This window comes from Lissotriton vulgaris, chromosome 1_1, assembly GCF_964263255.1.
Source record: "Lissotriton vulgaris chromosome 1_1, aLisVul1.2, whole genome shotgun sequence".
In the NCBI taxonomy this organism is placed as follows: Eukaryota; Metazoa; Chordata; class Amphibia; order Caudata; family Salamandridae; genus Lissotriton; species Lissotriton vulgaris.
The window spans coordinates 1,374,380,792-1,374,524,970 of NC_141685.1; the positions used below are offsets into that span (position 1 = coordinate 1,374,380,792).

General features: G+C 44.3%; 1 protein-coding gene across 2 annotated transcripts; it reads left to right on the plus strand.

Annotated features, from left to right (window-relative positions):
- The first annotated feature begins 31,455 nt into the window (after positions 1-31,455).
- Positions 31,456-110,890, plus strand: FBXL12 (F-box and leucine rich repeat protein 12). 2 transcript variants are annotated; one of them, XM_086966762.1, is made up of 3 exons: positions 31,456-31,911; positions 92,996-93,068; positions 109,838-110,890. In XM_086966762.1, the coding sequence occupies exons 1-3, from the start codon at positions 31,820-31,822 to the stop codon at positions 110,633-110,635; spliced, it is 963 nt and encodes a 320-aa protein (XP_086822888.1). In that variant the 5' UTR covers positions 31,456-31,819; the 3' UTR covers positions 110,636-110,890. The 2 variants fall into 2 exon arrangements, with proteins under 2 accessions (XP_086822888.1, XP_086822892.1); XM_086966766.1 differs by having other exon boundaries at positions 31,578-31,994.
- Positions 110,891-144,179: the final 33,289 nt, after the last annotated feature.

Consider the following 144,179-nt stretch of genomic DNA (forward strand, 5'->3'; position numbering starts at 1 on the left):
TGGCAGCATCAATAAACGATGTAGAGTAATCCCTTTAATGTTATGTGCTGCCAGACCAGTTGGAGCAGTTACAACACAAGACAGTGGTGAATCAGTCCTTTTCTGCAGATAACTTGCAACGGCTTTAATTAGAAAACTTTTTCCTGTCCCCGCTTCTCCACTTACATACAGTCGGACAGGGTCAAATAATATACATGAGCACTCTTTTTTCTCATGTCTGAATCCATGTTCAATCTGCTCTGTGACTTCATCATATATCTTTTTCTGCTCAATGTTTAGTTGCGTTACCAAATCTTCTAAGTTAACTCCATCCTCTTGAGCTTGTTCCATAGCTCTTTCCACCTCATCCATGGCAGTGGCAGCTTCATTTTGGATAATTGGTCCTCCTAGTGGATCCTGGCTCAATGAAGTAGAACTCTGACTATCTTGAGAACTGTTTCTAGCTATCTCTTCAGCAATTGTGGTTTCTTGCTCCATTTCTTCATTCAACATTTGCAGATAATTTAGAAAAATAGGACATTCTATGGTATCCTTAGTTGCATTAAAAGAGTCTTCATAACAGAGAAAATCTCCAAGTAGTTCCTCTTCTGTACGCCATGGCTTAAAGAGTTGCAAAAGAGCTAAATAGTAAAATTCTCTTTTGTCTGGAACTTCACAACTCAATTTTCGATGATTAATCAAATGGCCTTTTTTCTGCTTCACTAGACATCCTTCATAGCCAATGAGTGCATATTTTCCATTATTGATATCTTCTGTGATGTTCCTCTTATAACTGTAGTTTTGAAGAACTTCATACAAACATGTGTTCTCAAGGTGAGTACTTCTATTTGGATAGTATGTATCCAACATATTTGTCTTCAAAATATCTGTACTGTTTGGTTCTTTTTCCGCCAAATATTCAATTTCTTGTACAGATTTCAAAACTCGGTTTCGTGTTGCAGCAAGACCAAGACTCACCCAAATGATTGTTCTTGATTTGGCATAGAGACTTGCTGATGATAACCGATCAGAACATTCATATGCTCCAATTTCTCGATGCGACAACATCTTCAGACTGAAACTGTATAATTTCTTGCTTAGACTCTTTTCATGTGAAATGTCCTCCCACATTTCCTTCAGTTCTGTCTTTTCTTTTTTGGTGATGTAAGATGTCACATATCGAGCCACAGCAATAGAGTTGTCAGCAACGAACTGAATATCCATGTTAGCATTCCACATGGACAAAATCACTGGGTTGTAATCGTTGATGTACTTAGATTCTTCATTTCTTTTCAAATTATATGTGTTTTTGGGAGATTTTCTCGTCACAGTATGTCGTAGAGATGACATCAAATTATTTACTCTTCCTTTAGAAATCACTGGTCGAGGAAATGCAAAACGACATTTCGTGTAGTACTTTTCCTTGTTTTTAAATTTTCGACGACAGTACTTTCCACAACGATGAGATTGAAAACGTAAAACTTGTTGCCTTAAATTGTTTTCTTCAGTAGATTTTGGAACAGCACATGTTGAATACTCTTCAATGAAACTCATCACTGTTTCATCTGAATCTGATCCAAATTTGGGTGCATCTTTAATCCACAACAACATATGTATATGAGGAGCACCTCTCGCTTGATATTCCTTCCTCCAAAAGAAATCCAAAACCTCTCCAAGGGGAGGATTTTTTTTGTTGGTAATAAAAGACATCATAGCTTCAAATCTATGATTAAAATATCTGCAAACATTCACTGGATCTAAAGAACACAGTTCTCCTGGTGTTTTCAATTCTATATTTGGTATGTTTTCATTTGCCTCTCGTAGAAATTGAAGTAAATCGTCCCATGCATACTCAGCACAGCTAAGAGTGAGGAACCATGTAGGAGTTCCTAAGTTTCTTAGCATACATTTCAATTCTCCATGACGACGAAACCAATACTCGTTGGTTCCACGTTGACATGCCATGAGATTGATTAGCTGAGATTCCAAAATACTGTCTTGCAGATTAACTTTCTCCATAAAGTCCCTTGCACATACATTTTGCAAATGAGGTCCACTTTTTAATATATGATTAACTGCATAAGAAAGCCCAGACAAATCACTTTCAAACAGTAGATGAAATAAATATGGAATGCATTGACGAAACCTTGGATCTTCTGCATATAATCTTAGAGTCCGGTATTCAGCTGCAGGAATTTGAACTGGTCGATCATCATATCGTCCACCACAACCTGTTGGAAATAATTGTGGAAAACAACGAGCTTCCAAACTTTCTTCCCATACACTAATGGGACTTCCTTTTGCTGCCTTCATTTGAAACAAGTCAATTGCATTTCCCATTACTTCTTTGGAATGCAAAGGATGAACAGTATAATGTTCATATATTTCTTCAGTTCTAGACACATCAACTTTTTCAATTTGACCAACTGAAGAATCACTATCTTCTTCTGTAGCTGTTTCCTCTACTCCAACACTTACATGTTTGTAGTACTCATTGTTTTTAACTAAATACAACGTTGCCTTCTTGACTTTTTTAACATCCACTAAATCTTGCCAAATTTTCTTACTCTTTGTTGGAACCCCATTAACTAGAATAACTAAAGGATCTTCTTCTACTCTTTCTACACCAATTGTATTAATATTTTTCTTTACATCTAGAGGCAAATAAACAACTCTTCCCTTTAATCCTCTCAGTAAATCTGATGGAGGCAATTTCCCTGTCTTAGGCTCCATGCGTACAATAGCCTGAAAAGGATGGACACATTGAATCAAAATAGATTCATAAGTATTTAGATCCATCAATTCAGAAGGAATATCTATCAACTGAAGATTATTATAAACTGCTCTTGCAGGCATTCTATTTTCATTTAATTTTTTCAAACAATAAGTGCAAATACGCTGATCCAAACTCAAATCAAAAGAATTCTCCACCAACAAATAACTTACAAAATCCTCCCATTCACTATTATTTTCCAATTCACTTTTTGCATATAAATCAACTAACCTAGTCTGAATTTTATAATGAGTCCGTCGACAACACACACAAGTTACATTAGGCCTCTCACTTGATTTCACCTTAAACTTGATAATTTCCTCATCAAACTTTTCAATACTTGAAATTTGTCCATTATCTTCTGCATTACCATCCATTACTATATCTATTTCTACACTGTCCTCTTTGTTCCCAAAATAACAAAACTCAATTTCTTCACAAATAGTCTTCACATCCACTTCAGATCCATGCAAAAGAGCACTATTTAACTGTTTAAGCTTAAGTGCAGGACTTTTTGCATAATACAACTTCCTCACTAATTTCCTTACGTTATTATGATGCACTGCTAACATCCTAAAATGATGAAAAACACTCCGACAAACTTTTCTAGAAAGACATGCTAGTGAATGCCCTTGCAAACCTGTGCTTTCTCTCACTCTGCAAGGATCTAACTCTTGCAGGATCTTCATTTTTTGTTTGAGACTTTTTTTACTATATGTACGTAAGAAATTTCGAAGCAAATCAATTGATTCCTGTCGCACACTACAAATACTACTGCATTTCCATGTGTACACTGGACCCTTAGTACGTCTCCCTAAAACTTCATCAGCTAACACCTCTTCTGCATCTCTAGATACAAGTTTCTCTTTTTCCATCACACAACTATCTTTCACCTCATATGCACGACCACTGGTGTCAACTGCATGCACCAAATCATTTTCCTGAAAGTAACTCTCCTCATTAAAAAAAGGCTCAGAACTTGAACTATGCATCCATTCACCAGAAAATACTTCACAAAAATTACTCCGATTAATAATTCTTTTCCATCTACTGTTCGATTTGAAAACATCCATTGCCTTATTAAGTATCCTAATTCTATTGATTATTAAAATAAATAATTTTTTCTTAACTTCAAAAGCCTGATCAACAATCTTTTCTACACTTTTCTTTTTCTTGTAAAAAGCAGCTTTTAGTTTACTTTTCTTTTCATTTTTTAGCAAATTTAAAACTACCCTATTGCGAAACATTCGCCTACGAATGTCCCTAAAAACATTTACCCTTCTATTGCTAACCATTCTCTTCTCTCCTGGTCCAATGGAAACATTTTTTGTGGGCTTCTCTTTCCTTTTTAGATTTGTTGACTTTTTCTGTATATTCACATTAGCAATTTCATTTTTTTTCCTACGACATATGTTGCGAAGAAAAGACTTAATTGGCTTACCAGAAGCTTTTCTGGTGTTTTTTGAAGTAGTTGTTGAAGAGGATTCCATAAACTCTGTTGTTGATGTTCTCCTTTTCCGTATGGTATTTTTGATATTTCTTTGCCTTGAAGGCATTTTTGCTTCCTTTTCAGAAGTTGATTTGAATCTGTTGTTCTGTTAAAAAAACACATGAAAGACCACTATTAGCAAACAACAAAGTAATGTTAAAAAGCAAACAATATAAACAATAAATTGCAACATATTTAAGTTTATACAATAGCAACTCATGGCTTTATTTTTAAAGGCCTTGCGCCACCAGTGCGTCACTTATTACCCATGTTTAAAGTCAAGCATCAGCTGCACATGGCATTCATAAATAAGGGCCAAATGCAAATACCAATCAATTGCACCCAAAAATCGATTTTTCAATAACATGTAAGAAACACTGCGCAAAACCTAAGTACAACCACTCAATATCATCAAACAAAGTCAGGGTCTGATTTATAAAGGCCTTGCGCCACCAGTGCGTCACTTATTACCCATGTTTAAAGTTTTGCATCGGCTGCACATGGCAATCATAAATAAGGGCCAAATACATATACCAATCAATTGCACCCAAAAATCGATTTTTGAATAACATGTAAGAAACACTGTGCAGAACCTATGTACAACCAATCAATATCATCAAACAAAGTCAGGGCCTTATTTATGAAAGCCTTGCGCCACCAGTGTGTCACTTATTACCCATGTTTAAAGTCATGCATCAGTTGCACATGGCAATCATAAATAAGGGCCAAATACATATACCAATCAATTGCACCCAAAAATCGATTTTTCAATAACATGTAAGAAACACGGCGCAGAACCTATGTACAACCAATCAATATCATCAAACAAAGTCAGGGCCTTATTTATGAAAGCCTTGCGCCACCAGTGCGTCACTTATTACCCATGTTTAAAGTCATGCATCAGCTGCACATGGCAATCATAAATAAGGGCCAAATACATATACCAATCAATTGCACCCAAAAATCGATTTTTCAATAACATGTAAGAAACACGGCGCAGAACCTAAGTACAACCACTCAATATCATCAAACAAAGTCAGGGCCTTATTTATGAAAGCCTTGCGCCACCAGTGGGTCACTTATTACCCATGTTTAAAATCATGCATCAGTTGCACATGGCAATCATAAATAAGGGCCAAATACATATACCAATCAATTGCACCCAAAAATCGATTTTTCAATAACATGTAAGAAACACGGCGCTGAACCTAAGTACAACCACTCAATATCATCAAACAAAGTCAGGGCCTTATTTATGAAAGCCTTGCGCCACCAGTGCGTCACTTATTACCCATGTTTAGAGTCATGCATCAGTTGCACATGGCAATCATAAATAAGGGCAAAATACATATACCAATCAATTGCACCCAAAAATCGATTTTTGAATAACATGTAAGAAACACTGCGCAGAACCTATGTACAACCAATCAATATCATCAAACAAAGTCAGGGCCTTATTTATGAAAGCCTTGCGCCACCAGTGCGTCACGTATTACCCATGTTTAAAGTCATGCATCAGCTGCACATGGCAATCATAAATTAGGGCAAAATACATATACCAATCAATTGCACCCAAAAATCGATTTTTGAATAACATGTAAGAAACACTGCGCAGAACCTATGTACAACCAATCAATATCATCAAACAAAGTCAGGGCCTTATTTATGAAAGCCTTGCGCCACCAGTGCGTCACTTATTACCCATGTTTAAAGTCATGCATCAGCTGCACATGGCAATCATAAATAAGGGCCAAATACATATACCAATCAATTGCACCCAAAAATCGATTTTTCAATAACATGTAAGAAACACTGCGCAAAACCTAAGTACAACCACTCAATATCATCAAACAAAGTCAGGGCCTTATTTATGAAAGCCTTGCGCCAACAGTGCGTCACGTATTACCCATGTTTAAAGTCATGCATCAGCTGCACATGGCAATCATAAATAAGGGCCAAATACATATACCAATCAATTGCACCCAAAAATCGATTTTTGAATAACATGTAAGAAACACTGCGCAGAACCTATGTACAACCAATCAATATCATCAAACAAAGTCAGGGCCTTATTTATGAAAGCCTTGCGCCACCAGTGCGTCACTTATTATCCATGTTTAAAGTCATGCATCAGCTGCACATGGCAATCATAAATAAGGGCCAAATACATATACCAATCAATTGCACCCAAAAATCGATTTTTGAATAACATGTAAGAAACACTGTGCAGAACCTATGTACAACCAATCAATATCATCAAACAAAGTCAGAGCCTTATTTATGAAAGCCTTGCGCCACCAGTGCGTCACTTATTACCCATGTTTAAAGTCATGCATCAGCTGCACATGGCAATCATAAATAAGGGCCAAATACATATACCAATCAATTGCACCCAAAAATCGATTTTTCAATAACATGTAAGAAACACGGCGCAGAACCTAAGTACAACCACTCAATATCATCAAACAAAGTCAGGGCCTTATTTATGAAAGCCTTGCGCCACCAGTGGGTCACTTATTACCCATGTTTAAAATCATGCATCAGTTGCACATGGCAATCATAAATAAGGGCCAAATACATATACCAATCAATTGCACCCAAAAATCGATTTTTCAATAACATGTAAGAAACACGGCGCTGAACCTAAGTACAACCACTCAATATCATCAAACAAAGTCAGGGCCTTATTTATGAAAGCCTTGCGCCAACAGTGCGTCACGTATTACCCATGTTTAAAGTCATGCATCAGCTGCACATGGCAATCATAAATAAGGGCCAAATACATATACCAATCAATTGCACCCAAAAATCGATTTTTGAATAACATGTAAGAAACACTGCGCAGAACCTATGTACAACCAATCAATATCATCAAACAAAGTCAGGGCCTTATTTATGAAAGCCTTGCGCCACCAGTGCGTCACTTATTATCCATGTTTAAAGTCATGCATCAGCTGCACATGGCAATCATAAATAAGGGCCAAATACATATACCAATCAATTGCACCCAAAAATCGATTTTTGAATAACATGTAAGAAACACTGTGCAGAACCTATGTACAACCAATCAATATCATCAAACAAAGTCAGGGCCTTATTTATGAAAGCCTTGCGCCACCAGTGCGTCACTTATTGCCCATGTTTAAAGTCATGCATCAGCTGCACATGGCAATCATAAATAAGGGCCAAATACATATACCAATCAATTGCACCCAAAAATCGATTTTTCAATAACATGTAAGAAACACGGCGCAGAACCTAAGTACAACCACTCAATATCATCAAACAAAGTCAGGGCCTTATTTATGAAAGCCTTGCGCCACCAGTGGGTCACTTATTACCCATGTTTAAAATCATGCATCAGTTGCACATGGCAATCATAAATAAGGGCCAAATACATATACCAATCAATTGCACCCAAAAATCGATTTTTCAATAACATGTAAGAAACACGGCGCTGAACCTAAGTACAACCACTCAATATCATCAAACAAAGTCAGGGCCTTATTTATGAAAGCCTTGCGCCACCAGTGCGTCACTTATTACCCATGTTTAAAATCATGCATCAGTTGCACATGGCAATCATAAATAAGGGCCAAATACATATACCAATCAATTGCACCCAAAAATCGATTTTTCAATAACATGTAAGAAACACGGCGCAGAACCTAAGTACAACCAATCAATATCATCAAACAAAGTCAGGGCCTTATTTATGAAAGCCTTGCGCCACCAGTGCGTCACTTATTACCCATGTTTAAAATCATGCATCAGTTTCACATGGCAATCATAAATAAGGGCCAAATACATATACCAATCAATTGCACCCAAAAATCGATTTTTGAATAACATGTAAGGAACACTGCACAGAACCTAAGTACAACCACTCAATATCATCAAACAAAGTCAGGCCTTATTTATGAAAGCCTTGCGCCACCAGTGCGTCACTTATTACCCATGTTTAAAGTCATGCATCAGTTGCACATGGCAATCATAAATTAGGGCAAAATACATATACTAATCAATTGCACCCAAAAATCGATTTTTCAATAACATGTAAGAAACACGGCGCAGAACCTAAGTACAACCAATCAATATCATCAAACAAAGTCAGGGCCTTATTTATGAAAGCCTTGCGCCACCAGTGCGTCACTTATTACCCATGTTTAAAGTCATGCATCAGCTGCACATGGCATTCATAAATAAGGGCCAAATACATATACCAATCAATTGCACCCAAAAATCGATTTTTGAATAACATGTAAGGAACACTGCACAGAACCTAAGTACAACCACTCAATATCATCAAACAAAGTCAGGGCCTTATTTATGAAAGCCTTGCGCCACCAGTGCGTCACTTATTACCCATGTTTAAAGTCATGCATCAGCTGCACATGGCATTCATAAATAAGGGCCAAATACATATACCAATCAATTGCACCCAAAAATCGATTTTTCAATAACATGTAAGAAACACTGCACAGAACCTAACTACAACCACTCAATATCATCAAACAAAGTCAGGGCCTCATTTATAAAAGCCTGGCGCCACCAGTGCATCACTTATTACCCATGTTTAAAGTCATGCATCAACTGCACATGGCAATCATAAAAAAGGCCAAATAAAAATACCATTCATTTGCACCCAAAATCGATTTTTAAATAACATGTAAAAAACACTGCGCAGGACTTATATACTAACATACAATTTCACTTCTAAAACATAACTATCTGCTTCCAAATATTCTCCATAGAGAAAATAAATCTCTATCTAAATTAAATGAATCATTACTTACCTTTAGAAATGCTTTTGGAGATTGAAAACAGTGTCAGACACACACACCAATTTTTCTTTAGCAGAGGAAAAGGTGTGCTCTCAATACACTGAAACCAAGACTGGCATAGAAAATCTCTATCTTTGTACACATATGCCTTAATTCAACCAATGAAAACTCTTCCCTCACTATTTTCAAACCAACACCCATCCCCCTCTCAAACCTTTCTATCTGTTACCATAGCAACTCCCTCCTAACTGAACTGTAAGGTTCAAAAGTTTATCTTACAATGTTGCAAATTAACTCAGCAAGGATGTTTGACCTGTCAATACAGCAGCCTATACAGGGTATTTTTGCTTTTGGTGACTTTTTTTAAACCATTCAAATTGCTTCTTTCACACAACATAACCATACACCCTAACTTTCAGTTTTCAACTATCTGAATCCACCAATCATTGCTAGTGATTCAAGAGCACAGAAACTCCACAATTATTTTTTTGTGAACTCCTACTGTTCCAACTGCCATTTCATTCCCACACTTCATCTGACTGGACCAGAACCTTCTCACATCATGTACTCTGTTTGGGTTATTGGACATAGCTACATCCACTGGGCTCAAAGGTATGCAGCTAGCAGAAATTTTCATAACCTTGATTTATCAAATGTGGAAATCAAGTGGATTGGCCACAGAGGATTAAAATGTCACCAATTGATACCATTGGTGAAAACCTTTTTGCATCTGCCAGAACCTGACCTTATAATTGTGCACTGTGGTGGAAACGATCTAGGCACATTAACTGGGGTAGGTCTGGAAATGCTATTAAAGGACACCTTTCATCAATTGATGATACTTTTTCCCCACACTGCCTTGGTATATTCCAATATATGCCAAAGACAGAAATGGAACTGGTCCAACCAATTTGGTCCACAATTTGAGAAAGCACGGAAACATGTAAATAAATCTGTTTCTGCTTACATGAGAGACTATGGAATGGGTTCATTATACAATAATAACTTGCGTTACAACATGCAAGACATCTACAGAGGAGATGGAGTGCACTTCTCAGAAGAGGGGAATAGAATATTCCTCCTGAATTTAAGAATGTGTATTGGAACCTACTTGTAGGTACCTAAATCAACCACAGAACCCAAAAGCTCTTTTCAGAGCTACCCTAACTCTGATCATTCAAAGCGTTTATTTTTTTCTAACTTTTTTCACTATTTTTCACCAAAGTACGCTTTCCGGTACGCTTACAGGTGCGCGCACCAGGCGCTACCCCCGCGAAAAATTAAAGAATTTTTTTTTTTTTTTCACGTTTATGAGCCTCCTAAGCCCCCCTCAGAAAACCTAGAGGGTCAAGAAGTCTCTACAGTTCCCCCTTCTATCCATTCCGAACATTGTTTACCCTCCATCTTGTGTCTCGATTGTTCCGAAACACAAAATGGAGGACTCCCGTAACGCTGCCAGTGCGCGTACAGGAGCGCGCACCAGTAAGCGCTCGTTAAAAAAAGGTGGGAAAGTAATTTACGGAAAACCCAATGGAGACACTTTCATCAAATATAGAATACGCCCTACTACATAGCAGTCCCTACCATTTGCCCAAATTTGGTGAAATTCCATTGAGACATTTAGGCTACAGGCCTGTCTAAATATCCTGAGGTAAATTACATGACAAAAACACACTTGTAATGTTAGAATTTACAACCAATTAAAAAGTATCTCTCATTTTCTACGATTATTTCCTGACGTTTGATTGGTTAAGTACAACAATATATATAAAAGAAGAGAGGGAAACACAGCCATTTTGACTACTGCTTCCTGAAGTACACTTGAAAACAAATTTCACTGACAACTTCAACTAATTTCTCTAAGGTAACTTCTAATTATGGAAGTATATTGTACACGTTAAGTTTATTTCTTAAAAAATATTCTGTTAGTGATATGCTATCCCTCTTTAATAGTTAGAGATAGAGATAGACTTCTCTGTAATAGTTATGGATTGAGTTAGGCTTCTCTGGTATACTAGCTCTACTAATATAGTTAATTTGTATGCAATTTTCAGAAAGAAAATGGAAGGAGAAAATAAGGCAAATGATACTTCTATCAAAGTAAAGGTGGAAAAACCAGAAGATGAAAAAAAAGAAGTTGATTTCATGGATGACTCTTTGGATGAACAGTTTATAGAATGTTTGGAAGAAATTGAATCATGTACATATAATTATGAGGAAATTCCGGACAATATTATGTTAGAAATTTTATTAAATTATGAAAAAGAATCAGAGGAATAAATTTATCTTTAATAATTTCAATTGTTTCAGACAATATTCTTTTTTATATGTAATTCATGAAGTATTACCAAAAATGTTTAAAATATAAAGTGAGACTTATAGTATACTGTTCAACTATTTTTCTGTTACATAGTAAGTTTACTCATAGTTACTACCTTTCTCCCACTATATTATCTCATATGAATATTTTACACCTCATTTTCATAAGTGAACAGGACAGACTACTCATGATCCCCTAGAAATTCTCAGGGAGTGCTTAAAAGATCTGTTTCTCCTTTCCAGACAGACTATATTATGAATTCCATATACCACAAAAAATACAATAACAACATGCAAGATGTCTACAAAGAAGATGGTGAACATTAAATTTAAGTCTCTTCATTAGTACCTACATGTAGGTACTTACATAAAATAAAAAAATAAAAAAAAAAACAATTCATAAACATACAATTTTTGAAGTGATTATTTTTCCATAGTACCCTCCTCGATACGCTCCCCGGTGCGCGCACCAGGCGCTTCCCCCGCGAAAATCGAAAAAAAAAAAAAAAATTTTGAGGCCCCGCGGGGCCCTTTAATGGCCCCCATATCAAACCTAGGGGGTCAGGGGGGGGTCTACCCTGCCCCCTTATGGTCATTTGCCCCTTTGTTTTTGCCACCTCTTATGACTAGATTTTACCGATAGACAAGATGGCGGCCGCTCCGGACTGTTTAGAATGTTTACAGACAACTGAGAGCCAACCAGCTTTCTGCGCGCAAGTCGCGTGTCGCGCCGGGAGCGCTCACCGGTGCGCGCACCGGAGAGCGCCTATAGATATATATATTTTTTTGAACGTTAATTTCACAAAATCCACTGAAGCACATATCTTGAGACATAGCAAAGGCACATCGGGCTAACAGTCCCTACAATTTTGCCAAGTTTGGTGGAAATCCATTCAGCCGTTCGAGCTAAAAGTGAAATCGACCGCCCTATGGAAATTAACATGGGGAAAACGCGTTTTGGGACCCCCCTTTTATCTCGGCCCCCGCTTGACGAATCCCCCCCAAACTTTCAGGGAAGGACCGGACCGCCATGAGACCATTTTCCTGAAAATTTCAGGCAGATTCGTCAACCGGCGCCAAAGTTATTCAAAATAGAATGTTGAGATTTAACATTGAAAATTATCCTAACTATAACTACCTACTGGCGACCGCCAGTAGGTAATATATATATATATATATATTACCTACTGGCTATCGCCAGTAGGTATATATAGTTAGGATTTATTCCCTATGGGGTTTTTGAAAATTCTATGTCTAATAACTTTGGCGTTTGTGGACGGAATCGGCTGAAATTTTCAGGAAAATGGCACATTTTGTTTCTGAGCAGCCCTTGAAAATTTGGGGGGGTTTTGTCGAGGGGGGGCCGAGAAAAAAGGGGGGTCCCAAAACGCGTTTTTACCCATGTTAATTTCCATAGCGCGGTTGGACTCACTTTTAGCTCGAATGGCTGAATGGATTTGCACGAAACTTGGCAAAATTGTAGGGACTGTTAGCCCGATGTGCCTTTGCTAGGTCTCAATGTATGTGCTCCAGTAGTTTTTGAGAAATTAACGTTTAAATCAAGATATATATCTGTAACAGCGCTCCAGGCTGCGCTCCGGTTCGCTTACTTTTCGCGAAACGGAACTCTGCGATGCGAAGCTGATTGGCTCCCCCGTGTCTGTCAACATTCTAAACAGTCCGGAGCGGCCGCCATCTTATCTCTCGGTAGGATCGAGAGAGAAGAAGAGGTGAAAAACGAAGGGGGAATTTAATGAAAGGGGGCAAGGTATACCCCTCTTGACCCCCTAGGAATGTTGTTGGGATTATTAAAGGGTCCCGTGGGGAAAATAAAAAAAAAGATTTTTCACGGTAGAAGCGCTTCACGGGCCGCGAACTGGGCCGCAAACTGGTAGCGAAACGGGAATTCGCCATTTTGTGCTTCGTTTTAATTAAATTACTAGGTATAAGGGGGTGCGGGAGACGTATCCTAATCCCCTATGTTTCATGAGGGTGGCTGAGGAGGCTCATATATGTTGATACATCTCTTCCAGCGGCTGTGCGTGAGCTTTTTATTTTTTTTGCTGCGTGACGTCTGTTAACGTTCGATTCGATGGAAATCAGGAAGTGTTGACCGCCAATTTGTCACTGCGATAAAATATTTTGTTATAAATGAATCCTTATTGATAAACATTGTGTGCGCCATCTTGCCTTTTTTCCAATGCCACAATTTTGTCGTGCACGGCAGCCATTTTAGATGCCAGGCCGGTCCCAGGCTATCGCCTAGCCCTGCGGATGTAGTTTATGGCCCCAGCTGTAGAGAATCCAGACATGCCAACCCTCCCGATTCAGGCGTGAGACTACTGATTTCAGTGCTAGTCTCCCGCCTCCCGATTTCTGCAAGCAAAAACCCGGGGGCATATTACCAACAACTAGCGATAATTGTTGTCTCTAACTTGTTTAGAGACAAAAATTATCGCCGCACATCGGCGATTTGTATCGCAGATAAACCTTGCTATTAGCAAGGTTTATCGCAAATGCGATAAAAAACGGCCGCAATGCATGAATATCGCAGAAAAGTCAGCGATATTCATGTATTATCGAGCAAATGCTCTTAGCCATGTTATCCACCTCCCATTGGATAACATGGCTAAGAACTGCTCAGGGCACTATCACTGACATGCAAAGCGGGGCCCACGATGGTCGCTATCTCCTTTTAGCTGTCACTAACTGGTGTTAGCGACAGCTTGGTAATAGGGAGATAATTTTATCTCCGCTTTCTTGGCTTTTAAAGCCAAAAAAGCGGAGATAAACCCCCTTGATAATATGCCCCATGATTCCTCGGGGGTTTCAGCTGACAGGGCTTGGTATTGTGTTACGTGGTAATTCTTCCAGGAAACGTTAGAGGGTCGATGCAGGGGTTCTAGAAGGGGTGATAAACCATTTAAGCCTCATAAACAAGCGCATGGTCTTTTAAAGTTCTGTGAAGTACTCGGGGCGGCGGTGTGTGTGTGTCCTCTTTCAGGAGCGGGCGGGGGGGGGGCGCACTGCCAGCAACTTCCAGGCTAGGCAGTGTTCAACACTTGCATCACCCTTTCTCTGCCTGCTATTACGCTCCATGCTTCGGAAAGGTAAGAAAAAGAACGTGCATTTGAGTTTGAAATGTCCGATCCTGTAGCAGTACACTTGCAAAGCCCACACATGACAATAACCCGATTCAAGGCCCCATTCACCCGTTTTAAAAAAAATTTATAACACTCCAACAAAGTAAGATTATAAAACTTTATTAACTTTTAAATATAATGAACGGAACAAAAACTGTAAAAACTTTTAAACATTTTTCACCAAAAAAAGCAACAATTGTCAGAAGCTGTCTTTTGTGCGAATAGTCCTAAGGCAGCACAACGTGCTGAGTTCTGGACGGCACCCAGGTGATGTCGCCTGGGTGCCGCACTGGTTTTGGTATCCTACAATGCTGCTCCGAAAATTGGCGTGGGGCGTCCGGGGTGGTGCGGGGGGAGGCCTCGTCAGTAGCGGTCTGTTGTGCGAATAGTCCCAAGGCCAGTAGAACGCGCTGAGATGTTGATGGCACCCAGGTGATGTCCAGTAAACTGCCGCACTGGTTTTGGTATCCTACAATGCTGCTCCGAAAATTGGCGTGGGGCGGCCCGGGGGGGTGGGGGCGTGGGGGAGGCGGCGTGAACGGGCCTCCCCAGGTGGCGGCCATCCAGCTGAGTTGCGCCCGCTCTTGCGGCTACAGCGTCTCGCTCACCATGTTGTTGAGTTGCTCCCACTCTTGCAGTGCAGCGATAGGCGGCTGCCACATGACTCTTAAAATGGCGGACGGCTCTTCGGTTTTGGGCCTGGTCCACTAAAATGGCCCTGGGACACCTTGGAACTCGGACGCTTGCCTGCTAGGGCTTGGGCTCCATTCTCGAAAAGCGTCCCCTCAGCCGTGAAGATTCTACAAAAGTCTTGGGGGCCCCCGACTCCCGCAGGCTTCCGGTGGGGAGCGGCTGCCATGATTGCTCGCGGAATGACCACGACGGAGCTACGAGATGGTGGTGCTCTCATGCTGACGCCAGCTTTAGTCTGAAACATCCAGAAACAAGGTGGGGCTTTCATCGTTTGGGAAAAAAAAATGTTCTAAACCAATGAAAAGTGTTATTTTTAGGTCATATGACCAAGCCTTCCATCTTTAGGAAACCAAAAGTAAAATGAACCAATGAAAAGTTTTATAAACAAGTCACATGACCTGTTATGCGGCATAGGGCTACAAAAAGCGTAGAAAATCCGTTGGCACGTGAGGCGGCGTCAGTAGCGGACCGATGTGCGAATAGGCCGAAGGCAGCACAACGCGCTGAGATCCGGATGGCACTGAGGTGGTGTCCAGCAAATTGCCGCACTGGTGTGGCCATCCTACAATGCTGCGCCGAAAGACGGCGTGTCCAGCTGAGTTCCGGTCACTCTTGCGGTACAGTGAGTCGAACGCGCCGAGATCCGGATGGCACCGAGGTTGTGTCCAGCAAGTTGCCGCACTGGTGTGGCCATCCTACAATGCTGTGCCGAAAGTCGGCGTGGGGTGCCCCGTTGGCTTATGAGGTGATGTCAGTAGTGGACCGATGTGTGAATAGGTCGGAACCAGCACAAGGCGCCAAGATCCGAATGGCAAGTCCTGGATGTTGAGTGCCATAGTTGAGAGTTCTGAGCAGTGCTTGTAAGACTATCTGAAGCTTATTTGCACCTGCTGCAGCTTCACTGTTGCCCAAGGTGGTGTCCAGCAAATTGCTGCACTGGTGTGGCCATCCTACAATGCTGCGCCGAAAGACGGCGTGTTCAGCTGAGTTCCGGTCAGTCTTGCGGTACAGTGACTCGAACGCGCCGAGATCCGGATGGCACCGAGGTGGTGTCCAGCAAGTTGGCGCACTGGTATGGCCATCCTACAATGCTGCGCCGAAAGACGGCGTGACCAGCTGAGTTCCGGTCACTCTTGCGGTACAGTGACTCGAACGCTCCGAGATCCGGATGGCACCGAGGTGGTGTCCAGCAAGTTGCCGCACTGGTGTGGCCATCCTACAATGCTGCGCCGAAAGTCAGTGTGGGGTGCCCCGTTGGCTTATGAGGTGATGTCAGTAGTGGACCGATGTGTGAATAGGTCGGAACCAGCACAAGGCGCCCTGCACTGTTGAGCTTTTTTCAATGCCTGTTTTTTGTTGTTTCCCCTCCATCAAAAACAAAAAAAATATATAAAACTGTGCAAAAATACAAAAAAATGTTTAGAAAAGCAGTGCTTGTAAGACTGTCTGAAGCTCTTTTGCACCTGCTGCAGCTTCACTATTGCCCTGGTGTGGACAAAGATCGCCCATGACTTAGGCTGATTGAGAGTTTGTAGAAAAATGGCTTCAGATTGTCCACATATTACTCTTCAACATTCTTCCTAAATGTAACAATGTGAGACTCACTAGGAGAACGGCTGTTTATCTTTCCTTTCAAAATGCTGCCAACAATATTTTCTGAATGGAAGACACCATCTTGTAGCATAAAGGGCCGAAAGGGGTTCTGGTCTGGCCGATTGTTGGTGGAGACATTTTGACTATATCTTGGACCTGCCCGGCCTCGCCCAAAATGGCGCCGGTATAAATGGGACTCGTAACTCCTTGCCCGCAAATGTATATCTAGAAAATTTTATTGTAAGTGGCCCTGTCTTATTTTAATTACAAAATGTACGTCCACCGATTCCGCAACTGTTAGACACCTTAGTTCTTGCAACCTAATGGCCCGCTCGTTACGTTCCTCTACAGTGTAAATGTCTCCTCATCATATACGATTTCAGTTTGCTCCTTGGCCGGCCCGCGTGGTTATAGGCCCGTATTTGTATACTGACATTTTCACAATAAAGATTTTTTAAAACAAAACACGGTAGTAGTATTTACATTGGTAAAGTTTTTACTTTTAGTCACTGTTTTCGAATCAGTAAAAGGCAAGTGAAATAAAGCAGTCCAATTACATGACGGATAAAAGGTATAATATGTAGGAACGTAGTAAAGATAAATGGTCAAGGGCAGTTGTGTTTTCCACTCCTGCAACATAAAGTGATCGATAAGAATCTGATAATCAGGCGTATCGGCGACTAAGACAGCAGGCCGAGTCTCTTTTACTCAACGGCTCCGTCATGGAACGAAGAAACGCCCTTTTTCTCGAAAAAGGAATATATTTTACTTGCAGGACAGTTGTAAATTTTCCGGGAAAGTACATTAGCCTGGAATATTATAACATATATGTTTTAAAAAAAATAATGTTCGAAAACAATAAAAAGCGTAATTTTTAGGTCATATGACCAAGCTTTTCATCATTAAAATAACAAAAGTAAAATGAACCAATGAAAAGTTTTATTAACAAGTCACATGACCTGTTATGCTTACGTTACGCGCTGCGCGCCGCGCCCCGGATCACTTCCGGGTGCGCTAACGCGGCGTATAACGCATTACGCGACAACGTAGGTCAAGAATATAGTCAAAATGTCTCCACCAACCAGCGTTCGGAACACAACCCCTTTCAGCAGTCCAAAAAGTTCTGTTAAATGACAACAGAGGGGACAGGCAATAAGAACCATCAGTCAAAGAGGGGAGGGCAAGTTCTTCTCTTCCGGGTCATGTTGGGGCGCTACCAGAACTGATCGAATTGGTAGTCTACAGTGTTTCTGGATGTTTCAGACTAAAGCTGGCGTCAGCATGAGAGCACTACCATCTCGTAGCTCCGTCGTGGCCATTCCACGAGCAGACATGGCAGCCGCTCCCCACCAGAAGCCTGCGGGAGTCGGGGGCCCCCAAGACTTTTGTAGAATCTTCACGGCTGAGGGGACGCTTTCGAGAATGGGACCCAAGCCCTATCAGGGAAGCGTCCGAGTTCCAAGGTGTCCCAGGGCCATTTTAGTGGACCAGGCCCAAAACCGAAGAGCCGGCCGCCATTTTGAGAGTCCTGTGGCAGCCGCTTATCGCTGCACCGCAAGAGCGGGAGCAACTTAACTACATGGTGAGCGAGACGCTGTAGTCGCAAGAGCGGGCGGTAAACAGCTGTATGGCGAAAGAGGCACAGTGTAGCAAAAGCGGGCGGAATGGCAACTAAAACGGTAAAGGGGCGCCCCACTACAGCGTGTCTTCAGGTCAAACGGATTGTGGGACAAAGTCCAGAATAGAAGAGTCATCAAAAGGCAAAAAGTTCCGCCGGACCCCGGGAGCCGGCCGCCTATGTCGGGGGCGATCTCAGGCTACACCAGTGCTATAAGACTTGGGAGGGGGTCGGAGCCAAGCGTCTTCTCCGAGTCCGTGCCATCACACCGCCCCTCGGGGGCCTCCGTCAAGCGGTTTAGGGAGTTACCATATAACATTGTTTTCAAATGCAGTCAGGTCCACAAACGACCCTCACTTACTTTGAGAATAGTGAAGCTGCAGTAGGTGGAAATAAGCTTCAGACAGTCTTACAAGCACTGCTTTTGTAAAAATTTTTTGATTTTTTTGTATTTTTGCACAGTTTTATATTTTTTTTTGTTTTTGATGGAGGGGAAACAACAAAGCACAGGCATTGAAAAAGGCTCAAACTCAGAACTCTGAACTATGGCGCCCAACATCCAGGACTTTCCATCCGGATCTTGGCGCCTTGTGCTGCTTCTGACCTATTCACACATCGGTCCACTACTGACATCATCTTATAAACCAACGTTATGTAAATAGTTATTTAATAAAATGTTTTACCCTGTTTCTTTGCTGGTGTGTTGTCTATATTTTTAATATTTGCATAGGGTTTGTCGTTATTTTGGGCGGGATGGGTGACGGAGCCGAGCTGTCTTGCAGCCCTCATGGTGTGGAGCTCAGTTCATCTCACTATTTTCGTATTTCTCATGAAGGGTTGTTTATAATATTTCTATTTTAGCGAGGTCAAAAAGAGATCCAATTAGTGGCCTACTGATTTTGCTCGATTACTTTTATTTTTTTACACGATTTTTCACGATCTGCAAAGACTAAACAGAGTATTGCGACTTTGTGCTTGTTTGTAAATAGAGAATGAACCAAAGAGAATCAATTGTAAAACAGTAAATGCTTGGATAATAATCAATCAAATGGAGAGACAAGCAGGCAGGACGGATTACAACGGGGGTAAAGGCCTGCGTTAACTACTCTTCACTATCTGCAAAGAGAGAGTACTACTAAGAGAAAAAGAGGGGAGGGGGGCAGCGTTCAAAGCACATCAGCGTGCATAAATACGAAAATGTTTTTATCTATCACGTACTTGACATTTTAAAGCTTTTCATATTTGCTATTAAAAAACCATTGAAATTCACTGAAAAAACCATAGGTTATAGTCGATATATAGTTAGGAATTTGCATTTACAAAACCTTGAAAATTCAATGAAAAAACCATAGGTTTTAGGCCATATATAGTTAGGGATTTGCATTTACAAAACCTTATTTTACTCGCATAAAACCATTGAAATTCCATATATAGTTAGATGCGCTAACTATATATCGCGCACCCGCAATCCACTGCTGATGATGTCACATATTACATCATTCATGACATGGTCAGTGACATCACTGATGACAACTCAAATGACATCACTGATGACATCTCAAATGACATCACTGATGACATCACTGATGACAACTCAAATGACATCACTGACAACATCACAGATGACATCATTCATGTGTTAATATGATGAACCTCTACAGACTCTGATATATCCTTAGATACACTCAGTGAAAACAGACACTCACAGACTGTCACTAATCCATGGAGTTACTCATACACCTAGACAGTCATGCAAAGAATCAAACACACCTCCAATTCCTCTACTATACAGTTATACACACCTTACTTATTGAAACATATTCTAACACATATTTACTCTCTTATACAATCCTTGATACATGTTCACAATGATCCATACAGCCACTCACACATTCACTGGCTCTTATGCACAGTTATTTATATATGTTAACTCTCACATGTACTGTGTTTTACATATGTACTTACTTTGACATGTAGCACTGAGATATCCATTCACTCACCAATACACTCATGCACACAGTCAACCGCCCATATAGCTGTTTCCACATGCACTCTTGAACTCATACACCTAGTGAATCAACTGCTTACACATCTATGCACAGAGTCACACACCTCCCAGCCACCCACACACATACTCAGTCTCCCATACAAATACTTGAGCAACCAATCAATAACCCATATAGTTATTCATATAGCTACTGATCAACACATGCAGCAGTTTACAGAACAACAGATATAATGATGCACAAATTAATACAGTTTAATCACTAATCCATGCACTCAGTGAGACACATTTAATCACTCCCTCATACAATCAGTCATGCACCTACTAAATCCTTCATCCAGACATTTATACATCCACTCATTCTTCAATATGTAAGACATATTTTAACTTTACAGAAACATACAGTCACTGGATATTGTCATCAGTGATGTCATCAGTGATGTCATCAGTGATGTCACTGACCATGTCATGAATGATGTAATATGTGACATCATCAGCAGTGGGTTGCGGGTGCGCGATATATAGTTAGCGCATCTAACTATATATGGAATTTCAATGGTTTTATGCGAGTAAAATAAGGTTTTGTAAATGCAAATCCCTAACTATATATGGCCTAAAACCTATGGTTTTTTCATTGAATATATATATATATATGTGTGTGTAATCCATGGCAGCAGAGGGCGGAAAATTTGCCAACAGTACAGCGCTTTCCCATCCCAAGCAACATCCACCAGGAGGTTTAAGAAAGATGCATTCTGGAACTGGTAGTCGCGGCACACCATGTGACTGACCAGGGACATTTGCTATTGGTATTCGTGCCAGAAGGGGCGGGCAGCGCCAGACAAATCAGGTGGTGTGTGATATTATATCAGAAAAATTGCCACCATCTGAAGCACCTACACCCGTGGCGCTGAAGAAGGCTGTTTCCAAGCCGAAATGCATTCGTCTCATAGTGGGTGTTAAAAACTTTTCCGACTTGCTGTCTAAGGAATAAAAGCTGTTTATACCTGTCCCCTTGGTTGGCCTCTTCACTCTCGTCGTCGGCCGAGGTGATGGATTGTGTGTGTGTATATATATATATATATATATATATATATATATATATACACAATGCGTTCCGGCATTAATGGCACAGTACTAAAATGGTTCACCTCCTTCCTTCAACACCGCTCGCAACAAATTTAAATCAACTCCTGTCTCTCAAAGCCAACAAAAGTCACACTTGGGGTCCCACAAAGCTCGATCCTCTCCCCGTCCCTCTTCAATCTCTTCATGGAGCCCCTCACAATCATATTGAAAAAAGCTGGAGTGAATTACCACCTTTACGTGGACGACACCCAAATCTATTTCAGGATCAAGTCTCCCAGCGACATCCAACTCCTCAATACCACCCTAACCGAGATCCAAACTTGGTTCTACGTTAACCACTTAAAGCTCAACCTAGACAAAACGGAACTAAACCTATTGCCTCCAAAAAGTAACCATCGTCCAATCCAAGAGTGGCTCAAGAATCTGGTGGCCCTAAACTGCCCCCTTACCCTATCCGACTCAGTTAAGTCTCTAGGCATCACCCTTGACAAGAACGTATCAATGGATGCCCACATCAAAAACTCTGCAAAAAGTGCTCTTTTCTGTCTAGAACACCTCAAGAAATTGAAACCTTTTCTACCCCACGATGACCTCAAGACAGTAGTCCAATCCCTAGTTCTCTCTAAAATCGACTATGGGAACGCCATCCTTACAGGGACTCCAAAAGCTCACCTAGTCCCTCTAAGGGCAGTGCTGAACATGACCGCTCGACTTGTATCTGGAGTTAAAAGATTTGAACACATCACTCCAGCCCTCAACTGCCTTAATTGGCTTCCCATGGAAGGGAGATGTATCTATAAGCTGGCCTGCATCACACACAAAACCTTTCACTCTCCTTCCCCCAACTACCTAAATAACAAACTGGTAAGAGCAGGTCAATCCAGAACGCCGAGAGAGGCCCCAACTCACTCCTTCTTATTCCTACGAAACTGAAAAAGAAAACCACCCAATACCGATCGTTTTCTGGCAACGCTCCAAGGATATGGAACGCTCTTCCTGGAGTCCTCAGATGCAACCCCTTCTCCTGTTTCAAAAGGGACCTGAAACTCCATCTCCTAAACAAATACTTTCCTGACCAACGTCAACTAACCTAGACTTCTATATCAGAGTTGTCTCCTCTCTCTCTGGACATTCAAGGACAGTGGGTGACCGGACTATGTCACTCTCACCTTTCTCTTTTTATTGTTTTTTCCCCCTCCGCTGCACTGCATATTTATTTCCCATGCTGTATTTTTTTCTTAAGTTTGCTTCCTTACTGCCAGCCTACTATGTAATGTAATGTCTTTCTATTTTTTAGGGCTCGCCTGCGTTGCAGCGCAAAGCTTTGTCGTTGCGAAGGCCTCCCAAGTGGTACAGACCGGTGCACGAGCAGACACAGGTCTGTGAACGCGCGAGCTGCAGGGAACGCCACCGTGCACGCTCACGGCGTCACGCTCCTGTCCACCCGCGTCTCTTCCAAGGCGCGCTCCAGGCCGACTTGTTGCTCTTACTCCCGAGCACGCCTCTTGCAAAGAAACTCTCGTAACTGCGCGGAATCCCAAAACGACAATGGGCACAGTTTATTTTTCCTCCCTCTTCTATTTAATTTTCGCACCATTGCACTTTGGGCAGTGTACGGAAAGGGACGGCTTTTCAGGTAAGAGTCTGTTCTGTTAATTGATCATTTTGGGTTTGAGTGGGAATGCGAACATGGATTAAAACAATGCATTATTGAATATCGCGTCTTTTTAGGCGAGCATGTCAATTAATCCTTAACTTTGTCAGAATCCGCTGTATGCTGATAAACCTCTTATTAAACAAACCCCACTCACATATACTGTACTGCTTCATTGTGTAGAAGCTACGTGTTTGGTGCCAGTCAAATAAATGATGAACACCAGACCACCATTATTATGAAAGTCTAAGCGTGATCATTCAAACTCTCACCTTCGCGCTCTCAACTAGCTTTTCAACCTGCTAAAGTCTGCACACAGAATGGATCATCATGAAAAGCATACCACGGTACACTGACATCTTAAACACTGTAGATTTGCAAATAAACATCTCACGACAACATCCATCCTTATTTGTGGGAGTTGACGGGTTCTTTTCTGTCTATTCCTTTCACGCAAAGAGCTCCAGATGTGGTTTGTAGTCGAACAAATTAAACGTTTATTTAGTTCCTGTAAGGAGGGCTTTGGTTATTGACATTAAGGCCAATCACCATAAGATACTACATCTGTCATGACTTTAAACTCTGGATCTTTTTTCTCATGCACATTCTTTTCTTTTTAAGGTGTTGGTATTTTCCAATTCTCCAATGCAACACAGATTTTTCTCCTGCTAAACATCCATAGCAAATTCGCGTTAAAAGAAAAAAAATGCTTGTCTTCGGGTTCCATCTGTCATATGTTCTGATAGAGACATTAATTACATCACCTAAGAAAGCCGTTTAATAACTTCTGAAGTCTGCCTTAAAAAATTTGGTTTCGAGAAATAAATTGTTTCTTATATTATTTAAGTGTGTGGTCAAGCCTTTTCTATGCTGCTAACCATTTTAACTAGACCCAGCGATTTACTATTCTTTTTGGTTTGGTTATGGTTTTGTGAAGTTCAAAACTTAATTGCCTTATGACCGTGGACATATTGCTTTGTATTTTATATTTTCTTAGAGGAATACATGTTTGCTTGGTGGTTTGTGTGTGAGTTTGGTTTTTAGGGGAACGTTACTTACTTACAAACGTATTTATCCATTGACAGAACAAGTATTTGATGGGACTTTAGTAAGTAGTTGAGAATTTGCACTGACTTGCAAAAGCTTAACCACATGGCTGCTGGGCGTTTCCCCCCCCCCTGTGCTGGAAATTGCCATTTTAGTGGCACCATAACGAGCTCAGCTCGTCATCAGCACACGACACCCGTGGGTGATGACGAGCTGAGCTCGTCATCAGCATCGAAAGGGTTAAAACAACCGGAAATTTGTTGATTAAAATTAAAACTGTCATTAATTCTCTAGTTCAAACCCCATGTACCCAGAATACGTTATATCAGCTGAATTCATTAGACCTTTATTTATTGTATTTGCATCCAGTGTCACATGAATGGTACTAGCAGCCTAATGTATTGTTCGTACATTAGACTAAATTCGGGTAGACACATGATAACTATATTGCTGTTCTTTTTGCCGCATTACCCCATTCTCTGTAGTCCAGTTTGTTTAATTTAACTCAAACCAAAATTGAAACTCCTACAATGAAAACCCTGGCCTGAAAACAAGGTGTCTCTGTGAAATAAAACAATTACTTACCAGTAATCTTCATTATTCTTGTAGGTGCAAAAAATGGGAGTGAGGGAGGGATATTGGTCTGGTACAAGTAGAATTATGATTCAGGGTAATGAAGATTACAGGTAAGTAATTATTACCCATCACCCGTCTTACTCATCCCAGTCCTTATGTATTTTGAGGATGCACCAAGTGTAAATTTGCACCAACAAGAAAAGTGAAGCGAAAAGGAAAAACTTATTGTATTCTACGAACTATTACTGCATTGCTGTTTTAAATACTACAAAACCAACATTTTCATCCATTCACTTACTGAAGTCCAATTTTTAATGCTTTAGAAATGTTTCCGGGACCTACCAGTTTGGTGCACTACAAATTTCCTTTTAAGAGGCTCCACTAATTTCAGCCCAATAAATTGATATTCATTTTGTAGAGAATCCTTGCACATTATGTGGAACCTCCTCCCAATTGACCTGTAAGCTTGGGTTATTGCTTAATACACCCATCTATTTATAGTGGGAGTAGAAACCTCGTTTTAGGTCTCGCCTAGCGTTGCAGCACGAAGCGCTGCCGCTAGGGAGACTTATTGTCGTTGTGTTTCCTTCCAAGTGATACAGACCAGTGCACGAGCAGAGATTCTGCTCTGTGAACGTTCTTCAAACTGTGAACAGCTTTTGCGCGTTAATTCAAATTGAGTGCTCCTCTCCAGAAGACGTGCTGCGCGTAGACCAGTGCTCGAGCAGAGATTCTGGTCTGTGAACGCGCTTCAAACTGTGAACAGCTTTTGCGTGTTAATTCCAGTCGAGTGCTCCATCTGGAAGACGTGCTGAGCGTAGACCAATGCACGAGCAAAGATTCTGGTCTGTGAACGCACTTCAAACTGTGAACAGCTGTTGCGTGTTAATTCTCCTTCCTGGATACGCCAGCCCAGCGTCGGGGAATGATTGGCTCCCTCTTCCATTCTTCCCTGTCATTCCGGATAACAGCGTAATTTGGACCAATCGGTGCGCTTGCCCTGCCCAATTTGTCATGAATATCCTATTTATTTATTTGCTATGGCTCTTTACAGTTGCACGCAAGTTCCACCTCTAAAGTTCCGGCGTGAGAAACCAAATGACATGCAGCGAGTTGCTAGTGGTCCCGCCACTTTTTCCTCCGAGGACCCCGGAGCCGGAAGCAGAGCCAGAACCGATCTAAGTGTAACATGGGTAGAGGCGGTGGTACCTTTGAGCGTCTGCTGGGTGAGCATGGGGGTACCACCCCACAGCTGCAGTATGTTGTCAGCTCTCTGGACTGGTCTGTGAGTGAGCGTATGACTTTATAGTATGAACGGGGGTTGGCAGAGGGGCAGCTACAAAATGCCCTTACTTGTGCTATGCATTTCCATTTCTGAGACATGTACGTGGATTGTCTACCCCGTTCTTTCCCTACGGTATGAAACCAGTAGCCTTTCCCTTGATTCCTGTCAGCCCATGGACCCCTCCATCTGAGGTGATCTGTCTACCCCACCAGTTTCGCACCTGCCCATGGATTTCCTCCGCCAGGTTTGCCCCGGGCTGCCCACCGCCAAACTACCTCTTCTCAAATCCCCCCCCCACCCTCTTTGTCTCCTGCCCCCCAGCGGTCGCTGTCTTTTCAGTTATTTTTGGTTGAGAAGCAGCATATTTTGCATGATATTCACCTCAGACTGATGGCTGTCAGTCGGAGAGTGTGTGTGTTAGGGGATGAGGGATGTTTCCCTGGAGATGGGGGAGGGGAGGTGCAGATCTCAAAACAAATGGCTAGCATGTTGACAGTAGAAAGGGGCAAACTGCCTATGGCTGCTGCCCCTTCCTGGCACCTCCAGCTTTATTACCCCACCCTCTATCTATCATCAGGGGAGCTCGTCCTTACCTCGTTCAGCAGGAAGGTTGCACTCGAGTCAGAAAAAAACATAGACGGCGCTGCGAAGCCCGGAGCCGAGGAGTCACAGGCTCTTCCACAGCCGAGATGCCCGCGCATCCTGTGAGAGCAGTCCCCTCCGCTCAGCCCCTCTTGGGTGACAGCTGTCTCTCCGCAGTCACTGCTCTGCTCTCCTCTGTCACTGACAGCTTACCCCTCCCAGGGAAGCCTGTACCCCCTGTCTTGACTCCTGGCTGCCGGCATCCACTGGCAACCTTGCCGACAAGCCCCCTCCACACCTCACACCCTCCCACTCCTCACCCACAGCTCCCTTTCCCTTCACAGCCTACCCTTCCCTCCTCACTCACAGCTCACCCCACACTTGACAGCTCTTCCTCCGCACAACTCACCGCCTATACACTGTACCCTCTCACCCACCCTAATCACCACCCGTCCTCAATGCCTACCACTGCTGCCTACTGGCAGACCACCCCCTCACAGACCCCTGCCCCCACAGGTCCAAACCCCACACCCCACTATTCTCAAATTTCTATCCCCTACCTTCCTCACTTACAACCCACCCTCCTCACAGAGCACCCACATTTCCACAGGCAGCTCTGAACTCCACTATCTTCACATTCTACCCTTGCCCTCTTCACTTATAGCTCACCCTCCTCTCTAGTCAACCCCACTCTTCAACCCTTCCTCCCATAGGTCAACTCAGCACCCCACATCTCCCCCTTTCCACTCAACCCCCCCCCCCTACGCCCTTCTCTCTGCCTGCACGTGCTTCTTCCAGTAACCAACTCCTTGGACTCTTCAGTGCACTCTAATCACATCGACCTCTGGGAGCAGAGAGAATTTTTCCGTGTTCAGACATGTGCGTTTAAACCCCTGTGTCCATCTCCCACCAGTACACATGAACACCTCCCTGCAACAATATATGACGCATTTGTCGGTGTTCATGCACAGCTTTTACTGTTTAGAACAATCATTTTCAATGCAATAGGTCCCGCATTAGTAAAAGTTTGAGCTTTTCGCGTTGCAAATAATAATGCAACACCAATAGCTCGAATTTTCAGTAATGCGTGACCTATTGCATTGCAAATCCTTTTTTTTTCATAGTGCCACACTTTCTGGTCTTTGATGGTCTCTACTGCACTATGAAATTGAGAAGACAGCAAAACTATATGGTACCTAAGAATTGAAGATTTAACCGGATATATGCTGGACTATAGCAATATACTCTCTACTTAGGCATGGCTAACTCTGCTGAACTGCTGTGACATCCTCTGAAACGATTCAGCAAGAAATGGTGGTGATTGATCCTGAATTCTCGCTCCGTGCCAGGACCTCTTTCATGTGTAGTGCACAAGTATCTGAAGGGGAAATCCCGGAACATCTAACGAACGTGACTTACCTGGTACTCTTGACCTAGACCTCTGTGTTCCTCTAACTTAATTTTATTGGCAGACATTCATTTCAGAAGGTAAAACTTGGGGTAGACTTTCTCTGTCCCCGCACTCATGCTTAAATGGTGAGATTTAGAAAACAAGTAAACTTGGATTTGCCATTAGTTCCGACCATAAGTTTCTATGCTCTTTGCTTTGCTCCATCCTAGCGGTGGGTGACTCAACATGTGGTAGAGCACTCTATTAAAAGGTATTTAACATAATAAAACAGAACCCTCAAAAGTTAGAGTCCTACTCTCATTACCATCTAATCTTTTAACATCCTTGTCTTGCGATGGGCTTTGGAGTCCAGGCCTTGGTCCTCTGCAAACGTCTTATGGTATGCTGGTGAGCCTTCCAAAGCAAAATTCCTCTCTGCAATCCATGTACCATGCAGCAACTTCATCACAGGTTACATCAGATCAGGCCTCATCTCACTAACTTGGTTCCCACTGGAAGCTCATACATATTCAAGATGGTCTGCTTATTCTTCAAAGACCTTCGCATAAAACCTCTATAATATGTATCCCACAAATGTGCAATTTTCAGTGGCTGCACAGATCCGCTGTAAAGAAAACTTCTTCCTCAAGTCTCTGTGGACAGAAAGCAATAAGACATGAGCTAATCCATCTCAGGGTGCAGACCAAAGGCTGGGGACTCTCTTCCCCCTGATCTGTGCAGCACCCCTTCACTCGTCATGTTCTGGAAGGAGCTTACAATATGTCTCTTAACAATCACTTCACTAATAAGACTTAACTCAATCAACCACATCCCTTATCAAGTCTCTGCTTTGAAGATGGATGTTATGTATTCCTGCTTGCCTTGACTAACTTATTTTCCAGCAAGCTACCAACTCGGTCTTCCGCGCTCTTTAATATAACATGTGGCAAAAAAACTGACTTGGTTCAGCCTTAATTAGCTTTCATTTCTTTTTTCTTATAGATATTCGCCCTCATGCAGTTTAAAACTCCCCAGATTACTCACAGCCACTGACACTGACCTGCCAACATTGGTTGGTCCTTACTTATATACTGGCTTACTTCTTACACTTATAGCGTAATGAATTTCATTCATCCTCTGTGCACCATCACAAAAATAACACGCTTCATTTAATTAATTTTCTTTTCTCCATTTGAAACATGCACCCCTCTGACAAACCGTATATAGGTGCAGGAAGATTAAGAGGCTAAAGAAATGTCATATCATTTCAACAGATCTGCCAACTTTTCTGGTCTTTCCGTAAGGACAACGAGGAGTGATCCTTGCAAAGCTGAAATGAGAAGCAGTAAGAGAGCCTAGGACTAAGCACGGATTAGGCTAAATCGAATTACGTGATTAGACAGAGGCACAATTGTTAGCGCAAACTTCCCTGATGGAAGCAAACAGCAAAGTCAATGGCAGATGCTATTTCATGCAAGACATCTGGTTGGCAGCCCATGAAAGTAGCAGAGTAAACATTTTAAAATCTACACTGGACTTTATAGTTGGCCAATGGACAATCTTCCTCAGGTGCAAGATTCAATATCTTTTCTGAAATCCAAAAATGAGACAAATGACTGCATTTTGAACCTATTTTGATGCGCCAATTCACTGTTTAGAAGGCCTCTACATAAGACATTATTGTGATCAAATTTCGCATTGATGAGAGTTCTCAGCACCAGCTTTTGGGAGTCAGTGGGATGAAAGCAAATCAGTTTGGAAAGTAAAGTTCATGTATTTTATGCCAACAGTCCTTGACCCCTCACATCGCTGTGGGAAATGAGACGCATCTGCAACTCAAACAAATTCAAGATTTTTAGGTCGGGGCTAGCGGCAGCACGCATACACTGCTCGCTCTGCGAGGCATGCAGTAGTCGAGTATGCTATGGAAGCCTCGCCTACTCTCCTCCCATAATTTTCCTTGGCTGGTGTCATTGTCCTTGCTAAATGCTGGCTTCCGATTGATAATGAGGCTTGTTAGTCCCTCCTTGTTACCGCCCTGTCGCCATTTGTTACCTCCCATGAGAACTGGATCTTTTACTTGTGGCGTTGCAGGGTCTCCTTCATAAGTCGGTAAGCACTATGTTTTCTTATTTGCAGTGCAGTCCGCTTTCACTTTAGCAGCCATGCTTGTTTATTTAATTAATCTAAAAATACCCATCATTTCAGAGGGGCATCCTCTTATTAGAACAGACTAGCCCTCCCAGCAGGGATGTACCATGTTACTCCGCATACTTTTACTCCGCATACCGTTACAACGCGACTTTTACAACGCATACCATTACAAAGCATAGCGCTTTGGGGTGCTGGATAGTGGTAAGTATAATTTACTATTCTAACTCCAGTCCCCGTGGACCCTAGGGAAGGTGTTGGATAGTAAATTATACTTATTCCCTATCCTAGAGCGCCCCCCAGCGCAATGCGTTGTAATGGTATGCGGAGTAAAAGTCGCGTTGTAATGGTAGTGCGGAGTAAAAGATGCGTTGTAACGGGTGTATACCTCCCAGGGGCGTCCGTTTTCACTTTAGCGGCCGCGCTTGTTTACTTAATTACTTTGCCACGCAGGCCGAAAGGGAGCGTTTCTACTCACTAATCGAACAAGCCTTTGTAATGCAATAGGTCTCGCATTTATGAGAGTTTGAGCTATTGGCATTGTAAATGACAATGTCATTTATTTATGTTTTGGTTTTTAAAACATAAATAAAAGGCATTGTCATTTACAATGCCAATAGCTCAAACTCGAATAAATGAGAGACCTATTGCATTGCAAATGCTTGTTACTATGTGTATGCAAAGCGCTCTGATACCTACAGGTCAAGCTAGCGCTATACAAAACTTTTTAAAGAAATAAATAAAATAGACATAGCATTATCTATGGCACCTCCACCTCGCACCCTACTCTGGCCCACTGTACTCTATGCCAAACATCTGTAACTATATATACACACACACAGAAGTACACACATTTACAAGGCTCCTCAAAAAAACTGGACAGGCCAGATATAAAATTGAGTAGCCAAACAGCGTTAGTCCTACTTTTATGTCGGACTTATCCCGGTTTTTGCTTCTCAAAATCTGGTCACCCTATACACAGAGCTTCTAACTTTTCACATCTTTAGTACCTCTTATATATTAATCTTGCATCAACCGCTTTGTTTTGACTCAGTTACTTCTCCCTCACCACTTTCATTTTTTGCGACATCCGTTTGCGTTATTTCTCTTCTCACTATATCAGTTTAAATCAATTTTACCGATTAATGTTTTTTGTTTCTTTCTTCGTTCGGTCTCCGTTTTCAGATATCTTTTGGATATTTTTCTTCCCTGAAAAGGAAGGAGGCATTAAAACTGCTTCGTAAAACTTCGTCGATATTTTAGCTAGTTCAAAAAAAACATACATGATGTGAACGATTTCACAGTATCAGCAGCGAAATATGTTGTACACGCCGCCGGAAGCCACTGAAAAGAAGGCAACAGGATATCCGCACCCTAGTTAGATGGAGCCAACCAACCGTCACATACGGGCATTGGCGTCTCGTGCGGAGTTCCGTTGTGACGCTTTTACAACGTACTAGCCCGTTCCATGATGAAAACACGATCTTGACGCAGTCCGCCTTTATATTGAAATATGAACCCTGCGTCATCAACCTAAATCTTCCACGGGGAACAGCAGCGAGCCTGTGCCAAGATGGCGGACGCGTTGATGCACTGTGAGGCGGAGCAGGAAGGTATCTCGCATCTCTTCTGTTCCTGAGCAAGGAGCCATGGCAGCTACGCTGATCGGCTGCCTCCCAGACAGTATCCTGGTGGAGGTGTTTGGTTTCCTGTCTGTCCCAGACTTGGTCCGCAGCGGCAGGTGTGGCTTAAGTCTTTGGGGTTATCAGGAAGGGCTTGGGTGTCTCAAAGGATTATGGGAGCTACGACCAGAACTACTCGGAGGTCTGTGGGAGTAACATCAAATCTGGTGGGGTCAGATAATCCATAGAAGTGCTAGTACTTGTTTTGAAATGACAAAACGTGTTTTACGAAAAGGGCAAATCTTCAAAATCATAACTTCGAGAACAATGAAATATCCAGTTTAAATAATAAATTCAAAAAGGGAACTTCAACAAAAAATGTCAAGTTTGCTTCAAATGACAAATTGTCTAACAAGAAATTTCCAATTCTAGTTTCGACGTGAAAATTGTGATTTATTTAAGTCATTGACAGTCCAGCAGCATTGTTCCTTTATATAAAAATGTTTGGTTTGCATCAACTTTTCATCAATGATTACAGTCTTTTGACTTGTTTATATCAGGCTTGATAGCGTATTGTAGATACGTTGTTATAAGATTGATATTTGTATTTATCAAGGGAATGTATTAGGTGTCATCTATCAAGGGGATGTAAAGTATGTCAAATGCACACCTTGAAGCAGCGCGCAGGTTGGAGTTTGTATGTGGGCAGAATGTGTAGCTCAGAGTTGCCCATAAAGTTCCCAGTAGTTTTCGAATACAAAGGTTTGAGTGTGGGATGTAGAGAGCTCACAAGGGAGACGCTTCTGATGGCTAACCTTCACTTTCTTTCCATCGAGTTCTAAAAGATATCAGATCACGAGCGAAGCTCGAGTTTTCTATGATGTAACACAGAAATGTGAAGTGAAAAACATTTCCTTTATTCACTGTTACCTACGTTTATTTGTATTTTATGCATTAGCGTTGTGTTTCATTTCCCACTGATATCAGCTGTCCAGGAGTTAAGGTGTTAGTAGATGCCATGCAGGGGCGCAACTAAGTCTTAATTTCGGGGGGGGGGGGCTAACATGGCAAATGAAGGGGCGTGGCTAATGTTAATCAATGGGGCGGGGCTAAAATGTCAGATAATCAGGATCGATTAATGCTCAGGTCAAGCGGAGAAAACATGCAACCCTAAAATTACCCCCTCGCACCCCAAAACCCATTACCACCCTGAAATCATCCCCTTAGAACCCCATACTTGCGCTGATCCCTAAAATTACACCCTTACCCCCCATAACCCATACCCACCCTGAACCCTAAAATTACCTCTGGCACCCCAATACCCATACCCGCACTGATCCCTATAATTACACCCTTGCCCCCTCAAATCCATTACCACCCTAAACCCCAAAATTACCCCCCTAGCACCCCACAACCCATACCCACCCTGAACCCTAAAATTACCCCCTGGCACCCCAAAACCCATTACCACTCTGAACCCTAAAATCAAACCCTGGAGCCCCAAAACTCATACCCGCGCTGATCCTTAAAATTACACCCTTGCCCCCCCAAAACCCATACCCACCCTGAACCTTAAAATTACCCCTGGCACCCCAAAACCCATACCCATGCTGAACATTAAATTCTCCCCAGGCACCCCAAAACCCATACCCACCCTGAAACCTAAAATGTCCCCCCCTCACACCCTAAAACCCACACCCGCACTGAACCCTAAAATGAACCCCATGGCACCCCAAAACCCATGACCACCCTAAACCCTAAAATTACCCCCTGGCACCCCAAAACCCCATCCCACTCTGAACCCTAAAATTCCTCCCTCACATCCTAAAACCCATACCCACCCTGAACCCTACAATTAACTCCATAGCACCCCAAAACCCGTAGCCACCCTAAACTTACCCCTGGGACATCAACACCCATACCCACACTGAACCCTAAAATTACCCCTGGTTCCCCAAAACGCACACCCACCCTGAAGCGTAAAATTACCCCTGGCACCCCAAAACCCACACCCATCCTGAACCCCTAAATTACCCTCCTGGCCCCCAAAACCCATACCCGTCCTGAACCCTAAAATTACGCCCCGGCACACCAAAACCCATTACTACCCTGAACCCTAAAATTACCCCCTGGCACCCCAATCCGTAACCCACCCTGAACCCTAAAATTACTCCCTGGCACCCTAAAACCCACACCCACCCTGAACCCTAAAGTTACCCACTAGCACCCCAAAAAATGAACACTATAAACGTACACTACATTTGCATATTCGGAGAGAACTCTCCTCTTTGACGTTTCCATGTATGTAAGTCAAAAACAACATTCACTTAGAGTAACCTAGATATGCAGGCAGTAGGTAAGGCTGTGCTGAAGAATGCATTAAAATTACTGAAAAGTACATAAAAAAACGGCTGCCTGCTCTTCTGATACTATTCAGTTGAGTTGGGTTGATCAGCAGCACTGCTTCCTGGCATCTAGCCCCTCCCGAAAATCTCACAGTGTGGACAGGTGTGGGTCAAATGTTTCCTGGTTTCTCCTTGCCAGGGCCTCCTCTGCTTCTGCGTCGTTGGTGCCCATGGATGCAAAAAGAGAAATGGCCCTGTTCACTATTTATCTGGTGAGCAGTGCCTTGGATGTGAATTCCCTACAAGTGCACAGACAGCAGGGGGAAAGGGATGTCCAGTGCAGGTGAAGCTTTTCCTTTGTAAATTAATTCCTGTTGTCGTCATAGCCCAGGGTTTGCTGTCTGTGCACTTGTATGGAATACACATCCATACAAGTGCACAGAAAGCACACCCTGGGCTATGACGCCAGCAGGAATTCCTTTACAAAGGAAAAGCGTCACCTGCACTGGCCGTCCCTTTCCCCCTGCTGTGTGCATCTTTTCACTCCCACCCCATGCTGAACACATCAAGTGCTTAGGTGAAATCCCTGCCTTCAGGCAAGGATGTAACCTCAGCGCCAGTAACGGAAAACAGGAGGTGGGGGCAGGGGGTTCACGGAAACTGTTCAGAGGCTGGCTGGCTCGGGCTGCTGGGCCTCAGAAAGCATCATAAAAATGACATTCTCAGCTCCGATGTGCAGTCATTTCAGTGCGTGCCAAATTAGCCCGGGCTGAAGAAGACGGCGGGGGGGGGGCCTGAAGCCCGGTGAGCCCAATGTTGCGCGCCTGATGCCATGCATAACATAGCCTCACCTCTGCCCACCGCAGCTCCACTCCCACTACTGTGTTCATTACCTCTTCTTCTCAACTGATTACTAAGTGACGCCTCTGCCCCTCTAGTACACATCCCTCTTAGCCAGACATAAAAATGCCACGCCCATTCTCCATCCCTGCCAAGTACCACGCATCAGGCGTTAGACTAACACATTTTGGTGTGGTGGTTCGCATCACCGCACCAAAATGCGAAGTCACGCATTTATAGAGTCTCCTGAAGTTGGCTGGAAAAGGAGACAGAGCGCCTATATTAGCGCTCATTAAGGAAAGCAAGGACCGCGCGCTGCTCTGGGAGCCTGAGCCCACAGTGTGTGACAGAATGCTGCACACTGTGCAGTGCAACTGTTCTGCTCCGGTGTTGGATTATTCTTTGTTTACAATCTATCACATCTTCCAGCAAGGAGGTGGTTCTGGTCACACCAACTAGGCTGGTCGCAGCTGTGCTCTAATTGGCACCAGCACCGCTCCTGCCTTCACACAGCATTGTCCATTTGCAAAAGTAGTGAGTAGTGCAAATGGGCTGAAGTTTGTAGGTTAAGTTGCAGTCCCCCGCTGCTTGCAGCATGATGCCATGCAACTGGACAATTCTGCTGGAGATTGCTCCTCATGGCTGTGGGTTTCAGTTACTCTCTCAGCCTCGGGTGCAGACTCTTACGGCCACGGAGGTTAGTGTGTGTCTAAATAAATATTGACATTAATCATAACCCCACAACATGGCGTCCCTGTACAGGCTGCCCTCGTGTCTTGTCAAGTGCTCATGGTGTGGGGGTGTTGTTCATGGTACACTCTCTCCCTTGCAGAGGTTCCATTCAGGAGCTGAGAGAACACGGCCACTGTCATTGTGTCTATGTTCATCATGGTGCGTGAGTATCATGCACTGTACTCCCCGTGCTGTGCTCCATTCTAGGCGTAAGAGAGCACATCCACTTCCCTGGTGTCTGCTTGTGGTGTGTCAGTGCAGTACATTGCACACCCACAAGTTGGGGCTCCATACACGGCCTGCAGGCCTGAGAGAGCATGCCTTCTGTTTGTGGGTGTGAGTGCCACACAGTTCACACGCACGTGCTGTGGCTCCATTCATGGCCTGAAAGAGCAGGCTCCAAGAAAATAGCAGCATCTGAAAATAGGGTTGCTGACATCAGCTCTATATCGTGCTTACACTAGGAACATGTTTATCACAGGGACCGTCGCCGTGATACTTTTGTCGGCTACCCTCATGATCACGCGGAAATGAAATATTTTCTTGCTCTGACAGAATATCACAGAGAAATGACCCAAGGAGGCCACTGCACATGTTATTGGGGATGGATGGATGGATGCTGCTTTGGAGATGGATGGAGAGGGGTAGATGGATGTGTGCAGGATAGATGTATGGATGGTTGACAGGGTGGTTGGAGTACGGATTGATGAATGAATTTATTGGGAAGCACGTTTTGTGTATTCCTGGATGGGTTGGTGATTAACTGTGAGGTCAGACGCCTAAGGGCCTCAAGGCCTGAAGTGCAGCTTCTTCGCCATTCATGCGGGCTTGTGACCTCTGTGTTTAGGCAACGAGGCGACCTGATGCCACCCAAGGTGTCATATTTTCTGTATTTGGCTTTTCTTTTTAAAACAATCGTGTCTTTACATTTTAATAGTCAGTTTATTGATAGTAAACCAAGACTCTTGCCCTCAGAATGCATTTGCTGTTAAAATTAATGTTTATGAAATAAATCCTCATGTCCTGCGACCTAGAACTATAAAGTCTCCCTCCCTGGGCATGATGATCTTGTTCTTTTTCCATGAGATGTGTGAGTGGGAGTGCTACAGGCGAGGGACAGTGTCTCCCCTCAAAGTGCACTTAACTCTTCTTCCCTAGATTTGATTTCACGCTATTGGTTAATGATGTCAATTATATTTAAACATCCTGAACACCAGATCTCTACAACCCGCCCTTTCACCACCTGCCTCTCTCTTTCCATTCAGATCCGCCCAATTATCAACACAGATTGACATCCCCCATTCATCCACCACCCCTACACTAATCTTCTCATCCTTTCATCTACACAACCACCTTTCCACCCACCAAGCATACAATCACCAACCGCCACTCCAACCATTTAATATATTGTCACTTTTAACTACAGGGCCCTTCACCCCTGCATCTATCGACTCAAGTATGCACCCACCGCCCATCTAGACACTTCCGTGTCTTCTCATGGGTCCCTCAACAGGTTAATCTTCCAACCCATCCCCAACCCCATGGACTCCATCCATTTACCAACTCATTGATTACTATAACTGAGGGTATCTCCTCGCGCATTCATTCCTTAATCCACCACCGTTCCATTGACCAGTCACCTGACCCAACTATCCGTCCATCCCAAATTGGTTTAATTATAAGCTGACATGCATCCATTAATTTTTCAGTCTATCTTTTCATTCGCCCCCACACCTAGCTATCCAACTCCCCATGTCTCCATTTATCTACTAATACATACAAGCAGACATGCCTAACTTTTCCATTACTTCTCACATGCTGCTACCCCCCCACCTGCCCAAGTATCACATTCCACACCCAGGTGTCATTTATGCTATAAGGAGTCCATTACACATCCATGTATTCATCCTTCTAGGGCCATCGTTGTGCAGAATTACTGCACTATCCGCATTAGGAAGCGTGCTATGTGTTTTAGGAATGTGCAGACACCCTGGCATAGAAATGGTTAGCTACACCTGGACAATGGAGCCCTTCCATCATAGTTTCATTTTATTTTGTTGAATGGTCGGCAATCCGGGGCACAGATCAGTCCAGTAGGAACTTTTAGTTAGCTGGAGGGAAAAGCTCCAAGTGTCACACATTTGCTTGTAAAATGTCGCTAATATGTACAATGATACTATGGAGATGTCAATCTGAAAACTTAGCAGCTATGAGTTTCTCGTTGCTCAAATGGGTGTAATATCTGATACTTATGTTTCCCTTGTCTTCATTGCTTGATTTTGCTCGGTGAAAGTGTCGCTCATAGTCGTTGAATGTCTCTCATAGTTACACTGAAATTATAAACAAGTATTGGCATAGCCGACAGGTCTGGCCTTTGGGGACTTATAAGTGTGTAACCATGCAACAGTTAATGTCGTTGCACCAAGGATAAGCGAGACCTATTGGCTATGCCATGTGGAGAGGAAGGGCCACCTGACCTAGCCTCATCAGGGGCTGAGCTTCGTGGGCTCCCACCAGGTGTGGTAGCACAGAGTCAAGCTCGCTGACCTTTCCCGTCGGAAGTGCTGCATTGTACCAATCAAGGCGGCCAAAGCCGAATCAGGAGCTTTGCTGCGTCTCGGCGGGTTGCTGTAGCAACAAGGGTCCGTGTCCGGAGACCCTGAGCAGGATAGCGCCGTCTCTGTAGAGGAGTCGGCCGCTGTCTGCAAGGTCGCCACCAGTTGAGGAATCCCTGAGGGGGAGGTGCGGGTGGGGGGCTGGGGTCTTGCCAGAATTGCCTCCGGCCCGAGAAGAGATTATGGGAAAGCCAGGTGAGGAGCTGAGTCGGCGTCACCACAAGTGGCCAGGGTAGCAGCTGCCCCAGATGGTAGTTGGCAGCTGCCGGAGTGACCCTTGGCCCCACAGCCCTACTTTTGGGGGCAAAAGCCTTGCTGTGGGTCTTGGAAGCTCTGGGTAACCCTTGTCGGAGGCCCTCGAGCCTTGGTGGAGGAAGGGCCCTCCACAGAAATCACTGCGCAGTCCAGGTGGTGAGAGCAGAGGTGCTGGGACTGCCGATTGGGGGCCAGTGGGCTCCCAAAGATATTGTTGCTTATAAGCAATTACATTTATGCCTGAAATGGGCTAATAAGATGTACACTGTGGCAAGTGTTACTATGATGGAAGGCTTCTGATGTTATGCATAATGTGTTATGCTCAGGGTGACCCCTACTGTAAGGCTTCTGCTGAGAGAATGTAATGTGCTATGGTGCACCTTATAAGTGATTATGGTACACTGTTGCTGATTATGTTTTGCCTAATAATGTGCTAAGTGGAAGATTATTATTTTTTTATTATTATTTTGAGTATTTATAAAGCGCAGCTGATACCTTGCAGGCTTCCTGGCGCTGGAGAATACTCTACAGAGGAGAAACCATAGTGAGTGGCAGACGGGAAGGATTAAGGAAATAGCCAAGTCTTTATCCGTTTCCGGAAGGGAAGGAGTTGTGAGATTTGGCGTATATCGATGGGCAAACTGTTCGATAATTTGGCCGCTGCGACCCTGAACGATCTGCCCCCAGTTCTGGCTTTGTTGAATCTGGGCACTTTTAACAGACAGGCCGAGGATGATCGCAGATCTCTGGTCGGAGTGTACCACAGGAACAGAGCTTGCAGGGGTCTGGGCCCTAATCCGTGCAGAGCCTTAAAGACAATGCAGAGGGATTTGAAAGCCACACGCTGCTTCAAAGGTAGCCAATGCAGCTCGGCTAGGGCAGCGGTGGCAGAAGATCTCCTCGTCCAGCCGAGAGCTAGCTTGGCAGCGGCTGACTGAATTCTTTGAAGCCGGTCTAGCAACGTGGCTGGAGCCTCAAGGAGCAGTGCGTTGCAATAGTCGAGGCGACTGAGAATAGTACACCTGACTATCAACGCGCAAGCTTGTGCAGGGAGGAGTGGCATAATTTTATGCTGGGAACGCAGAAGAGCTGAGCAGGTCCCCACAGTATTGGCGACCTGGGTTTCCATACTCCGCTTGTTATTGAGCATGGCTCCCAGGTTGCGAACAGAGGTGACTGGCTGGGGTTTGTCCCTAGTCTCTGGAGGCCAGAAATCACTCGGGAAATGGCGAGGTATGTTATTACCAGCACAGAACAGAACCTCTGTTTTGGAGGAGTTAAATTGTAGGGAGTTCCTGTGCAACCACCCAGCCGTCTCTCTTAAGCAGTCGTGGAAGGAAGTTAAAGGAATGGAGTCTTCTCCCTCCCATGAGAGAATGAGCTGGGTGTCCTCAGCGTAGTTGATCGTTTTTATCCTGAATGACTTAATTAACGTGATCAAAGGTTTGAGATGCACGTTAAAAAGGATGGGACTGATGGAGGAGCCCTGGGGGACTCCCTGGGGTACAGGTGCGAAAGCGGATTGAAATGGGGGGAGGGATACAGCCTGTCTCCTATCCCGCAAATAGGAATGAAACCATAGCAGAGCCGTGCCCTCCACACCTGCCTCACCGAGTCTCTCCAACAGCGTCCTGTGGTTGACCGTGTCGAATGCGGCAGACAAGTCCAGCAGTATCAGCGCTACTGACTGGCCCCTGTCTGCTCGCATGCGAAGATCTTCCATGGCAGTTAAGACAGCTGTTTCGGTACCATGGGCTGGACGGAAACCGAATTGGAGGTCATCCAGGAAGTTGTTCTGCTCCAGGTGGGTGGAGAGACAAGAGCTGACCCATCGTTCGGCGAATTTTGCTGGAAATGGCAGGAGGGAGATTGGTCGGTAGTTTGAAAGACCGTCAGGACTGAGTGGGCTTTTTCAAGAGCGGTGTGACGAGCGCCTGTTTCCAAGGAGTTGGGACATATCCACAGTGCAAAGACTGGTTACATATTTGGCGCAGAGTGCCGAAAAGTTCTGTTGCGAAGCTTTTCCAAACTTTTGGAGGCAGGGGGTCAAGCGGGGAACCCGAGGTAATTCCGAGCGCCAGTCTTTCGAACTCGGAATCAGAAATAGGGGGGAATTCCCGTAGCCTAGCCGTAGGGATGGAGCCTAAGCACGTCAAGTCCTGGGTACTGGTGCTAGCTCCCTGGCTGTTGGAACATCCCAACGAGGGGGGAGTCGTCAAATTGTGAATGATGGTGTTGATTACCAGTAGTGACTGATTGTCTTCTCTAATGGTGATGTTATGACGGTGGCCTGATTCGCCCTGTAGTGTATATAATCCCTGTAAAGTCATACCAAGTGCCAGGTGGCATGGTGTAATTATGCCATATGCTCTAATGTGTTTTTATGCTAATACAAAGGCTATGTTTATATAACCTAGTGTGGAGTTTATTTGGAGGTGTGTGTGGTGTGTTGCTGCTGTGAGTCTGTTGGCAAACGCTTTACACATTTCCAAGGGGGTGAGCAGGGGGTTATCTTCAGCGTGTACCTCCCTTGCCCTGACTAGAGTGGTGGTTTCTGCCTGGCTTAGGTGTATGCCCAAGCCTACCAGAAATCCCATTTCTAACACAAAGCAACATTCTTGTGAAATTAAAAAAGGTGTGCCAAAAGAGAGGGGGGGGGGGGTGGTTTGGTAGCCATGCCCCTGGTTTACTGTTTGGTAGTTTGGGCTCAGAGGTCATGTGACCAATGTAATAAAAGAGCCAGTGCCTCGACCCTTGTCTTTGGCCACAATTGCAACTAGTGTCTGGTGTGTTCTTTATTACATGTCAGGCCAGCACACCGCCAGAACCCAACAATTACCTGTATCTGTTCTGTCTTATCTGAGTGAGAGAGTGCCAAGCAGAATAAGGGAATTATTATGCTGCCTGTTTGAGCTACAAGCAGCTGCGTGACCACTGAGTATTAAAGCATTAGAATTATTGAAGGGCCGGTAGGGTAATGTATGAATTTATTTTCCTAAATAATTCCCAGGCTAGATACAAATCAGCAGTTTGTAACTCACCTGGACATTAAAAAGTTGAGTGTTTTTCAACATGAGGAAATCGTGCTAGTCCGCCTCTTATCATGTCTGCGAACAGACATTGCTCCTGCAGGAGTGATTGTTGCTCCAGGTTTTATCCTGTGGTTCTGGGTGGATGCAGTTATCCTAAAAACGATTCAGAAAAGGGGGTGGTGATGGACAGAGTATCTGAATTAAACAGAACACTCATACCCAGTCAAAAGATCAGGGCTTGATCCATCACCGTTTTTTGTCTCCTTTCTGGTGAAGAATTGGCTTGGTAGTTTAGTCTGCCCTGTTCCCATGATGCACTGGGCCAGGGACAGACTGATTTGCATATAGCCAGGTTCTGAGCTGGGATGGTGCAGTGAGATAAATAACGGTGATGGATCAAGCCCTGATCTTTGGACTGGGTAAGAGTGGTCTGCTTAGTTCAGACACTCTGTTCATCACCACCCCCTTTTCTGAATCGTTTTTGGCCACTATAGGAGTGGCAGGGTATACTCAGACATGAGTCCCTTTCTCACTGCACCATCAGGATTCATGCAAGCCGGGCCGAAGACGGCTGAAATGCCAGAAACCGGTCCACGGTAGCTTGTCTCCTTTCTGGTGAAGAATTGGCTTGGTAGTTTAGTCTGCCCTCTTCCCATGATGCACTGGGCCAGGGACAGACTGATTTGCATATAGCCAGGTTCTGAGCTGGGATGGTGCAGTGAGATAAATAACGGTGATGGATCAAGCCCGATCTTTGGACTGGGTAAGAGTGGTCTGCTTAATTCAGACACTCTGTTCATCACCACCCCCGTTTCTGAATCGTTATCTTAAAAACAGCCATGTTTTCACCTCTTTTCTGAACTGTAAATGGTCCTGAATGCTTCAAATCTTGTCTGGTAGTGAGTTCCAGACATGGGTGGCTTGCACTGAGAAAGTAGTGCCTCGCATGGATGGCTTGTTTGCGTGTGTGTGTCGCTACAGCTGTGGCGTGTAGTGATGCTAGCAGAGTGAAAGATAGGACATGTAAGATTATAAGTCACTTCATTGGGCTCTTTGTGTAAGTGAGACGTACAGCAATTTGGGTTCGTTTTATTTATCTACCCTCACAAGTGTGTTTGTGAATTTATGATTTCTGTGTTATGCACTAAACCAGTTTGTAGGTGTGCAAGACTGAACTGTACCGGTGCACCTGTTTCTGAATCTGGCTTTTTTTAAATGAATTTTTGCTCAATAATGTGTCACACTGGTGGAAGCAATGCTTAAAAATTAAAATAAAACGCATATAGCCAGTGTAGAGGTTACTGATCCTAGAAACTGTATGCTGTTGTCGCCTCTAGATAAAGGTCGACGGATCTCGCGCTACTGAAGGAAGATCTCCAGTTTCCTCGAGGATGGGAGAGTGTGTCCCTGCATGAGGCAGTCTGCAGCAGTGCGCCAGGTGGCGTCTGTTATGTTATGTTATGTTAAGTGAAACATCTTAAGCGCACTAACACCAGAGGTTTCTTGGCGCTAACTGACAGAACAAAAACAGAATCCCAAGGCAGAAACTAACCGGTGCTGGAGAACAGAAAAGTTTTTAAAAGCTTCCTGAATTGGAGTAAGGAACCATTAGATTTAATGACTATTGGAAGAGAATTCCAGAATTTAGGTGCGAGGTGGGCAAAGCGACGGCCCCCAACCTTGCTGGTTTTGACTTTCGGAGTGACAGGTAGGTGATGATGAGCTGACCGAAGGTTACGTGCAGGTTGGTACGGAGTGATCAGTGAGTTAAGAAAGGCAGGACTGGTGCAGTGGAGGGATTTGAACGTAAGACAGCCCAACTTAAAGGCCGCCCTCCGTTCTACTGGCAGCCAATGGAGCTTATGAAGCAAGGGCTTCGCAGACTGCCATTTTGGGACTTTGAAAATAAGACGGGCTGCCTGGTTCTGCACAACCTGGAGACGACCCACAAGAGAACATGGGAGTCCGTGATAAAGGGAATTAGAAAAGTCCAGGCGGGAAAGAACCAGGGACATGACAACCTGGGCCAGTGCCGCATGTGGCGTCTGGACAGGAACCTGCTGCTGCCCACCAGGCATGCACCATTTGAGCACACCACATCCAAAACTCGGGAGGTGGGGGTGCAGGGGTATACAAATCACACCTGACATAGCAAGTTTCCCTCTGCCGTCTACAGAGGAGGCATCGTCCCCGCCTCTGTGGCAATTCCTCTGTCACTGAGTATGCATGCGACTGCCCCTCCCTGTATCTGCATGGGAGCAGCCGTCTAAAGACTGTAGACTCGGGCTTTGCTTTTAAAATAGCACCGACCATCAACAACTTGAATCAGCTGGTAATGAAGCCCCCTGCGATGTGCACGTTTTAAGCAGAAGTAAGACATATAATACAATACAACAAGCAATGGCTGCGCAGCCGTAAAAGTAACACCGCGCGGCAACAAAAAAACCAGCGAGTGGGTTCCGGTTGCAGAAAAGGATAGTATGTAACCGAAATAAGGGATGCTGCTTGACGTGTTAAGGCGGATGCAACCTGGGAGGCGCGTGCACACCTATCTGCATGCACGCCCCATGCACGCTGGTACTCACGCGTATTTCCAACGCATATAAAAGTGGTATGGAACTAAACAAACAAGCATTTGCAATGCAATAGGTCTCGCATTAGGAAAGTTTGAGCTGTTGATACTGTAAATGACATTTTTTTATTTATGTTTTGGGTTTTGAAAATAGCAAAATTAATAGTGCCAATAGTTTTAACTTTCGCAAATGTGACACCGATAGAATTTGTAAGGCAATATGTGTTGTGTTTACGTGACTTAGATGTATTGATATTACAAATAACAATGGCTTTTAATTTTTTTTAAATAATTAAAACTTAAATAAAAGTTATTGTAATTTATAATGGAAATAGCTTAAACTTTTGTAAATAACTTTTGTGAAGATTATGTTCAGTGTATTTTATTGTGACGAAAATCCAAGAACAGAAGTGAAATATTAACATCTTTTTGTGACATTTGTACTAAAGCTTGAAACATTGAGAGAACATATTCGAACCAGTTGTTGTTGAATGGTTGCACAGATTGTGCTGTGGTGGCGCTGAGTTATGTGGTGGCGACGAGTGATGCTGTGGCGTTCAGTGATGTGGTAGCGCATAGTGATGTTGTGGTGCCCCAGAGGGATGCTGTGGTAGTGCGATAGAGTGAGTGTGATAGAGTGCGGGGGATAGATAGAGTGCGGGCGATAGATACAATCGTGGAAGAGAAATGTAGAGGGCGTTTGAGGAAAACGGAGGAGCAAACGCGGCATGGCGAAAAGGAGGAGCAACTACGTCATGGAGAAAAAGAGGAGCAAACGAGGCATGTTGAAAAAGAGGAGCAAACATGGCGCGGAGAAAAAGAAGAGCACGAGGGGTGGGACTGGGCATTCATGGAAGCTTAGAGGGAAAAGAGGAGCAAACATGGTGTGACGAAAAAGAGAAGCGCGAGGGGTGGGACTGGGGTAGTGAGGGAAGGTTAGAGGGGGTGCGCTGAGAAGCAATGAAAGTATAAAGTTGGGTGGAGGGACCAGTAAACAAGTGACCAGTGTAGCTATAGGGAAGAGCTGGTTGCAGGTGGCGTTTATCTTCTAGGACGTGCCATCCATTCCAGGGGCTTTGCCTGCTTGGACCAATCTTAATGCATTCTCGGCCTCTTTAGTGTCAAACGCTACTAATGAACGTTGCGTTAAGGGCAATGTCAACCGGGCTAGCTGAACATCTCTTGGTGCCTCATTCGGACCACAGAACTGTGATGAATAATGGGCCACCCAATCCACTGCCGAGACATGATTAGATGGTATTTGTGAGTCCTGTGTCCCTCCCCATTTTACAACTTCCCAAAATTTTAACTGATTTGATGACAAGCAGGCCTCGTACAAGTCCTGCCAACGACAATCGTCCCACGATTGCTTTGCCCTCTTTTGGACCTTTCATCACCATAAAACATACATTGTTATAAATGCAGTGTTTGGCATAATCACATAGCTACCCAGTGTCTCTTTAGGTCACGCCAACGCAGCACGCATGTGCTGCATCGGAGGAGACCTTTAGCCATCGGTCCCCTTTTTCACCCACAACAGTGCACGCGTTCCAATGCCAACGCGTGCACATGTGGAGATTCACTTGCTGGTGCGAAAGCCACCATATGGTAGCAAATATTGCTCCCGCAAGTGAATCGCGCAGCCCCCCCCCCCCCCACCCACCTGAGCTTGTTTTTTATGATTTATTACAACTGAGCAGGCAGAGGAATGAATGAGTCTCAGTTAACCAAACGTACTCTATTGTGCTGTTTTTATGTACTGCTCAATGCCATTGGTCTGCCGTCAAAGCAATTGGAGTTATAAAATGTGACTAGATATGCCTAGGTAAGGCCGCAGTGGGGGTGGGGGGGGGGATGGGGATGGGGTGAGGGAGCGTGGTGCAGGCATTACGTTGGGTAGTGTTTAGTCCCCACGAGCGCGGATGGAAGATGCTGGCTGACATGGAGCCTACCTCTGCTAAGTCACGGTGTCGTGTTGGGGGACTTAGGCATGGCGGTGGCTAATGGCGAAATCATCGACTCCCCATGCCCTCACCCACACTAGCCCAAGTGTCCGTGAGCCGGATCTCCATCATGGGAGGGCGGAATCTGCACTAAATACAACGCAATCGTACCTGAGCTGTCCTGTGCCCCTTCAAAGGTGAGGTTTGGTCCCAGACAGCCTGCCTCGTAGGGGACTCTGGAAGGAGATGCATGAATCACTCAAAAACACAGGGCTCTTCTCCCGCCCTTCCTGAGGAAAGACTTCTCTAGCAAGGTTTTGGATTGCAGAGAATTCCTATATAACTCCCCTCCACTGAGAAGCATGACTCACGGCCTGGTGCCTAGGCGAGTAAGTGCACACGCAAGTAAACGAGCAGGGCCTCGGCCACTTCTCTTTCCTTCAATAACCAGTACTCCTTTTGTGGCGGTCCTGGCCACTTGGCCCCACTCACATTTAATTTAGGGGACCGGGACTTATCTACAATCATATTTTAAAAAAACACGAAGTCACAGGACTGACAAATATGACTTTTTGGAGAGGCAGTTCTCCCGCTGACTGTTTCCTAGCGATTCCAGTGACCATGACTAGCCTGCTGAAATTGTTTCAGCCAATGCTTTCCAGAAATGAAAATCAAAGCCTGCAATAAATGGAGCCGGGTGGCCAGGTCACAGGGATGTAGTCACGCAGTCGACAGTATTGTATTACTGCCTCCGCTAAATCTCTGACTATAAAGGTATGAATTAGTAATGTCTTCTTCATTCATATAACCTCAAGACACTCTTTACGTTCATATTATGCTTTTTAAAACACTTTTTAAGGACGTCAGCTTCCCGAAAGCTTTTTACAGACAGCAGCAAGCATACTTTCCATAGTCAGCAATGGGTACATCACTTCATGGAAGAACAAGCTTCAGGGGTGTCGCTATCCGTGCAACAGGTGCAGTGGCACTTAATTGTGTCCACACTTTACTACCCAACAGGGACCAATTTTCCTATTTTACATTTTTTTTATATTCTCTCCGAGAACCTCCTGAAACCCTTCTTGAAGAAGGCGGATTTTCTTGCAACTCAGGTCAGGTTTTATACCTAGCATTGAAGTTAATACACTTTGCATTTGTCCAAATTTAAAGTTCCGTCTGAAAAATAGGCTCTCTATGACCATTTGGAGTCTTTGTGGGCTATTTTAAAGTTTCATTCACCCCTGTCCACATCTTTAGGGCTGCGGGCCGGGCAACCCTATGGGTAGAACTGATGAGGGACTCGCCAATGACTCAATGCAAACTTAGGAACAAGAACTCCTTGATAGGGACTTACAGAAGGCAAAAAGACAGTCCCATTGAACACAGATGCCTGACTTTCTGCGCAGGTTAGACACAAATACATTTGACCTTAATGCACTCAACACCTTTAACACCATCACTGCTGATGGTTTTCCCCTCCTGTGCTGGCCCCGATTTATTCCCATTGTTCATGACGAGCTCAGCTCGTCATGAGCACGCAAAAGGTGTACCTCATGACGAGCTGAGCTCGTCATGAGCATCGAAGGGGTTAAGGCAGAATACACCCTAACCCATTTAGAATGGTTCCATTATGAACAATGGGAACAATTTGCTGGTTCCATACTGCACAGCTGAAGAAAAGGGAGGCACTCATTGTGAACTTGGTTATCTTCAATAGTGATGGCATTATACTCACATGTCCATTTGACATTAGTGTCTTTTGTGTCATTCTTCAGATATCTGTAGCAATGAGACTAGGCAGATGTGTGGACAGAAGAGGCATTCTTGGCAACTGTCAGATTGCCCAGACTATCTAAATAAAATTGCTGGAGAGTTAGCTCGCTTTGAGAAGATGGATTTTCTGCTTAATTTTACAGAATCGGAGGAGGAGCTACGCTAGCAACCAAGATGGCCGCGTAAGCTCCCGGCCCCGCCGACCTCCGCCAGTAGCTCATAAATCCTGATATTGATCCTGAATTCGCACCAAACTCCCTTGTGGCTGAAGTGTTGCTGAGCTTAAAGGTGTAATCCCGAGATTTCCATCTTCTCGAATGATGAAGCTACGCCGTGTTTTCATTCTCTGCCTAACCCAGGGGCTGGGGCCTCGATTTCTAACCCATCCGGGTTGGAGTTGAACAACATCGGCCGCGGGACTTGGGCGGCGTCCGGTCTCCCGAAGTGGAACATATCCTGACCGTTTTGGATGGTGGTACTGTGGTCAGGTTGATTCCAAGGATAAGGCGGCAAGACACACCGGTTGCTGTGGGCGGAGGTCCGTTGCCCGGGGACCCTGCTGGGCCCCCGGGGTCGACGGGCCTGGATCCTCGCTGGCGGCGACGGTGTTTAGACCGCGAGAATGACGGGTGCCCACCGTTAACGTCGGCCCCGCTTGTGCCTGTTACCCCGGAGTAGTCGACCTCCGGGGTCAAAGATCTGATCTGTTGCTTTACCAGAGGATATGTAGCTGGTGGAATGTACGCTGTCGTTGCATACCGTAATGGCCGCCATTAGGGCACTTCACTCGCAGGTCACCGCCATCATCCATAAACTGGTCGTAACAGCTGAAAATATGTGTCTGGGACCGGACTACGACCCTTCGATAGATTTGAAACACGTTGTGTTACCCGCAAAGCAGGGCATGCCTGAGACAGAGGGCCCCGTGCGGAAACCAGATCTGGTGTTTTTTGTCGGCTCCCGAACAACAGCTAGCGAGCCTGGAACTACCAAAAACCTATCATAGTCAATGCTGATACCGCCCAAGATGGACACAGCCGATCTTATACTCCAGGATAATTTCCTCAGTGACTATCGGATTGATTTATCATTCTTTTCCTCCCAGTTGGTTCAACTATGTTCTTGTGACTTACTGTTGGTGGACAGATATCTCCGTTTGAATTGTGGACTTCGAGTACTAATACTTTGGATTCGATCCTACCGTACTGACTTTGACTTTCTTGAACGTTTTGATTCTCCTGTCGAGATGGCGGTTCGAGCGGAGAGAGCTCGCACGAAAAATCTGAGTGGCCAGGGTTGAGTTTGATTGTCTGGGTTTATTTTTTGTCTTTGTTCAGTTCTGTGGCCTTTTTCTTTCCTTTCCCCTTTATGAGAGGTGGGTTGCTTATCCTGAGTCGATCTTTTTCCCATATCTAGGTGTCTACTCTGGTCTTAATTATCCTGAATCGTGGGTGGACGGACCTTGCTGGCGTCAGCTTAACGGGGTTGTGGATCGTACTGTTTCTCCCTTTTCATATGCCTGCTCATGTTTACGTCCCACACTCCTGTGCATTGATTTGACCACATTGGCTTATTCGACCACTCACCGTTGTAATATATTCTATTGTATGACACCTGATATGTGTAATATTTCCTCTTGTTTTTCTTCTTTAAATAAAAATATATATAAAACATTTTTTTTTTTTTACAGAATCGATAGTGCACAGATGGCAAAAATGCTGTAAGCAATATTCCAGGAATTGGAGGCCACTGGTTGTCTCCAACCTGAACTCAGTAAAACAGTGATGTTTACTCCCCAAACACATATCCATAATGTAAAAAAGTTCTGGCATCCCAGCTACGGAAGGTGTTAACTGGTCTCATTCACGACTGTCAAGTGTGCTTCGTGCCTGGTCGCAGCTCGAGGAATCGTCTTCGAACCCGGTCTAATCTGCTAGGTTAAAGATAATCCAGGCAAAGTTGTATCAGTTTCTTTAAATGGAGAGAAATCCTTTGATCGAGTTCAGTGAGGCTACCTTTTCCAGACATTATATAGAGCTGGTCTTGGTGCTAATTTAATTAAAAAAGTTAATTGGTTATATGAAATCCCTCAGCAAACATGTATTTTGTAGGGTTCCTCGACTCCTCCATCTATAGGGGGACCAGGCAGGAGTGCCATTCTTCCCACTTTTTTAAGTCTCGCGTGGCGTCTGGTGTGCACATGCGCACTCAAGCTCGCTGAATTTAATGTCTTTGAGTGGCGAGGTTAACCCCGCCCCTCTTCTCCATTGGCAGGCCTCCTAAACGGCGGCCAGCCATTGGAGAAGAGGTCCCAGTGACGACATTCTTTCGCTCTAAGCCCCGTCCTTTTCGGATTGGGGGGCGATGTTTTTAGTTTCTTTCTACCCTCTTCTCAATTGGCTGGCCTCCTAAACGGTGGCCAGCCATTGGCGACGATGTAAACAACAGTGAAAAACACGCCCCAGTCTGAAAAGGACGGGGCTTAGTGACAAATGGCGAGTGCTTGTAATGCCTTTGCCCTGACTAGTGATGCGTATCAAGCTCAGGGCAGAGCCGGCGGCGGGGGTGGGGTGGTGCTGGTAAAGAGCTTGTACTGCGAAGGACATGGGTGGATCGTGTTCGAGGGCGGCTCTGTGCCTTTAAGCGGAGCCACACCCGTCTGCTATTGATGTAGCTGGCGGGCCGGGTTCCTGCTTCCTCTGCCGTCCCAGCCGCTCCTGCATCCTTCCTCAGCCTGCCGTCTGCATTGCCCTCCCTCGCAGCCCATCTGTCCGCCTAAGATCACACCATGACTGGGGTGGTGGCCGAGCGTCCCAGCCGCTCCTGCATCCTCCCTCAGCCTGCTGTCCGCATTGCCCTCCCTCGCTGCCCCTCTGTCCGCCTAAGATCATACCATGACCGGGGTGGCGGCCACTCTGGCCAAGGAGCGGGCTCTGGCCAATGGCCTGGGCACCAACGAGCAGGCCATCAAGTATTTGCGGCAGGTCTTTGAGGCGCTGCGCGCCAAGTGCCTGCAGGCGGGGCAGCTCTTCGAGGACATCTCCTTTCCGGCCATCGCCTCCTCACTGGGCTTCAAGGAGCTGGTGCCCGGCTCCTCCAAGGTGCAGGGCGTGAAGTGGAAGCGACCCACGGTAAGCTGGGCTCTGACGGCGCTTCAGGGAGGGAGGGGCGGTGGCTACCTGTGGGCTGCTGAGGATGGTGATGTGAGAGTGTGTACGAGGAAGGCGGTGGGGTGGGGGCTCGGAAAGTGAGGGGCAGAGACTCTGCGAGTGTCCCGAAATGACTGAGGGGCTCAAACTGTTAGATGGGGAGAGTTCAGTCGTGAGTGCAAGGGACGTGAGGGGAGAGGGAGTGTGAAGGGGGTGTGGGCAGTGTGAGACTAGGACAAAAAATAGACCAGGGCACTAAAATCAAAGTGGCCCCCATTAGTGAACCGGATGACTAAAGAGTCCCTGATAGGCAAACCTGGCCACCTGTGAACGTGTAAAGACACGATGCGTAGATATTGTGCAATCTGCAAGATATAGGAGACATCATGCGTTTGTGTTTGCTGCAGGCAATGCTTGTGATTGAGAAATAAACAGTCAGTGGATGTGTGAAACAGTGGGTGGGTGGAGTTGAGTGGTGGTTGGGTGGATGTATGAGTCATAAGTGGACACAGTTAAGTGGTGTAAATTGAGTGTATGGAGTAAGAAAGGTGTATGGAGTTGAGTGGTGGTTGAGTGGATGGAGTCAGTTGGTGGAAGGAGTTCAGTGGTGGTTGGGTGGATGGAGTCAGTGGGTGGAAGGAGTTGAGTTGTGGTTGGGTGGATGGAGTCAGTGGATGGAAGGAGTCCAGTGGTGGTTGGGTGGATGGAGTCAGTGGATCCACGAGTTGGTGGGTGGATGGAGTCAGTGGATGTATACGTTAGTGGGTAAATGTGTATGGAGTTTATTGGTGGTTGGGTGGATGGAGTCAGTGGATGCATGAGTCGGTGGGTGGAAGGAGTTAAGTGGTGGTTAGGTGGATGGAGTCAGTAGGTGACTGGAGTTGAGTGGTGGCTGGGTGGATGGACTTAGTGGGTGGATGAAGTTGAGTTGTGGTTGGTTGGTTAGAGCCCGTGGATGTATGTGTCAGTGGGTGAATGGAGTTGAGTAGTGGTTGGAGTCAGTGGATGCATGCATCAGTGGGTGGTTAGAGTACAGTGGTGGATGTATGTGTCATTGGGTTAATGGAGTTGAGTGGTGGTTGGGTGGATGGAGTCAGTGGGTGAATGTAGATGAGTGGTGGTTGGTTGAATAGAGTTGGTGGAATCATGAATTGATGGTCGGACGTATGTGTCAGTGGGTGAATGGAGTTGAGTGGTGGTTGGGTGGATGCATGAGTCAGTGGATGCATGAGTCAGTGGGTGGATGAAGTCAGTGGATGCATGCGTTAGTGGGTGGTTGGAGTTGAATGGTAGTTTGATTGATGGGGTTAATGGAATGCACGAGTCAAAGGGTGGCTGGAAGGAGTTTTATGGTTGGATTGAGCCAGTGGATGGTTGAATTGAGTTAGGTGTTGGATGGGTGGATTTGCATGTTGGATGGACAATTCAGTAGGTGGGTATATGTCTGGATGTGGTAAGTGGTTGGGCGAATGGATAGAAGATGGAGCTGGCCAATGGATGGGTGAAAGAGTCAGTTGGTGCATATAGTTAACAGGTGGATCCATGGAGCTGGCCAGTGGTTGGATGCATAGATTGAGTCAGCCACTAGTTGACTGGATGGATGGAGTCTGCTTGGCTCTTGGAATTAGGCTCTGTGTGTGTGTTGCTCTGTGTGTTTGTGTGTGTGTGTGTGTGGCTCTGTGTGTCTGGCTCAGTTTCTGTGCGTGTGTGTGTGTGTGTGTGTGTGTGTGTGTGTGTGTGTGTGTGTGTGTGTGGCTCTGTAGGTGTGTATGTGTGTGGCATTTGCGAGAGGTTAAGCTATTGGCATTGTAAATGACAATGCCATGTAATTATCTGTTTTCAAAACCAACACATAAATAAAAATGTTGTAATTTACAATGCCAATAGCTCAAACTTTTGCAAAGGAGAGTAAATTGCATTGTAAATGCTTGTTTTTCTTCTTGCAATGGAGCTCCCCTCTGCTGCAATACAGCAGTCCACACATCAAATAGTGTATTGTTGACAGTTGGGGAACCAAAGCTGCTACTTTGTACTAATGTTTACCACTCATGTCAAATCCCAGAACGTCTTTCACTTCACTGATGTCACGAAGTCAGAACTTAATTTATTTATATATTTATTTTAACAATCTATAGAGCGCGCAAATACCCAATGCCAAAATATCATATGTTGTTGCCTATTTTGTAATCTCCATAATATTCTTTTGTGTTCTGTCTACCTTTCAAGGTCTGTATTTCTGGTGTGTTGCTCATCTATATGCCTTGAAGTTAGAGCACAAATCGGTACATTGCATGATCCTATATCTGAGCCTTCAACACTGTGGTATGGGTGTCATTAGCTTTGTATTATTTTTCTCCAAATTCGGCCCCTCCGCTTTTAAATATAATACATTATTGTGTCTACTTTCATATAAAAAAAAATGTTTTGTCGAACGTATCCGACACCTTTTATTGATTACTCACATCGTGATATTGTATGTCCAGTGTACTTCATGTGTAGTAGTGTAGCCATCTATTGGACAGAAGTAGAATTTTTTGACCAATCAATCAGGGCATTTATAAAGCGCGCTACTCACCCGGGAGGGTCTCAGGGCGCTGGTAGAGGGGGTATGTTACTGCTCGAATAGCCAGGTCTTGAGCTGCTTTCTGAAGGAGAGATGGTCCTGGGTTTGCCGAAGGTGGGTGGGGAGGGAGTTCCAGGTCTTGGCTGCCAGGTAGGAGAAGGATCTTCCTCTGGCGGTGGCTCTGCAGATGCGTGGTACGGTGGCGAGGGTGTGGTTGGTTGATCATAGCTGGCGGGTGGGCGTGTAGAAGGTCATGCAGTCGTTGAGGTACTTGGGGCTCAGGTCGTGGAGAGCCTTGTGTGCGTGGGTGAGGAGTCTGAACGTGATTCTCTTGTTGACGGGGAGCCAGTGCAGGTCTCTCAGGTGTCCGGTGATGTGGCTGTGTCGGGGGATGTCCAGGATGAGTCGTGCGGAGGCGTTCTGGATGCGCTGGAGTCTTTTTTGAAGTTTGGCTGTGGTTCCGGCGTAGAGGGTGTTCCCGTAGTCCAGTCGGCTGGTGACGAGTGCCTGGGTAACGGTCTTCCTGGTTTCAGTGGGGATCCATCTGAAGATCTTGCGGAGCATGCGCAGGGTGTTGAAGCACGAAGATGAGACGGCGTTGACTTGTCTGGTCATCGACAGGGAGTATTCCAGGATTAAGCCCAGGTTGCGTGGGTGGTCCGTTGGCTTGGGAGCGGTGCCCAGGGCCGGGGGCCACCAGGAGTCGTCCCAGGCGGAGAGTGATGATCCCAGGATGAGGACTTCCGTCTTATCTGAGTTCAGTTTAAGGCGGCTGTTCCTCATCCAGTCGGCGACGTCTTTCATCCCTTCGTGCAGGTTGGCTCTGGCGGAGGTGGGGTCGTTGGTGAGGGAGAGGATCAGCTGGGTGTCGTCGGCGTAGGAGATGATGTTAAGGTCGTGTTGGCGTGCAATGGCTGCGAGGGGGCTCATGTAGACGTTGAAGAGGGTTGGGCTGAGTGAAGATCCTTGTGGTACGCCGCAGATGACTTTGGTGGCCTCGGATCTGAACGGGGGGAGGCGGACTCTCTGGGTTCTTCCGGCGAGGAACGAGATGATCCACTCCAGAGCTTTCTCTCGGATTCCGATGTTGCTGAGGCGCTTCACTAGGGTGCGTTGGCAGACGGTGTCGAACGCCGCAGAGAGGTCCAAGAGGATGAGGGCCGCTGTTTCCCCGTTGTCGATCAGGGTTCTGATGTCGTCGGTTGCTGCGATTAGGGCGGTCTCGGTACTGTGGTTGGCCCGAAACCCGGACTGCGAGGGGTCGAGGGATCAATTTGTCTCGAGGAAGGCGGCAAGCTGTCTAATGACGGTCTTCTCGATGACTTTGGCAGGAAAAGGGAGGAGCGAGATGGGACGGTAGTTCTTGAGGTCGGTGGGGTCCGCCGTTGGTTTCTTCAGGAGGGCGGTAAGCTCGGCGTGCTTCCAGCTCTCCGGGAAGGTGGCGGTGTGGAAGGAGGAGTTGATGATGTCCCGGAGATGGGGTGCGATGATGGCTTTGTTGAAGACGTGGTGTGGGCAGGGGTCGGTTGGTAATCCGGAGTGGATGGAGTTTATCGTGCGGGCGGTGTCTTCGGTGCTGATCGGGGTCCAGTTGCAGAGGGTGGTGGTGGCGGGCGTTGGATCGGTGATGGGGTGCGTGGTCTGTACGTCGAAGCTGTTGTGTATGTCGGCGATCTTGGGGTGGAAGAACGTGGCGAGTGAGTTGCAGAGGTCTTGGGAGGGAGTGATGTTGTTGTTTCCGGCGCTGGGGTTGGAGAACTCTTTGACGATGCTGAAGAGTTCCTTGCTGTCGTAGGCGTTGTTATCCAGTCGTTCTTTGAGTGCTGACTTCTTGGTGGCGTGGATCAGCTGATGGTGTTGGCGGGTGGTGTGCTTGAGGGCGGTCCTGTTGTCTGTGGTCTGGTCGAGCCGCCAGGTTTCTCGAGGGTGCGGCAGTTCTTCTTGGATTCCTTGGGTTCGTCGTGAACCAGGAGGTTTTCAAGCTGCCGGGTGTGCTGGGAGGGTTCTTTAGTGGTGCGAGGTTGTCGGCGCAGGCAGTCAGCCACTTTGTGAGGTTGCTGGCTGCTTCGTTGAGGTCCGTTGTGTTGGTGGGAGTGTTGTGGCTGAGGGAGGCGGTGAGCTGCTCGGCGGTGATCTTGCTCCGGCGGGGAACCTGTTGCGGGTAGTGGTGGGTCGTAGTATTTCTGAAGCTGAAGTGGACGCAGCTGTGGTCGGTCCAGTGGAGTCCGGTGGTGTGGCTGAAGGAGATGTGTTTGCTGGATGAGAAGACGGGGTCAAGCGTGTGGCCGGCGTAGTGGGTGGGAGTGTTCACCAGTTGCTTGATTCTGAGGTTGGCGAGGTTGTCCAGCAGGGCGGTGGTGTTTCTGTCGTTGTTGTTCTCCAGGTGGAAGTTGAGGTCCCCTAGAAGGATGTAGTCTGCGATGTCTTCGCTGAATTGTGTGCGTGGTCCCGGGGGTCTGTAGATGAGGGTGCCTCGGAGTGTGGTCTTGGGGTCAGTGTGTATCTGGAAGTGCAGGTGTTCAGCGGCGGTGAAGGTATCGTCGGAGTTAGTCGAGATGCGGATGGTGTTCTTGTGTACGATGGCGATGCCTCCTCCCGTCTGGTTGACGCGGTCCTTCCGGGTGATCTTGTATCCGTCCGGGATGGCTGTGGCGATGTCGGGCGCTGAGGAGGCGTTCATCCAGGTTTCGGTGAGGAAGGCGACGTCCGGTGCTGGCGCGTCGAGCAGGTCCCAGAGTTCCACAGCGTGCCTGTGGACGGAGCGGGTGTTCAGCAGGATGCACTTCAGGTGGTTGCTGCTGGTGCTCGACTTGGCGGGGGTGATGCTGGTCCGAAAGCAGGTGAATCGGCAGGTTTGGCAGGTGAAGGGTCCGTGGGTGCGTTTCGGGGTGGCTCGATAGCAGACAGGGTTCCGGACGGAATTGAGTGCGTTGAGGGTCGTAAGTCCGACGTGTGGGCTGGTGTTCTCTGGAGCCAGGGGTCCTGGCGGTGGGCGCGGTCCTGGCGCTGGGCGCGGTGCAGGCGCGGACGGGCGCAGACAGGTTTGCCTTTAGCGCGCCATCGGCGCACAATCGGCGTTCCCGCTGCGCGCGCCCGCTGCACGGTTGCTCCGGGGGCATCATAAGAGGGGAGTAGGGGCCAGCTGGGAGGCGGGGGGTAGAAACCAATGGGTGTGGGGCGGGTCCGCACGGGAGGCAGCGGCGGGGTAACGGAGCTGAGGAGCCCGGCGGGCGAAGCAACGCACACGGGGGTAAAAAATTAAGAATGGGGCAGGCAGGCGCAGGGGTACAGAATAAGAGAATGGGACAGGCAGGCACACGGGGGCACTCAGTCCAGGCGCAGGCAGTCCAGGCGGCGCTCGAGCAGGGTAGGAGAGCGCCGATCTGGAGGGGGGGGGGGGCAGGAGGCTGAAGACTGGCAGGCGGAGCAGCAGCGGTGGGGAAGTGATCTACCTGACTGTGTTTTACAACAATGCCAGTTTAATTTTCGGGTCACTATTGTAGACAGTTGTTAAAGAGCTAGCAAAGTGGGCTTCCCCACACCACAATAGAAACATGCATCACTGCCTGCATGCACACCAAAATAGAAGAAGGCATCACTGCCTGTGTGCACACCACAACAGAACCAGGCATCGCTGCCTGCGTGCACACCACAACAGAACCAGGCATCACTGCATACGTGCACACCACAACAGAAACCGGCATCGCTGCATACGTGCATACCACAACAGAAACAGGCATCACAGCCTGCGTGCACACCACAATAGAACCACGCATCGCTGCCTATGTACAGACCACAATAGAACAAGGCATCACTGCCTGCGTGCACACCACAACAGAACCACGCATCACTGCCTGTGTCCACAACAAAACCACGCATCACTGCCTGTGTGCACACATAGAAGCAAGCATCACCGCCTGCGTGCACACCACACCAGAACCACGCATAAATTATGAGTTTTCGCCTTGCATCAGATTTGTTGTCATACATGCTAAATTCAGAGTGCCAAGAAGTGGAGCCATGGCAGATTTTTCTGGAAATATTCACCAAGATAAATTTAGTACACACTTAAAGTCCGAAAGGAGGGTTTTCTTTACACAGCAGTCCCGAGAGGTGACGTATATAATTTTTGGGGGCTTGTGAAATTTTAACAATGTTTTTTGGGAATGTGCATAAAATCTCTCTTGCTGTGTGTTACGGTGTAGAACCAGGTACCCACGAAGCCTATTCCCATCCTTAGTTCGATCTCCCGCCCGTGTTTACTTCGAGATATGCTCACTTTGTGACTTAATTAGGAACGTATTTTCACAGCTTGTGATAGTTTTTTTTTGCGAATTAAGACTACTCCGCCCCATAAAGCGCTTAGCTAGAATTTAAGCTCACAGCGTTATGACACTAGCCTTTTTTTTTGTATAACCCACATCCAATATGTGTAGTTGCAGCAGCAGTTAAAGTGCTTGTTAAAAAACATCTCTCTTCACCACCTCTCATACATTTTAAGTGATACTCCAGAACAGCTTATTGGAGTAAGTTATTTATTAAGATTTCATGACAGCACACCCAAAGCAGGAGTGCTCAGAGAGGCTAGTAATCAGGAACTCAATAGCTGTCAGCTGCAACTGACAGGCGAACTGTCACAGTAGAACTTCTAGCTGTAAACGTTCTAGCTGGTGACATCACTGCCAGGCGCAGGGGATAGGTCGCGCGGGGAAGAGAGGGCGGAAGGATGGGGGAAAAGAACAAGGGGGAAACAGGAACATAACATTACACTATCTAGCCTCTCAATTTACCTCACCTTTTGGCCTTCTATGTCTCTTTTTATTGATGTCCTCTTTCCCACACCTTTCCCATTATTTTATTTCTTTCTCTCTACAATTCTCTCTCTACCTCTTCCACTCCATCTATCACTCCCTTTGCTTTCATCCCTTTCTATCTCCTTCACTGTTTCTGTTCACTCTCTCTGCTTCCAATGTCTCACGAGTTTAATACATCTGTCTTACCTGTCTCTCTCTCCCTATTTCACCATTCTCTACTTCTCCCTTTCCCTTCCTCTGTATTAGCCTCATCTCTCTACCTCCTCTGCACCTCTTTTCTCTCTACTTCTCATATCTTTCTATTTTTATCCCACCGGGTCTATCTGCCTCGCTACTTTGTTTACCTGACTTGTCATTCTGTGCTTCACCTTTCTATTTGTGCTATCTCATTATAACTCGCCTCTCTTCCTATCTCATTTCTCTCTAGACCTTGCCCCTCGGGTTGGCACCTTTCTTACCAGCCTACATTTAAAACTGCATGCCAGGCCTCTAAAAACATAGGACAGTGGTCCCTAGACAAAGCAAATATATCAAATAAATATAGGCTAAATAGACATTATATTCTTAGTCCAGACGGACAGATTTATTTTGTAATAAACAATTCTTGAATTTTTTTAAAAAAAAGTGTTACAGCAGGACACCAGCCGATGTCAACTGACACACTAAAGAAAAAACAAACAAAGCAACTAAAACAGTCTGTGTAGTTAATTCACAGTCAGACGATAATACAAACACATTATTACTGATATTAATTAGTACATTTCAACTGCATATAGTGTGGCACAGTCGACGACGTTTCGAACCTATAGTTAATAGGGATTAGGAGTACGTTGCTCCTTAGGTTATGGATCCGTTTTAATGAAACGATTTGGATGCGTACTGCGCAGTTCGCTCAGTGGTGAGTTGATGGTGGAGACACAGTGGTCTCTCTCCTCATCATAAGCAGCGCTTAAAATAAAAAAATATATATATATCAGATTTGTATCGTCATTATGGTCTCCCATTTAATTGTGCACATTTTAGTTGCATATGTCACAGTTCTCACTTGGCAAGACATTTACTAACCTTTCGCTTCAAAGCATCCCATAATAGGTATTGTACTCTTGGGCTCATTGGAGGAGAGTATGCTAAATGGATAATTTAAACTGGCTGCCCATCAAAGGAATCACACAAGATTGTAGCAGAATTCCACAATCCAGAGTGCCTGAAAACATAGACCGCACAATTGCAAGCCTTCTGTGTCAAAATCTCCATGGAACTGATGTTAACATAGAATACTTTCTTAGTGACAAAACAACAAACTCTTCCTTTGGATGACAGAACCACCCATGACCGTACCACCTCAATGATAGAAATCAACAATCTTCCATCCCTCACCTCCATCACCCTGTTTCGATAAAAATCTATAACATTATCAATGCAAGCAGATCATCAGGGTCACCTTCAGACCCAGCCCCTCTAAAACTTTCCAACGTTATTATTTGCACAACTTGCGTAGGTTAAGTAGCTCTAAACATACTAAACAAGTCCTTGGATTTAGGATTGCAGTCACCTGAGCTATAAGCCTCCTACTTTGGACCCATTCATCAAGAAGGAGCAACCTATCTAATTCAATGAAGACCAGCCTAATTTCCAACTGCCTTGTTCTATGTAAACTATTCAAACAAGCCGTGTTTTCTCAACTATTCAATTTACTGAGAAAAGTAACCTAATGTCAGATTAGCAATCTGGATTTGTAGCCCTCAAATTCAAACAAAATGACCTAAAAGTCACAGTGTACAAGAATGGAGTGACTCTTCACACCAGGCACTACACATGCTTTGTCGTCCCAGAACATGTCAAAACACCCTTAAATGGATTCCTCATACCATAAGGAAGACAGAACTTGGTTAGCTTTCATATTCGCCCCTGAGACTCATTGTGATGTTCTACAGGGGTCTCATCTCTGGTCCTGTCCATCATCTACCTACCACTTTTCCACTCCAATCAATCGTTATACCTCACATGAAACAACAATATAAATTATATGCAAATCATTCTAAAAATGATGCCTGAGAACCCCTCTATAAGTCAAGACTAGGGAATGGAGTTTGTGCTTAGGTTCATGGATGATGATTAACAACCTAAATCTACACTCTGCATGGACGAATTTCATGACCTGTCAACAATGGTACAAACACCATCCTTTTGCCATATGGCCAAAGACCTTGATGCGCCCCCATTTGTGTAAAGAAAAGTAAGAAACCTAGGAGTGACGAGGGTCTCCGATCCATCCATGATACTTAATTCGAATGGTGTCACAAGGAGCACCTTCAACTCAATGGAAACACTGTGACACGTCTTTCCATTCCTTGGGTACTATCCAAAACTACTAGGTGTCTTCATTCTTGTGATTTCAAGCTCAGCTATGCCAAAAACACATTACTCGATGCTTCTCTTTCAGCAAGAACAAAATATAATACTCCAAATTGCGGCAGCAAGACTCCTCCTCCATTTTTCAACAGAGAACACATGACTACCTGTTGCTAGACAATCATGGATTTTCCGAAGATAATTACATAAGCAGTGATCTTGGGAAAGAAGCTGATAACCCTCCATCCACTAATGGTCCATAATTATGGAAGACAGACATTGTCACTTGACACAAACTGGTTAGCTCCACCCAACATAACCTCACAATGACCTCGACATACAGATAGAATATATTTACTACACATGCCAACCATAAGATGTCCCTCTATAGTCAATTCTCCAGTGCTCTGTTGCTACACCCCTGAAGACCTACAACTTGGAAGACACATATCTGTAAACATAACTTCCCCCTCACTTCGCAAAGTAAACAGTATTTACCCTACGTCAGGAATGAAGGGGATTACATGAGCTCAGAAATTAATCTCTAGGACCTGTCACCATTGAATCTATTTTAGAAAGTCAGGAAGGGTATGGAAGACTGGTTTGTGTTATCCAGGGCATCAGGATCATCACTGGTGCATTTCAAGGCATAGGACGTCCAGGTCCTTAAGGGTTGGGGACCTTTTAAGCAGTCCACTTAATTTATGAATGTGCTTGGCAACTTTCCTTGTTGTGTTGGCTCCTTCCTTATCACTTACGTTCGCTCTCCGTTATTGCGTCCCTCATCTTTGATGTTTTGTTTCTGTTCTTGGTTTCCTGGCAGTGGCTGGAACATCAGGGCGTGACTCTAGTGGTTCAACACCTGGCAGGTTCCCTGAATGCCAGGGTGGACGAACTCAGCCGTCTGTGCATGATGGATCACGGATGGCGTCTGAACTCGGACGTGGCGCAAGGCCTCTTTCAGCAGTGGGGAGAGCCTTGGTTAGATCTATTCGCCACAGAAGAGAACGCGCAATGTCATCAGTTCTGCGCGTTGGAATTTCCAAGGCGGCACTCGATCGGAGACGCTTTTCGTCGCTAGTGGAGCTGCGGTCTGTTGTATGCCTTTCCGGCTATACCACTTCTGCCCAGAGTGCTGAAGAAGATCAGACGCGACTGGGCCCAAGTTATCCTTGTGGTTCTGGACTGGGCACGAAGATACTGGTATCCGAGCTACTCAGCATGTCTGTCTATCCCCCGATTCGTCTGCCTCTTCAGGACGACCTTCTATCGCAGCAGCAGGGGACGGTCCTCCACCCGAACCTGTCCAGTCTCCACCTCCATGCTTGGAGATTGCGCGGCAACAGTTGACTTGCCTCCTGAAGTTTGTGATGTGATTCTGGCAGCCATGCGTCCCTCCACAAAATCGCTATACGCCTGCAGGTGGAACAAGTTTGTGGCATGGTGCAGAGCAAAGGCTGTGGATCCCCTTTCTGCCCCTCTTTCTGAGGTTCTCCTCTTCCTTCTTTCTCTTGCCCAGCAGGGCTCTGCTTTGGGCACTATCAAGGGCTACGTTTCTGCCCTTTCCGCCTTCTTAAGGCTACCTGATCAGCCTTCCTTGTTCAAGTCCCCGGTTGTTAATAGGTTTTTGAAGGGCATCACTCATATGTTCCCCCCTGTTCCTTTCGTGATGCCTCAGTGGGACTTGAACCTTTTACTTACTTTTCTGATGTGCGCTCCCTTCGAGCCACTTCATAACTGTCCTCTCCGTCTTCTTACCCTTAAGACTGCTTTCCTGGTTGCCATCAACTCTGCCAGGAGAGTGAGTGAGCTCCAGGCTCTTTAATTCTAGCCTCCCTTTCTGTCCATCCGGACAAGGTTGTGTTGCGGACGAGACCCTCTTTCTTGCCCAAGGTAGTCACGGCCTTCTACATCGGGCAGTCCATCACCTTGCCCACCTTCTTTCCGCATCCCTCTAAAGAGGAAGAGCGGCTCCACCGTCTGGACCCAAAACGTGCGCTCTCTTTCTATTTGGATCGCACACGCCAGTTCCGGGTGGTTGACCAACTCTTTGTTGGTTACGTGGGCGCTAAGAAGGGACGGGCAGTACACAAACGGACCATCTCTCGGGGGGGGTCATCTTGTGTATCAAGGCATGCTACTCTTTAGCTAAGAAGGAGCCTCCTGTTGAGCTGAGGGCCCATTCCACTCGGGCCACGGCAGCTACTACTGCCCCGGGCCGGGAAGTCCCCTTGCAGGACATCTGTTTGGCAGCTACGTGGGCCTTGCTGCAGACGTTCGCAAGACACTACTGCCTGGACTGCCAAGTCCGGAGGGATGGCTTCTTTGGCCACCGCCGGGATTGGTATTGCTGGGGTATCTATTCTAAGGTAAGGAATCTAATACTAACCTGTTTCTTTCAGATGCACAAGTTACTTACTTTCGGTAACGATATATCTGTAAGAAACAGTAGTTAGTATTAGATTCCTTACCGCCCCACCCATCCTCCCCGTTCTGCGAACCGATATCTAGGGTTAAGGTCATCCCCTTTCAGGGCCCTAGTTTCATGGCACCAGTGTTGATTTTTATCATGGCTCTGCATTTCTGGCGCGGAAAAGCTGTGTATAAGAAATGACGTCAGCGAGTGAGGGCGGCGTCTAAGTACTCCGGCGACGTCATCCCGGCGCCAACGACGCTGACGACGGACGCGGAGCCGCAGACGACACCTACCGACGCGCAGGGGGACTGCTACGCAAAAGTTCCCGGATCCAGTCTGACGCCTGGGGATATTCTAAGGTAAGGAATCTAATACTAACTACTGTTTCTTACAGATATAGCGTTACCGGAGGTAAGTAACTTGTGCATCAAGACCCGCAAGTCCTGACACACAATCTGTGGTTAGTGGTAACATGAAGTAAGACAATAACTCTAGTATTTATGACACACCTCCACACATCAATTTGATTTCATTCATGTCACTATATATCATAAACCAATTCCCTACCTATACCCTCATCCGCAATAGACAGGCATATAATTTATGAATTGAACTGTGGATTTCTGGTATCTGGCTTTATTACCCGGCTTAACTAACCATTCAGTACCAACTAGGCAAGCTTGTATCTTTGCAAATCTTTTAATATGACATCTCATAATGGCATCATGTAATGGAGGCCCATAATGCAGTCTGCCCTGGGCAGGTCTCTGATTTCCCCACCCCTTTATCTAAATGTTTACTTGTCCTGCATCCATAAGTTCAGAGTGTTCAACCTCGACCTACAGGCAGAATTGGATGAACTACAAACAAAACAAAGGAAACTGGAGAGTTAATCATAACTACCAGCACAATACTAATTAAAAATGTGTGTGTGTCTGTCTCTCGCATTTCTTTATCCATCACTCCGCTAAGTGTTTCATTCCAAAACACAATAACCACATCACAGTGGTCATCATGCACAACATGGAAATATTTACCACATGGGTCAAAGCATAGAAGAGATATGCTCAGTCACTCACCTACATGTACAACATGCTACCTAGATGCTTAACCTCTTCAGTACCCTAAGTAGGGGTGGTGTTAGAAATTACCAACTTTTACCCCCGCCCCGATTTTTACCTTGGCTGTTTTGGTGGCCATGTAACTCTGTATACATTACTCCTGCAAACCACTGGTAAAATGTTTGTGCTCACCCTTCAAACACATTTAGCTTACCCATAATTCTCGAGGATATGGTACCAGTTGTACCCAGGGCCTATAAGTTAAATGTCACTATTGGCTGCAGCACACATTGTGGGGAACCAGGGGGAACTAAGACGGGCTGAACGTAGCTGGCAGAAAAACTACCTCAGCACAGAACGCAGCAAATATAAAACGACCAAGAAAGCGTATCACGCACTAATCAAACAGGCTAAAACAAAGTACTTCACGTCAGCCATAGCTACAGCCAATAGCAAACAGAAAGCGATCTTTAATATATTGAAGGACTTTAGTAAACCCAAATGTTTAATGCAGGACATCCCTCCCTCACAAATGCTTTGTGATTCGATCGCAGACTTTTTTGAAGGAAAGGTTAGGGGTCTGACGAAAGACTTTGAGGCTCCCATTTTCGATCCAATATATGAGGACGAAAACACAAGGCAGGAAGTCACCCAGCTTACAGCTTTTCGTACAATCAGCCTAGAGGAGACAAAACGTGCCATTTTGGCAACCAAGTCAGGATCACCATTTGATCCATGTCCTATAGGACTCCTACATCTCATTGCTGATATTGTTAACTCAGACATAAATGCTATTGTTAACAACTCACTGCCTACGGCCCACGTCCCCCTTGAGTGGAAACTGGCAGCAGTAAAACCTCTACAAAAAAAACAACTCCCCGACCCCACCACACTCTCAAATCTACGTCCGATCTCATTACTTCCGGCATTGTGTAAAATCACTGAGTCAACAGTGAACAAACAGCTGACACGCTTCCTGGAAGAGAATGAGGCATGGCACCCCAATCAAGCTGGCTTTAGGACTCAACACTCCACCAAATCGGCTCTCCTGTTCACTACTGAAACTATCCGCTCGGCTTTAGATCAAGGCAAGAAGGCCGTCCTGATACTATTAGACCTGTCGGCGGCCTTCGACACGGTCTCACATGCTATCTTAATAGACCGGCTAATAACATCTGGCAAAAAAGGCATTGCCTTAGAGTGGATAAAAAACTTTCTTAGTGACAGGCGACAAGTGGTGACCTTGGGGGAATTCCGTTCCAGTGAGAAGTCGCTGTCAACGGGAGTACCTCAAAGGTCCAGTCTGAGTCCGACATTGTTCAATGTCTATACCGCACCCTTGATACAGCTGATATCGTCTTACGGCATAGATGTAATAGCATATGCCGACGATACTCAACTGATCCTGGTCATGGACAAAGATAAGCAGGTCTGGGAGGAAAAACTTAAGTGCTGCTTAACGGCCACCTTTGAGTGGATGCGGAAAAACCACTTAAAATGTAACACAGGCAAGACCGAGATCATGCCTATAGGCCCAAAAAATGAATTTATCCCCAGACTGTGGTGGCCCGAGAAGGCAGAAATACCACCCCACACTACCTCCTCGGCTCGTAACCTTGGGGTACAGTTTGACGCCGATCTATCCTTTAAACATCAGGCGTCAAAAGTGGCAGGCACTTGCTTCGGGGTAATAAAACTGCTCAGGAAGTTCTTTGACTTACTGCCCCTCGAAGCAAGGAAAACAGCCACGATTGCATTAGTTACTTCTCGTATTGACTATTGCAACAGCCTGTATGCTGGCACCAATAAGGTGGTTACCCATAAACTTCAGATGGTACAGCATGCGGCGGCAAGGCTGGTTTTGAAATGGCCTAGAAAATCCTCTGCAACCAAAGCCCTCAATGTACTACATTGGCTGCCTATAACTAAAAGAGTCCTCCACAAAGTATTGACAATCACCTTTCGTGCTGTACATAATTTAGGCCCCATATACCTAAGGAAAAAATTTGTAAAATACTGCCCAACTCGCACACTACGGTCCTCAAATGCCAATCTTTTGACCATTCCAGGGTTCAGACTCAAGACCCGCGGGGGCAAATCCCTAGCGGTATTGGGTGCCAAAGCATGGAATGCCCTACCCCCACCATTATGAGCACTGGACAAGGAATCTGAGTTCCGTAAACAACTGAAAACCTGGATTTACAATCTTCCAGACTCAACTGCCAGAGCACTAGTGTGACTCCGGTCCTGGTCTCCCTAAGCAGTAAGGCAACCTTTACATCTGGTTGTCCTTTTATTGGCGCCGAGATGCTCCTTGGAGCGATTGTTAGCGCGGTATAAATGAGCCTTACATTTACATTGTGCCACCCACTGTAGTTACAGAGCAAACCCAACCCCAGGCCTGTCATTGTAACATGACAGTAAAGTTTAACGCTTTTGATGCATGTGTTGGCCAATGGCCGACACTGAGGCCGGTTAAAAGGGGCCCCCTGATTCTTTGCATTAGAGGGTTTTCCTTTATTCTCCCCAGGCTGCTCAGGAAAGAGCTTCCCGAGCAGCCTGAGCTTTTTTTGTGTGTATGAAACGATGATCAGCGTACAAAGTGTGCTAACATCATTTCATGCAAAAGTTAAAGTACAAACGAGCCAAAAGGCTCATTTCACTTTCGCTGAATTAGTGCTGGGGGATATCTCATCCCCCAGAGCACTGATTCTTATTGAAGAGGAATTGTTGGAAAGGGGAGAATTTCCCCTTTCCAGTGGTACCTCGGTCCAGTGGATCCCTGCTTGCTTGGGGATCTCCACAGGAGGGGATCCTCAAGCAGGGATCCACCCACTAGGTAAAGGGGGAGCAGCCTCTTGGGCACTGGCTTGTGCTCCCTCCTAAATGTTTTATGTAAGTCTTTCTGAGCCCCCCCCCCCCCAACCTGTGGGGCTGATAGGGCAGTTGCTCCCGATCTGCCCGCCTGGGGAGTAGAAAGTCCACTAGGCACCAGGGAACAAAAACAAGCATTTACAATGCAACGGTCTCGCCTTTGCAAAAGTTAGCGCTTTTGGCATTGTAAATGACAAATGTTTTATTTATGTGTTGGTTTTGGAAACAGATAAATAAATGGCATTGTCATGAGCAGTAGAGAGTGAGTAGTAGAGAGTGAGTAGTCGAGAGAGTAGTAGAGAGAGTAGTAGTGAGTAGTAGAGAGAGTAGTAGTGAGTAGTAGAGAGTGAGTAGAGAGTATTAAGTGAGTAGTAGAGTGTGTAGTAGAGAGTAGTGAGTGTGTAGTAGAGTAGTGAGTGTGTAGTAGAGAGTAGTGAGTGTGTAGTAGAGAGTAGTGAGTGTGTAGTAGTGAGTGTGTAGTAGAGTGTGTAGTAGAGAGTGTGTAGTAGAGAGTGTGTAGTAGAGAGTGTGTAGTAGAGAGTGTGTAGTAGAGAGTGAGCAGTAGAGACTAGTGAGTGTGTAGTAGAGTGGTGAGTGTGTAGTAGAGTGGTGAGTGTGTAGTAGAGTGTGTAGTAGAGTGTGTAGGAGAATGTGTAGTAGGGAGTGTAGTAGAGTGTGTAGTAGAGTGTGTAGTAGAGAGTGTGTAGTAGAGAGTAGTGAGTGTGTAGTAGAGAGTGTGTAATACAGAATGTGAAGTAGAGAGATTGAAGTAGAGAGATTGAAGTAGAGAGATTGAGGTAGAGAGATTGAATTAGAGAGATTGAGGTAGAGAGATTGAAGTAGAGAGATTGAAGTAGAGAGTGTGGAGTAGAGAGTGGAGAGTCTGTAGTAGAGTGTAGTAGAAAGTAGTGAGTGTGTAGTAGAGTAGTAGAGAATGTGTAGTAGAGTAGTAGAGAGTAGTAGAGGGTGTGTAGTAGAGTGTGTAGTAGAGCGTGTGTGTAGCAGAGTGTAGTAGAGTGTAGTAGAGTGTGTAGTGTAGAGTGTGTAGTGTAGAGTGTGTAGTGTAGAGTGTGTAGTGTAGAGTGTGTAGTGTAGAGTGTGTAGTGTAGAGTGTGTAGTGTAGAGTTTGTAGTGTAGAGTTTGTAGTGTAGAGTGTGTAGTGTAGAGTGTGTAGTGTAGAGTGTGTAATGTAGAGTGTGTAATGTAGAGTGTGTAATGTAGAGTGTGTAGTAGAGTGTGTAGTAGAGTGTGTAGTAGAGTGTGTAGTAGAGTGTGTAGTAAGTGGTGACTGTAGTAGATAGTGTGTAGTAGAGAGTGTCTAGTATAGAGTGTGTCGAAGAGAGTAGTGGCTGTAGTAGTGAGTGTGTAGTGAGTGTGTAGTAGAGTGTGTAGTAGAGAGTAGTGACTAGTAGAGAGTGTGTAGTAGTGTGTAGTAGAGAGTAGTGACTGTAGTAGAGTGTGTAGTACAGTGTGTAGTAGAGAGTAGTGACTGTAGTAGATAGTGTGTAGTAGAGAGTGTCTAGTATAGAGTGTGTCGAAGAGAGTAGTGGCTGTAGTAGTGAGTGTGTAGTAGTGTGTAGTAGAGAGTAGTGACTGTAGTAGAGTGTGTAGTACAGTGTGTAGTAGAGAGTAGCGACTGTAGTAGAGAGTGTGTAGTAGAGAGTGTGTAGTAGAGTGTGTAGTAGAGAGTAGAGTGCGTAGCAGAGAGTAGTGACTGTAGTAGAGAGTGTGTAGTAGAGTGTGTAGTAGAGAGTGTGTAGTAGAGTGTAGTAGAGAGTAGAGTGCGTAGCAGAGAGTAGTGACTGTAGTAGAGAGTGTGTAGCAGAATGTGTAGTAGAGAGTAGTGACTGTAGTAGGGAGTGTGTAGTAGAGAGTAGTGACTGTAGTAGAGAGTGTGTAGTAGAGAGTGTGTAGTAGAGAGTGTGTAGTAGAGAGTGTGCAGTGATTTGAGTTTTACATCAAATTAAAAACGGGAACGGAACAAACTCATCCTATACATTATTGTGGTAGGTGCCCACGCATATAGGGTTAAATGATGCGTTAGATGCCACAGGTCCCACCAACACGCTTCCTTTATGATAGGAGAATGCCCAACATCGCGGAGATTTGCTCTCTGCTCTTCCCGGATATTTGTATTTTCAAATGTATAATGTTATCCTGCTAAACGAAGACGATGCTCAAACTATAAAAGAAGAGGGTTTCACAGATATGTTAGTCCTTCCGGGCAAACGAAATGACCCAAAGAAAGATCAAGTGACAGTTTAGAGCTCCAAGTGGTGAGTCTTAATAAAATCAGTGTCTGGAACGCATAGCATCAAAAAACGAGCGGGGCATCAAACTGCAGTGTCATTCAATCAAAGCTCCAAGGCTTCTGAGCGCTAGCCGAGAATTATTTTTTGTGAAGCACTAATCACTGTGGAAGGTGCCCCTGCTATCCCAGATGTGAGAAGTCAGTCTGATATGAAAATAAGCAGTATTTGGAATGAATGTATTTGGCAGGGGGAAGGTGGGGCGGCGCAAGACTGTACTGACGAGTGAACAGGAGCCATTTTGTACCGAGTGATTCTGCCTGTGTGCATGTAGACAAACCAGGGAGCAGCATGAGCATGTGATTCGGTAAAATAACAAGCATTTACAATGCAATGGTTTTGCCTTTGTTAAAGTTAGAGCTATTGGCATTGCTCTTGACACTCTGAAGCTCCACTCTGAAGCTCCACTCTGAAGCTCCACTCTGAAGCTCCACTCTGAAGCTCCACTCTGCATTCTGAAGCTGCATTCTGAAGCTGCATTCTGAAGCTCCACTCTGAAGCTCCACTCTGCATTCTGAAGCTCCACTCTGAAGCTCCACTCTGCATTCTGAAGCTCCACTCTGAAGCTCCACTCTGAAGCTCCACTCTGAAGCTCCACTCTGAAGCTCCACTCTGAAGCTCCACTCTGCACTCTGCACTCTGAAGCTCCACTCTGCACTCTGAAGCTCCACTCTGCACTCTGCACTCTGAAGCTCCACTCTGCACTCTGCACTCTGAAGCTCCACTCTGAAGCTCCACTCTGAAGCTCCACTCTGAAGCTCCACTCTGAAGCTCCACTCTGCACTCTGCACTCTGAAGCTCCACTCTGCACTCTGAAGCTCCACTCTGAAGCTCCACTCTGAAGCTCCACTCTGAAGATCCACTCTGAAGATCCACTCTGAAGCTCCACTCTGAAGCTCCACTCTGAAGCTCCACTCTGAAGCTCCACTCTGAAGCTCCACTCTGAAGCTCCACTCTGAAGCTCCACTCTGAAGCTCCACTCTGCACTCTGAATCTGCACTCTGAATCTGCACTCTGAATCTGCACTCTGAAGCTCCACTCTGAATCTGCACTCTGAAGCTCCACTCTGCACTCTGAAGCTCCACTCTGCACTCTGAAGCTCCACTCTGCACTCTGAAGCTCCACTCTGCACTCTGAAGCTCCACTCTGCACTCTGAAGCTCCACTCTGCACTCTGAATCTGCACTCTGAATCTGCACTCTGAAGCTCCACTCTGAAGCTCCACTCTGAAGCTCCACTCTGAAGCTCCACTCTGAAGCTCCACTCTGAAGCTCCACTCTGCACTCTGAAGCTCCACTCTGAAGCTCCACTCTGAAGCTCCACTCTGCACTCTGAAGCTCCACTCTGAAGCTCCACTCTGCACTCTGAAGCTCCACTCGGAAGCTCCACTCTGCACTCTGAAGCTCCACTCGGAAGCTCCACTCTGCACTCTGAAGCTCCACTCTGCACTCTGAAGCTCCACTCTGCACTCTGAAGCTCCACTCTGCACTCTGAAGCTCCACTCTGCACTCTGAAGCTCCACTCTGCACTCTGAATCTGCACTCTGAATCTGCACTCTGAATCTGCACTCTGAAGCTCCACTCTGAAGCTCCACTCTGAATCTGCACTCTGAAGCTCCACTCTGAAGCTCCACTCTGCACTCTGAAGCTCCACTCTGCACTCTGAAGCTCCACTCTGAAGCTCCACTCTGCACTCTGAAGCTCCACTCTGCACTCTGCACTCTGAAGCTCCACTCTGCACTCTGAAGCTCCACTCTGCACTCTGAAGCTCCACTCTGCACTCTGAAGCTCCACTCTGCACTCTGAAGCTCCACTCTCCACTCTGAAGCTCCACTCTGAAGCTCCACTCTGAAGCTCCACTCTGAAGCTCCACTCTGAAGCTCCACTCTGCACTCTGCACTCTGAAGCTCCACTCTGCACTCTGAAGCTCCACTCTGAAGCTCCACTCTGCACTCTGAAGCTCCACTCTGAAGCTCCACTCTGGAGCTCCACTCTGAAGCTCCACTCTGCAGCTCCACTCTGAAGCTCCACTCTGCAGCTCCACTCTGCAGCTCCACTCTGCAGCTCCACTCTGCAGCTCCACTCTGCAGCTCCACTCTGCAGCTCCACTCTGCAGCTCCACTCTGCAGCTCCACTCTGAAGCTCCACTCTGAAGCTCCACTCTGAAGCTCCACTCTGAAGCTCCACTCTGCACTCTGAAGCTCCACTCTGAAGCTCCACTCTGCACTCTGAAGCTCCACTCTGCACTCTGAAGCTCCACTCTGAAGCTCCACTCTGCACTCTGAAGCTCCACTCTGAAGCTCCACTCTGCACTCTGAAGCTCCACTCTGAAGCTCCACTCTGCACTCTGAAGCTCCACTCTGCACTCTGAAGCTCCACTCTGCACTCTGAAGCTCCACTCTGCACTCTGAAGCTCCACTCTCCACTCTGAAGCTCCACTCTGAAGCTCCACTCTCCACTCTGAAGCTCCACTCTGAAGCTCCACTCTCCACTCTGAAGCTCCACTCTGAAGCTCCACTCTGAAGCTCCACTCTGAAGCTCCACTCTGAAGCTCCACTCTGAAGCTCCACTCTGAAGCTCCACTCTGAAGCTCCACTCTGAAGCTCCACTCTGCACTCTGAAGCTCCACTCTGCACTCTGAAGCTCCACTCTGCACTCTGAAGCTCCACTCTGAAGCTCCACTCTGCACTCTGAAGCTCCACTCTGAAGCTCCACTCTGCACTCTGAAGCTCCACTCTGAAGCTCCACTCTGAAGCTCCACTCTGAAGCTCCACTCTGAAGCTCCACTCTGAAGCTCCACTCTGAAGCTCCACTCTGAAGCTCCACTCTGAAGCTCCACTCTGCACTCTGAAGCTCCACTCTGAAGCTCCACTCTGAAGCTCCACTCTGCACTCTGAAGCTCCACTCTGCACTCTGAAGCTCCACTCTGCACTCTGAAGCTCCACTCTGAAGCTCCACTCTGCACTCTGAAGCTCCACTCTGCACTCTGAAGCTCCACTCTGAAGCTCCACTCTGAAGCTCCACTCTGAAGCTCCACTCTGAAGCTCCACTCTGAAGCTCTACTCTGCACTCGGAAGCTCCACTCGGAAGCTCCACTCGGAAGCTCCACTCGGAAGCTCCACTCGGAAGCTCCACTCGGAAGCTCCACTCTGCACTCTGAAGCTCTACTCTGAAGCTCCACTCTGCACTCTGAAGCTCTACTCTGAAGCTCCACTCTGCACTCTGAAGCTCTACTCTGAAGCTCCACTCTGCACTCTGAAGCTCTACTCTGAAGCTCCACTCTGCACTCTGAAGCTCCACTCTGAAGCTCCACTCTGCACTCTGAAGCTCCACTCTGAAGCTCCACTCTGCACTCTGAAGCTCCACTCTGAAGCTCCACTCTGAAGCTCCACTCTGAAGCTCCACTCTGAAGCTCCACTCTGAAGCTCCACTCTGAAGCTCCACTCTGCACTCTGAAGCTCCACTCTGCACTCTGAAGCTCCACTCTGCACTCTGAAGCTCCACTCTGCACTCTGAAGCTCCACTCTGAAGCTCCACTCTCCACTCGGAAGCTCCACTCGGAAGCTCCACTCGGAAGCTCCACTCGGAAGCTCCACTCGGAAGCTCCACTCTGCACTCTGAAGCTCCACTCTGCACTCTGAAGCTCTACTCTGAAGCTCCACTCTGCACTCTGAAGCTCTACTCTGAAGCTCCACTCTGCACTCTGAAGCTCTACTCTGCACTCTGAAGCTCCACTCTGAAGCTCCACTCTGAAGCTCCACTCTGCACTCTGAAGCTCCACTCTGCACTCTGAAGCTCCACTCTGCACTCTGAAGCTCCACTCTGCACTCTGAAGCTCCACTCTGAAGCTCCACTCTGAAGCTCCACTCTGAAGCTCCACTCTGAAGCTCCACTCTGCACTCTGAAGCTCCACTCTGCACTCTGAAGCTCCACTCTGCACTCTGAAGCTCCACTCTGAAGCTCCACTCTGCACTCTGAAGCTCCACTCTGCACTCTGAAGCTCCACTCTGCACTCTGAAGCTCCACTCTGCACTCTGAAGCTCCACTCTGAAGCTCCACTCTGAAGCTCCACTCTGAAGCTCCACTCTGCACTCTGAAGCTCCACTCTGAAGCTCCACTCTGAAGCTCCACTCTGCACTCTGAAGCTCCACTCTGCACTCTGAAGCTCCACTCTGCACTCTGAAGCTCCACTCGGAAGCTCCACTCTGCACTCTGAAGCTCCACTCTGAAGCTCCACTCTGAAGCTCCACTCTGAAGCTCCACTCTGAAGCTCCACTCTGTACTCTGAAGCTCCACTCTGCACTCTGAAGCTCCACTCTGCACTCTGAAGCTCCACTCTGAAGCTCCACTCTGAAGCTCCACTCTGAAGCTCCACTCTGAAGCTCTACTCTCCACTCGGAAGCTCCACTCGGAAGCTCCACTCGGAAGCTCCACTCGGAAGCTCCACTCTGCACTCTGAAGCTCTACTCTGAAGCTCCACTCTGCACTCTGAAGCTCTACTCTGAAGCTCCACTCTGCACTCTGAAGCTCCACTCTGAAGCTCCACTCTGCACTCTGAAGCTCCACTCTGAAGCTCCACTCTGCACTCTGAAGCTCCACTCTGCACTCTGAAGCTCCACTCTGAAGCTCCACTCTGAAGCTCCACTCTGAAGCTCCACTCTGCACTCTGAAGCTCCACTCTGCACTCTGAAGCTCCACTCTGCACTCTGAAGCTCCACTCTGCACTCTGAAGCTCCACTCTGCACTCTGAAGCTCCACTCTGAAGCTCCACTCTGCACTCTGAAGCTCCACTCGGAAGCTCCACTCGGAAGCTCCACTCGGAAGCTCCACTCGGAAGCTCCACTCTGCACTCTGAAGCTCTACTCTGAAGCTCCACTCTGCACTCTGAAGCTCTACTCTGAAGCTCCACTCTGCACTCTGAAGCTCTACTCTGAAGCTCCACTCTGCACTCTGAAGCTCTACTCTCCACTCTGAAGCTCCACTCTGAAGCTCCACTCTGAAGCTCCACTCTGCACTCTGAAGCTCCACTCTGCACTCTGAAGCTCCACTCTGCACTCTGAAGCTCCACTCTGAAGCTCCACTCTGAAGCTCCACTCTGCACTCTGAAGCTCCACTCTGCACTCTGAAGCTCCACTCTGAAGCTCCACTCTGCACTCTGAAGCTCCACTCTGCACTCTGAAGCTCCACTCTGCACTCTGAAGCTCCACTCTGAAGCTCCACTCTGCACTCTGAAGCTCCACTCTGCACTCTGAAGCTCCACTCTGCACTCTGAAGCTCCACTCTGAAGCTCCACTCTGCACTCTGAAGCTCCACTCTGCACTCTGAAGCTCCACTCTGAAGCTCCACTCTGAAGCTCCACTCTGAAGCTCCACTCTGAAGCTCCACTCTGAAGCTCCACTCTGCACTCTGAAGCTCCACTCTGAAGCTCCACTCTGCACTCTGAAGCTCCACTCTGCACTCTGAAGCTCCACTCTGCACTCTGAAGCTCCACTCGGAAGCTCCACTCTGCACTCTGAAGCTCCACTCTGCACTCTGAAGCTCCACTCTGCACTCTGAAGCTCCACTCTGCACTCTGAAGCTCCACTCTGAAGCTCCACTCTGAAGCTCCACTCTGAAGCTCCACTCTGCACTCTGAAGCTCCACTCTGAAGCTCCACTCTGCACTCTGAAGCTCCACTCTGAAGCTCCACTCTGAAGCTCCACTCTGCACTCTGAACGGTCAGACTCCAAAAATCGGCCCTAATCACAGTAGTATTATTTCACCTGCGTGAATATAAGTCTTTGAAATTCTGGCCAGTGTTAATACACACAAGTAATATAAAATTGTTGTTCCAAAGAGCATTAAATGGAAATAAAACAAGTACCAGACCCATTGACGCCTGCACCTTAAAAGTGAAACTGACTGAAGCAAGCGCCAGGGCCACGTTGAAAAAAAAAGCCACACACATTAGATGCAGTCAAGGCGCGCTCACGAGGTCAGAAGGCACTCCACATGAACAACTACCAGACACATTGACGCCTGCACTTTCAAAGTGAAATGAAACAAAGTGAAACTGACTAAAGGAAGCGCACGGCCCATTAGATGCAGTCAAGGCGCGCTCACGAGGTCAAATCTCCAAAGGAGAAGCTCGTGACAGCCTGACTACAGCAGAAAAAGCTCGTAACAGTCTGATGTCCACAATATTCCCAGAAAAGTGGCAACATAAGTTGTCTCGCATAGACAGCAAAAGCTTCGCTTTTGCTTTCGTCTAGGCGAGACCTAAAAATATAAGAATAAAGGGGTGGGCTGTCCAGAATGGGCCCGGCCAAGCCCTCACACCTTGGTCTTTAGATGGGGTCAATTGCCCCAAACTCCCCCCCCCCCCCCCCCCCCATGGTGCAGAAAGCACTCTAGGCACCAGGGATTTCGTTTTGCCATGCTCCTCCCCCTAATAAAAGTCTTTATGCTCCCCTTTCATGAAGATTTGGGTAAAAACCCTGGATCTGCCCCCGGGGGGGGCGGGCAGAAAGCTGACTGTATGTCAAATATATATATATATTTCAAACCAAAGTTCGCCGGTCCCCCAGCCTCTCTTGTGGCAGCAGGCTCGAGCGAGGAGGCCACCCTCAAGTATTCGTTGCACCGACTTTTAGACAAAAAGAAGTCCGCTCGAGCCCAGATTCATCAGCGTGAAAGTTTATTTAAACAAGGATGTCAAAAACGCCCGAAGCGTTTCGGTGTATATATAAAATCTTGAAACCCTCCCCTGCGTGTATACTGCTGCCTGCCTCAGGAGTCGCATTGTCACTCTGGACCCCACAGGCGTAGGTCCCGTATTATTTTCTCTGATTGCCAAAAGATAACGGCAACGCCTTGTGTAGCTGGCTAGAAATCACTTTATTTCGTCCTCCTTCGAACGCGTTTCTGCTGACTTTGCAGCCTTGCTCACCGATGAGTGAGATATATATATATATATTCACAGAAAAAACCATAGGTTATAGTCCATATATAGTTAGGAATTTGCATTTACAAAACCTTGAAAATTCAATGAAAAAACCATTGGTTATAGAACATATATAGTTAGGAATTTGCATTTACAAAACCTTATTTTACTCGCATAAAACCATTGAAATTCCATATATAGTTAGATGCGCTAACTATATATCGCGCACCCGCAATCCACTGCTGATGATGTCACATATTACATCATTCATGACATGGTCAGTGACATCACTGATGACATCACTGATGACATCACTGATGACAACACCCAGTGACTGTATGTTTCTGTAAAGTTAAAATATGTCTCACATATTGAAGAATGAGTGGATGTATAAATGTCTGGATGAAGGATTTAGTAGGTGCATGACTGATTGTATGAGGGAGTGATTAAATGTGTCTCACTGAGTGCATGGGTTAGTGATTAAACTGTATTAATTTGTGCATCATTATATCTGTTGTTCTGTAAAGTGCTGCATGTGTTGATCAGTAGCTATATGAGTAACTATATGGGTTATTGATTGGTTGCCCAAATATTTGAATGGGAGAGTGAGTGTGTGTGTGTGAGTGGCTGGGAGGTGTGTGACTCTGTGCATAGATGTGTGAACAGCTGATTCACTAGATGTATGGGTTCAAAACTGCATGTGGAAACAACTGTATGGGTGGTTGACTGTGTGTATGAGTGTATTGGTGAGTGAATGGATATCTCAGTGCTACATGTCAAAGTAAGTACATATGTAAAAGACAGTACATGTGAGAGTTAACATATATAAATAACTGTGCATTAGAGCCAGTGAATGTGAGAGTGGCTGTATGGATCATTGTGAACTTTTATTAGGGATTATATAAGAGAGTAAATATGTGTTAGAATATGTTTCAATAAGTAAGGTGTGTATAACTGTATAGTTGAGGAATTGGAGGTGTGATTGATTCTTTGCATGACTGTCTAGGTGTATGAGTAACTCCATGGATGAGTGACAATCTGTGAGTGTCTGTTTTCACTGAGTGTATCTAAGGATATATCAGAGTCTGTAGAGGTTCATCGTATTAACACATGAATGATGTCATCTGTGATGTTGTCAGTGATGTCATTTGAGTTGTCATCAGTGATGTCATTTGAGATGTCATCAGTGATGTCACTGACCATGTCATGAATGATGTAATATGTGACATCATCAGCAGTGGATTGCGGTTGCGCGATATATAGTTAGCGCATCTAACTATATATGGAATTTCAATGGTTTTATGCGAGTAAAATAAGGTTTTGTAAATGCAAATTCCTAACTATATATGTTCTATAACCAATGGTTTTTTCATTGAATTTTCAAGGTTTTGTAAATGCAAATTCCTAACTATATATGGACTATAACCTATGTTTTTTTCTGTGAATTTCAATGGTTTTTTAATAGCAAATATCAAAAGCTGTCAAATGTCAAGTACGTGATAGGTAAAAACGTTTTCGTGTTTATGCACGCTGATGTGCTTTGAACGCTGCCCCCCCCCCCTCCCTTATTTTCTCTTAGTAGTACTCTCTCTTTGCAGATAGTGAACGGTAGTTAACGCAGACCTTTACCCCCGATGTAATCCGTCGTACCTGCTTGTCTCTCCATTTGATTGATTGTTATCCAAGCATTTACTGTTTTAGAATTGGTTCTCTTTGGATCATTCTCTATTTACAAACAAGCACAAAGTCGCAATACTCTGTTTAGTCTTTGCAGAAAGTGAAAAATCGTGTAAAAAAATAAAAGTAATCGAGCAAAATCAGTAGACCACTAATTCGATCTCTTTTTGACCTCGGTAAAATACAAACATTAGGAACAACCCTTCATGAGAAATACGAAAATAGTGAAATGAACTGAGCTCCACACCATGCGGGCTGCAAGACAGCTCGACTCCGCCACCCACCCCGCCCAAAATAACGACAAACCCTATGCAAATATTATAAATATAGACAACACACCAGCAAAGAAACAGGGTAAAACATTTTATTAAATAACTATTTACATAACTATTTTATACTTTTTAATGCCCGATCCGGCTAGCTCAATCGATCGAGCATGAAACTCATGCACTGATAGCAAGCATTGAGAGTTTGTAGAACGATGGCTTCAGATTTTCCACATACGGTGTAGTAGCGCGAACTGGGAGGGGGCGTTTGGATCCTGCCCCTTCCCCAAATAAGATTTTCATACGTGAATGTTCGTTCATGCTTTTTGTCCCTGAGTTGCTTCGATGTCACTGCCTTACACAAATGGCATAAGTCCTGGATGTTGAGTGCCATACTTCAGAGTTCTAAGCAGCGCTTGTAACACTGATTAAACCTTATTTGCACCTGCTGCAGCTTCACTATTCAAAGTAAGTGGGGTCCGTTTGTGGACCTGACTGCATTGGAAAAAAAAAAATGTGATACGGTGCCTCCCTAAACCGCTTGACGGAGGCCCCCGAGGGGCGGTGAGATGGCGCGGACTGAGAGGGGGCGCTTGGCTCCTGCCCCCTCCCCAAGTCGTGTTGCCCTGGTGTGGCCTGAGATCGCCCCCGACATAGGCGGCCGGCTCCCGGGGTCCGGCGGAATTTTTTCCCTTTTGATGACTCTTCCATTCTGGACCTTGTCCCACAATCCGTTTGACCTGAAGACACACTGTAGTGGGGCGCCCCTTTACCGTTTTAGTTGCCATTCCGCCCGCTTTTGGTACTCTGTGCCTCTTCCGCCATTCAGCTGTTTACCGCCCGCTCTTGCGACTACAGCGTCTCGCTCACCATGTAGTTGAGTTGCTCCCGCTCTTAAAATTTAACCAAACTTTTTGGACTGCTGAAAGCGGTTGTATTCCGACCACTGGTTGGTGGAGACATTTTGACTATATTCTGGACCTGCGTTCTCGCATAATGCGTCATATGACGCGCCGCGTTAGCGCACCCGGAAGTGCTCCGGTGCGCAAGGCACAGCTTCCCGGAAACGATCCAGAGCGCGCCGCGCAGCGCGTAACGTAAGCATAACAGGTCATGTGACTTGTTAATAAAACTTTTCATTGGTTCATTTTACTTTTGTTTTCCTAATGATGTAAGACTAGGTCATGTGACCTAAAAATAACACTTTTCATTGGATTAAAACATTTTTTTTCCCAAACGATGAAAGCCCCACCTTGTTTCTGGATGTTTCAGACTGAAGCTGGCGTCACCATGAGAGCACCACCATCTCGTAGCTCCGGCGTGGCCATTCCGCAAGCAATCATGGCAGCCGCTCCCCACCGGAAGCCTGCGGGAGTCGAGGGCCCCCAAGACTTTTGTACAATCTTCAAGGCTGAGGGGACGCTTTCGAGAATGGAACCCAAACCCTGGCAGACAAGCGTCCGAGTTCCAAGGTGTCCCAGGGCCATTTTACTGGACCAGGCCCAAATCCGAAGAGCCGGCCGCCATTTTAAGAGTCCTGTGGCAGCCGCCTATCGCTGCATCGCAAGAGTGGGAGCAACTCAACTACATGGTGAGCGAGACGCTGTAGCCGTAAAAGCGGGCGGTAAACAGCTGAATGGCGGAAAAGGCACAGTGTAGCAAAAGCGGGCGGAATGGCGACTGAAACGATAAAAGCGCGCCCCACTACAGCAGACGAGCCTCCGCCATGTGCTTCAAAACTGCATACGTATCTCGTGATATCAAGGTTGGGCAATCAGTACACAACAAGCAGTTACGAGTCCCATTTACACCGGCGCCATTTTGGGCGCGGCCGGGCAGGTCCAGGATCTAGTCAAACATAACAAATGAGGCTGACGACTCTGAAGCAGTTGACGCACAGCAGGACATAGCAAATAAACATGAAGTCTCTAAAGCTGTTAACTCACTGCAGGACAAAACAAGTGAACCTGAAACCTCTGGAATAATTGTCGCTCAAAAGAACAACACACAAAACTCTATAGAGCCTGAAGAAAGAAAAACAAAAGGGCACTGTAGTTTCAGACACACTTAACACTAATGACTAAACAAAGATATCGTCTGTTTATGAAGCAGTTATCATGTTCACAGAATTGACAAAGAAGTGTGCAGACACCAATGCTATTAAGAAACACAAGGAAATCCCTAACGCATCAGCATTCTCGGAAGAGATTGACACAGATAACATCTTAAGGAACAAACAAAGACAAAATAAGGATGAGGAAGTTATCACTTTAGTTTTTTCATCAGCTAGCGACAGCAAGAAACATATTGTAATGGAGATTAGAGAGGCTACGGATGGATAAATAAATTATCAAAAGAAATAGCGACTCCCCCCTTTAGCAAATTAGCTAAATCTTTGCGTAATTTGGACATTGAAGTTATATTATTGTTGTTGTTGTTGTTATGGTTATAGTTTCCTTTTAAGTATAATTCACCAATAGTTTTGTTTGTAGATGTTTTCCCATTAACAATCCCAGTTCCATCACCCGCCCAGGATATCACCACTGTTCCCCATGTCATAAAACCTTAGGATGTTCAATAACTGAAACAGCTAATATGGGTTTACTTACAGGGGACATCTTTTGTTCTGTTTTGTAAAGTAAAACTATTGTGAACGCAAGTATTATACATAGTAAGTGTTTAATATAGCATTTGTCAGTCATTGGTTAAGCAGCTAGGACCTGTTCACTCTTGACACCCCAGGTGCTGTGTATGTTGCACTATAGTGCTGCATCGGGAATACGGACAACCCTATTGATGTTGATTTTTCATGATTGATTATTGTAAAGAAATGGCGACTCCCCCCTTTAGCAAATTAGCTAAATGTTTGCGTAATTTAGGCATAAAAGTTATATTATTGTTGTTGTTGTTGTTGTTGTTATCGTTATAGTTCTAGTTAATTTCCATTCAGAGTGTCCTACACAGCACCACTCTAGGTAAACGCTACTTTATGTAAAACCTGGGACATAGCACTCATTGAAACTATAGTTGGTCACCATGGGGTTTAAAGAAGGGATGGTTCTTCACCTGGGTGCCTTCCACAACTCAGCACGTTGTGCTGCCATGGGACTATTCGCACAAAAGACAGCTTCTGACCATTGTTGTTTTTTTTTAATCAAAAAATGTTTAAATATATTTACAGTTTTTGTTGCGTTCGTTATATTTAAAAGTTAATAAAGTTTTATAATCCAACTGTCTTGGAGTACTATATTTTTTTAAAAAATCGGGTGAATGGGGCCTTGAATCGGGTTATTGTCATGTGTGGGCTTTGCAAGTGTACTGCTACAGGATCGGACATTTCAAACTGAAATGCACGTTCTTTTTCTTACCTTTCCGAAGCATGGAGCGCAATAGCAGGCAGAGAAAGGGTGATGCACGTGTTGAACACTGCCTGGCCTGGCAAGTTGCTGGCAGTGCCCCCCCCGCCCGCTCTTGAAAGAGGGCACACACACACCGCCGCCCCGAGTACTTCACAAATCTTTAAAAGACCATGCGCTTGTTCATGAGGCTTAAATGGTTTATCACTCCTTCTAGAACCCCTGCATCGACCCTCTGACGTTTCCTGGAAGAATTAGCACGTAACACAATACCAAACCCTGTCAGCTGAAACCCCCGAGGAATCGTGGGGCATATTATCAAGGGGGTTTATTTCCGCGTTTTTGGCTATAAAAGCCAAAAAAAGGAGATAAAATTATCTCCCTATTACCAAGCTGTCGCTAACACCAGTTAGTGACAGCTAAAAGGAGATAGCGACCATCTTGGGCCCCGCTTTGCATGTCAGTGATATTTATCACTAATGACATGCAAAGTGGGCGTGCCAAGATGTTAGCGACTGGAAACAGTCCCTAACCATCGCTATCTCCTATTACCAACTTTTGGAGATATTTGCGCTAAGCGCGAATATCTCCAAAAGCTAACACCTGCCCTGAGCAGTTTTTAGCCATGTTATTCAATGGGAGGTGGATAACATGGCTAAGAGCATTTGCTGGATAATGCATGAATATCGCTGACTTTTCAGCGATATTCATGCATTGCGGCCATTTTTTATCGCATTTGCGATAAACCTTGCTAATAGCAAGGTTTATCTGCGATAAAAATCGCCGATGTGCGGCGATAATTTTTGTCTCTAAACAAGTTAGAGACAAAAATTATCGCTAGTTGTTGGTAATATGCCCCCGGGTTTTTGCTTGCAGGAATCGGGAGGCGGGAGACTAGCACTGAAATCAGTAGTCTCACGCCTGAATCGGGAGGGTTGGCATGTCTGGATTCTCTACAGCTGGGGCCATAAACTACATCCGCAGGGCTAGGTGATAGCCTGGGTCCGGCCTGGACAATCGGACACAGAGGAAGAGGAGTGTCAGAGGGTGCGGTAGTGAATAGGGTGAAAGGGAGGTGTCGGGCGGGCACAGGGTGTGATTCTCAGGGAAGAGCAGCGCAGATGGGGGGAAGTATATGGCCCATGCATGAGAGAGAGAGCGGGGGTGACCAGTGCGTGGGGGAGATGCTTGCGAGGGTGGGGAGCCGTGCTGAGAAACGACGGCGTGCAGAGAGTGGGTCTGGTCAAGGCATCTAAAATGGCTGCCGTGCACGACAAAATTGTGGCATTGGACAAAAAGGCAAGATGGCGCAGACAATGTTTATCAATAAGGATTCATTTATAACAAAATATTTACTCGCAGTGACAAAATGGTGGTCAACACTTCCTGATTTCCATCTAATCGAACGTTAACAGACGTCACGCAGCAAAAAAAAAAAAAAAAAGCTCACGCACAGCCGCTGGAAGACATGTATCAACATATTCAGAAAACATAAGGGGTCAGGATACGTCTCCCGCACCCCCTTATACCTAGTAATTTAATTAAAACGAAACACAAAATGGCGAATTCCCGTTTCGCTACCAGTTTGCGGCCCAGTTCGCGGCTCGGGAAGCGCTTCTACCGTGAAAAATATAAATTTTTTTATTTTCCCCACGAGACCCTTTAATAACCCCAACATCATTCCTAGGGGGTCAAGAGAGGTATACCTTGCCCCCTTTCATTAAATTCCCCCTTCGTTTTTCACCTCTTCTTCTCTCTCGATCCTACCGAGAGATAAGATGGCGGCCGCTCCAGACTGTTTAGAATGTTGACAGACACCGGAGGGCCAATCGGCTTCGCATCGCAAAGTTCCGATACGCGAAAAGTTCGCTAACCGGATCGCTGCCCGGAGCGCTGTTACAGATATATATCTTGATTTAAACGTTAATTTCTCAAAATCCACTGAAGCACATATATTGAGACCTAGCAAAGGCACATCGGGCTCAGTGATGTCATCAGTGATGTCACTAACCATGTCATGAATGATGTAATATGTGACATCATCAGCAGTGGATTGCGGGTGCGCGATATATAGTTAGTGCAACTAACTATATATGGAATTTCAATGGTTTTGTGTGAGTAAAATAAGGTTTTGTAAATGCGAATTCCTAACTATATATGGTCTATAACCTATGGTTTTTTCAGTGAACTTATATATATATATATATATATATATATATATATATATTTTCCACATCTTAAATTAAGGCCTCACACTTACCCCTAAAACCTCACTACTCTTTCTGCTTCCCTGCGAACTAAAGCATCCCATCTCAATGCTCAATGGCAAGAAAGAGGACATTTGATTATTTTAGACGTTTTATATATGGGCCAGCAGTGTTTGGCTATTTTCCAAGATTATCCTACTTGCAATTTGGAACAGCTGCACTTTTTGGGATTGGTAGGCTACCACCTGGAAAAACATCCCAGACTGTTTTGCAAACTAGGGAGGTCCGGGCGATGTGCTTTGCATGCACCCCACACCATTTTCCTGTTCACAGTGCCCTGCAAACCTTTAAGTAAAATTACACATTATCCTCACATTTCTGTTAAGAAAGCATCTAGAATCTGCAGGGAGCAATAGATTTCATACCACACAGCCTTCCTCCAAGTCTTCAGATAAAAATGGTACCGCACTTGTGTAAATGAGCCAAAAGACCTTGACAAAAAAGTTGCTAACGTGCTCTGTGGAGAGATCAGTAATTGGGGTAGCTGCAGGATTTGGGGCTATGCTCGGTTGCCACCCATGAAAACCTACCCACCACAGCCATTTTTAAGAAGTAGACAACCAGGGGATTGCAGGGTGGTGTGCCTTGTGTGAATACCATGAGTTTTTCTTACCCACAATGCCCTGCAAGCCTCAATCTTTGCCTGAAATCACGCATTTTCCTTATATTTCTGTGATGGAAACTTGTGGACCCCGCAGAAACCCACAATATTCGTACAACATAGCATTGCCCCACTTGTGCTGATAAGAACTCTGCACCCTTTGTGTGGTTGTGCCGAGTGTCAACAACAGGAACGGATCAAACCGAGCCTCCATGCAAGGGCTCCAATTGACCTTGGTTTGATCCATTCCTTTCGCCAGTGCTAGGCCCAGCCACAAAAGTGGGGCATCATTTATTATCGGGACAAGTGTGGAAATGCTGGGTGGTAGAAATGTTGTGTATTCCTGGGGGTTCTGGAACTTTGTATCACAGAAATGTAAGGAAAATGTGTGATTTCAGTTAAAGTTTGAGGTTTGCTCATTTATTTTGTGAGCAATACAGATGCCTTTAAATCTTATCTTGACACATTTGCTTGGATTTCAGAAAGTCGGTCAAAAGTCAAGTTGCCTTCCTACATTTACTTTTCTTTCTGTGACTGAAGTTAGAGGATTTTCAGCTTGCCAGAAAGGGCGATTAGGCCTTGGACATAGCTCGTCCTAATTAAATCTGGCTTCCCATAGCGAGTGGGCTAGTGGATTTTTCAAGCCCTGGGTCGTCATTAATGTGGCATCTCCAGGTGCTCACTACACACCTGGATCTGAGAAAGTTGAGAAGAGAATAAAACCTGCTGCCTGCACCTGAGAAGAGCCCTGGAGGACTGGACCTAATTCCGAAAAAAACAAAACGCTGTGGAGACCCTACCTGGGACGCTGCTGAGGAGACCCTGCTTGGGACGCTGTTGCCGTTTTCCCTCTACCACCGCGTCAACGACTTGCAGCACCCGCTTCGTGGGCGCTGCTGCGCGGCTTGCTGACTGCCGCTATCTGGACTCTAGCTGATCTGTGCCTGGGGCTGAGGAGACATCACATCAGGGGCGGTGCGCTGCAGGGACTCCATTTCCCAGGACTCCCTGCCTGACCTGGGTCATCTGGTCTGCGCCCCCTGGTAGCCACGCCCCCCGGACGGCACTATCTACAAATCCCCCAGCACTTCTTGAAACAGGCGGGAACCTAATTCCAAAAAAAAACAAACGCTGTGGAGACCCTACCTGGGACGCTGCTGAGGAGACCCTGCTTGGGACGCTGCTGCCGTTTTCCCTCTACCACCGCGTCAACGACTTGCAGCACCCGCTTCGCGGGCGCTGCTGCGCGGCTTGCTGACTGCCACTATCTGGACTCTAGCTGATCTGTGCCTGGGGCTGAGGAGACCTCACATCAGGGGCGGTGCGGTGCGCTGCAGGGACTCCATTTCCCAGGAGTCCCTGCCTGACCTGGGTCATCTGGTCTGCGCCCCCTGGTAGCCACGCCCCCCCGGACGGCACTATCTACAAATCCCCCAGCACTTCTTGAAACAGGCCGGAACCTAATTCCAAAAAAAAACAAACGCTGTGGAGACCCTACCTGGGACGCTGCTGAGGAGACCCTGCTTGGGACGCTGTTGCCCTTTTCCCTCTACCACCGCGTCAACGACTTGCAGCACCCGCTTCGCGGGCGCTGCTGCGCGGCTTGCTGACTGCCGCTATCTGGACTCTAGCTGATCTGTGCCTGGGGCTGAGGAGACATCACATCAGGGGCGGTGCGCTGCAGGGACTCCATTTCCCAGGAGTCCCTGCCTGACCTGGGTCATCTGGTCTGCGCCCCCTGGTAGCCACGCCCCCCGGACGGCACTATCTACAAATCCCCCAGCACTTCTTGAAACAGGCGGGAACCTAATTCCAAAAAAAACCAAACGCTGTGGAGACCCTACCTGGGACGCTGCTGAGGAGACCCTGCTTGGGACGCTGTTGCCGTTTTCCCTCTACCACCGCGTCAACGACTTGCAGCACCCGCTTCGCGGGCGCTGCTGCGCGGCTTGCTGACTGCCGCTATCTGGACTCTAGCTGATCTGTGCCTGGGGCTGAGGAGACATCACATCAGGGGCGGTGCGCTGCAGGGACTCAATTTCCCAGGAGTCCCTGCCTGACCTGGGTCATCTGGTCTGCGCCCCCTGGTAGCCACGCCCCCAGGTCGCCTTCGATAACAACAATAAAAGGACCAATACCACGCTCCGCGGGAGCGCGATGGAGCGCTCGGGGCAAAGGGCAGGCCCTCTACGGCCCTCTACGGCCCTCATCGGCCAGAGGAGGCTGGGCTGGGCAACCCCCCTAAAGGCATCCAAGACGTCGCGCTAACAAGGTAACTGTTTGTGTATTACATCATGTGGCTTATTTAAGCTATTGACATTATATCCCTCTTGTCATACTATGAGGAAGCCAGTCAAAAAGTCAAAGATGCCCACACTTAGATCAAGTACAAAATTGAAATCGGTTCTACCGCAACCACTACCAACTCTAACCGCCATCGATAATATGTTGAAACAAACAATAGGGGCGGTATCTAATGCCATTGCAAATACGGAGAGAAGGATGTCTCTACCACCAGTGACCATCATCCAAGACACGCAGGAAGCACCCATTAACCTATCAGTAGTCACTCTAGACCCCTTAGAAGACCCTGATATTAGTCTGGCCAGCACTCCTTCCTCCTTTGTTGATCTCCCGTGTGCTCAGGCTCCCACCGAAACTAGGAGGGAGCAAACGGCCTCACACAAAAAAAAGAGGAAAACAAACACCATGGCAAATAAAGGGCCCAGGGAAGATCTGAATGGCGGGAAAAAGAAAAGCAAAACCACAAATCACAACTTGGTGACACCTATAAACCCACCAACAGCGGGAATACCTTGCTGGATCACCAACATGGTGGCTGATCTAAAAACGGACCTTGAACATACCATCACCGTGCTGATTAAACCTCTTATGGTCAAAATCGACAGGCTAACATCGTTGATAAATAATAAAGGTGTTGGCCTCAAAGGTCAACCAGCCCAAGATGGAGTACCAACAACAGTAAAACAGGATGGGGGCCCAACCAAAAAACCAACAAAAGATAAGGCTACCCCTACAACGGAACTAGCATCAAACAACCCCCCTAGGGCACCACAAATGAACTTAAAAGATGCACAAAATGATATCACAACATCGAAGATTGGCAAGACCAATAGTCAAATAACCCCCCAAACAAATAAAACATGCCAAGGAACCGCCCAAACAAAAGCTGGAACTACCGATCAAACCACAAAAGTCAACCCCAACACAATTCCGACCTCATCAGTAAAGGCTACGGACAAAAAAACATCAACTCGCTTCAGGACAATCAACCTGCCTCCTGAAGCTTTGCCTTTTGTAGTAGTGCTGACAGGAGTCCCCCCATTAAGAGAAGGCAAAAGGGAAACACAAGTGGAGCTAAAAAACAAATGTGCACAGTGGTTACAAATACACAGACCACTACCCCCCAACATTTACGGAAAAATTCTGTCAGTAAGAAGGGGTGAGTGCATTGGTAGTGGAATAAAAACAATAGCAGGGGATATAATTACAGTGAATTTTAGAGACATTGCAGCAGTTAACTTCATTTGCAACGCACCCCCCAGTAGTGCCCACTCACAAATCCACCCTGTACATTTATCTTACTTTTATCCCTATGCAACTCCAAGACCTGCGCAGAGAAACAGACCCCCGACAAATAGGACCTATCAAATGGAACCCCAATATAGACCGGTCCAGTGGCAAATGCCATTTCATGTGACCCCAAATCATGATTTCTTTCTAATGCAGCATGCACACTGGAACAGGTTTAGTGCACTCGAAGAGGTCGATTGACATGTACGGGGACATTCCCCTGGCATACCAATAAGACCAAGGGAGGAAGGACACTCGATAATAGGAATGGGAATAGGGGCTGTGAATAGCATAGGATCCGCAGACAGCAAGGGAAGTCACAAAAAGACCGCAGAAACTAGGAAGGGAAGATGCGATCTGACAGAACCCCCAGAGCATAGGATAATTAATGAACAAAGCAGACTTGATACTAATAGCAGTCCACAACCCCGTACTGATACATTAACCACAGAAGTAGATCAGGTAGTGCATCTAGGGAGTGGAATAACAGAACAACACAGGGTGGACAACTACGAAAACTTACGAATTGTATCCTGGAATATAGCAGGATTAGCGGCCAAATTTGAATCCCAAGAATGGTTTAACTATATAAATAAATTTCAAATTATATGCCTGCAGGAAACTTGGGCTGCTGAGCCAAACGACTATAGCTTAGAAGGATACAAATGCTTTTTCGTACCGGCTAGAAAGGCATTATCAGGGAGAGCTAGCGGGGATTAGTAATATATGTTAATTTACACATCCAGGGTACATGGGCAAATCTTAACTGGGACTCACACAATTTACAAGTAATAAGGTTTCGTTTTTAAAAGACTAAACCTTTTTTTGGTTAACTGGTACAATGCCACTGGCACAATGGCAAAGGGAGCAGCAGTTAATGAGCTGGACTCCTGTTTAGAAAAACTGATTATTTCGAACAAGACACCAAACCCCCCAAGTTTAATACTTTTGGGGGATTTTAACTGTCACCTTTGTGACAAACTAAAACCATTTAAAATAAAGACTGGTAAGGCTGCACCATAGTGAAAGGGCCGCATTTTGCTCATGTAAAAGAGGGATGGGACCTTGAGAGATTAACTAAAAGGTATAATTTGGTCCACACCTTGGATCTTGTTGAGCTGGGTGAAAATGGAGACCTCAACCCAACATTTAGAGGTAGAGGTTGCCAGTCTTATATAGATTTTATCTTAGTCTCGCCTCCACTAAAAAGAAACATTAGTAAAATTATAATTGATGCAAGTATCTTTAGTGATCACAACCCGCTGATACTTACCATTAAAGGGTTTGATTTTAAAATAGGGCCAAAGAGAACGGACGTGATAGAAAAGGCAGTGGATCAAGGAAGGAGAATTAAGTGGGCCAGGACTGACGGGGATCAATTCTATAAAAAATTGATATCAGAGGGTCTAAAGGCAATAAACATATGCCTTGACCCCAGAGTGGAAGGAGCTTTAGTGGTTAGGGCATTTGAAGAAATTGCATGCCACGTAAATAATCTCCTGACGACCTCTAAATCTGGCAAAGTGTCCTCCACCCCTCGCTGGTTCGATTCCCTCTGTACCAAGGCGCATAAAAACTGAAACTCAGCCTTCATGCTAAACCAAGAGATAAATCTATAATAGCACAGAATAGATCAGAATATAAAAAAGCCCTAAACACTCGCAAAAAGAGCCTACAAACTCAAGCCTGGGAGGACCTAAGGGACGCCGCAGAAAGGCGAGACACACCAGGTTTTTGGAAGATCATCAACACCCCATGCTTCCAGGACCAAGGAGCACCGAAAATAACGAATACCATCCTACCAGAACAATGGCAGAATCATTTTCAGGGCCTTTATAGCCATACAGGACATCCAACACAGGGTGATGAACCAAGGTTAACACAGCCCTGAAAACTGGATTTTTCCCTGAAAGAAGTCGAAATGGGAATAACAGGGCTTAGCAAAAACAAAGCACCCGACCCGGACGGAATACCACCGGACCTCTTCCTAAGCAAAATCGAACTATGGGCCCCGTTACTAACAAGGGTACTGAATGAGGCAGTGGTGGCAGGACTGCCTCGTTCCTGGTCAACAGCAACCATAGTACCGATTTATAAAAAGGGGAACCGTGACGACCCTCAATGCTATCGCCCCATCTCCCTCATCGATGTGACAGCGAAAGTACTGGGGCGAGTCATTTTACACCGCCTGCAGGAATGGGCAGTGGAGCACCAGGTTTTCTCAGACATCCAATATGGCTTCAGGGAGGGCAGATCTACCACAGACCAATGTCTTAACCTATATCTTCTGGCAGCAAAATATACCATCGCTGGCAAGGGGTCCATTTTCATGGGGTTCATGGACCTTTCCGCGGCCTTTGACCGTGTAAACAGAAGAAAACTCTGGTCACTATTGATAGAGTTAGGAGTGGATCAACCCCTTGTGGATACCCTACAATCTCTTCACTGGAATACATCGGCAAGCGTGAGGTATAACCAAGAGGGAAACAAGACCGACCCCTTTGCTTGCACCAGTGGAGTGAGGCAGGGCTGTATCCTAGCGCCTTTCCTTTTTTCCATTTATATCAACTCTCTGGAAAAAGAACTCCTCAAATTAAAGGTGGATTCGCCCCAAATTGGCCACCGTGCAGTGTCGGTACTACTTTATGCCGACGACGCGGTACTACTAGTCAGAACCCCCCCCTAGGTCTACAAAAGCTGATTGACGGTTTTGTCGAGTTTATGGATAAACTGGATTTATCGACAAACCTGGGAAAATCCTATATCATGTCAACAGGGCCAATGAAAAAGGGGAATTTTATTTACCATATTGGATCACATAAGATTGACCAGGTCAAAACCTTTACATATTTGGGTGTACTGTTCGACAGCCTTCTTAACTTTAAACCTTTGGCGGAGAAACACGCAACGAAACTGGCGGCCTCAACAGGAGCCATCATGGGGTACGGCCAAAGACTAGGAAGATGGTCTCCTGAACAAATACTAAACTTGTATAGATCAATTTGCTGTGCGAAGGTAACCTACGGTGCAGAAATTTGGGGTTTTATTGACAACAAAATACAGCAAATACAGGTAGAAGAAAATAAATTCCTGAGAAGAATCCTGAAAGTGCCACAGAGTGTCCCGGCCTATGTCATTCACGAGGAAGTCGGTGAGCCATTTATAGAAGATCGTATTAAAGTTAAACCTCTATTGGCTTGGGTCAAAATATGGACCAACCCTGAGGCGGCTCTAACTAGACAAATCATTAAGGACTGCCTCAAACGTGATAAAGGACATAACATCCCCTGGCTAAAGTATGTTAAGGACTCTCTAGAAGAAATTGATTGTATAAACTTTTTCACATCCCCAGAAGTCCTAACTGTTGAAAGCAAAACAATGGTAAAAAAACTTTTTCCAGAACGGTTACAGATGATCAGGACAGAGAGAGAAAGGTATAAACCTACTGTTTTTTCTTACTGTCAACTCACTGCGAAGCAGGGAATGGAACCATACCTGAGGGTCATGTATAATGCTCAGGATCGTTATCACATGACTTGTTTCAGACTCAACATGCTCCATCACCTATTTGCGGTTCCTCCTGGATTCACTCACACCGTGGCGGAGAAGGGTACCTGCGGCTGCGACAACAGGTCTCCGCAGGATACCCTTCACTTCGTCTTATTGTGTTCCTTTTACTCAGTTCCAAGACGCAAGTTTTTAGTGGGGATTCTTAAAGAATCAAAGTTAAGACAAGCAAAATCGGCTGTGAAGTTCCTACAAGAAGCAGAAGATGCCCACACACTATTTTGTATTATAAACTTTATTCGGGTAGCACTTCGGCTAAGAAATACCAGAGAATTTGGACTCTAATATTATCAGATCCCCGAAAAATGAATTCCTTTTCCCCACCAGTCTAAATTGTAATACAGTTTTAGCTAATTTTTAACATTTACCCTCTTTTTAATAGAAATTGTTTTTATTAAGGTGTGTATAATGTACATGTGCTTTTATGATGTCTTTTTAAGCATCGAATAAAGATTACAAATCGAAATTGAAATTGACTGGACTTGCTCTATTTCTTCTACCCAGGGCAAATAAGTGGACTCTAAGGGCCATAAGACTGACCTTCTATCTGATTTACTTCTAGCTGCAGATTCCTTACCTTTGAATTTCCCAGGCGTCAGGCTGGATCCAGTAACTTTTTCATGAGCAGTACCGCTGCGCTCCGTAGGGTGGCTCAGTTCGGCTACGCATAACCTTGGTGTAGTTGGCCTCGGTTATGACGTTGCAGGTTCCTATGTAGGCGCCACCCTTACTGCATAAAACTTTACACATTGCCTCTAAGTTAAGCCTGTCAGTAAAGTACCATAGCTACCATGGGTTGAGCACAGCTATATGTAGTGACTTCAGCAGTTTACCCTAAGAAGAATTGTGATTATTACTTGAAGTGGATACTTACACTCCTCAACTAATAGCCAAATTGTATACGGGTAAAAAAGTGCAATCCACATTTTATAATGCAATACAGTGCAATGCAATTCATAAGCAGTAAAAAATGTACATGCCTTAATGCTTTTGGCATCTGTTAACATAGTTTGTGTTGCAAGGGAACATCTCACCAGCGTGTTGCCACCAGCTCCAGGGAAGCGAACACTTGAAACCAAAATCACGACCTCTGGCAAATTGCAGCAAACCACGTAAAATATACATAAAATATGCAAATGTGAAGTTGTCTAACATTACTATATCCGTATATTCATATGTATTCACTAAGCACAACGTAAAATGCTATTTAGAAAAGTAAAACCTGACGAATTAGGGTACTAAATGTATAATTTACTGCAATATACCAAAGGCAAGGGGTTAAACGTGTATACTTTTTTCTATTTTCTCAGAGTCTGCAAACACTGGAAGAGGCTGGTTTTGGACAAAGCTTTGTGGAGAAAGGTGGATTTAACAGCTCACAGGGTATTGCATTTTTTCCAAGCGCCACAATTGACTTAAGATTTACAGTGCATGCTGTTATTATGTCTGTGCATTACACTTGAAAATAAAAGTTTTGTTTTAAATGTACATTTTCATTCTAACTTTTTGTGTGTGTTTTCAGTATCAAATGTAGTTGTCGGAATGTTGATTCACAAAGTCAAATTAAAAAGTCTGAAATCTATTCATCAAACAAATATGATACTTAGTGGTATATGCTCCCCTCTCTAAATGTAAAGTATACATACACGCCATACTGTATGCACAGGCAGCAGAAGTTCAAACAACTTGCACACAATGAAAAATCAAAGCACAGCCAGAGATTGTGCAAGCTTCTCTAACATACCAAGAACAGGTATAGCGTAGGCAGCAGTAATGTAAGCGTTCCCTCAGACATCAAAAAGATACATATCTTATTTCAACAGTAAGAGCTTCCCTCATATTCCAGTTATGGGGAGCAGTATTTCAAACTTTCCTTCAAGCACAGAGCTAATACAGCAGTGGTATCAGCAATACAATCTTCTTTTATACTCAAAACAGATACAGCACATGCAGGAACAGTACCAGCTGATCTCGTAGACCACAAGAAGAGCTTGGAGAGCAGCAGGTAAAATTGGGGAATGTGTCCATACTGCAACGTCCACTGACCCCAAAAGTATCTGCGGGCAGGTGAGGGAATAGGGGCCTTCAACTGATCTTTTAAGCTGCCTATAGTAGAGCCCTCCGCTTACCGTCATAAATCTTCTGCTAATCGTAAGATCTTTAGGTGGCCCTCCACTACCTCAAGTTAATCCTGCAATCTGGCCCTCTCATATTAGTTAGACCTAACAGATCCCAAGCTAGAGTTCAGCCAACCAAAAGCGAGTCTTTTGCCACCCTCCGAGTCACTCCACCAGTCCGTAGAGGCCCTTGACTGGCTCTCTGAGGGGTTTGCTTATCTGCTGCTCTAACATCCCTTCAAGCACAGTCTGGACTTTGAGCGTTGCTGTGGGAAAGTGACATTCCCCTATGCTGTGCTGCGCTGAAGTCCTATTTATATTGCTATTAAACTGCAAAATGTAGTAACCTGTTTAACAAACAAGTGCAAACACGCTTGTACTTCTTTTTGACATGCAAGTTGTTACCTGTTTTGTAGTCTAGTAACAATGCTAATGTCTCCACGTTTCTAGGTTAAAATCTTAGTTTGATTACTCTAAGTTTATGTGATTTTCAGAGATCCTTGAGTAACTTGTGACTCGTATGTTCTGATCCCGGGAAACTGGGTTACACGTGTGCTGCAAAAATATGCCTGCGACAGCATGTACCGAGCACTTATTTACTTGGAACTAGAATTGACGAATCATTTATTTTCCTGCATAGCTATTGTTTTTTAAATCGCTCTACTGCACTTGTGCTTTTAATAGGTTGCCATTTTAATGAACTACCTCTGTGCTGTTTTCCCGACCTGCGGTGCCAGTAAATAAGAGCGGGCCCGCCATCATAAGGTTAGCATGCTGGTTGTTTTTGCACTTGGGGCGATAAAAGCCCATGCTGACGCGACCGCGCAGCAGGCGTGCCAAATGCAAGCCTGGAATGTGCCTTGAGCCAGGACCACTGGTCTTTTTTCCTACCACTTCTACTCAAGGGAGCAGCTACTTGCACTCAATAAGGGTAAGTGCTGTAACTCCCCCTTATTGGATGGGAAGCAGGAACATTTCCATTATCGCTGTAACTCCTGCTATCTCTCCCCCCTCTTCCAGTGTTATAGCAGCCTCTCCCTTAGTGAGGCGCTCACCAAAAGCTACAAAGAGGGAAAATAACTCTATAAGCAACTCGCTAACTTGTATCCTATTGAACACCAGATCATTGATCAAGCACAAATGTGAGTTTGAGTGCTTGATGCCGAACTCCAATCCGGAACTGATTTTCTTAACTGAAACCTGGGCCAATGAAACTTCTGAGCCCGACTGGATTGCAGCGCTACCAACAGGATACGAATTTGCAAGTGTAAACGGGGAAAGGAAAAAGGGAGGAGGCATAGCAATTATATACCGCTCCAGTTTTAAGGCTATGTTTGACCTTACCCAGTGTCTTGGAATAGAAGCCCTGACCTTTAAAATCAAATTCAGTAATACTCTGTCCTTCCCTGGATTACTCCTGTACCGGCCGCCGGGGCCAAGGACCCCGTTTTACACAATTACTGCAAACACTCATGGAATTGTGCCAAGATCCCCCCACTTTTACGGTACTTGAGGATTTTAATTTTCATCTTGAATGCGGAAACTAGGAGGACGCATCTATTCTGATAGATAATACAGCATGTTTTGGACCGACCCAGATCATCCCATATCCCACTCATAAGGCCGGTCATACACTAGATGGTATCTTTTCTAATAATCTCAATAATACCTTGATCAAAATACTGCTGTTAACTTGGACAGATCATAAGGATATTTCTTCAGACTCCTTCCGGAGGAAAAAGCATTTTTTCCAAATAGGCTGCCTCCTTTTAAGACCCGACTCTGGCACAAAATTAATAAAACTTATCTAGAGGAGGCCCTTAATGGACACCCTCCATTGCTAGTCCCAGATAATTATAAGGCTGCAGATAATATTGACCGCTTGATTAAATCAGCAATTTATCTTCTGGCCCCAGAAAAATGATCTAAACAACACAGAAATCAAGCCTCAGCCCCCTGTTACAGTACAGAACTTAAAAGTATAACATCTAATTGTAAGCGTCTAGAACACATCTGGAAGCTAGACTATACTGAGCAAGGCAAAACTAACTACAGACTAGCCTTAGTAGTAGTTCCTCGAGGCTCAGCACTGTCACTGACCCTGTTCAACATCTATGTCACTCCTCTGGCTAAGTTGATCAAAGCACATGGGTTCTCGTTGTTTTCTTACGCCGATGACTCTGATAGTCCTATCTATATCTTCTAGTGCAGAAATAGTGGCTTGGATGATTCACAACTGTCTGAAGAATACTTTTGGGTGGAAGCATCAGAATTATCTTAAATTGAACACAGATAAAACGGAAGTGGTGGAGTTCGAAAAGGGACCATCACTCTGTAATCCTTTATATTGGCAGGTAGAGGCAGGGCGTTGTCCTAGCCCCATTGAAAAGGTCAGAAACTTAGGAGTCATGTTTGCTGATTTGCTCAATTTTGCAGGTCAGATCAGTTTCTTGAGCTTCTTCCTCCTAAAGATCCTGCGCAAAATTCTTGAGTTAATTTCTTAAGAACTCAGAAAAACAGTAATATTCACCTTAATTCTTTCTTGAATGGATTACAGCAATGCTCTCTTTCTGGGCACTGACAAAAGCCAACTATTAAAACTCAAGTCTATGCAGAACGCCGCAGCGAGGCTGCTGCTCAGCATCAGGAAATTCCATCCTATCTCCAACAGTATTTGCGACCTCCTTTGGCTTCTTGGCCTGCAAAGAATTGAATTCAAGGCTCTGTGTCTGGTGCATCAAACAATATACTTTGAGGGGGCCCCTGGATCTACAGAAACTTTTTTTCCTGGCATGTACCGCAGCAGATTCTCCCATCGGGCAGCATATGCTGCCGGATGTAACTAGGTTACAACCTAATAGGCACCTGTTTAGGAAAATACTTAAGACCTGGCTATTCTCGTCCAAGTAAGAATGTATTACTTCCCTTTCGGGAAATGATTCTTGCTACTCGTCACCACGTTTTTTAAGGAGAAATTGGAGCATCAGCAACGCATGTATTTCTTGCTATATATTTTATTTTATGTATTGAGTTTTATATAGCGTGAACATGACCCTTTCGGGTATCAGAGCGCTGTACTTCAGGAAAGCAAAAAGGTAAACGGATATGAGTATACTATTGTGGAATATTAATAAAGTTATTATAGGCACGTAAGTTGGCATTCTTGGAGTCTGGATTTGGGGTGGTCATTTAAGTAATGTGTATAGTGGCATCATAGAAAAAGTAGCGATGAGTATGTAGTAGGGCCAGAGAATCTTGTCGAAGGGGAGGCCTTAGAGGTCTGGGAAGGATGCATCTTCATTGGTGAAGGAATCTGTTCATCAGTCGATGCTTTACTTTTCATTGAAAGAGGGCAGTTGAGGTGTTGGATCTGGTCTCAGAAGGAAGAGAGTTCTATATTTTGGGTCCGGTTCCAGAGAAGGAGCGTGTGTAGGTATTCTTTTATTTTTTATTTTTATTTGTAGGCTTGTGTGATCACTCTTCATTTGATGGCATCAGCTGTGGCTGGACCTACCACTCACTAGGAGTGGAATTTGCCCTCCTCTAAGTAGACCTCTCCCTTTGTTGTTTAATATTCAGTAGAAGGGACCCAGAGCTTCGTAAAGTTCAATTCTCGCCTGATAGGACAAGTGTTGTGGCCAGGTAAGCTTGAGTGTTGTGGTGAAGAGCTTTGTGAGTCAAGCATTCAATTTTTAGATGGATCTTTGCCTTATAGGGTAGCCAGTCCAGTACTTTGAGTTTAGGGGTGAGATGATCACATTTTGTTTCTTTTTTTGAGCCTGTGATGAGTCTGGCAGCTGCAATAAAGGTTGCCTTCAGAGATGCTAGTTTTGCTTTTGAGGGTGGAGCTGCCATAATCTAGTTTGCTCACTAGCGCTTGAACTGCTGTCTTGAGAACTGCAGCCGGAATGAAACTTTTAATTTCCCTAGTGTGTGCGATTGGTAGTTGGCACCCCTGGTGGCAGCGCTGATGTGATCCTGCATAGAAAGGTGGTTATCCACAATAATTCTAGAGATGTTGACGAGGTTATGGTGTGTGGGGTACATTTGTAAGATTATCTAAACACTCAAACGTATTGTGCTTATTCTTTCAACCGTACTATCCAGAACAGTTGAAAGAAGAAAGTGTGACACAGCTCCGGGGAAACAATGGCAGGCTTTATTGCTGTGAAAGTGCCAACAAATAAAGGGTCCCTGAAACGCTCGGCAGACGCGTTTCATCCATCAATCGGAATCTTCACTGCCCGTTTCAGTAGTAGCAATTAGCGAGGGTCCTTTGCTCTGTTTTTAAAGCTGTGGCCACTTCCCATTCTGTAGCCATGCCCTTCCTCTGCCTCACAGGTGTGAAGCTCAATACGCTGTGCCTGCTTTAGCGCTGCATTCTGGGCGTTGTTGTTCACAGCAGGAGCCCATACAGTGAAGGGTTTCACTAAACACCAGGAGATGCTTCCAACCGTTGTGGACGGTGTTCCACCACCAATGCGGCCGCAATGCAGGAAATAAAGTCTTCCTTTGTCCCCCTTATCAGGTAACCGAATACTGCCTCATATATATACATATATATATATATATAGATATAGTGACCGGGACGAGCAGATGCCGAATTCGGAGATCAATTGTGATAAGATCTTTATTGAAAACAGCAGGAATAAAAAATCAGCATAGCCAAGTGGTATGCGCTCCTCTTCCTCTCTCTGTCTTCGGCCGTGATCTTCTAAGGTGGTTTGCCTTTCTTCTTATTAGAGGGATACCCAGAGAGGCTCAGAAAAAGGGAAAAGAAAAGGGTGGTAAGTGATACTGGTCTTTCAAGGATCCTGTCAGAATAGGACCCTTCACCATCCCTAAGTGAAAGACATGCAGGTAGCAAAAATAAAGAAAGTTTCTCTCTGACCTTAAGATAATCCCCTGAAATTGGCAACACCTCTAATGTGTTGTCCCTTTTTAACAGCCCTTTAGCTTCAGAGTACTGAGGGTGTGCCAGTTTCTAGGCCCTTCGGTTTTTACTCCACGAACAAAATGAAGCAACAAAATAGGGTTGAAAAACGCTATTCATTTACCAGCGTCTATTAGGGTCAGGAGCTCTCATGGAAAGGAATGTGGGAAAACGCCTACTTCATGCGGAGGGTAAGTGAGGGTTTTAAAATTAAGTGCAGGAAACAAATGGCAAGGATAACACACAGTGCATGAAGTGGTGTGACCCATTCCCCGGTTCCCTCCCTTCACTCCCAACCCACCTCCCGAGTCAAGTAGTGCAATAGCCTCAACTATCCTGAGTTGCAGTGGCTCACAGGCAACCTAGGGGGTATCCACCACTCCTCGGACCAGGTTTCCCGACTGTCTTGGGTGTCCGGCTCTTGAGGGGAGATGGCTCCTGGAGTCTCCGCGTTGTCAACTGAGTTGGTTTTCTACTCTTTCTGGACAGGATTCCTTTGCACAGCGTCCTTGTTCCTCCCGATTTAGCGTGCCTTCCGGTTTCTTCCAGCCCTTCTTACGTGGTGTTGGCTCTGCCTCTCCTGATTCCCAATGGTTCAGACTTTCCGGCCACGGGACTCCCTCCTGCATGTAAGAGTCAGCAGGTATCGTTCACCCTTTCTCTCCTGTCCTCAGGGAAACAGTGTTCGGATGAGTATGAACCCCAGAGCCTAAAAGAAGGAGAGATATGGCGACCACCCTGATTGATTGATATATATATATATAACAGTCCACTTCCTCCATTTACACCGGGACCTTCCGACTGCGGTGCACTCCAGGGGCGGAGGTCGCCCTGTCTCAATTGTTTGCCACAAAAACACAGCGGCCGCTGTGTATATGCACTCCCATCCAGCGTTATTAGAAATCCACAGAAACAGTGCGTGTGCTTCAATTCGATTTATTTATCCATAACGTTCCAGCATGTAATCACGGCAATAACGGAACAAAAACCCAACGCGTTTCGGCGAGTAAACCTCTCGCCTTGCTCACGGGTAACTCGTTTGTGAAAAACAACCAATTTAAATAAAGATAAAGTTTTACAAAAAAGTGCTCATGTGGTCAGTGGTTTGGTAGTGAACATAAACAATGGACACAGGTAGCGGTCACTTTGGCAGACATCTTAAACTGGTAATGGTAACAGTATGCTCAATGTCTAAACATGTTCCGAGTTGGAACGTTGTATTTCTCTATTGACAATACATTGTTATAATAGAATGAGCACCTTCATGCGTGGTGTGTACAAAAATCAATTATATGCCCAGTGGCTGATTTAGGACGACAAAAGGACCGCCAGCATATCCCCTTCAATAGATTACTGCATACCCATCTAGGTGCAGTCACTACAAAGTAAAGACTGACGACAGGCTGAAGCTTAATGCGTGATCCAAGTGGACCTGAAAATTAATGATCTTGTCATTTGATGTATTAATTACATACATTAAAATGTTGTTGACATAAAGCTGCTATTCGGGTACAGTGCCAAGTGGCCAAATAATGCCTCAACTGGTCAATTCACACATAAGTACATCAATTAAAAGAAAAGAAAATTCTGATGGGTAAGTGTGAACCTTGCTACGCTCATCTTAGTGTTCCCATCACTTCATCCCCAGTGGGAAATTCAACACCTATTCAGTTCAGGTGACAAGTCCTCTTGATCCTGTATGATAGCGGGAAAAAGAACAAATATACAGCCTGTCAGCTTATACGAAATGTCAGGTATGCATAATTATGTTCAGGTTATGTTCAAAATTTTTTCTTATGAAATACTAGTGCTGTAGTGATGTCAAGGTGATAAACAGTTAAAATAATGTTGTTTAGCAGGATTCTAGGGACACATATTGAAAATTATAACGTTATTTACACTATACAGTCTTTCTAAAAGAAACTTGAGAACCAAGGCCTGGGGGACCCCGAGGAGGAAACCACAACATAATTATAAATCTAATTGATTACTCTCCCAAATGCCAGACCATCTCTTCCTCCGAATTCAGACCCCCCGGAATCAGGCTATCTAGGTCAATGATGTACCTGTTCTCAAGCTGTCGTAGCTTGCGAATCTTGTCCCCCCCTCTTTTAATTTGTGGTAATTTGTCCACCACAAAGAATTTTAGAAGGTTTCGATTCCCTCCATGTAATTCCTCGAAGTGTCGAGCAACCGGGGAATTCTGTTCTTTGTTTTGAATTGCCCTCATGTGTTGCAAGATCCGAGTCTTTGCAGGAAACATGGTACTGCCTACATACTTTTTCGGGCAGGGGCACATGAGGACATAGACGCAGTATTCTGACATGCAGGTTAGGTGTTTCTCAATCGTTCTTTCTTTGTCCTCTACAGGGAAATACACTTTCTTCACATTTGTACTATACTTGCAGGCTTTGCATTTCATGCAAGTATAGAAACCCTGGATCTTGGAGGTATTAGGTTTCATCATACTCACCTCATTACAGCTCACCTTGCTTCTAAGTGTATCTGCTCTGCGGTAGGTGCTACTGGGTCTCTCTTTGAGGATATCGTTGAGGGTAGGTTCAGTCATAAGGACTATATATATTCAAAACTGCCATCCACACAAAGAAGAAGGCGGCAACCACAGAGGAGATTATCTTCAGAGCAGCTTTAATAGCAGAAACGCACAGTCCGGTGGCGGCGAATGCATTTCGGCGCATTGCCTTCCTCAGCGCCCCACACCCGACAGAATGTTTCGGTAAGTGCCTCCTGCTGCCTCATGATGGAAACAAGGCTCCGCCTCCCCATGGCCGTGAAGCACACCTGTTGTAGTGCACGTAAGTACAATCACACCACAACTCCCATAATGCCATATGCTGAGGCAAAAATGGGCCGGTGACATGGCGGAGGCTCAAATGTTATTTTTCTTTGTGCAGTAGCCAAGATCAGCAGGGCTCGATGTCCATCTTTGTCCGTTTTCCGCCAGTTCAGCCGCTCCTCAGGTCTCCTCAAACTGTCACAGCCCTCATGTAAAGCAGACATCGAGCGGGGGCAAACTGCCACAACAGGAGGTAAATTACCTCCTCCGCCCCAGTCGCCGCACACAAAGGCAGGTCCGAAGTTTATCCTTACCAGGAAAGTTAGTTGTGCTGTTTAAGCAATACCAATGGACTTCATCCCAAAACGTGACAGGGGTTATCCAAATGCGCCATTGGTTAGCGCATGACAATGTTCAAAACTGCCATCCACACAAAGAAGAAGGCGGCAACCACAGAGGAGATTATCTTCAGAGCAGCTTTAATAGCAGAAACGCACCGTCCGGTGGCGGCGAATGCATTTCGGCGCATTGCCTTCCTCAGCGCCCTACACCCGACAGAATGTTTCGGTAAGTGCCTCCTGCTGCCTCATGATGGAAACAAGGCTCCGCCTCCCCCTGGCCGTGAAGCACACCTGTTGTAGTGCACGTAAGTACAATCACACCACAACTCCCATAATGCCATATGCTGAGGCAAAAATGGGCCGGTGACATGGCGGAGGCTCAAATGTTATTTTTCTTTGTGCAGTAGCCAAGATCAGCAGGGCTCGATGTCCATCTTTGTCCGTTTTCCGCCAGTTCAGCCGCTCCTCAGGTCTCCTCAAACTGTCACAGCCCTCGTGTAAAGCAGACATCGAGCGGGGGCAAACTGCCACAACAGGAGGTAAATTACCTCCTCCGCCCCAGTCGCCGCACACAAAGGCAGGTCCGAAGTTTATCCTTACCAGGAAAGTTAGTTGTGCTGTTTAAGCAATACCAATGGACTTCATCCCAAAACGTGACGGGGGTTATCCAAATGCGCCGTTGGTTAGCGCATGACAATGTTCAAAACTGCCATCCACACAAAGAAGAAGGCGGCAACCACAGAGGAGATTATCTTCAGAGCAGCTTTAATAGCAGAAACGCACAGTCCGGTGGCGGCGAATGCATTTCGGCGCATTGCCTTCCTCAGCGCCCTACACCCGACAGAATGTTTCGGTAAGTGCCTCCTGCTGCCTCATGATGGAAACAAGGCTCCGCCTCCCCCTGGCCGTGAAGCACACCTGTTGTAGTGCATGTAAGTACAATCACACCACAACTCCCATAATGCCATATGCTGAGGCAAAAATGGGCCGGTGACATGGCGGAGGCTCAAATGTTATTTTTCTTTGTGCAGTAGCCAAGATCAGCAGGGCTCGATGTCCATCTTTGTCCGTTTTCCGCCAGTTCAGCCGCTCCTCAGGTCTCCTCAAACTGTCACAGCCCTCGTGTAAAGCAGACATCGAGCGGGGGCAAACTGCCACAACAGGAGGTAAATTACCTCCTCCGCCCCAGTCGCCGCACACAAAGGCAGGCCCGAAGTTTATCCTTACCAGGAAAGTTAGTTGTGCTGTTTAAGCAATACCAATGGACTTCATCCCAAAACGTGACAGGGGTTATCCAAATGCGCCATTGGTTAACGCATGACAATGTTCAAAACTGCCATCCACACAAAGAAGAAGGCGGCAACCACAGAGGAGATTATCTTCAGAGCAGCTTTAATAGCAGAAAAGCACAGTCCGGTGGCGGCGAATGCATTTCGGCGCATTGCCTTCCTCAGCGCCCTACACCCGACAGAATGTTTCGGTAAGTGCCTCCTGCTGCCTCATGATGGAAACAAGGCTCCGCCTCCCCCTGGCGTTTCTGCTATTAAAGCTGCTCTGAAGATAATCTCCTCTGTGGTTGCCGCCTTCTTCTTTGTGTGGATGGCAGTTTTGAACATATATATATATATATATATATAAATCTCCAACACTGCTTCCCATGGACAGAGAAAGCCGACACGTGTCTTCATGCAAAATAGATTTATTGGTCAGCTGCAATTGTTGAACACGTTTCGCCTGCCATGCAGGCTTGTTCACCAACAATAGCATAAAGTTTTCGCCACCATTTTAACTCTATGCAAATGTGCATCACGTGACAAATACAATAGAACGTGAAGACAGACTGGTAGTTCGGAACACTGCAAGTTTCGCGTATTTCAACACATTTGCCGATTTTGCACACATTGTCATTTTATGGTATGGCTCAAAAGTGAAAACTTAACCATATATGGCAATCTCTAAAATGTATACAATTTAAATACATTTAAGATTATACGATTTTAAAATCATTTGTGCATCATAGGAGATTCGAACTCTGATCTCTCACGGGGATAAAAGAATCATACCCCAGTGTCCCGCCCCAGTGGGCCATTCGGTTCTTCAGCTCTTAAGTGCTTTAACAAGGCCTGTGTAACCAAATTACTGCCATCCGGAATTTTACTGTAAAACAATGGGTTATATAATCACTCGCAAACCTCACGATATACAGAGCACAGTTTTCATCAAACTGCAATAGTGGGAACATCCTTCTGCCATAAACATAATAAATCACAGCAGTGTAATCCCGCACTCCGCCAGATGTATTTGCACACCCTACCGCTTAAGACACAATAAATGGCACAATTATTGTCTACTTTACTAAATGCTGCCCAAGTGGGCAAACGCCATACCACCGTACTACAATACACCTACTTATCCTACCTTGTACCTTACATACCAGTCTGCATAAAGTGCTAGTGCTCAAAATACATAATTAAAATTATAAATCAAATTTAAAACCAAAGAATAGCGGGGAATAGCAGCACTGTTCTCAATTTCATTACAAATAGGTATGAAAGTCTTTTTCTATGTTCAAACCCTCATGGGTCTTAGTGTTCAGCATGATGATATAATTAGACTGAAGTCTTCTTAATTTCTTTACTCAATCACCTCCCCTTTCACTCAGCGGGACTGCATCAATAACAAAGTACTCTAAACCTTTAGGATCTTTTCCTTGTTGGCGCTCAAAGTGCCTGGCCACGGGGTGTGTTTTATCCCCATGTTTGATAGCTCTGGCATGCTGCAGTATTCGTTTGTGTACAGGAAGGATAGTGCTGCCCACGTACTCCAGGCCGCAAGGGCACCGAAGCACGTAGACTGCAAAATCCGTTTTACAGGAATACTGTTCCTTACTCTTTCTTTCACTGGCGGAAAACCCTACCGAATAAGTGGAAGAATTCTTGCCATAGGTGCAAGCCTAACACGACACATTTTAGAAACCCATCCTTTCTCTGTATCCAGTTTTTACTTGCCACTTGGCCTTGTACAGGCAGCATGTTACTGACTAATGATTGTTTCAGTGATTTAGCTTTTCTGAAAGTGATAAGGGGCCTGCGTTGCACAAATTTCTTAAGCACTGGATCATTACAGATAATATGCCAATGTTTTTGTAGGATTTTCCTTAGCTTACTATGCTGAGTGTTAAAGCTAGTGATCATCCTGCACTGATTGCCTCCTTCCTACCTAGATTTCTCCGATTGTTTGTCCCTGTTGAACAGAATGTCCTCTCTCGATTTTTTATGAACTTTCCAAGTCGCTGTATTTATCCATGCCTGTGGATAACCTCTTGCTGCAAAACGCCCTTTCAGACATTCCAATTCCACTTCCAAGTCCTGGCTGTTACTACAATTCTTCATTGCCCTCAAGCATTCTCCATAGGGAATGCATCTCACTAAGTTATTGGGGTGGAATTTGTGGCATGGAACAACATTTTGCCATCAGTTTGCTTGCGATACAGCTTTGTTTCAAGTTTGCCATTGCACACATACTCAGTTACATCTAAAAATTCAAAAGCGTAATGAAAGATCGCCTTTTAAAATTGGAAACTAGAATCAAAGAAAGAAAGGCACAGAAGTTCTTACGAAACAAGATGGACTATGACCGTGGCCAGATATTTACTTTTGCCAAAAAATTTGACAACTTGAGGAAACAAAGACTCAATGGTACAGGAGGAAAATCACGAGAACTACAATCATTGCATAGCAGCCTGCAGAGTTCTGAACTGGATACCGAACTGGAGGAAGGGCCAAGTGTTGGAGGGGGTGCGTCAGTTTCATCAGTCATCGATGAATTTGATTTTTTTAAGAGAGGAAAGAGGTTTCAACTTCCGCACACGCCCGCCAGCAAACATTTGGCCTCCAAGGGGAAGAGGCAGAGGAGGCGGAGGCGTAAAGGGGCCAAAAAGTTCAAGCTGCAGCGAGAAGAACAAATCGAAAACCAACAAGTAATATCAAGTAACAAAGCTATAGTCATTATTCTTACGAATATTGCTCTCCGCAAGAAGGAACGTAGTATTCTGGAACTAGGTCTATCTTATTGTCCAAAGGCTGATATTGATTACGACAAGGGTCGATATCTTCAAGTTCACTAGGACTTTAAAATTGAAAAAATTCTTTGCAGTGGCTTACAAACGTCCGGATGGTGTGAGAGATGATATTGTGCAAGAAGGACCTACTAATCTGGCAGTGGATAATATGAATCTGATGCTAGAATTGACAGAAATGGACATGACGACAAGCCAGGAGACAATGAGTACAGAATCTAGGCCAAGCACACTTACTCGAGCACTGGATGTAGCACGGGACAACAATTTGGAGATTGAAATTGATGCTCCCACCAAATTCCGACCTAACTCTTAAGTTTACACCAATGACCAGCAGAGACTCAATAGATGTCTATAATGATCTAGTGGTCAATGAAGTTAAGAATTTGTGCCAATCAATAAACGCTAAAAAGAAAAAGTCATACACGCAGCAGGATAAGGAGTATTATTCTTTGATGAACAAACTTGCATGCAATGATAGATGTATCATACGGAATGCTGACAAGGGGGGCAATGTGGTCCTGTGGGGCAGAGAACAATACGTTGAAGAGGCGTATAATCAATTATAAAGTTAACTATGCAAGGGTGAAAAGAGAAGCCATGATTTTAAAGCATAGTCAATACAATGATGCCCTCCAAGAGTGGTATAGGCGAGGTCTGATTACTAATGACGAAATGTTATTTTTAAAGATAAGTAATCCTACCTCACTGGTATTTTACTTGATACCCAAGGTGCACAAAAATATGGAGAGCCCCCCAGGTAGGCCTATTATTTCAACTATTGCTAGTGGGTTTGAGAATACCTCAAAATATGGCGACTTTTTCCTGTGTCCTTTTGTGAAAGCGCTCCCGTCGTTCATTTTAGACACGGGGTCTTTTTACATAAAATTTATGATCTAACATGGGAACCAGACTTTTATTGGTGTCAATTGATGCCACTACGCTCTGTAAGAGTATCAGACATACATATGGGTTGATTGCAATTAAGTACTATCTAGTGCAGAGGCCGCTGCAATTTTGGAATCAAACCCAAATGTTATTAACAATAACTAATTGCCTTGAGACAATTATTTCTTGTTCAGTGGGGAACTTTATCCGCTGTGCTGGACTGCGATGGGCACCTGCTTCGCCCCCAGCTATGCAAATTTGCATATGGGCTGGTGGGAGGAGCAGCTGGTCCAGAAGCAGTGCCACTAGGAGTGGCATGAGAATGTAATGTTTTGTTACCCGTATATTGACAACCTCTTTGTGGTATGGAGAGGGTCACCAGAGAGGACGCAGGAGTTTTGGCAATAATTTGCAGAATAACAATCTGAATCTGAAATTGACATGCAACATAAGTGACACTGCTGTAAATTTCTTAGATGTATGTGTGCAATGGCAAACTTGAAACAAAGCTGTATCACAAGCAAACTGATGGCAACATTTTGTTCCATGCCACAAGTTTCCACCCCAATAACTTAGTGAGAAGCATTACCCATGGAGAATGCTTGAGGGCAATGAGGAATTGTAGTAACAGCCAGTACTTGGAAGTGGAATTGGAATGTCTGAAAGGGTGTTTTGCAGCAAGAGGTTATTCACAGGCATGGATAAATACAGCGATTTGGAAAGCTCATAAAAAATCTAGAGCTAACATTCTGTTCAACAGGGACAAACCTTCGGCGAAATCTTGGAAGAAAGGAGGCAATCAGTGCAGGATGATCACTAGCTTTAACACTCAGCATAGTGAGCTAAGGAAAATCCTACAAAAACATTGGCATATTATCTGTAGTGATCCAGTGCTTAAGAAATGTGTCCAACGCAGGCCCCTTATAACTTTCAGAAAAGCTAAATCACTGAAAGAATCATTAGTTAGTAACATGCTGCCTGTACAAGTCAAAGTGGCAAGTAAAAACTGGCTACAGAGAAAGGGTGGGTTTCTAAAATGTGTCCAGTGTAAGGCTTGCACCTATGGCAAGAATACTTCCACTTATTTGGTGGGGTTTTCGGCGAGTGAAAGAAAGATCAAGAGACAGTATTCCTGTAAAACAGATTTTGCAGTGTACGTGCTTCGGTGCCCTTGCGGCCTGAGGTACGTGAGCAGCACTATCCTTCCTGTCAACAAACTAATTCTGCAGCATGCCAGAGCCATCAAAAATGGGGATAAAACACACCCCGTGGCCAGGCACTTTGAGCGCCAACATGGAAAGATCCTAAAGGTTTAGAGTACTTTGTTATTGATGCAGTCCCACTGAGTGAAAGAGGGAGGGGATCGAGTAAAGAAATTAAGAAGATTTGAGTCTAATTATATCATCATGCTCAACACTAAGACCCCTGAGTGTTTGAACATGGAAGAAGACTTTCATACCCATTTGTAATGAAATTGAGAACAATGCTGCTATTCCCTGCTATTCTTTGGTTTTAACTTTGATTTATAATTTTAATTATGTATTCTGAGCACTAGCACTTTATGCAGACTGCTAAGTAAGGTACAAGGTAGGATAAGTAGGGGTATTGTAGCACGGTGGTATGACGTATGCCCACTTGGGCAGAATTTAGTAAAGAAGACCATAACTGTGCCATTTATTATGTCGTAAGCGGTAGGATGTGCAAATACATCTGGCGAAGTGCGGGATTACACTGCTTTGATTTATTATGTTTATGGCAGAAGGATGTTCCCACTTGGGTATCTGTTGCGCATTACAAACTAAAATTTTATTAAAATAAATTTCAGTTTGATGAAAACTGTGCTCTGTCTATCGTGAGGTTTGTGATTGTATAACCCATTGTTTTACAGTAAAAAGCCAGATGGCGGTAATGTGGCTACACAGGCCTTGTTAAAGCACTTAAGAGCTGAGGAACCGAATAATCCACTGGGGCGGGACACTGGGGTATGATTCTTTTATCCCCGTGAGAGATCAGAGTTCGAATCTCCTAAGATGCACAAATGATTTTAAAATCTTAAATGTATTTAAATTGTATAAATTTTTTTGGGATGGCCATGTATGGATAAGTTTTCACTTTTGAGCCATACCACAAAATGACAATGTGTGCAAAATCGGCAAATGTGTTGAAATTCGCAAAACTTGCAATGTTCCGAACTACCAGTCTGTTTTCACGTTATATTGTATTGTAGTTGTCACGTGATGCACATTTGCATGCAGTTGAAATGGTGGTGAAAACTTAATGCTATTGGTGAACAAGCCTGCATGGCAGACGAAACACGTTCAACAGTTCCAGCTACTAATAAATTTGCACGAAGACACAGCGTCGGCTTTCTCTACCCATGGAAGCAGTTTTGGATATTACCGGACATCGCTTTGGAGTCTGTACGCCGATGCGCCCTCTGTTCAGGAGGCGGCGTGAGGAACCAAGCTCTGTGGAGAAATATAACCGTTCCCTGAACTTAAAAGTAACCCTTATCATATTCCTAAACCGAAGCCAAACCTCAAACTTTGGCATCTATAATCGATCTGAAGCACGCAAAATGAGACATACAGTGCTTTACAAAAGTATTTAATAAATACATTTCTCAACTTATTGTTATGGTGCTGTAATCATTAAAATTAAAAAATGGATAGTCTTTATTAGCCAAAATATAAATTCTCCTTTCAAGATTGTCTTCATTTTTGTCCCTACAGGCTTCTTCATTATCACATAATACTTCTTTGCTGTCCTGAAAAATGTGCCCATATGCTTAGTCTGTTGAATTCGCTTTACCATGACTTGTCCCTTCATTCAGTCAGCCCTCATAACACAGCTGTTACGTATTACATAGAATTGATGAAAAAGTTAAATGTATGTTGGACTCCGCTGTGTCACAAGTTTGTTTCACCATTCTCTTGTAATCTTATATTGGTTGAAGGATTAACCTTTTGAATCTCTATATCTCGTCCACTATGTGTAGATAAACTCCAAGATATTGTGGCATCTCGTCCGTCGTTACCTGGGAGGCAGTTTGAGAACATTGAAGGTGAAAGGGCTTCTGCATTCGGCCAGAAAAATCGAGTTCCTGTCTCAGGCACTCCTGCAGGAGCTTGAGAAACGCAGCCCTAACCTCTTGAAGCTGTGCCTGTCTGAGACTGACCTCCGCCGCTTGAAGTTCGATTGCTTGCCATCCTCTGTGAAGTCACTGGAGCTGAGCCACTGTGAGATTCCTTCACTCTGGTTCCAGGGATCTGGCCTGAAAGATGGTGCCAAACGCCAGGTAAAGGTAGAGCACCTCGTGCTGAGCCACGTTCCGGCCTTTTCCAACATCCACCTGAAAACACTTTGCTGTAACCTTAATCTGAAGTCATTGTCCCTCACAGGTACGTACCGAGTGACCGATTCAGGTTTTGAGAAAGCTGCAGCGCATCTTAAGAATGTACAACATTTGAGACTTCAAGGGTGCAACATCACAGATGGTGCACTCGACATCATTGGACGAAATTTGAAAGCTCTGCGGACATTAGAGCTTGTTAATTTCCGTTCCCTAACAGATTCCGGCCTCCAGAACTTGAAATCTTTGAAAGATCTGCATGGCCTTGGCTTAGAATGGTGCATGGGACTATCTTCTGATGCTATTATACATGTCTGCTCGACACTGCACAATTTACGGTCCCTCAACCTAAATGGAATTGTTTTTGAAGATCAAGGAATACATAGAATTCTACAGAGCCTCCCAAATTGCGCGGTGACCAACAAAATGCTAGACCTAGACTGAAGTCTGCTCAACTTATAATAGAAAACACATTCATTAAGAAAAGGTTCGACCTTGGCTAATTTACATTTTTCTGCCCACATGGAATGCAAGCTCTGAAAAAAATCCAAAGAAAATCCCAGAAACGTCATAATTGCTAAGCCTTGTATAAGTGTTAACTAGTCGGGTATGCTGTACATTCAGTCTGCCCTACTTGCTTACACACTCTATGCTTTTTTATGCTTTTATCAATAAAGTATTTCTTCTGTGCTGCCTTAAGCTGTTTTCATTCTTGATTCTGGAGTGTGTGTTGTATTAGCCTTACTTCTTTGGTAGTTCATCAAACTTGGGGCATCGTTTATAGTCTGATTTTAATGAGAAATGTGCTAAAAATCCGCGAACGAGCTGAAAATCGGCAGTTTTGGTGTCTTCCAAAGTCGTGGTTAACCTGCCTCATTTAAAGGGCGGGAGGGGGTGGAACCACAATGGAAGCTCATCTAGCTCAACCATAGGAACGGTGCTTTTCTTAATGAATGTATTGTTGATGTTCAGAAGATGAATTTACAGAAAAAATTACATTATTTCACTTTACTTTCACCCGAGGTGGAAATTTTAACATCCATAGGCCAACTTCTTCTGCAATTCTTTGAAGAATCTGCAAAAAAATGCAAAATCCATTCTGCATTAAAGCTATATCAGTTGATACTTAAAAATCATTTCTCTCATCAAACTGACTGAGCTATTCCGCCATATTACAGCCCTTCTGCTGCAGGTTTTTGAGGTTATCAAATGCAAGATATAGGCTTGAGCGACAGGTGGGGGGCCTATAACGAGAGAGAAGGCCTTTAATAACCTGGATGTCCTGAAGCAGAAGAGCTATAAAGCTATGGCAACATTTCACCCACTGAGGGTAGTATCGTAGTAAAAAGGGAGAAAAAGAATGTCATGGTGTAGCAGGTCTAGCCTCTTTTACCACACGGAGACGTTATTTGGTGTGAGCAGGTGGGTTTATTTCTTTAGAATAGATCTGGAAGTACGGAACAAAGCAACCTTACCTCTTGATACCTAGCACCTTGCAACTGAACCCCCACTCTAAACTATATCCTTCTCACCATGCTCCCATACGAACCGACCACCTCAAACAGTCTACATTTTTCCACCATCATTTCACACATTGCTACTCGGTCACACAGCAAACGCAACACGACTAAAGGGTAATAAGTATATTACAACATTTATACACTGAGGCTAGAATGTTCTAGTTTAGAAACTGAGAAACTGAAAGACAAACACAAATATTGGATCAGACTGTTCTATATCCGCTATGTTTGGGAGTTCATTATCTTCAAATGAGCTCTCAACATTCCAGTGTTCTAATTGTAGTTGCTACTCAATTGAAACATTTTGCCATCCCTGAGCAGCCCCCAAATAACATTTCAACCTTATACATCTTTCTGGTTTGAAGAACCTTTTGCTGTAAGCATGAGTGCAAAGTGCTTCTCTGCTTTCTGTTATATGAAGGCCTACAGGTACTATCCACAGGTACTGCTGTTATTATATCAAATTCATATTGGTAAAGAAAGTGACATCAAACTCAATGTTATACTTTCACTGAGTTCACAGTAAGGGAAGGGAAATCTCATGAATTAATACAACATATTTCTTAGCAGATTAGACTTCCAAATACTTGCCTGCACTTTAGTGACGCCTTTGTCATCTTTTTCTGTGCAAAAAATGTGGGGGACGGGATTCACACTTTCTTTTTTAAATTAACCCAAACGTCTTGTGTTTTGCTGTCTGTGCGTGCAGACTGGTTACAGTGCAATGCCCAAAGAGCACTCATTGGTCAACCATCTTTGTAGTGAGGAGACATCTCACCCCAAACCAATCGCACTGCATTACTGTGCCATCCTAGGCGACATCTTTATACATGTACTCCTTTTCATTGCAATATTTGTCCTCTCTTCTTTTACTCATTTTTTTCATTCTTGACCTTACTTAAATTCCACACACGGAGTGAAAATGCTATTTCCCAAGTTTCTTGTGTTCTCCCTGTGTTCTCCCTGTGCCCATCCCGTCCCCCACATTTGATGATTTATAAAGAATGCCCAACACCGGGATTGCACCTGTTTGGTTGAATATGGTTGAAATTTCAAGATGAACATATAATGTGAAGATTCCACACGGTTGATTATTCCATCGTGATTCATTACGGACAGAGTTAATGAGTAACAAACGAACATTACATTATTGAGTTCATTTATGAACAACACATTGTTTAAAATGTTTCATTGGCTTTAAATAATGAGACGTGTATCGATATAGTTTACTGACACGAACTGCTTAATGGGAAATTGAGTTTTTTTTCATGCAACAGCAAGGGTTGTGATTGATTACGGGGCTGCGGGAACCTAATCAATTTAATCAGCACGCTAATTGGGCGGGCAATAGAAAGGTTAAAAGCGCGAAGATAGGTGGGGCGCAGACATGTTTGGGTTGCAGCTGCCTCGAGAATGGAAGGTTTTTAACGCCACAAGGCAGGTATGTAGAGCTCGTAGATTAAAAGTGTTAGTGATTACAAGGTAAATTGTAACAGGCAGATAGGGGTGTATGTGTGGAGTTAAGGAAGGTTTAGCAACAAGGTTCTGTAAACGCGAAGGCGTGGGAGGGATAAAATAAAGAGTGAAGGAAAGGTTGTGTAGTGATAGTTGCATGTTTAGACAAAGGCGAAGTTAACGGAGGGTACGAGGGGAGTTGTTAAGCCGAAATACACTGCATTGAAACTGCAGAAAGTAGAGACGTATGCGGCCTGCACCAAAGTGAAAAATAAAGAGATGAGAGGGACAGGATCAGGAGGGATCGAGGGTTGTGACATTGGTATGTTTGTAGCGAAAAAAGCAAGTTGTTGCTGGTTGGGAAGAAGGGAGGGTTATGGTCTACGGCTTAACGCTAGTAAAAGATTAATTGGTCATTAAACACTGAAAGAAACGAACATGAAGCAAAATATGAGTGAAGCACATGTGACTGTATTAATTGTTGGTTGTTTTCTATTGATTGTAGTGACCCCTGAAGAAGTGCCATTAAGCACGAAATTCATTGGGTTTTTAGAAAATAAACGCTGCCCTGAATGAAATATGCTTTATTCGTGGTCTTTCGTAGAGGTCCGGATGGGCACAGGGAGAACACAAGATCATTTTCACTCCGCGTGTGGAATTTAAATAAGGTCAAGAATGAAAAAAATGAGTAAAAGAAGAGAGGACAAATATTGCAATGAAAAGGAGTGCATGTATAAAGATGTCGTCTAGGATGGCACAGTAATGCAGTGCGATTGGTTTGGGGTGAAATGTCTTCCCACTACAAAGATGATCTTTTTCTGTGCGACAGAATGCCTGTTGTTTGATTTCTTACTGGTGTCTGTGAGAGGGATTTTGAAATAGAACAAAACCTCAGCATTGTAGCTCCCTTGTTGAATAGATTGGAATGCACAGGCTGGTGTGTAGGTGGTTGGAGCTTTTGAGTTGAAATTAGAACTCATTAAAGACACAGGTGCCCTCTGAGGATGTGAAAGCTTATGCTTTGTTGCAGCATCAAAGTATGTAGTGTTTCTAAAGTTTTTTCCTGTATGGATGTTATTTTATCCCTTGTTTAATGCAGTGCTTAATAATTGGAGTTTTCTTTATTCTCAATGCTCCTGATTCTTGGCAGATACAAGAAAATCCGCGTACTTATGGATCATTGGCCCAGGTTTTGGCTGTCTTTAGTGCCAAGCCAGAGGCCACATTAGAGAATGTATCCAAATATTCCTTCTATTGTATAGTCTAGGCTGGGTTCAAGAGGAAGGAAAGAAGAGGCTTGATGCTCCAGCACCTTTAGGCACTATCTTAAGTACTCTTGATCTAGCCATTTCTTATACCCTTGTAGGGCCTTAGCTCAGAGGCTCTATGGTTCAATCACTTGTACCCTGATACAGATGATAATGATACTTAAAGTGAGTCAGAATTTTTTCTGCCTTCTTCTTGTGTATATATAAAGGCTTATTTTAGGAATTACATAATGGCAGAGACATTGATATTTCTACAGGAACTGATTTTGTGTTATTTCTGTGGGCCACATGACATTTTCAGCTGTTGTGAACCAAGGGGGCGAGGCACTGAATATTAGCATGCATGTAGGTGTGAGAGAGGTGGCGCAGCGGGCAGAGCAGCTGACTTCGGAGAGTGGGGGTCACTGTTCAGTCCCTTGCGCCAGTGGAAGCTCAGCTCCGCATCATGTGACTCTGGGCAATAGCACACTTAATCTCCCTGATGACCCCCAGAGCCTTGGGAACCTTAAGGGGTATATGTTTGCACTTTACAAGTATGGATTATTATTTATGTAGATGAGAAGAAATCGAGGCTTGTCTAGATAATACTAGTTAGAATTAAAAAAATCCAAAAAGTTTAGTCCAAAATGTTATTGTCACAGTATAAAACTCATCATAGAAAACACATTTTTATACAAGCATATTAAAAAATTGTATCAACATACAATGTCAAACAGATCAATACATCATATCATGGATACAATAACAGTAAAGTAAAATAAAATAAAACAGTGGCAAAAGGAATAAATTCGACGCACGTTTTGGCGGACAAGCGCCTTCTTCAGGAGTAGCCACTAATAACCTGAATTAAAAAGAGGGTAAAAGAAATCTATTTATTGCCAATATACATTTTATCCAACATAATTATAAACATAGTTCACATTTTAACATCATTGGACGATATTTAACACAGATCAATTATCACCTAAAACAAGATTCTAATCATATGACAACAGGACTAAAAATTTAACATTTCGGAATATTCATATGCTCCCATTTCGTGGACAAGCAAGGCTTTTCTACATATTAAGTCTATAAAGATAGTGTACTTCATGTGCTCGATGTGACCAAGAATACTTACTAATTGGACACTAACAGGTATCCAGACACTCAATGGATATTGGATTTTATCCAGTTCAATTTGATAGTAAAGTGATCTATAAGGGATAGAAAAAATTCCAGGTTGTAAGACTGGTTCAAAGATGAGTAATCAGCCTATATAGACAACTTCCATAACTACTTACTTCAAGTTTCTGTCGGTCAGGAACCATTACACGTCATGTTATAAAATCTCGAATTCTCAGATGTGTTTATTCTTAAAAAAAGGTGAATAGTAGATTCAAATCACTAAAGAAAACAATTGAGGATAAAACTAATTATTCACTGAATTGATATAAACTTATGGTTTTAGAATTCAAAACCACATTTAATTCAATACATAACGATAAAAATCTCATTTATGAGAAAAGAGACGAACTAATAGTTTTCAATTCTCGTTTTGACAGTTCACGTGGCCTACAAATATATATGGCTACGTAGGCATGGCAAGGTACTGATCAATAACAAGATTAAAAAATAGGGAGAGAAAGAGCAAATATGCTCCCAGGCTTCACATGGATAACCAATCAAATCAATAGTTCATATATATGTATGTATATAGATGCAATAATCGAATCGTACCTATTATGAATAAAAGCCAAAAGAGATATCTAAGAGTGTGCCATGGGGGGAAGGGGTCAAGCAAATACTGACCTTCGACTCAATTAGGCTGATATGGGTCAAAGGTGGGCGACGGGCTCACACTATTCAGCCGCAGAGATGCAAAAAATAACGCACACAAATCGATAGATTGTCCTGGGGAGATTTAATCGGATGCGATAAGTATCAGAATTATTTATAACTAAAGAAACAAATAAAACAATTATAAGAGAACCAGGTAGTGTTTACCTAAAGAACATAGTATAAATCTCTATTTCGTTTCGTTCTTAGGATAATAGTTCTTTTTTTAAAGTAAATTGCTTGACGGTACTAAAAAACTGAATAAGAAATTACTATAGAAAATACCTATATATATATTTAAAAGGGTGCCTAATTCGTTTCACATCTAAAGTAAAAAGAATCTAAGTAACATTTGGCAGAAGTTACCTGGTTAGACAATATCTTGTGCTTAGCCTTCGTATGTCTTTATCTTTAAATCTGATACCCCAGCGCAGCTACGGGAAAATGTAGACCAAATACCCATTAGTTTTACCATAGCGCCGGGAAATTCTAAAAGACATCATCAATAGACCAATACCCGTTATTACAGCACTCACCTATGATGGAACTGTGCCAGACCCGAAACGAAGGCGAACAGAGAATACGGCGTTCTGATGGCGTCCGCGACGTATTGATGGGAGAATTTATCAAAGTTTCAGGGGATGGCCTGGTTTTAAATAGCCCGTAGCGGATTGGCTGAGCCTCCAAAAAACCAGGGTCACATGAAGGTGCATATGACGCAATGCATCAACCTCGACGTGAAAAATAGACATAGAGAGAATACTTGTTCGTGCGCAACGTTTTTTATAAAGAATAATAATTATAGACTGAGATAACGGAATTATTTGTATCAAGGAAAAATAAAATAGATACAAAAAATAATAAACCATAAATATTAATTGAGACAACGGAGTTGTTTGTATCGAAGATTTTTTTTTTTTTAAGTTAGATAAAAAGCGTGTAGTAAGCCACGGTTGATTTTTTGCAGTGGCGAAACATGCTGCACGTAATCTTAGGTCAACTACTTCTCACCTGTGCTTTTGTCAAAGCGCCCAACACAAGTTTAGTGATTCATACTTTGTCGTAATAAGTGAAGCCGAACCATTTCCCTATGGTTCTGCCTGGTCAAGAAGAGGTCCAGTTCTCCAGTATTGGAGTATCTTTCATAGATTCAAATGCTTGAATTATTCCCCGTCGTCGAAGTGGGAGTCCCACGGTACATAAAAAGCAGTAAGTAATTACTCTAACATTAAAGTTAATAGAGAAAACACCATTCACTTTAATAACCCGTCCTAGTCATTAGGTATGGTCCAAACTCCAGCCAATGAGGCAACAGCACCCTCTAGAACCCTCTTCACAGAGGCTCCAGGCTCTCAGATTTTCTACTGCACGTCGTGTGATGGGAGTCTCCCTGAGCTCTGCTCAGCACTTCTACATGGTCTTCGGATTTCCTCAAATCTTGCTTTTCAACATGTCCTCTTTAAAAACGTCTTTCTTCAGGCATTGTGATTCTTGTGGGAAATTAAGAATTCACTCAGATAATCCCCACAAGAAATGTATCTACTGCCTCGACCTTGAACATCAGGTGAGAGACTGTAAAATTTGCAGGACGTTTTCTCTAAAAACCTTTAGAGATGGAGAAGGACGCCTTCTTCTGTGGCTACAGAAGCTTAAAACAAAGAACAATCCTTTATATGACGAGGAGAGTGATTCCTCTTTAAAGACTACAGCAAAGAGCTAGTGAGGCCGAGCTGGTATCTCCTAAGGCTGCTACGGTGTTGAAAAAGCATCACCACACCTCAAAACCTAAAGATCAGCCTTCATCTTTAAAAAGGGAACCGTCCCCTCTTAAGGGACAATCTGTGCCCTTTACGCCTTCACAATCCTCTTAAAAAACGAAGTAGATGTCAAGGTCTCTTCCTGAAGCAACTTTACCTCACAAAAAATCTGCTCCGTCGACAAGAACTTCTGTCGCCAAAACGTCGACTTTCTCTTCTTCTCAGACCAAGATGATTAGGTCATCTGCATCTTCTCCGTCGACATTGGTATCTGTGAAGGTGAGACCGTCATTGACAACTTCGTCTTCGTCATCGGCGATGAAAAAGAAAGGGCTCTTCATCAACTGAAGCATTGTCGCAGCTTCGGCGGCTCTCAAAAGTAAGTCTCTCTTGTCGATGACGGTAGCTTCGTCGACCGTACTTTCATCGACGGTAGCCTCGTCGACGGAGCCAAAGACATCAGAGTCAGATCCTGTCCAGACCGTTGACTGAAGAACTGTTGACGATACCTTCATCTTTTCCATCCTCGTTTGTGGTAGGCTTGACATCCTCGTCAATGCTTGTTCCATCGTCGGTTCTGACCACTTCTAAGGACAATTCAAGACTACCTAAGAGAAGGCCTTCTCAGGAGGTAATATTGCCTGTACACACCTCTCCAAGTAAGGTGTCTCCCTGTCCGCCAGAAGAAATTTTCGATTATGGAGCAGATGAGGAGGAATTAGATGATGATGAGCGGTTTGGGGTAGCTCACAGTCCGTCCGAACTTCTCATTAAATGCCAGGACGATGAAGATGAGGACTATGTATTTTACCCTGAGGTTACTAGTCAAGAGAGACCAAGAGAACAAACTATCCAAATGCCAAATTCTCTTGTCTCAAATTTACAACAAATGGTAGAGGAATGCTACTGCTGATTTCCTCCTCGGAGCCAGCATCTTCGGTTCCTCAGACACCTATTACGCAACCTTCCTTGCTGAACAGACCCCTCCCCCCGGTTTCTTCAGTACCTACAGTAACGCAACATCAGGACCAAGAGGTTCATACCACTGATGAAGAGAGATAAGAGGGAAAGTTGGATGAGATATCCCTTCCCAACGAATGGGATGATTAATAGATCCAAACACCATCGCCTTCCACTCCACCTCCTATAGAATCACCACATGAGGATATAGGAGGCTTCCATACCCTTATGGAGAGAGCAGCGAAGAGGTTTCAGCTTCCTATGGTCACTAAACAAGCTGATTGTTTCCTGTATGATTTCAAGAAACGAAGAGACCGGTTCGAATTATTCCAATTGTAGACTTCATATGGCAAGAGGGCTTAAAAGTAATAAACTCCAGCCTCATTTCCAGCAGTCTTGCCTAAATTGGAAAAGAAATATGAGGCTCCTGATAATTCTCCTGCTTTACTTATCAGACAATTTAAACCTGACTCTGTGATTTCACAGGCGGCACAAGGTCGTGCCAGAAACAAACAATATCAGCCGTACCAAGTTCAATCAAGGTACCCATCTGAACAACAGCAACAGTCATTTAAACAACTTCTACAGAGGAAAGACTGCCTATAGAGGCAGGGATAGCTCCGAGAAGCAGTGACAGATGCCCCCTGCTGGCCACTGTTCCCACCAATTCATTCAAAGTTGGTGGAAGAATTTCCTTTTTCTTCTCCGAATGGTCTGCAATAACAACTGACAGATGGGTTTTGGACATAGTTTCCAACTGTCACACTTTGGAATTCTTAAAGATTACTGCGAATTACGCTCCCAGAGGTCCTCCTCCTGCTCATCTAAAATAACTTATGAACCAAATAAAAATAACGTTAAAGAAGGGAGTGATCGATGTGGTACCAAATTTACAGCGAGGAACAGGGTTCTATTCAAGGTTTTTCCTCATAAAAAAGAAATTGGGAGAGTGGTGCCCCATTTTAGACCTTGGTTGCCTCAACACATTTCTAAAAAAGCAATCCTTCCGAATGTTATCTCTACAGAAAGTGCTTCAATTGATAAATCAGGAAGATTTCATGGCGACCCTAGGCCTTCAAGATGCCTATTTTCACATCCCTATCCTCCCCAGACACAGGAAATTCTTATGCTTCAGAGTGGCTGGCACGGATTTCCAATTCAAAGCCCTACCTTTTGGCCTTCGTTCAGCGCCCTGAGTGTTCACCAAGGTCCTAGCACCGATGGCGGCTTATCTACATCAGGCTGGAATTCAAATCTTCCCTTATCTGGACGAGTGCCTTATAAAGGCGAAATCTTTCACAGTAGCAAGCAGTCGCACTCAAAGAAGTCTTTCTCTCTTCCAATCCTTGGATCTCTCAAAAAATCTCCCAAAGTCTCAGTTAATCCCCTCAAAGGTGAGAACATTCTTAGGAGATACCTTGGGCATTCATGAGGCAAAGGCCTTTACCTCTCAAGAAAAGATTCACAAGTTTGTAACTCTACTGCTCTCAAGAAAGTCCATTTCAGTCCGCAAGTACAAATCGCTTCTCGGAATGTTGTCCTCTTGCATTCCTCTAGTTTCCAATTGTCGTCTGCGAATGAGACCCTTGTAAGAGGAGCTGGACAAGCAGTGCCTGCAGATCTCCGGGTCCTTCTATAATGTTTTCAGAATAACACCTCAAACGAAAGAAGCGCTCCTATGGTGGACTCTCATCCCAAACATAGAGGCAGGCCTAGCGTTCATATTGGACTCACCAGGTTTCACAATAACAACTAATGCATCCCTCGAAGGGTGGGGAGCACATCCAGAAGGACTGACAGTGAAGAGAAAATGGGACAGCCATCAACGAATATTGCACATAAACCTTCTAAAGTTAAAAGCAATATTACTGGCTCTGAAATCTTTTCTCTCAATAATGTTAGGAGCTTCAGTATTAATCCGGACCTACAACATAACAAGCACACATTATTTAAACAAACAAGGGGGGACAAGATCAACTATGCTATCCCTGCAGGCATAGCAAATCTGGGATTGGGCTTTTCAACATCAGATAACACTGACAGCAGTGCATGTTCCAGGAGTGCCGAACATCCTAGCGGATTCATTGAGCAGATCGATTACAACCAACCACGAATGGGAACTTCACCAACCAACGTTGGATCACATCTTTCGGTTGTGTGGCTAACCGAGTTTGGACCTATTTGCAACTAGTCAGAACCGCAAATGCCAATTCTTCGTTAGTTGGCTACTCCAACAGGGATCATATGGGAATGCGTTTTTGATAAATTGGTCAAAGATTTATGCTTACACTTTTACTCCGATTCCTTTAGTCCCAAGGGTGCTTCGGAAGATTAGGAAAGAACCCTGCCAAAAACTTCTCATAGCTCGCAGGTGGCCTCGCCAATTCTGATTCACAGAGCTTCTACTCCTATTGCAGTAAAAAAACATGCTGTTGCGCCCATTACATAACTTGCTGACAATGACCTGCGGCCAGGTCTGCCATCCGGATCCAAGATCTCTGCAATTCGTAGTTTGGCTCCTGAATACTATGAATGTGCCAACCGAGTTATACCTGACGACTGTCGGGAGGTCCTAGCTAACGCCAGAGCGCCCTCCATTATCAAGATTTATCAACTCAAGTGGAAGAGTTTCTGTCATTGATATGCAACCTCTGAAGTGCACCGTATTCAGTCTTCTCCAGAACATTTGCTGCCTTCTTTCCTCCAACTGGCAAAATCTGCCCGTTTTCATTCTACTATTAAAGTATTATCTGCTGCGTTTTCCAGATTTCGCCCGCAGAATGGATCACCGTCTCTTTGGTCATCAAGAATAATAAAACAATTTCTTAAAGGATTATTTAGATTGTTCCCTCCAATTAGGCGTCCACCTCTGCCTCGGCATCTCAACATTGTAGTAATACAACTTATGAAAGCTCCCTTTGAGCCTATTCGTAGAGCTGGCCTTAAGTTCATTTCATGGAAAACATCACTTCTACTGGCTCTTACTTCAGCAAGACGAGTAAGCGACATACATGCTTTCACTACTCGATATCCTTTCCTCCAGTTTACTAAAGACTCTGTTATATTTCGGACAAATCCTACCTTTATTCCTAAGGTCCCATCGGATTTTCACTTAAATGAACCAGTCATCCTAAAGACTTTGTTCCCTAATCCACAGACACCAGCGGAAAGGGCCTTGCATTTCCTGGATTTTAAGAGATGTATACAATTTTACTTGCAGAAAAAGCCTGTATCCGTAAGGCTGATCAGCTTTTTGTGGCTTATGGAAAAATCAGGAAAGGATATCCAGTGACTAAACAAACTATAGCACGTTGGGTTTCCTGTGCGATCCAGTTTTGCCATCAGCAAGCAGGCAGACCTCTACATTCAACAGTGAAAGCGCATTCTACGAAAGCAGTCTCCTCCTCAACAGCTCTCTATGCCGGGTGCCTATTCAGCAAATTTTCAGAGCAGCAACTTGGTCCAGCAGGCATACTTTTACCAAGCATTACTTTCTGGAAGCTGCAATTAATGCTGATACAGCTGTGGGACAGGCGGTGCTAAGTAACTGTTTTCTATAAGCTGAACCTCTATCCCCATATTCCTTTAAGTTTTAAAATTGCTCTATTCAAGGTCACTGGTATTCTGTGCATAGGCATAGTCAGATTATTATATTTGTATGTAAATATATAAATAAATGGTACATAAGTGTGATATACACTGGGTGAGGTACAGTTTTCTTTCGTACTCTGTACTGCATACTTTTTTGTATGAAGTTTCCTACCTATGTGATAACTGCTATCTACTCTAATTCAAGCATGTGAATCTATGAAAGATACCCCAATACTGGAGAAAATGTTACTTACCAATGGTTCTCCAGTAGTGGTATCTTTCATAGATTCACATGCTCCCACCCTCCTCCTGATAGAGGCTCCCCTGTTTTATTTTATGTTTATACTACCCTTGTGCTAGAAAATCTGAGAGCCTGGAACCTCTGTGGAGAGGGTTCTAGACGGTGCTGTTGCTTGATTGGCTGGAGTTTGGACCATACCTAATGACTAGGACGAGTTATTAAAGTGAATGGTTTTTTCTCTATTAACTTTAATGTTAGAGTAATTACTTGCTGCTTTTTATGTACCGTGGGACTCCCACTTCAACGACAGGGAATGATTCAAGCATGTGAATCTATGAAAGATACCAATACCGGAGAACCACAGTTTACAGTTAAGTAACTTATTTTCTTCTTTGGGAAAAAAGGCGTTCGGAACCATGGAACACCACCAGTCTTATGGCAAAGTGAGCTCAAACTCTGCTGGAGCTTGCTAATTGACTGTTTCATTGTTATCTCTGAGTTGTTTAAGGAGTTGCCGAGGATGTTGATGAAGAGGCCAAACAAACAATGCAGACTTAGGGGCTGATTCCAAACTCTTGTCGTTGGTTCCAGACCTGCAAATAGTATGTGACTGAACCTTTTTCGGTCGCAATCGTATACTTAACAAAGGAAGCATGCATTCCGAACGGAATGCATGCTCTCATTGTTAAGTGCAGAGGTGCAGTTCATTCCTGCACCCGGTGGCAGGCCGCCCAAGGTGCCTGCCACCGTGTGCAGGGATAAACAGGGGGGCACCATTGGTGCCTTGCACCAATAGGGGCCCTGCTCGGACCCCACCAAGACAGTTTCCTGCTGCCTTTCTGTGTTGGAAAGGCCGGCACAAAAAGGCCGTGGGAAACTGCCATTGTACTCCCTTGGCCGGAAAGAGCTGGCCGAGGGAGTACTGAAGGGTTTCTCGATGGTGGGTGGGCTCTTAGGAAGCCATCCGATAAACCGAGTCTGATTCCTTTCCTACGGAGCCCATCGGAATGGCTCGGTCGGAAAGGAATCCGCAAGGGCAGGTCCGATGGGGTTTGGATGGCTCCGACCCGAGGGTCAGAGCCATTCCTAACCGCATCAGAATCGGGCCCTTTGTTGGGAACAGCTAATGCAGTTGCCCAATCTAAGGGCTTGGTTGTGGTGGAATGGGGGTATTCTGCAAATGTTCAGGATATGCATTTTGATCCGTGTTTATTTGGAGAAAGGTAAAGCATTCTTCAGAGCATATAAGGCAGATCAGGAACACAACTCGGGCATTAGGATTCGCATAATCAAGCCACTGTTTCCACCAACAATATATATATTTATATAAAGTGTTGAGGTTATAAGCACCACATTTACTTTTAACAAACTAGTGCAGCAGCCCCAGCAATAACGGCAACAGTTTGTTCGACCATGTAGGAATCAAGCTTCATTGGAGGCAGATACTAAACCTCAGGTTCCCGAACTGCTTCGATCCAGTCTCTACTAAACCGCTCTACTTGCTTATTAATTGTACATCACGTGTCAGCAGTTGATAGGGTGGGATTTTCGGCTTGCCTATATTTCGCAAGAATGGAGAGAGATTACTTTTGACCAAAGACTGATTTACTCTACTGTTCTTGAGAAAACTGCCACCTGTTCCCCTGTCTGTACTCCTTATCTGCTCTCCGCACACAAATATCTATATAACGGAGGTTGTCTCTTTTGTTTACAAGGGCTAAAGAGAAGCTTCCTCAGACAGAGCGAGGGAAAAGTATGTAATCTTGAGTATTTTAATATTCTAAAGAACTATGAATGATTCAGATTAATCCTCGATTTCAATATTTTGAATAAAGAAATGGTTTGAATGGAGTCCTTGCAGGATATAATTCACAATCATCAGGACCAGGACTAGATGGTTTTGTTAGACCTCCACAATGCTTTTTTCCATATTCCTATGTGAAATCTCCCAGGACATTCCTCGGATCACAAAGTAAACACTCAATTGAAAAGAAAACCGAGAGTAGTGTGATATGTTTGCAGATTTTTACTCAGGATATTATGTTTAAACATAGTCTGAAATATAGCAGCCCACCGATTTATAGAGTATCTTATTACTTCATTAAGACATTTACCTGCCTCTAGACAATGTGATTATGAGGCCCCGCACGGATTTGAATCAAAATTTCCAGTTTCCAAAGGAAGCATCTCGACCACTTAAACTATCCCATTAATTCCAATGTCACCTTTAGAGCATAATAAGTTAGGTTGAAATTTTGATGGAGATTGGTACTGTGAATACAAACTCAAATCGGTTCATGCGCTGATATAAGCAGAATGTTGTGCTGATAGACGATCACATTCTGCCTCTGCCCTTCTTAACCAGGGTCACTGATGTAACCACAGAGCCAGTTAAAACAAGCATTTACAATGCTACGGTTTCGCCTTTGCAAAAGTTAGAGCTATTGGCATTTTAAATAACAACATTTTTATTTATGTGTTGGTTTTGAAAACATAAATAAATGACATTGTCATTTACAATGCCAATAGCTTAATCTCTCGCAAATGCCACACACACCCACAGAGAGCCCCCCCCCACACCCACACAGAGCCCCCCCACACACCCACACAGAGCCCCCCTACACACCCACACAGAGCCCCCCCACACACCCACACAGAGCCCCCCCACACACCCACACAGAGCCCCCCACACACACCCACACAGAACCCCACCCACACAGAGCACCCGAACACACTGCGAGCCCCCCCACACACCCACACAGAGATCCCCCCAACATTGGGTGCTCACCAGCATACATGTGTAGTATAATGCGAATATTTAGAAGAGGGTGCATTGTAATGTTTGCCCTCTTAATTTTCCAAAACACGTCAGGCGTCGAAGTATGTGTGCAGGTTTATCAGTTAAATAAATGTGGAAACAATTTTACAACCACATTTATCCCTAAAATATACAGTAAATATGGATAAATAATTATAACAATGGCCCAAACATAATTATGGATAAATACAGACGGAAATGTTAAAAAACAAATGCCATAAACCCGGAGCCTTAATTATACTCCAAAAAAACTAAAGCACATTTCAGTTACAGTACATAACTCACCAACCCCAGTACGGACATATCCCTCACAATCCCGAGTACATACACTGGCACAATTGCACGCACACACACTCAAATCACAGCCCTCCGTAAACTAAAATCGCAACACTATAATAATATTATTCCAATAATAAAACCACACACCCCTTCCACATATCTCATGATTCCTATAAATATACCCTATGTGTCTGACCGGCAGCTACAGCCCCAGTAGAAGTGCCACAGTCCCGTGTTCAGCCTCATCCCTTCACAGGCCCCTCCAGTGAACCACAGTCCCCAGTACATGCGTCAGAGTGGGAAGTACACACCTCTCGTACGTCCGTAATCCCATCACAGGCCTCATCCATTACAACCCCCAGTATATCCCAGAGTCCTGAGTACCTCCACATGTATCTCAACACAGACCCCCTCAGCCCATCACAGCCCTCTTCCCCCATAAAAGCAAGAGAGTTTCCAAGTGCATGTTCTATCACAGCTCTGCATGACATCACCGACCACTTCAGCTCACCAGAGCCCCAGTACATGTTACGTCATACCGGTGTATCCCATCACAGACCACTTTAGCCTACGATGGCCCCCAGAGCAAGCGTCAGTCTGAACCAAGACGTTATGCCCAAGGTTTCAGCAGAAAACCGCAGGTTGAAAGGAGAGGACCTAAGACCCACTCTATGGATATGGTTAGCAATTTACATGTGCTGTCAGAACCCAGACAGGCACTGTGAATGGAGCGATGTGCGATGCACAGGGACAAAGAAACGAAGATAGGTGGCAGGTAGCGTGCTGGGGATGTGGTTGAAAATGAGTATATACAGCGCTAGTTAGAATATTCTGAAAAGTACCGACTAGTGGAAGGAAACGTAGGACACACCTGAACCTCTGCAAATAGATAATTAAAAGAAGCTCATTGTTTTCCGAGGGAAAAAAGACCAGTAACTCATATGGCAGGGCAAGTTAAGAAACCTCAGTATCGGTAAGAGTATTGATAATTTAAGGAGGTGCCCAGCTCTAACATTCGCACTCTTCTTAGTTTAGTTTTACAGAGATACTCATGATGGGGCATAGTCAAAAAGTAACTTTAAGAGTATGTAAAGTAGTATTCATCTAGGACACTTTCATGTACTTCAACAGGCCTTTGTGACTTGGCCCCAAAGTATCTACAAATGGAATAAAAGTGAGAATATTCGAGGGATATTTATATGCAATAAGCGTAAACAGAAAAGATTGTGCTCTCTTCGCACTTTTAGTAAGTGTGAGTTGGCCATTTTTGGGCGATTCTCGAACGCATGACATAGAACGTAAAAGAGTACTATAGCAGTACTACTGCCAGTACCCTAAAACGTTTGTGAATCGGCCTCGATGTAGTAAACCAGAATGATCGTAACATATAATTGCACCACATGGTTTCTCGATGCTTTCCGAGTCGAAGCCTGCCCTTTCCCTGTCATGGAGTACATCCCCTAAGTTCTGCCTGGGGAATAAAATCACGAATTATGCCAACAGCATGGAAATTCCCACCCAGTGTAAAGGAATTAAACCCGACAGTGTGGTGCATGTTACACCTAGTCAGCCAGGACAGAAGGAGGCCGACAGCGCATGAGGTAAGAGGCAGGCTGTGCAGCTTCCCAAAGCCAGGGGATACATTAACGCAGGAGCATCTGGAAGTATATCAAATGGCACAAGGAACGCCGCATGCCATTGTCAAGAATGCGATCTGTTCACTATGTGTAAATGGGGAAAATGTAAACCAAACCTGTATTCATTTGCACAAAGAAAACCTAGAAGTAATTTCAGGTTCTTTTTTGCAGCATAGAAGGCAGTGATGCACCATGCACTCTAATAACGGACAAAGCTTGCTGACGGCCGCTTAAGCCTCCGCTCTGTGGAAAGTCCACTCCGGCGCCTCACTGTGCGCAGGCCGGAAGCGCTGCTGCCTCGGATGAAGGGGCGTGCGAACAAGGATAAGACTTGACGACACCAGCCGAGAAAAAAACAAGCAATAAAATATCCTACAAATAATTTTGTTTGCCTGCAGGAGCGCGGGAACAAATGGATCGCTGACGGCGGGAAGGTGCGGGAGGGAGGAGGCACGGACAACAGGAGGGAGGGCGGGGGATAAATAAATGGATCGCTGACGGCGGGATAACGGCGAGAGGAGTGGGCGGGAGGGAGGAGGCAGGACAGGGGGCGGGCGGGAGGGAGGGTGTGGGGGGCGGGACATAAAAAAAGACACGGAAATGCCCCCAAATCGCGTTCCGACGGGGAAAGAATGATTGACAGCCACTCTCTTCCAATGGCTAGCCTCCATTTATGGAGCTAGCCAATGGAAGACAGAGGCGGGATGAAGCCCCATACTGTCTCTAACATTAGATTTCGCCCTGGGCGGAGCACTGCTTCGCAGTGCTACGGCCAGGCCGAAACCTAAAAACCGAAGTGAGCTACTGTTTGTTTTGATGGTCCAAAGAAAATAAAAGCAGTGCTGAGATATGGGTGGCAGGGAACCCTACCCTCAGTCCAACTGCTTATTTATCCCTTGCAGAAAGATTGAACCTTTAAATATGATTACATCTCTCTTGAAGTGATTATAAACTAAATGTGTAATCAGTTCATCTTTTAGGCACCAAAGCAAATTGCTGAGAAAACCTGGTGTACTACTGGTGATTTGCACTACCTCTCCTTTGCCATGAAGTTTCATAATTACCCAATTGCCACTGCTGCTGTTCTTTCTGTAGGACGAATTTATTGCATTAGTTTACTGTTATAGGCCTCAGAGTACAAGCCATTGTGTTAGTTAGCTTCAGGACTGGTGTCAAAAATGGAAGCCACAAATTCGGAAGCAGAGGTGAAGGCACGTCTGAGCGCCACCCCCTGTTATGTGTGTGTTTTTTTCCAGCCAAAATCTGTAGTTCTGAAAATGCGGCCAATTACGTAAGTTCTGCCTTACAACAAGTTATCTACGAATGGAAGTCAAAATGGCTGGTGGATATGACATGCCTATTGACTAGAAAATGCTGTGCCTGCTATTGCACATGTGCGTTCTGACACAACAGAACCAGCAGAACCTGTTCTACTTTCACTGGTACGCCAGCATTGGTCTCCCCTTGTGTTCACCACTTACGGCACACTCCACTGCACAAGTCCATTCTACTTAACATTAATGAAAATAGTCGTCTTTAAAGCATTTTACAGAACAAAAGGATAATCAACCACTGTTAGAAATTGGGTTTCTGATTGGCTAGGATATGCACCTCTGCCAGGCAGAACCCACTATAGTCAGGGTAATGGACAGACAGACAGACACACACACGCACACAAACAAATATCCCCCCCCCCCTTGGTAGCTTGGCACAGCTGTCAAGACACATCACGGGAAACATCATTTACAACGAAGGCTTTTCTACGCGTGACGTTTACTACGAGGCACTTACCTCGTGAACGTCTTTTCCATGCGTACGCCTTCAACAACAGTCTTTTCCACGCATCACTGCGGTCATCCTACGTTCTGCGTGTTACACTCTGGTCATCCTACGTTATGCGTGCACTTCTAAAAAGAAGTCCTTCTTTAATGTTGTTTGGTGTTTTCACGCTTGTTTCTTTGGTTGGTCGAAGTAAGAGCTGCTGGTGAAAGGCGTGCGGCTGACAGGTAAGTAATCTGCTTTTTATTTTTAGTGCACTTAAATTTAAATGCATATTTAATTTTAACGTAATTGATATATGTTACATCATTGCTTTGTTCTGTACTTGTGGTAGCTCTAGACAGCTAAGCTAGAAACATTGAGCAGCCCTTGCTTCTCTCTAGAGCATGCCTAAACTCTAATTCTATGTGCAAGGCAAGCATATTAATAGCGGCTTTTATCTGTTCCCAGCTCGTTTGCGTGTGTTTCTTATGCTGCTCAAAGTCAGAGCTGCTGCTTTTTTTTTAAGGTTGTGTTATTTGTAAATATGCTAATGTAGTATCCTGGGCGAGATATGCTGTATAGTGTAGGATGCCCACTAGTGGTGCCATTGTGGATTTTTGGAGGCTATACAGGGTTCTTTTTAATTGCATCATCCTTATTTTAGACTTCTTGGGCTTGAAAAGCAGATCCGAATTTGCTTTTTTGTGGTCCTATTTCACTTGTTTAGTAAGGTGAGCTGCTCCCTGCTGGCCTTTGGCTTCCTGGCTGTGTGTTCCTTCTGGTGAATTTACTTTTCTTACTTATAGGAGTTGGATGTTTGGGGTATAGGGGTATAGGATGGGGTAGTGTTTTAATACCCAGGTATTTTTTTCCAAGTTGGATAAAAATACCTGAGTATTAATTTCTAAGTGGCTACTCTATATTTATTTGAAAAAAGTGATTTTTTTTTTACATGAAATTACTACGTTTACTTTTAGGTGCGGGATGCTTGGAGTATAGGGGTATTGGGTGGGGTAGTGTTTTAATACCCAGGTATTTTCTTTCCTAATTGGAATAAAACCCTGAGTATTCATTTTTAAGTGGCTACTCTTTTTTTAATGACTAAAACAAGAAGTGCATTAAGCAAGAAATGTCTACGCTAACTTTTCGGAGTGGGATGCTTGGGGTATAGGGGTATTGGGTGGGGTAGTGTTTTAATACCCAGGTATTTTTTGCAAAGTTTGAAAAAAAAACCCTGAGTATTAATTTGTATGTGGCTACTCCTTTTTTATGACAAATGCAAGAAGTGTATTTTACAAGAAATATCAACGCTAACTTTTAGGAGTGGGATGCTTGGGGTATAGGGGTATTGGGTGGGGTAGTGTTTTAATACCCAGGTATTTTTTTTCATATTTGGGAAAATATACCGGAGTATTAATTTTTATGTGGCAACTCCTTATTTTTGTCAAAAACAAGTAGTGTATTTTACAAGAAATTTCTAAGCTAACTTTTAGGAGCGGGATGCTTGGGGTATAGGGGTATTGGGTGGGGTAGTGTTTAAATACCCAGGTATTTTTTTCATATCTGGAAAAATTTACCTGAGTATTAATTTTTATGTGGCAACTCCTTATTTTTGTCAAAAACAAGAAGTGTATTTTACAAGAAATATCAACGCTAACTTTTAGGAGCGTGATGCTTGGGGTATATGGGTATTGGGTGGGGTAGTGTTTTAATACTCAGGTATTTCTTTTTCCTAGTTGGCAAATAATCCCTGAGTATTAATTTTTTTTTATGACTAAAACAAGAAGTGTATTAAACAAGAAATTTCTATGCTAACTTTTAGGAGCGGGATGCTTGGGGTATAGGGGTATTGGGTGGGGTAGTGTTTTAATACCTAGGTTTTTTTTGCAAAGTTTGAAAAAAAACCCTGAGTATTAATTTGTAAGTGGCTCCTCCTTTTTTATGATAAATACAATTAGTGTATTTTACAAGAAAAATCAACGCTAACTTTTAGGAGCAGGATGCTTGGGGTATAGGGGTTTTGGATGGGGTAGTGTTTTAATACCCAGGTATTTTTTTCCAAATTGGATAAAACCTCTGATTATTATTTTGTAAGTGGCTACTCTATAATTATGTGAAAATCTTGAAGTATACTTTACATGAAATTACTACGCTAAATTTTAGGAGCGGGATGCTTGGGGTATAGGGGTATTGGGTGGGGTAGTATACTAATACTCATGTATTAAATCCAAATGTCTTAAAAATGTTGTACAATCAATTAACATTATAAGCAATGAAACAATGCAATTATTAACAACATCATGCACATTTTATATCTTTGCAAATCAAATATGTAAAAGAATCGAAGATTACATTTTGAATTTAGAAAAATAAATAAGAACATTTTTCATTTTAAAAATGTATTTATTGAGTAAATATTAAAAAAATGATCAACAAATATTTATTTAAAAACAAATACATTAGTAATTATTTTCTTAATATGATTTATTAATCCTTTTAGAGTTTAGTTAAATCGTTATAATCGTCCAATTTAATTTGAAAGATACTTCATAGTCAATAATTGTTTCATATTTGATTCTGTAGTCGGTCGTTCCTCTCAGCATGCAAAGGCATGAAGACGGGGTCCGGTTAGGTTTGGTTTTTTTTTTAACCCAAAAAATGAAAACATTTGAAAGGTACATTTACTGTAAGGAAAGTACTGTACGGTAATTTCAAATTCTGTGGGGAGTATCATTTTAAATTTTTATGAACTACACTTTGATCCCCATGCAGGTTGCCGTAATATACTCACTTTGAGACAATTATTTTCAGACTAATGAACTTTGAAACATTCTTTTATTCATACCTAACCTAACTTTGTTAATTTAAAAAAAAAGTGTTTCAAATTAAATATAATGAACCAAAAATTGAAGGGCCGTCAGTTTCAAAAAAATATGTGCTAGTTGGCAAGATAGCAATAGTAATTTTTAATTGAAATTTGGGTAAATTTTGAAAAATGTCAATTATAACTTTTGGGTGATGTGTAAAACAGGCAATCAATTCACGTGTTAGAAATGTAGAATATATGCAATACTTTCCAGGTAGTCAGACGTGCCCATTAAAGGAAATTGTTGGAGTTTTGATTGAAGTCTTTCAGTCATCTCTCGGCTACGTCGTGTCACTCGAGGATTTAGCAGACCTGAAAGTGACTGAGCCATCCTCATTTCTTGAAAACTTTGTTCTTTTTTTAAATTTCCAAGAAATGATAAAAGTTTGGATGACTCCTACCTATGGATTTTATTAAATGAGTTATGCCATCCTTCAATGGAATTGTTCGTTTTTGCTCCTCCCTCTAAGCAAGTTAAGTAGCAGTTCCACCACTCAATGGGGAACCTTGGCTTCCTCCTGCTACCTGACCTGCTAAGATTGCCAATCCAGGTTCCCTCAAAATAATTTAAAAGAGGTGCCAATTTCTCTTCATTTGCTATATAATAATCTGATTGTACAATTGCAGTGTAGAAATCATCTACAAAATCAGGAGGAACAAAACACAAAGCTGTTAGTTTTTTAAGCTCATATTGTAGTTTGCTGTCTGACACATAATCTTCGGCTAAGGATGTTTTCTGAATTTTTCTCCAATATGCCTGGGTAAAGTGAAAAAAACAACCTTGAATTTGGGTGTCTGGATATAGTTTACAAATAGTATTAATCATTTGTATCTCAAAATCAATTATTACTTTCCGAGGAGTTTTATTGAGAGTTTTGGTTTTTATAACTGATAAAAACTCAGTGTAAGTGGAAGATTGTCTGTCGGGCAGCAAACCAAATACTAAGGGTATAGTTGTGTGGTTAATATTGCCATGAATTGTATAAATTTGGGTAAATGGATGTGGGGTAGATTTAAATGTGCCATCCATCATCCAAATTTCTGTATTTTCAAGAGTGGCTAAATTACGTGTTGTAGAAAAGATAAGAAGACGTTTTTCAGGATTATCATTATCATATAAAAGGAAAGATTCATTAGTATAAGTCACAGTTAGTTCTTGGGGGATGTTAATGTCGGAGAAAGTTTGTGGTCTAATTGCATGTGGATTGATTGCCTGTTTTGTTCTTTGAATCATGCGCCTTAAATTGGGGATTGTGGGCATATTACTGGCAACATGCATGGGGATGTTTTGTGCTACTTCCCGTAAAACTGAGCCACAGGGTTCATTGGAGGTGGATGCCAAAAATTTTATCTGCTGTAGATTTTCCCTTACTTCAATCTCCATTGCAGAGGCAGAGTGGTTATGCTCTGTGGACCACTCCACTATGTCTCCCAGAGTAACCGCTCTGCCTTTGCAATGTGATGAAAAATATTCTACGCACCTCCAATGACTCCTGGGCTCAGTTAAACGATCCTTACAGTAAATGTAGCCTCCAAATTTTAACAACCTGTTACCCCTCTTTGATTGAAGGTAATTTTCTCGGCCACGTGAATTATCTGTTGAAGATACTGTAAATAGAAGAGGATGAAAAATGAGTTATCATTTTTTAAAAACTACTTGTGTTTTTCTGTACAGAAGATTAATGGAATTTAAAAAATCATGTTTTTTTCTGTTTTAGAATAGATGCAAGATTTAGTTTAAACAAATCAATAAAAACTGAATTCAGACACTTAAACACAACTGTTTCCACCCCTATCCTTAACCACACATGTATTATAACGCATTGGCAGTTACCACTAATAGCCTTTATCACGCATACATTTACTACAAGATATGTAGTAAAGGCATGATTGATAATGGAAATTTAAAAAGGGGGTCTCCCCCCCCCCCCCCCCCCCAAAAAAAAAGCTTATTTGATGTGATGTGAAAGCAATCAGCACGGTAAGTGGAATTGAAAAGACACTTCCACTTCCTCGTTATGATGTGAAATGGGGGAATTGGGTATTTATTAAAAAATAGAGAGCTGGTGAGGGGGAGCCACAGGTATTTGGAACGTTATCTCTGGGAACATAGGTCAGCCCCTGCTGTAGGGTGTTTACTATTCAACTACACAAAAATGTTTTACCTGTTTCCTCCGACCCTACAGTGGCAGGGATCGGAGTTATCCTTTAGCAAAAATATGCCTTTATCATGCCTGGGTTTTCAATGAAAATCATTGTAAAGATTTGGTTTGAAAGGTATTTTTGTGGTAACAGTTATGCATGGTAATGGAATACGCGTTGTAACTCATGCGTGGAAAAAAGGGGTTTGGGGGGGTCCCCCCCCCCAAAAAAGCTTGCAAATCAGAAAGGGGGGTTGGGGGGGATTTCCCCCCCCCCAAAAAAAAGGCATGAGTTGAGACAAAATGCATATTAACATCATACATCAAATTATAATGTGATACACTATTGACAGTTTTAATATCTAATCAAAAAAGTTAATTTTAAGATTTGTTTTTTCAGAAATGTTTTCGATTGTACCTGAGGCTTGCATTTCTTTGTTCTTCTGTGGTGAATTTTCGTTTGCAATAGTATTGCTGTATGTGTTGTTTTCTTTTGTATTCTCTTTTCCAGTCTGTTTGGTTTTCTAGGTCAATGTTGTAGACGTAGCTGCAATTACATGTATCAATAATAGGATTAGAATAGTTAGCAAAAATTATTGGTTAATCTGCAAATTTAAAATTGATTTTTTTAAGTTTGTTTATCTGTTTCATTATTTTCTAATATTACTATAAAAATCCTTAATTTATAAAAAAAGGAGTACGAAGGTTGTTTTAGTTGAGGTTTATTTAAAAAGATAAGGTAAATTAAAAGGTTGTTTCATTTGTACCTGAATATTGGATGTTTTGTTTTTTCGTGCAAAAGATGTGGAAAGCTGTTCTTCCTTTTTCTAGTTTATGGTCTGCTGTAAATGGTTCTCTTTGCGATATCTGGTTAGAAAAACAAAGATATAGCATTTTTTAAACAATTATTATTTAGACAATTTACACTTCTCTGTTGTATCTTGTGTCAAAGATCTTCTCTAAGGTAAGTACCTAGCGGAGTAAGAATACGAAATCTAGCTCAAGTACACCATCCAACACCTATCCTCAGGTAAGTACCCGGCGGAGTATGAATAGTAAATCTGCCCCATTCACCTACCTTCTCCTTACCAGTGGTAAGTAACCGTCGGAGTTAGAATAGTAAATCTGGCGCAAAGATGCTAACAATCATCATTACAATTACCATGAGGTAAGTACCCAGAGGAGTAAGAATAGTGAATCAGGCCCCCAAACAGTGACCAACTCCTTCCCTGCGGTATGTAACCAGTGGTGTATGGATTGTTAATCTGGCTCTCCAACACTAACCAGCATCTTCTTTAATTTAAGTATTCTGTGGAGTTAGATTAGTTATACTTGACCCCTTGACTCAGCCTAATATTTTCACTGGTGTAACTTTTCAATATAGTAAAAATTTAAAAACATGCATTCAGAAATCAGAGTTAGATTGTTGAACCTGTATTGGATTTAAAAATGCAACTGACAAAATAAAAGGTTCTTTCATTCATACCTGAAATTTGGTTGTATTCATGCAACGGATGTTATAAGTTGATTTTCCTTTTTCCAGTTTATGTATTAACGGTAATGGAGATTTCTGTTTTAAAAAACAAAGACATAGTATATTTTACAATTTTAGAAATATTACATTTATTTGTTGTAACATATTTTGAAAATTTAATATGCATTAACTAACACTTTTAATAAAGTAATTATTCAGCATAATACGAATAGATAATCTGGCTCACATACATTGTCCATCACCTTTACAGAGGTAAGTCCATGGCTGTTTAAGACTACTTAATCGGGTTCACATACTCTATCCAATATCTGCCCAAATGAAAGCACCCAGCTGTCTAAAAATAGTAAAACTTGTCCCCAATTAATACCCAATATCCTCCCAGAGGTATGTTTGAGGCAGAGTAAGAATTTTAAAAAGTGCTCTCAGAAAACAGAGTTTCTTCATTACACCAGTAAAAGTTTTAAAATTAGATAAGGCAAATTTATAGGTTAAATTATTTGTACCTGAAGATTGGTTGTGTATTTCTTTCATGCAACTGATCTCTTAAGATGTTCTTCCTTTTACCAGATTTTTGATTGACGCTAATGGTTCTTTATCTGATTTCTTTTAAAGAAAAATAAAGGCATAGCATATTTTAAAATTGTATATTCGAAATATTACATTTCTTTGTTGTAAGTACCAACTAAGAATACTACAAGAATAGAAAATCTGGCACCAAGACTCTGACCAACACACCTATCCTGAGGTAAGTAGCCAAAGAAGGAAGATTTGTAATTCATGAATACAGACTCTGTTCAAAACCTGCCCTCTGGTAAGTACCTGGCGGAGTAAGAATACTAAGGGAGCTCATTAAGATTGCGGATTTACCGCATCCTCTGGGCCAGCGGAAGCCACCGCCGGTCCGGAGCATGCGGAAAATCCTCTGCTGACCCACCAAAGACCCAGCGCCACATTAGGATGGCTGGTGGGTCCTGGTTTCAGTCCACTGCTTTTCTGCCGTGGTTGGCTTACAATCGCGGCGGAAAAGCTCTAATATGGTGGCGGTGTCTCTCAGACACCGCCAGCCACATTTGAATGTGTTTTTAAAAATGCTTTTCTGCGGCAGCTTTTCCACCGTGGAATAGCATGTAGAACTTCACTGAAGGGACCCGTTGTGGGCCTCCTGGGTGAAGGGTGGGAGGGTGCGGGGTACACATGGGGGGTACCTATAGTACCCCCCTGTATTTGTATGCAGAAATTGGCAGGCACCGCACGGTTCCTGCCGCTTTCTGCATACAAATGCAATGTATGCATTTTTACCATTGAGGCGGGTGCAGCTTAAAGCCGCACCCGCCGTAATGGAAAAAGTAGAGGATGTGTCCGCCAGGGTGGGGGTCACATTCTAATTTCACAGGAGAGAACTCCGCAGGCCATGCAGATTTTTCCTCCTACTCAGGGGTTGCAATCCGTGGAAAAGCATGTTTAACTTCAATGTGGGGACCCGTTGCGTGCCTCCTGGGTGAAGAGGGGGGGGGGTGCACATGGGGGGTACCTATGGTACCCCCTCTGTATTTGTATGCAGAAATCGGCAGGCACCGCACAGTGCTTGCCGCTTTCTGCATACAAATGCAATGTATGCATTTTTACCATTGCGGTGGGTGCAGCTTGAAGCCACACCCGCCGTAATGGTAAAAGTAGAGGATGTGTCCGCCAGGGTGAGGGTCACATCTTAATGTTACAGGAGATAACTCCGCAGGCCATGCAGATTTTTCCTCCTACTCAGGGGTCGCGATCCATGGAAAAGCATGTTAAACTTCACTGTGGAGACCCGTTGCAGGCCTCCTGGGTGAAGAGGGGGGGTGCACATGGGGGGTACCTATGGTACCCCCCTGTATTTGTATGCAGAAATCGGCAGGCACCGCACAGTGCTTGCCGCTTTCTGCATACAAATGCAATGTATGCATTTTTAACATTGCGGTGGGTGCTGCTTGAAGCCGCACCCACCGTAATGGTAAAAGTAGAGGATGTGTCCGCCAGGGTGGGGGTCACATTCTAATTTTACAGGAGAGTACTCCGCAAGCCATGCGAAGGTTCCCTTCTACTCACGGGTCGCAGACGGACACAAGTCCATCTGCGTTCTTAATGGGCCCCTAAATATGCCTCCCAAACCTTGTATAACACCTACCCTGAGGTAAGTACACAGCGTTATAAGATTAGTAAATATGTCTGCAAAACAATGACCATCATATTTTCTAAGCTAAGTACCAGTCTGATTTAGAATTTAATTTTTTTGCAAATAGACAGTGGCCAAACATCTTTCCTGCAGAAAATTAGTTCTTACCTTATTTCTTTTAAAAAAACTGCTTCTCTATCCGTTTCAGTACAAACTAAAATAATTATACATTTTAAATTTCTTAACCCATGCATTTTTTAATTCAGTGGAAATTTTACAAAAAGACTGAATTTTAAAAAAACAAGCATTTTAATATCAACATATTAACTAGTTACTTTATTTATGTACTTTGCTCTCTACTCATCAAATTAATAATAATTTATTAGTTACTTTTCAATTTGACTTAATTCTAATCATTTATTAACCTTCACTTACATTTTATTTGTAAAAACTGTTTAGCATACATTGCTTTTGACATACATGATTTGTGTAACATTTTGACAAAATTAATCTAAAAAAAGGCCATACATATTTTCTTTACCTTTGCGATATTTTTTTTCAGTTGGAAGCAATTGTCACTCTCCTCAGATAAGTTTTACTATGAAAAAATTAAAATACATTTAGTAAAATCTTTTACCAGATTTACTATTCCTTTATATAATTTAATGTGTGTTAAAACGTGTACTTACTTTGGTCAGTAGATGGCAGTTACGAACTAAAATTGAGCTTTCTTTCTCCAGTTGCTCATAACAGTGTTTACTCTCTAATTAGCGGCGAACCACTGATAAGAAAATGGTGGACAGCTCTTTATATATGTAAATTAAGTGACAACTGTAATTTAAAATAAAATATGTGTAATAATCAGCTTAAAAAACGGGTTCAAATGGTGACTAAAAGTGTATTTTAAAATGCATATTTATAATGATCAATTGACCTTCTTCGACGAATTTTTCATCCATCTTGATTGGGGACACGTTTTTGAAGGGTCAGTGAAAGTGACAAAAGACAAACGCTGTCACTACGCAACATATATATTTTTTAACCTATTAGTATCATTGTCTTTATTTTAGTGTCATTTGTGCTTGATGGACGTTGGGTGCTTCATTACGTTATATGCGTGGTACAAACATTCGTGGTAAATTACAGCGTGGTAAAATCTCTTGCGTAGTAAAATTCACGTTGTATTGCCATGCGTGGTTTTTGTTTTCGTGGTATAATCCTATATTCCACATCACAGAAGCAATATGTGAAGCGTTTGTGCAACGCATACACCAACCAGTGACACACAGCGCACACCACAAAGGAGACTCCATCCATGGTTATATAAAAATATCACCTGTATTATATATAAAACACATATACCTCAAATCACATAAATCATTTTGCTACTAGGCAATGGCCATAATAATGCATAGATCTTAAATCACATTGCCATGAGGCAATTGTCATAAACATAACAATTAGTGCTCTAGTTTGATACTTATAAGGGTAGACAACCCTTACAACAAATCTTTTACCACGCACTACCATTACAACGCAGTCATTACAACGCAAACCATTACAACGCATTGTGCTGGGGGGCGCTCTAGGATAGGGAATAAGTTTAATTTACTATCCAACACCTTCCTTAGTGTCCACGGGGACTGGAGTTTGAATAGTAAATTAAACTATTCACTATCCAGCACCCCAAAGCGCTATGCGTTGTAATGGTATGCGTTGAAAAAAACGTGTTGTAATGGTATGCGTGGTAAAAGTATGCTTTGTAACGTCATACATCCACTTATAAGTTCCACATGACATGAGCACAATCACAAAAGCATTATGCATAACATCTTAGGTAGCGCAATACAATATCGACCTATATATGGCCCATGGCATAAGAACATCCTTAATGTGTACCTTATGCAATTTCTGAATCTAACAGTACCTATTAGTCTTGACAATGCAGGACACAACGTTAAGGCATAAATTCAGTAGTTAGGGTACACACTAATCACCAGATATCACTGTATTGCAAACCTATCGTAGGGCTCATGGGCCCCTGCGCCCATTATGGTAGTTATCCTGAAGTGCTGCAAGTTTCAAGGCGTGGGCCTCCTGCGAGGCTCTACCTCGCAGTGTCCCCTACAGAGAACAACAAAAAGGGGGGGGCGTTCAGGTGCTCCACACGAAGACCTTCACTGGTCTGGTCTCCACTGTGAACCGACCCCTACAGCGAGCCTTCGCCACTGATGCCAACAATCTCGGGCCACCTGGGGCAGGGGAGCGTTCCCTTGTCTCGAGCCCTCACTGGACTCCCAGTCTCACCGCAATTGCAGTGGAGGGGCCGAGGCGTTTCTCTGGTTCCGTGCGGGCACACGGTATTGGCTGCGCCACCATAGGCTGTGCTTTCTTGGTCGGGTATGCTGTTAATTCTGCCTGTCTTCCTCGGCTCTGGTGCAGGCACGACGGAGCTGGCCTCCCTTAATTCTCAGCACAGCATGTTAGTTTCCCCAGCAACACGGGGATGCCCTTAAGGGTTATCGTTTGTTTCCTTGGCCATAAATCACGCCTGTAAGGTGTTTTACAAACGCCACCAGTTACCGTTTTAAAAAACCTGAGAACTGCGATCCCTCGTGCTTCCTGTAGGCCTAAAAAGTGCTTCACATGCTCTGGGCTGGCAGCCCAGCGCTCCTTCAGGCTTTCTTGGTAAAAAGGCGAAGAATAGGCCAGTCCTCCAGCTCCAGACAGGGGCAGCCACTGCAGGTGTTCCTACCCTACACCTACACACATCAGCAGCAGTGCTCCTCACACAGCTTCTCCAGCTCTCCTCCCAGGCAGGTCCCTTTTAAATCCAACCAGAATCTTTCTCTGAAGTATTTTAACTCCTTGAGACTTCCAAAAGGAGGCAAGCGCATACAAGCCCTTAAAGATGCTTTACAAGCAGGATACCACAGCAGGGCAAAAAGAGTCGATCCTTTTCCTCCACCACAGACAGAAGCAGCAACTGCAGGCCAACCCACTCCACGCTCAAAAAAGGCAGCACCCCTCACGCAGTTCTTCCGCTCTTCTTGGCAGGGTCCTCTTGTTTCTTGAAGTAATCTAAAGTCTTGGGGTTTTATGTCTCATACTTATACCCCATTTTGTCATTGTTCTCTTTGTGGCAGATTCTCTGAGCTTAAAAAACAACTTTACTAAAATGTGTGTTCATAAATTCTGAGTTCAGAGTGCTTAAACTCAATTTTTAGGGCTCGCTGAACCAACGCGCATGCGTTGTTCAGCGAGAGTATAGTAAGGGACTTTAAAAAATGCTCCCAGTCTGCAGTCGGATGGGGCACAGTGCATGTGCTCCAATGGCGCGCGCACCATTTGTCAGCCTCATTAAGCGCCCGAGATCACTTTCGCTGGCAATCACTTTAGCAGCTCCTCTTTGATGTTTTCCTTCAAAGAACATCAAACATCAAAGAATATTGGTGTGTTAATGCTTTGCTGTGCTGTTTGACTTACAATGTGCTTTCTCTTTCCACGATCTCGACGTTGTGTTCCTTTATTTTGAGATGCTTTTAGTATTAATGTCACACAAACATCCCCACACACATGCAACCCCCACCACACACACAACCACACAGAACCGCACACACAACCCCACACACACACAACCACAATCCCCCACACAGAACCCCACAGCACACAACCCCCCACACACACAACCCCCCACACACACAACCACAACCCCCCACACACAACACCCCACACACACAACCTCCACCACACACACACAACCGTCCCCACAGACACAACCCCCCAACCACAACTCCCCTACACACACAACCCCCAACACACACAACCCACAACACACACAACCCCCCCACACACACACCCACACACACAACCCCCCACACACAAACCCACAACTACACAACCCCACACACACAACTCCACCCAACAAACACACGCACAACCCTACACACACAACCCCACACACACAACCCCACACACACACAACTCCACACACACACAACCCCACACACACACAACCCTACTCACACACAACCCCACACACACTACCCCCCACACACAACCCCACAACCCCCCACACACACAATCACAACCGCCCCACACACACAACCCCCCCACATACACACAACCACACGCAACCCACACACACAACCCACACACACAACCCACACACAACCCACATACACAACCCCCCCACACACACAACCCCCCCACACACAAATCCACACACACAACCCCGCCCCCCACACACACACACAACCCCACACACACACAACCCCACATCTCCACACACACCACACAACCCCCCACACACACAACCCCACACACACACAACCCCCCCACACCACACAACCCCCACACACAACCACAACCCCACACACACAACCCCCCACAAACACACAACCACACATGCAAAAAAACACACACACACAACGACACACACATATCCACACACACACCCACACAACCCTACACACACACCACACACGCAACCACGCTCACATAACCCCACACACCAGAATAGCAAAGCATAGCATAGCATAACAAAACATAGTAGAGCATAACAAAACACAACGAAAAATAGCATAACAAAACACAACAAAACATAGCACAACATAACAAAACAAAGCATAGCATACCATAGAATAACAAAACATAGCATAGCATCACAAAACATAGCAAAGCATAACATAGCATAGCATAACATAGCATAGCATAACAAAACACAACAAAACAGCATAGCATAACAAAACATAGCATAACATAATAAAGCAAAGCATATAATAACACTACAAAACATAGCATAGCATAACAAAACACAATGAAACCTAGCATAACAAAACATGGCATAGCAAAACATAGCATAGCATAACAAAGCACAGCATAACAAAACATAGCATAACCTAATACATAGCATAACAAAACACAACAAAGCATAGCATAACAAAACATAGCATAGCAATGCATAGTATAACAAAGCATATCATAGCATAGCAAAACATAGCATAGTATAACAAAACACAACAAAACATCATAGCATAACTAAACATAGCAAAGTATAGCATAACAAAACATGACATGGTAAGACAACCAAATAAAACACAACTTAACAGCATAGCATAACAAAACAGCATAGCACAACAAAACATAGCAAAGCATAACAAAACAGCATATCATAACAAAACATAGCATAACAAAGCATAGCATAGCATAACAAAACAAAGCATAGCATAATAAAACACAACAAAGCAGCATAGCATAACAAAACAGCATAGCAAAACACAACAAAACATATAGCACAACAAAAAACAACAAAGCATAGCATAGCATCACAAAACAAAGCACAGGATAGCAAAACAAAACATAGCATAACAAAACAAAGCATAGCATAGCAAAACCTAGCATAGCATAGCATAACAAAACATAACATAACAAAACATAGCATTGCAAAGCATAGCATCACAAAACATATAGCATAGCAAAACATAGCATAGCATACCAAACGCAACAAAACATAGCATAACAAAACACAACAAAACATAGTATAACAAAACATAGCAAGGCATACCAAAACAAAACATAGCATAGCAAAACATAGCATAGCATACCAAACACAACATAGCATAGCATGGCACAACAAAACATAGCATAAGAAAGCATAGCATACCATAACAAAACATAGCATAGCAAAACAAAGCATAGCATACTGAAACACAACAAAACATAGCATAGCATAACAAAACATAGCATAACAAAGCATAGCATAACATAGCATAGCATAACAAAACGTAGCATAGCATAACAAAACATAGCATAGCATAACAAAACAGCCTAGCAAAGCATAGTATAACAAAACATATAGCATAGCATAACAAAACACAACAAAACAGCATAGCATAACTAAACATAGCATAACAAAACAGCATAGCATAATAAAACATAGCATAGCACAACAAAACATTGCATGTTAGTCTGACAATGCAGGACACAACGTTAAGGCATACATTCAGTAGTTAGGGTACACACTAATCACCAGATATCACTGCATTGCAAACCTATCGTAGGGCTCATGGGCCCCTGTGTCCATTATGGTGGTAATCCTGAAGTGCTGCAAGTTTCAAGGCGTGGGCCTCTTTCGAGGCTCTACCTCGCAGTGTCCCCTACACAGAAAAACAAAGGGGGTGGGCGTTCAGGCTCTCCACACGAAGACCTTCAATGGTCTGGTCTCCAC

Coding starts and splice junctions, on each gene's coding strand:
- FBXL12 (XM_086966762.1), top strand. CDS start 31,820: ATGGCAGCTACGCTGATCGGCTGCCTCCCAGACAGTATCCTGGTGGAG. Junction 31,912..92,995: donor GACTTGGTCCGCAGCGGCAG/GTGTGGCTTAAG, acceptor CTATTTTCTCAG/AGTCTGCAAACACTGGAAGA. Junction 93,069..109,837: donor TGGATTTAACAGCTCACAGG/GTATTGCATTTT, acceptor CACTATGTGTAG/ATAAACTCCAAGATATTGTG.